Raw genomic sequence first — 144,179 nt, forward strand, 5'->3', positions numbered from 1 at the left:
CTATCTGTTGTGGCATTGTATACAAGAATGAAGTACACTGGAGTATTTTATTTTGATTCCAAAATGAGCTGTTAAAACAACACAGCAGAAACTGACAGTATAATGAAACTTTAGCTGAAATGAAATAAAGAAATTAAATTACAACTTTCTGCTTTGATTTGAGAATAAACAAAAAATACAAAATAAAAAACATAACACTGACAAAAAGGAATTCATAATTCTCCTTGTGACAATGTTTTTGGAAATGAAATATTTAATAATATTATGAACATAAATGTCAAAATCTAAGAAGACAAATTAAGCCAGATTTTAAGTAGCACATTTGCTTTTACAGACACAGAAATGTGCCTTTTCAACCATGTTGAGTAGAGATTATGATTTCCATTAACTGAAAAATTGTTAAATGAATAACACAGAAGTGAAGAACTACATTTTTATTAAATATTTCATGAAATTTATCAATACAAGCTTAAAATAAAATATTTGTACATTGAAATCAGCATCTCAAATAAACATTTAAGATCAATGTAACTATTTTAACTAATAATTACATTTTCCTCTTTAAAAATTAATCTCCCCCATTTTCACTTAGGTTTATTTCAGGATAGGTAATTTAAATGAATATTTTGAGTAATCCCTATTCTATTCATTCCTTTAAAGCGTTTTGAAAAAAGCATGCTAATTCACACCTCTCAACACTGCATCATTCATATGTATTCATCATTACCATATTCATTGGATAATCCTGACTGTAGATTCACTTGAATTAGGAGACTCAGTTGCACAGTACCTTATCATGCATGTAGAGTACTGACTCTGGGTACATTGAAATATACTGTTGGATAATTTTATAGCAGCTTAAGCAATTCCAGAAGGAAATTCAATGAAATATTCTTAAATCAAACTTGTACTCCTGAGAAGTAGCATCAGTTGGATTAATTCATTTCTAATTTGTTGTGAAGTCATAAGGCTAAATGTAAATCTTTAACTATATAATGAACTGTACTCTCCCAAGATCCAACTTCCAGCAAGCAGGATTCTTTAAATCTAAAGTGATGCTCGGGTTCTGGCATGAGAATGCTGTTGATGAAATTTAAAGCCTCTGACCACTCACTAGAAGTTTGAAAAACAAATGAGAAAAAAATGCATCTTACTGTTTGACTGGATTTGTAATTGCACTGTGAAGCACAGAGAGGTGAAAAGGACACATACCTTTTTTGGCACCTGACAAGATATATCAAAGGATTTTTCCCATCAAACCTATACTAATTTTATAGGTAACACATACACTATTTCTTTATGACTGCAGGAAGTAAAGTTACTTTGTTCTCATAGGTTTTGCTGTTTGTGGCAATTCCAGATTCAATTGGGATTCTAAAACGGCTGCTCAGTCAGTGTCAGCCTAACAGCTATTTAATATTTTTATTCAGACACAATTTTACCTGTGCAATTGATTGCCAACATGAAGCTTTTCAGCAGTGTGCAGTTATATATAAAAGTAAAGGTAAAATTGTCATTATCCCAGAAGACCACGGGGCTACTCTCACATAGAGAGAGACAATCAGTGATGAGTTTAACCTGAGGGTCACCTTAGGTGAGGTGGAGAAAGTGAAACCTTCACAATGACATCGGCTGGTGTGAAAATTTAACCCACGCTGTTGCTGTCACTCTTCAACACAAACCAGCCAAATGAGCTAACTGATTCCCTGCAGTTAGAGGTAAAGTTTTGAAGCAGTTAAGTATTTCAGATTTTGTATATTTACTGTTTTATTCACTTTGGGGAGGATTTTTAGAAGTATGATAGTCTGTGCTTTCATCACAAATCAATTATTATTGTATCTTCTGCCATAATTGATCAAAAGTCCTATAATCCAAAATAAATTAAATCTGTACCACATAATTATAACTTCATGTTCTTGAGGTCTTTGTTAGATTTCAGGTTCACTGTTGAGATTAAAGAATTCTAATTTGCTGGCATTATATGACCTGCAAATATAGTTTGTTGAACCGTTTATAACAGTAAAAGACTGAATCCTGAAAAAAAAGGTAATTAACTCTTTGCATAGACTTTGATGACTTTTCCCGTTGCTGTTAAATTAAAGTTTGGAGAAAATAAGGTGAAACCAAATGTGCAATTTTCTAAAACCCATCAGATTGTTGTTAACATGTTTTTAAAGTCATTCAAGTACTTAGAAGTCATTAACTTGGATTATCTGGTTCAGAGTCCCTCAAACCTTTGTGTTTCTGAACATCACCTATACCCCCATCCCAACTCCAACCCTGAATTAAGACATTCCACCTGTAAGAAATTATTATTTTTCAATCTAAAAAATTAAAAATATATATTACTTTTTGTTTTATTTACAACCTGTTATCCTCCAGTCTTTCTCTTTTTGGGATTGCAATTCTGTCTTCTTCATTTGCTGACTAACCAGAGAAATCTCATGTAATCATCCTTCCAATGTGCAAGTTCTTTGCACCTAAATAAGCATTTTTCAAAAATGCATATACTGTATAAATATGACTGATCACAATTTTAATTTCCAATTGCAGGGCAGACAGTTAATCTACTGTATTGCTCCCACTCTTCCAAATTCATTTATGGAATTATAAAGTCACATAGTACATTTCAAAATCTGCAACAATCTATTGAGTTGCACAGCAATTATGACAAGCTCTGTCTTGACCAGGGTTAAATGACAGTTGCACATAGAAATTCCATGCACACTTAAAAAAAATTGTGGTATTTTGTGGAATACCACATCCCGCACAAGTTTAGCCTTTGCTAATTTCTGCTTCTGAAACATCATAAGTAACCATTTTACAAACATGGTCATGATGTTTTAAGTTCTATATCCACACATGCCCCACAATCAATCGCTCTGTGTATCCAACACCAATTGCCTCTGCTCTCTTCCCTTATGCTCTCTCTTTACACTTCAGCCAAATCTGTGCAACTACAGAGAAACTGCCACCTTTGATACACAATCACTGGACACCATTCCTTCATAGAAAATGCATCCCGGCCATTTTTTCCCAACTTGGATTTTGATTGGCATAATTTTTATATTTGTAAGATGTACAGGATTTTCTTTGAAACCTACCTACCATAGAAATCTGGTTGAAAACCCCCAATTGAGTAAATTGTCTCAATTCTGCTCAAAAGTAAATGCTTAATTTGTATTAAGAAAGAGTAACCTGTACTAATTATATATGTGCCAATTAACAAGATTTTTATCTACATTTTGAAAGAAAATTAATTTGTTCTGAATCACATTACTTTTTAATAGTCTCAGAAGCAACTGTGGTAGCATGTGCCTGCTTTTAAATTAATCCTGTAGATAATTTCAAGATATACTTTAACTTTACAGTCAGCATCTATACTATTCTTTTGTCTTGCCCATCCTATCTTTCCATCTAGTTTTTAAAAATTCATTTGTGGGAAGTGGGTATTGCTGAGTATTTCCATATTCTTACTTCCAAACTGGCCTTTTATTGAACTGGCATTTAATGCTATCCTTATTCCTTATCCTTTTCAGCAAGGGTGCTTTAGTAAATCAAGAAAATAATCTACTGCTGCAATTTAATCCAATTACAATCAATAGCTTCTGGAAAGAATCAGGCACCAAAGCAGTCAGTGAAGTACAGTCACAGTTTGTATGTGCAAAATTGCAAATCCTGAACGTTAAAGAATAGATAGTACATTTGGTAACTCCATAATATGTTTCTTTGAATTTGCTTCACCACATTTGATTTTCCATTGCAATTCCTATTTCAATAACTTATTTTTTGTGCGTTCTGAAATATGTATTTATATTATTGTGTTGCGATCATACTGAAAAAGGCACTTTCAATTAAAGCTGTATGCCCAGACACCACAAGGCATACTTTTAATAAGGAAATAATGCTGGTAATTCATTTTTTAAATGTAGAATTCTCAAGCATTTCAAGCACTACACTGTATCTTTTTATCCAGTTATGTTGCTTCTATCAGCACTCTCCAGTGCCTAGAAAGAAAAAGAAAAACAGTGAATTACATAGCGAATGTGTTTTGGACTCAGATATAATTACACACCTTTGGAACACATAGTACTTGAACTCGGATTTCTAGGCTCAGGGTTAGGGACATTACCTCTGCGCCACAAGAGGATCCCAAGCTGACTGATAAATGTAGATATTCATCATTATGTTGAGTCCTCAATCAAGCCATTAAATTATCTATATTAGAGTTTTATCAGCACAATATGAAACATGCATGCTTCCCTAATCCAGATTGTTTTGTTGCAGAGGGTCAAGTCAATTTCTTCAGCACTTGCAAATACACAGAGTTATGATGAAGGTTTAACCACCTAAAACCAACAGCATATGCTTAAAGGTGAGGTTTCACCATCTCTGGTAAGGTAATAACATGCAGAATTGACTCAAGCACAGTGGAAGAATTATGGCCTGAGTTTTGCCTCTCAGAGTTCAATTAATAATACAGACAGACCGGTTAATTAATACTCCTTTGGAACATTACAAAACTCTCAGCATAGCTACTTATTATCAAAATTGTCAGACAGTTTACTGTATTAACATGAGTGGGATGTAATGTTCTTACAGAGATTATGTGCTCTCTCTACAACCCAAATCAGATGCGTAGGAAACCCCAAATGCAGAAGCATATGTTCTCTTAAGAGTTATCTGAGTTATATTTTCTAGCACTGTCACCTTCAGCATTAAATACTCTTTCTTCCTCTAGGGCACAGACATTTTGGGTGATAATAAAATGCATACTATAACAGATACATCCACCCACCAGAAAACACAAAGCAAAACATATAAATAAAATTAAGAAGTCAGGAATAAAGACCCAAAAATATTAAATGACCACCAAATTGCTAACACAGATCACAAACCAGAGCAGAAGCTAATCATTTCACAATCCATCTTACTGAATTAAAAAATCTGGGTTACTTTGTAAATAGCGATTGCTGGTATTGTTACAAAAATTCAGAACAGTGGCCCATTCATTTTTCAATTTATCTCCAGATTGCAGCTAACCACACATCACTTTGCCACCTTCTTCCACTATGTCTTGAATGTGGCTCTTCATTAGCAACAATGTGTACTATCACCAATACATTGGTAGACATCCTGAATAGCATTTAATTCCATATACTTTCAAGATAACATCCGTATGGACAATATATTATGTGTGATATTTTTGCCCTCATTATGTCACATTTGATTTCACAGGGAATGGGAACGTTGGATTTTGGGCCAGGTGGAAGCTATTTGATCCTTTGAGCTTGCTCTCCTATTCAACAACATCATGGCTCATCTGTATGTGGTCTGCAGCAAGCAAATTGGTGAGGATGAGGTCAAGTATCCTTTCCCTCTTGTTAGCTCCCTCATCGCTATTGCAGACCCACACTTTAAACTATGCCCTTGAGAACATTGCAATCCAGTCAGTACTGGTGCTAATGTGCCACATCTTGGTGATTGACATTGACATTCCCCACCCAGAATACATTCTGCACCCTTGCCATTGTGAATGCTTCTTCCAAGTGGTGGAGCAATAATTCATCAGCTGGGGAGGGTGAGGTGTGGTAACCAACAGTTTCTCTTGCCTATGTTTGATTTGATGCCATAAGATTTCATGGTATCTGCAGTCAATATTGAGGATTCCCATGGTAACCCCTTCCCAACAGTAGACTATGTGCTATCATCTTTGGTGTGTTTGTCCTGCTGATGACGCAGCACATGGCTAGGGACAGTGTTGGTGGTGTCAGGGACATAGTCATATTCACAGAATAATACCTTACAGACAATGTCAGGTTGTGCTTGTCCTGTCTGTGCTATAGCTGGCCTAATTTTGACGCTAGCTCTCAGATGTTAGTGAGAAGGACTTTGCAGGATCGACAGAGCGGAGTTTGCGATTGTCGTCTCTAGTGCCTGGGTCAGTGTCAGATGATAGGTCTGATTGCATTCCTTTTTTCAGATTTCTTAGCAGTTTGGTATAATTGAGTATGCTCAGTGTTTTCAGAGGGGAGTTAAGAGTTGACCACATTGTTTTGGGCCTGAAGTCATATGTTGGTCAGACCAAGGAAGGCTTGCAGATTCCCTTCCCTCAAGGGCATAACAGAACCAGATGGATCAAGGCATATCTTTTCATGATGCTTTCCCACAGAGACAAGTACAGCATAAAAGGGGAAGCTCTTTTTGAAGTACTTTCTAAAGGTTGCTACCTGTAGGGAGTTCGATAGTATGCCCCACCAAGAAATAGGTGATGGTTTACACCAACTATCCCATTCCTTCCAGTCTTTCAGTTGTAACAACAGTGAAATTTGCTAATTTGTCACTATTGTAAATATAAAATCTGAGCCTATGCTTACTATAGGAATAGGTTTGATCACATATATAGGTTTGAACAAATTATTTTATGAGGAATTAGTCACTACATCTTGACATTCTCATAGCTTCAGGCGTAGGAGCACCATTTAAATTTGTGTTTATCCAAAACATCATCAACAGATATGAACATGAATGATAGGAAGGTCAATAGGCTGGCAATTTACTTGTTACAGTGTAAGTTTTTTTTCCTGGAACGGGGTGCAAAAATAGACATTGTCCATTTATTACACCACATGGTATTTACTTTGTAAACAACTTTACTTTGTAAAGGTAATGACTTTCATTCTGTTATAGTGCAAACTCAATATAGGAAGAACTTGATTCAACAAGTGCTCCTTTTCAAAATTCCAAAAGCAAACCTGTTTGAGGTATAATGTTCATACATTGCTGGAGTGAAAGGAAGTAGAAAACAAAAAAAGACACCCAAACACATACTGATAAATTAAAAACAAATCAACAATATGGACCAACAATTCAGTACATATAAAATAAACAAAAATCACAGAATTCTAGGATACAAGATTCCTCACTTTCTTGGAGATAATGTTGGTCAATGGATTGAAAACTGTGCTCTGGTGGTGAAGTTGGGTGTCGAGGATTGGAATTTCAGGTCAACGGTTGTATTGAGTGTTGGGGCAGGTGCCGGGTTTCAATATGTTGGGGACACGGTTTAATAGTTACTGAACAATTACAGTAGGTTTTTAAATTTTCTCACGTTTCTTGGGTGATTATTAAGTTTAAATGGATTGAAACATTGAATTCTCCAACTTTTAAGAGCTTTGTCAGAAGGTTCCAGACACAGGAGAATTGTCCACTGGATGTTTCAGTTTCCAAGGTAATTTCCTGGAGTCAGCTGCATCAGGATTTCTATATGGTCCCACTGCGAAATGCTGAATATTTGACCATGTCAATGTCTTTGTGTGTTTTGCCACAATCTTGCTCAGTATTCACCATAACCATTATAAAATTAATTCTTACCACTGCCATCATTTTCTGTGTTTTCCCAGCCTCGTGATTTTTCAACAGCTAGCTTCCACTTAGCAAAACGTTGGTTACTTTCTGAAGATTTAAAAATTATGCTCATTAGGTAATCTAAATATTATTTTTAAATGATCATTTGTAGACACTAGATCATAGGACAAGCCAAATAGAGAACAGCCAGAGAATTTCCAGAAACATGACACTCATGCATGGATTCCATCAACAAGCACATAAAACTAGACCCAATATACTGGCCAGTACAATGAACAACTAGAAGTAATAGGAACTGAACTAAATACATTCCAGAAGACACAATACATCAGCATTTCACAGGAGGCTCTAAAGCACTGATGATGTTACCTAGACAGAGAACAAAACATCTGCAAATCAACTTCCCAGTTTGGCGAACATACTCAAAACTATGATAGACACTTTTATTAGGATTCCCAAAACAATTATAGAATGAAGTGATCATTTTTTGACTAGTTGACCTCTATCCAGCTCAGTAAAAATACCTTAAACAAATTGACCTTTTAAGTTCTCGGTGGTAATCAATGATCATCATCTATCAATATGTCCCCCTATAATTACTGAAAACCACCAAATGAAAACATTGTCATTATGTTGCAACTTTCTGTGGATTTTACTACAAAATTAAACAAAATCAATATCAATCACATGAATGAATGGGAAATAGTACTTCAAAATAAATTTAACTTTAAATAATTGATATAACAAAAATACATTTACCCAATCACATGCATTCCCCTTCAGCACATGTAGCATTATGCAACCAAAACGTTTCAAACATACATTGTTCTTTACTCATACGGGTAGATTGGGTGTCCTGTTAGACAACAAGATTCACATTCAAGATCATGGGGGTACCATCATTGTTGACATGGTACAGAACACAAATCTTTTCTCCATCATGTTACAATAGACCTGAGATGATGTAGTTTTCCAGTTTCTTTTCCACCAACCGACAAATACCCCATTTTGACCACTTCTGAAAAAACATCCAGCTCTTTAACATCTTCAAGATATTCACTCAGCTTTCCAGGTTTTGAACCTTTTTAGCCAGACAGAAAAACTGACCTCTGTCTGAGAGTGACTTGCTTCCTATCCTCAAGAATTTTCTGTCTATATCCTTGCCTTCGTCCTCTAACTCCTCTGCTTGTAGCTCTTTGTGCCTGGCTACATTTACTTCCTGTGAGCTCTGGTTACATGGACCAGAATTTCTTCTTCTTAAAGAAAATCGCAATTGATCCCTTTGCAATTGTGAAAATTCTTCAGTGCTTCTGAAAGATGTTACATATTTTCTTGATCATATACTTTGCATTTCCTTGGAAAAAGAGAGCTTTACTCTGATAAGGATTCTCTTATGACTGTGTTTGAAATAGGTTCTTAACATTATTCCTGATGAAGGGCTTATGCCTGAAACACCAATTCTCCTGCTTCTCGGATGTGTATCGTATTTACAAAACAAGATCAATATATATAAATTCACAAATATATAAAGTTATTTCAAAATTTAACAAAACTTAATCTGTTTCTCTGACTTTAAGACATTGTTGCTGGCTTTTATTCTTTAAGCTTTTGACAAGGGAACTGCAATCGCATTCGGTAGGATTTAATACCCTTCCTCATCGTAAACTGGTGATTAAGAAGGCAATTCATTAGACAGAAGTGAGGATGCTACCTTCTTCCCACACCATCCCAATTTAGTCCATGATGGGAATGCCCAAGGTCACTATTTTCCCACTTTACTGCTAATTAATATCAACTTAAGAGCTTTATCCCACCTTTACTGGTATTAACACAGTGGCCGGCAAGAATAACAAATATTCAAATTAAGAAAAATGGTAGATCTTTAGCACCTTAGGTTTGTTCCACAATTAAATAAGGTCATGGCTGATCTGACCGAGGTTGCAACTCTATTTTCCTTTGACTCTATATTTTAATCAGAGTCTGTTTGTTTGCCCTCTCTCATTCAAAGACAATACGTGCTTGACTGAGGGAACAGGCACTCAGATGGGAGCAACCACTGAGAGCCAAACCCTGTCCCTGCTACTGTACCAATCAGCTCTTCCACCATAGCTCACCCAGAGTGAAACCCCTCTATCTTCATTCATCTTTGGCTTTTGACAATCCATGATCTTATTTCTTAGTTGGCTGTCTCTCCCTAGTGCTACCATTGTTCAATAGAACATCTGGCCTCTAACTGGCTGGCAGCTCTTGACAGCTGGCACATGATGTGGCAGGCCTCTCCTAAATGGAGTGACATGGGGCTGCCATAGGATCTCCAGCTGCCAAGTGAGATTGCTGTCCAGCCACTAAATATTTTGGACAATGCCAACATGCACATTTTTTAGTGTGATGGCTGTACCAACAAACTCCACCAAATAAGTCTTTAGTATTTGATTAGCAGATTGTGCCAGAGTTTTTAATTCTTCATATTGTCATTAAAAATCTGCTTTAGATTGTGTATAGACTTGACCCTTGTGATGGAAACAAATGTATTGGATGAACTTTGTTTAATGGTTAATTTTGCAAAGTACAATATTGCTGAATGAAAGAAGCCATTTATTTTCTGGGTGTCGTTGGTTTTGAATTGGAATTCAAGAAAAAATTCCATGTCACACTGCTTTTTACCCTCTGGTTACAGCAGTTTCCTTTAAAGATTCAGAGTAAATTGTCTTCAGGAATTTCACTTTTTGAAGCAGGCCGTGAAATACTTATACAGTCCTACAGATGTACAGCACAGAAACAAACCCTTTGGTCCAACTCATCTATGCCTACCAGATATCCCAACCTAATCTAGTCTTATTTGCCAGCACTTGGGCCATTTCCCTCTAAACCCTTCCCATTCATACAGCCATCTAGATGCCTTTTAAATGTTGCAATTGTACCAGCCTCCACCACTTCCTCTGGCAGCTCATTCCATACATGTACCACCTTTTGCATGAAAAAGTTGCCCCTTAGGTCACTTTTATATCTTTCCCCTCTCACCTAAAACCTATGTCCTCTAGTTCTGGACTCCTCGACCCCAGGGAAAGGACTTTGTCTATTTACCCTATCCATGCGCTTCATGATTTTATAAACCTCTATAAGGTCACCCCTCAGCTTCCAATGCTCCAGGGAAAGCAGCCCCAGCTTATTCAGCCTCTCCCTATAGCTCAAATCCTCCAACCCTGGCAACACCCTTGTAAATCTATTCTGACGCTTTCAAGTTTCACATCTTTCTGACAGGAAAGAAACCAGAATTGACGCAATATTCTAAAAGTGGCCTAACCAATGTCCTGTACAGCTGCAACATGACGTCCCAACTCCTGTACTCAATACTCTGAACAATAAAGGAAAGCATACCAAACGCCTTCTTCACTATCCTATCTACCTGTGACTCCACTTTCAAGGAACTATGAATTTGCACTCTATGGTCTCTTTGTTCAGCAACACACCCTAGGATGTTACCATTAAGTGTATAGGTCCTACTCTGATTTGCTTTTCCAAAATGCAGCAGCTCACATTTATCTAAATTAAACTCTATCTGCCACTCCTCAGCACATTGGCCCATCTGATCAAGATTGCATTGGAATCTGAGGTAACGTTCTTCGATGTCCTACGTTCACATCCAAATCTTTTATATAAATGACAAAAAGTAGTGGACCCAGCACCGATCCTTGTGGCACTCCACTAGTCACAGGCCTCCAGTCTGAAAAACAACCCTCCATCACCCTTTGTTTTCTATCTTCGAGCCAGTTCTGTATCAAAATAGTTAGTTTTCCTTGTATTCCATGAGATCTAACCTTGCTAACTAGTTTCCCACAGGCAACCTTGATGAATGCCTTACTGAAGTCCATATAGATCACGTCCACTGCTCTGCCCTCATCAATTCTTTGTTACTTCTTCAAAAAGCTCAATCAAGTTTGTGAGACATGATTTCCCATGCATAAAACCATGCTGACTATCTCTAATCAGTCCTTGCCTTTTTCCAAATATGTGTAAATCCTGTCCGTAAGGATCCTCTCCAACAACTTGCCCACTACCGACATCAGGCTCACTGGTCTACAGTTCCCTAACTTGTCCTTACCACCTTTCTTAAACATTAGCCAACCTCCAGTCTTTCAGCACCTTAGCTGTGTCTATCCATGATACAAATATCTCAGCAACGCACCCAGCAATAGCTTCCCTAGCTTCCCACAGAGTACTTGATTTAGTTTTCAACTTTTGATCTCCATCTTCTTCCAACATTGCATTTTTAATGTTTCAGACTTGAAAAATCCAAATATCTCAGTTGTTCTTCACAACAATTGAATTTACCTCAACTTGTATAAATTCAGGATCATTCTTAACTTTGAAATCTTCTCCATGATTGAACTTTTTAGGTTTCTTTATCAAGAGACACATTTAATATGATTGCCTTTTATGCAAGCAATTCATTTTTCTGTCAAGTAAAATCTGTTTTAGCTACTTTAAAAACTCCATTAAGAAAAAGGCTTTGACACTTCTTTTTATCTGATTCATCATTTTCTCAATTTATTATTTAGCCTAATTCCTTTCCAGGAATTTCATTTTGAAGTTTTCATATTTAGCTCCACAGCCCCTTTGCAGCTGTACAGTATCAGCACTGAACACAGTTGTTCCACTCTCCCTCAAAGCATGCTTTTCCTTTTTTTTCATCATTAATGTTTACTGTCAGTATTGCTAACTTTTCATTCCCTTGTTCACACCTTTTCTTTGAATTTTTAATTTAGTCTTCTTTCCTTCATTTCCAACTACCACGAGGTTTTCCTGTTTAATTTTATGCTCCAATATCATTTTTTAAATTAAATGGCTGAGTTTCTGACTGTGGATACACTACATCTTTAATTAAAACATCAAGTAGTATGCTTATGAAAAAAAAACAAAAATTGGTTAATCAGGTTAGCTAGTTTTTCCAGTAATTTTTCAGTTTCATCACCCTTCACAAGCTTTCCTGAAACCACTGGAGAGAGAACAGCAAAGTAGTAATGTCAGTAATCCAATAACCAGTCAAATAGTGGTAATATCAAGTAATCCAGAGGCTCAGGCTAATCTCTGGGGTCAGGGTTTCAAATCCCACAATGGCAAATGGTTCAATTTAAATTCAATTAACAATTATGCAGTTTTAAAGTTAGACTAACAAGGGTTACCAATGCCAGCTATTCCTGACTGTTGTAAAAATCTATTTGGTGGACCATTGTTGCTATTTCTTGTCTTTACCTGGTCTTCCAAACTACTTAAGGTTAGCAATGTGAATTGGAACAATGCACTATACCTCACTGAGAAGACAATCATTACCTAAATTTGCCTGTTCTTTCACCTGGGAGGCAGAAATGAGAAACAAACACAGGACTCCTTGCTGAATATGGGCTTGAGAGGTCTGAAGGAGCATGGGGTCAAATGCTCTGTACCACTGACCTCAACCAACTAATCAGGACCCCAACTAGGAAATCCTTACCTCCATCCTCTTTCTTTCAGGGAAAAAGGATTGCTATATCTACTCTCATGGTGCTCCTTACACCTGTCCATAACCCTTGAACAGATTGGCACAAAGAAGCCAAGATGAGACTATGTGGCTGAGTAGGTCCTGGTATTTTTCGATGTAGGGTGGGAGATTCTCCTGCAAACTTCATCAATTCAGGTATGATATTCAGAGTTTTCATACTTATGATATTGGGGGGCAAGTGAAGTTTGACCTGTGGGGAGCACCTTAGCTGAGCTACGAATAAAGAATGGCTGAGGCTCCAGGCCTTTCACTGTAAATGGAGTTGTACCTGCATGCTAGTATGTTTCCTGAGCAATAACTCGGGAATCTTTTACCTAACTTCTGAAGTGGGTGGAGTCAGCCTGTGTAGGAGAACACATCCTAAATTGCTTGGCTAAGTTGGAAAGGAAATGTAAGAGTGGTATCACAGGAAGTTGAGAACTGACTGGTTGTTGAACAGCTTTGGTTAGGCACTGTGTTTAAATCCCAGAAATTATTGGAAAGTGTAAATGTTTAAACCAGTACAAGGAAAATAAGAATTCATCGGCACAGGCCAGGAAGCTGATGTTAGTCAGGGTGAAAATTTATAGAATTCTACTCATCTACAATTTAGAGTTAATATTGCAAGAAACTTAAAAACTTTTCTTTCTCTTTTTACTTGGCTTAATCTTTTAATTAAGTATAAATTAACTTCAGATATGGCAAATAAGCTCAAGTCCAGTGTATTGCATTTGTGAAAGGTTTTATGTGCTCTTGGCAGTCTGGATGACCATATTTGCAGGAAATACCATCAGTTTGAACAGCTTTAGTGCTGAGTATCAGAATTTGAATATCAAGGGTAGGCACAGTGATGTATTGAAGAGGCTGGGAGTCAAATGGATAGCACGTTTAAGATGGGACACTCTATTGTTTAAGCAAGTGAAATCAGAGTAAGAATGGGTGATCACCAGATAAAAAGAAAGGAGGCAAGGTAAAATCCCAGAGTCCATCTCCCTCAATAATACCTTTGTTGGAAAATGGTCATGGTTTCTCTGAGGACTGAAGCGAGAGGCAAGGTACACAAGCCAAAGGTGGGGAGAAACTGAGAAACAACAATAATAGTAGAGGTGACTCAGTGTAAGGGGTAGAATGTAGCGGTTTGTTGCATTCTTGGAGCTAGGGTCAAGGATGTCACTGAAAGCTGCATGGCATTCTAAATAGGGATGGCAACCAGTCAGAGATCATGGTAAACCTTCGTACAATGACGTAGGGAAAAAAAAACAGGGATGGTGATCTGCAACAAGAATTCACTGAGTTGGCTAGTATAGGAATAGGCAGATAGACCAGTGAGAGTTATACAAAAATAAAGTAGCGAGAACAAGTTCCCACAAAAGCAAAGGGTGAGAACCAACAGATCCAGTGAACCCTGACTATTGAGGAATAAACATGAATGGATAATTAAAAAAAGGACAGCTTATGGCAGACACAAAGAACTAAAAAAAGAATGTGGGCTTGAGATGCATAAAAAGTGCAAGCAGGAGACCTCCTTAAAAAAGAAATTAGGAGAGTGAAGAACAGGTACACAAAAAAAAACACTAATGGGTAAAATAAAGTAAAATACAGAAGGTCATTTATAAATATATTTGGTGTAAGAGAATAATCAAGGAAAGAATAGGACCATTAAGATCTAAACTGGCAAGCTGTATATGAAGCCAGAAGATGGTTTGAATGAGTACTTTGCATCAGTATTTATAACCAAGAACAATGGTGCAGGTATAGAAATCAGGGAGGTGGACTGTGAAAATTTTCAAAGAATTAGCATTGAAAGGGAAAAGATATTAGCTGTTTTAGCAGACTTAAAACTGGAGAAACTTCCAGGCCCTGATGAAATGTATCCCAGGCTATTGCGGTAAGCAAGGAAGGAGATTTCAGGGGACCTAATGTTAATTTTCAAATCTTCTATGACCATAAGAAAAATGCCAGATAACTGGAAGAGAGATGAAGTGACACCATTATTCAAGAATAGTATTAAGAGAACTGCAGGCCAGTGAGTCTAACATCAATGGCAGGGAAATTTTTGGAAAAATGTTTTTGAGTGACAGAATTAATATCCACTTGGAAATTGTTTCTCGGACTTTAAGATTTTATAAAAATTTAGATGTTGGTGGAATACTATTTTAATTTTACTTTACCATGGTACTAAACTCTTAAATATTATTTGTCGTCTTTCATTGTTCAAGTAAATGCACCCTGCACAAGTCAGTAAGAATAAGTCTGAGAAACTGACCATCAGGTATTATATATTCTAAAAGGTCTTTATTGTTAACAGTTTCTTGTTTTTTCTTTTGCTATGCCAGATAAGGAATACAATGGCCCAAATATTTCAATGGATAGATAGACATGGGAGCAGTGCAAACTAAATTGCCTGTTGGGACCTTTTGGAATTCCAGTAGCAGGAGACTCCATGGGTAATGCCCAGGAAATTAAGATTCTGCTTAGCAATTTCCCTGCATCTATAATGCTGCAAAGAAAACCATTTGAAATGGGAGAATTCAGAGGGTTTTGATTCCATTAAGTTACTAGTTACCAGGAAGATCATAAAATAGCAAGTCTAACTCTTGGGTAAACATCAAGTTGAATCCCCAATTTACCACACTTCCCCAAACTACACCTTGCCCATCCTCTTACATCTCCCAGGCCCCACCAGCACCCCAACCTCATCCCACAAACAGCAAAACACCAACTTAAGAGAAGTCCACCCCCAACTCCCTGGAGCTGACCACCAATCTACAACATCAACCTCAACTCCCCATTTGATGTCATACCTTCCCACCACTTCAGAACAACAGTGACCCACTCACTTACTGATACTGTCATCTCACCTTTGGCCAGTTTGAAAACCTGCTGTTCACCTCAAAATGCCCTAACCACTTCTCCCCACCTGGTACCAATTCACACCCCAGCTGCCAAGAAAACCTTAAAGCACAACCATTCACACCCCTGAAATAGAGTCATAGAGATGTACAGTATGGAAACAGACCCTTCAGTCCAACCCATCCACGCCAACCAGATATCCCAACCTGTCAGCACCCGGCCCATATTCCTCCAAACCCTTCCTATTCAAATACCCTTCCTATTCATTTACCCATCCAAATGCCTTTTAAATGTCGCAATTGTACCAGCCTCCACCACTTCCTCTGGCAGCTCACTCCATTTACGTACCATCCTCTGTGTGAAAAAGGTGCCCCTTTGGTCTGTTTTATATCTTTCCCCTCTCACCCTAAACCTATGCACTCTAGTTCTGGACACCCCAACCCCAGGGAAAAGACTGTGTCTATTTATCCTATCTACGCCTCTCATAATTTTGTAAACTCCTCAACCTCTGATGCTCCAGGGACAACAGCCCCAGCCTGTTCAGCCTCTCCCTATAGCTCAAATCCTCCAACTCTGGCAACATCCTTGTAAATCTTTTCTGAACCCTTTCAAGTTTCACAACATCTTTCCGATAGGAAGGAGACTAGAATTGCACACAATATTCCATTAGTGGCCTAACCAACGTCCTGTACAGCCGCAACATTACTTCCCAACTCCTGTACTCAATACTCTGACCAAGAAAATAAAGCATACCAAACGCCTTCTTCACTATCCTATCTACCTGCGACTCCTCTTTCAAGGAGATATGAATCTGCACTCCAAGGTCTCTTTGTTCAGCAACACTCCCTAGGACCTTACCATTAAGTGTATAAGTCCTGCTAAGATTTGCTTTCCCAAAATGCAGCACCTCACATTTATCAGAATTAAACTCCATCTGCCACTTCTCAGACCAGTGGCCCATCTGGTCAAGATCCTGTTGTAATCTGAGGTAACCCTCTTCGCTGTCCACTACACCTCCAATTTTGGTGTCATCTGCAAACTTACTAACTGGACCTCTTATGCTCGCATCCAAATCATTTATGTAAATGACAAAAAGCAGAGGATCCAGCACTGATCCTTGCGGCACTCCACTGGTCACACGCCTCCACTCTGAAGAACAACCCTCCCACCACCAACCTCTGTCTTCTACTTTTGAGCCAGTTCTGTATCCAAATGGCTAGTTCTCCCTGTATTCCATGAGATCTAACCTTGCTAATCAGTCTCCCATGGGGAACCTTGTCGAACGCCTTACTGAAGTCCATATAGATCACATCCACCGCTCTGCCCTCATCAATCCTCTGTTAGTTCTTCAAAAACCTCAATCACGTTTGTGAGACATGATTTTTCATGCACAAAGCCATGCTGACTATCCCTAATCAGTCCTTGCCTTTCCAAATACATGTACATCCTGTCCCTCAGGATTCCCTCCAAACAGGTTGCCCACCACCGATGTCAGGCTCACTGGACTTTAGTTCCCTGGCTTGTCCTTACCACCCTTCTTAAACAATGGCACCACGTTAGCCAACCTCCAGTCTTCTGGCACCTCACCTGTGACTATAGATAATACAAATATCTCAGCAAGAGGCCCAGCAATCACTTCTCTAGCTTCTCACAGAGCTTCAGGGTACATCTGATCAGGTCCTGGGGATTTATCTACCTTTATGCGTTTCAAGATATCCAGCACTTCCTCCTCTGTAATATGGACATTTTGCAAGGTTGTCACCATCTATTTCCCGACATTCTATATCTTCCATATCCTTTTCCACAATAAATACTGACGCAAAATACTCGTTTACTATCCAACCCATTTTCTGCAGCTCCACGCAAAGGCTGCCTTGCTGATCTTTGAGGGGCCCTATTCTCTCTCTAGTTACGCTTTTGTCCTTAATGTATTTGTAAAAGCCCTTTGGATTCTCCTTAATTCTATTTGCCAAAGCTATCTCATGTCCCCTTTTTGTCCTCCTGATTTCCCTCTTAAATATACTCCTACTGCCTTTATATTCTTCGAAGGATTCACTCGATCTATCCTGTCTATACCTGACATATGCTTCCTTCTTTTTCTTAACCAAACCCTCAATTTCTTTAGTCATCCAGCCTTCCCTTTCACCCTGACAGGAATATACCTTCTCTGGATTCTCGTTATCTCATTCCAGAAGGCTTCCCATTTTCCAGCTGATCCTTTACCTGCAAAACATCTGTGCCCAATCAGCTTTTGAATGTTCTTGCCTAATACCACCAAAATTAGCCTTTCTCCAATTTAGAATTCAACATTTAGATGTGGTCTATCCTTTTCCATCACTATTTTAAATCTAATGGAATTATGGTCGCTGGCCCCAAAGTGCTCCTCTACTGACACCTCAGTCACCTGCTCTTCCTTATTTCCCAAGAGTAGGTCAAGTTTTGCACCTTCTCTAGTCGGAACATCTAAATACTGAATCAGAAAATTTTCTTGTACACACTTAATAAATTCCTAACACTATGGCAGTCCCAGTCGATGTTTGAAAAGTTAAAATCCCCTACCATAACCACCCTACTATTCTTACAGATAGCTGTGATCTCCTTACAAGTTTGTTTCTCAATTTCACTCTGGCTATTAGGGGTCTATAATACAATTCCAATAAGGTGATCATCCCTTTCTTATTTCTCAGTTCCACCCAATAACTTCCCTGGATATATTTCCAGGAATATCCTCCCTCAGCACAGCTGTAATGCTATCCCTTATCAAAAACGCCACTGTGGGGGGATTTAAGATGGTGGCGACCCAGCAAGTCTGAGTCTATAGTGCTCCTCCCAAGACTTGGGTAAAGTGGGTCATCCACCCCCACCACACTCACCAAATCATTTATAATAGCTGTTTAATTTATTAAATTTAAACAATCTAATATTTAGTAAAAATGACCAAAAGGAAGGGAGCCCGCAGCTCTCAGCAGGCAGGACCCCCTCCCCCACCCTCTCCAGCTGCAGCAGAGGCGTCCACAGCCGCCCTGGGGGACTTACCTACAGTGACAAGCCTTGTAGAAATGATCTCCAAACTGGATGCGAAGATCGACGCTTTTATTGAAGAATCCTGAAATCGATGGGACTCATTCACTCTCAGCAGAAGCACGACCGAGACATCCAGGAAATCGAGTGCCGAGTAGGAGGGGCGGAGCTAAAGGCCGCGACCTCCGAAACTACAGCGCAATCGGCCGTGGATCAGGTCCGGACTCTTGAACAGCGAGTTCAGACCTTAGAGATTTACATTGACAACCTCGATAATCGAGGTCGTTGAAAAAATATTCATTTGCTGGGCCTTCCCGAATGGGAAGAGGAAGGCCAGCTTACAGCGTTTCTTGATCAGTGGCTGCCACAGCTTTTAAATCTGGAGGCTGGATCAGGCCAGGTAAGGGTAGAACGGGCCTACCGGGTCGCAATACGCGGGCCCGGCTCGAACCAGTGCCCACGCCTGGTCCTGTTCCAGCTGCAGAGCTATAGGGAGAGGCAGATACTCCTAGAAGCTTCTAGAAATCTTGGAAAAGACCCCCAAGCTATGATCTATAAAGGTTCCAAGATCATGTTATTCCAGGACTTTTCTCCAGTTCTGGTCCGAAAGAGGAAGGCATTCGACGAGGCGAAGAAGCGTTTAAGGGACTTAAATATTCATTACTCCTTACGCTACCCAGCGACGCTACGCTTTAACCATGAAGGATCCGTGTATAACTTCGGATCGCTATATATGTGTATGTGTGTGTATAAGCTGGGGGGTTTGGTTGGTGTTGGTGGGGGGAGGTGGTTAACTTATTCTATTTTACCTCTGTCTTTAGGAGCGGGGTTGTTTCTCCCTTGTTATTTTGTATTATTATATTTAAATATTATTTGTTGAGGTTGTAATTTTATAGTTATATGTTTATATATGGTATTAACATTACCAAATATGGGCAGGGGTAGGGTGCTCACTGTTAACTCTAGCTTTGTATTATATCTGAATTCTCCTCATTTTATTGAGGAGCGCCTGGGTCAAGGGTGGGTCATTGGTTGGGAGAGGATATGATGGACTTTTGGAGAGGAAGTAACACCCCCTGGGAACAAGAGGGAAAATCTCTACTTAGATACGTTTATTTTTTTTTATTTAGAAATAGTTTTTTATTATACTGTTATGAGTGTATTAGAGAGCCTTTATTTTTGTAAATTTTATATACTTTATGCTTGGGATGTTCGGGGATAGGATTTCCCATCCCGAGGGGTCTCTGATTTGCTCAGATGATTATGGTTGATCAGTCGGTTAAGTGGTGCACCTGGAATGTCAAGGGGAGTAATTCGCCAGTCAAAAGGAAGAAAATATTATCAAATCTTAAGAAAGAAAGAGTTGATATAGCTCTCCTATAGGAGACGCACCTGTCGAATAAAGAACACTTGAAATTACGACAGGGTGGATTTGATCAGGCCTTTTTTTCTTCTTTTAGCTCAAAAAGCAGGGGAGTTGTTATTCTTGCTCAGAAGAATTTCCCTTTCAAAATCCTAAATCAGATAAAAGACGAATCTGGACGATATATTTTGATTAAAGCCCTCATAAATGGAGAGGAATATGGGATTTTAAATTTGTACTGCCCCCTGGAACACCCCTTTAAATTTATAACGGAAGCCTTTTCAAAAGTGATGGCTCTTGGTGCCAGTCATACAATTATAGGGGGAAGAATTTAATTGAATTATGGATCCGGAAATAGTTAGGATTCCCAAGAGTACTGCAAGAGTATCTCCCAGATCTAGACAATTGGTGGATCTGAACAAAGAATTAGGATTAGTAGATGTATGGAGATGTCTTCATCCACAGGGCAGAGATTTTTCTTTCTACTCCAATCCACATAAATGTCATACCAGAATTAATAATTTTTTTGCCCCCTCGATTTTTAAAAATTCCATATCATCCTGTAAAATAGGTAGTACAGCAATTTCCGACCACGCTGCTGTATATATGGAAACTAAGGCGAGGAACAATGGGACATCCCCTCGGCATTGGCGTATGGACCCCTTCCTAATGAAAGATAGTAAATTTGTAAAGTACTTCTCTCAAGAATTGAAAACTTTTTTAGAAATTAATTCAGGTATGGCTAGCAACCCATCAATGATGTGGGAGACCATCAAAGCTTACACGCGAGGTTTGATCATCTCCTACTCAGCGACCCAGAAAAAATTGAAAGGAGAACAACAGTGTCTGATTGAAGCTCACTTAAAAGCAGCTGAAACAGCATACACTGATAGACCTTCTATTATTAATTTGCAAAGGATTATGGCTCTTAGGACAGCTCTAAACACTACGTTTACTCAAATGGCTAAGAGGGAAATATTATTTGAATATGGCGACAAACCAGGTAGATACTTAGCATTTCTTGCAAAGAAAAAAAAGGCCCCTCAGACTATTACATCTATCAAGGAAAGTATGGGTATTTTGACTCATGATCATAAAAAGATTAATGCGATCTTTAGAGAATTTTATTCTGAGTTATATAAATCGCAGGATTGTGAAGATAGGACTAGGAGGATGCAGTCATTTTTTAAAAATTTGACCTTTCCGGGCCTAACTCCGGAACAGGTATCGGTCCTAAATGCTCCTCTAATAGTCCAAGAAATACTTGATGCAATTAGGCAACTTCAGAGCAGTAAGGCACCCGGCCAAGATGGTTTTTCAAGCTGAATTCTATAAAGAATTTACAGAAATATTGGCTGGTCCACTTATGGACATGTATAACTATGCATATAGTTAGGGCTGTCTCCCGCCTTCGCTGAAAGAGGCAAATATCTCTCTTATCCTTAAAAAAGGAAAGGATCCAGAAGATTGTACGTCATACAGACCAATATCCTTGCTAAATGTAGATTTTAAAATCCTTTCTAAAACGTTAGCACTGAGACTAGAAAGGGTACTGCCACATATTATAAAGGAGGATCAGATGGGGTTTATTAAGTGCCATAGATCATCCAATAATATTAGAAGGGTTTTGAATATGATTCAAGCCTTTCATCAGGGAAAGATACCAGGAGTAATAGTTTCATTAGACACGGAAAAGGCATTTGATAGGGTTGAATGGTCATATTTGTTTTACACATTGGAAAGGTTTGGCGTTGGACAGGAGTTTACCAAATGGGTCTCAACATTGTATAGTGATCCCAAAGCAGTTGTGGTTACCAATGAATTAGGTTCGGATAGCTTTAGTGTGGGTAGGGGCTGCCGTCAGGGTTGTCCTCTCTCGCCATTGTTATTTATGCTAATAATTGAACCACTAGCAGAAGCTATACGAGCTGATCCTAATATAACGGCCCCAAGGATTGGTACAGGTAAACATAAAATTACCCTTTATGCAGATGATGTTCTTCTATTCCTCAGTAATCCTCTGATGTCCGTACCTCGCCTAATCCATGTTTTTAATATATTTAGCGCATTCTCAGGCTATAAAATTAATTTTTCAAAATCAGAGGCTATGCCAATGGGTGGCCTTGCTATGACACCCCACTTAGTGGACGGATCCCTTTTTCCCTTTCGTTGGTCCCTGGAGGGTTTCTTATATTTAGGCATTTTTATTACTCCAGTATTTGGTCAGTTGTATAAGGCTAATTTTGTGCATTTACTGGAAAGGACAAGGCAGGACCTCCAGCGATGGGGAGACCTTCCAATTTCCTGGTTGGGTAGAATAGCACTAATTAAAATGAATGTCCTGCCCCGTCTCCTATATCCTATGAGAATGCTTCCGGTGATGCTGCCGAGGATGGCTCTACGTAAATTATATGGCTGGCTGGGTTCCTTTATCTGGAATCATAGACGGCCCCTCATTAAGCTGAAGAAGCTACAGCTTCCACAGGCAAGGGGAGGATTGGACTTCCCAGATTTTAGGAAATATCAGTTAAGTTCCCTATTAAGTTACATAGCTGATTGGGTCTTGGCTGATCCACAATCAATCTGGTTGGACATTGAGGCCTCTCAAGTAAAATACCCACTTACTAACCTTTTATTTTCAGACAAGAGGAAAATCATTACAGATCACTGTAAAAACCCTATAATACTAAACACAATTAAGGTTTGGAATATAATGCGGCAAAATGAGGGTAATTCACATAAAACATCCCCCTATGCACCGATCGTGGGACCATGGGGATTCCAACCGGGGTTTACAGATGCCACTTTTAAACTCTGGAGATCCAGGGGTATCTCATGTCTAGGGGACCTATTTAAAGATGGGGTCCTGATGTCTTTTGAACAGCTGCGTCAGAAATTCGGATTACCTAATGGAGACCTCTTTCGATACTTCCAAATTCGAGACTATATACAGATGAAGACTACGTTATTAGATAGTCTTTATAAATCAGATAGAGAATGTAGTGTCCTACGACCAGTGGGGGTATCTTCCGTCAGTACTATTTATCATTTACTACATGATGGAGTATTGGGAGATATGGACAATCTGCTTAAAACATGGGATCAGGATTTAGAACTAGAAATCTCGATAGAAACGTGGAATGATATTTGGGAAAACGCTAGAAGAATTACTATCTGTAACAGAACCCAGGCTATCCAGCTGAAGATACTTCATAGGGCCCACATAGCACCGGATCGATTGGCAAAATTTAAGGCAGGGGCATCTCCAATGTGTCCCAAATGCAAAATAGAGGTGGGCACTCTTGTACATTGCCTATGGACCTGATACAAGATCCGTAGATATTGGACTAAAGTAGCAAGTACCCTGACAGAAATTTTAGGAACGGAAATTAAAGTGGACCCTGTATCTCTCCTTTTGGGCTTTTTAAACTTTCCCTCCCTGGACATGTACGGGAAGAGACTATTTTCTATTCTCTCTTTCTGTGCAAGGAAAAATATTTTGGTGAACTGGGTGGCTGAGGGCCCCCCTGGACTTTTAAATTGGCACAGATTAATTATAGAATGTATTCCCCTTGACTTCCTTACAAATATGGTGCACCGAAATACCGAATTATTTTATAAAATATGGCAGCCCTTCTTGAATTACATAAATACAGATATTTCGGCTAGCCTAACAAGGGCTTTTATTTATTGAGATTACAAACCTGGCTGGTCTGGGACCCCTAGGAGAGGAATCCCGCACGAATACGGGTTTTATTACATCTGATATTAACACATTCCGAGCATGTAAGAGATTTAAATATACACTCTGGTTAGTTGTAGGTTAGATTAGTAGACAGTTGAGTTTTGTTGTTTTTTTTCTTTTTTGGTATTTTTTTTCTTTTGTTAAATTTTGGCTATTGTAAATTTGATTTAATTGTATATCAATGTTTGTATATGAGTTTTGTTTATTTTTGTAAACTTGTAAAAATGTTAAATTTCTAATAAAAAATCTATTTAAAAAAATGCCACTCTCCCTCCTCTCTTGCCTCCCTTTCTATCCTTCCTGTAGCATTTGTATCCTGGAACATCAAGCTGCCAGTCCTGCCCATCCCTGAGCCATGTTCCTGTAATTGCTATGATATCCCAGTCCCATGTTCCTAACCATGCCCCGAGTTCATCTGCCTTCCCTGTTAGGCCCCTTGCATTGAAATAAATGCAGTTTATTAGTCCTACCCTGTCCCTGCCTGCCCTGACTGTTTGACTCTCTTCTGCTCTCAATTGTACCAGTATCAGATTGATCTCTGTCTCCCCATCCCCCCCATCTTACTAGTCTAAATCCTCCCAAGCAGCTCTAGCAAATCTCCCCGCCAGTATACTGGTCTCCTTCCAATTAAGGTGCAATCTGTCCTTCTTGTACAGGTCACTTCTATCCCAAAAGAGATTCCAATGATCCAAAAATATGAACCTTCTCCCATACACCAGTTCCTCAGCCACGCATTCATCTGTTCTATCCTCCTATTCCTGCCCTCACTAGCTCGTAGCACTGGGAGTATTCCAGACGTTACTACTCTCGAGGACCTCCTTTTTAAATTCCTGCCTAACTCTCTGTAATCAGCCTTCAGAATCTCAACCTTTTCCTTTCCTATATCGTTGGTTCCAAAGTGGACAATGACTTCTTCTGGTGCCTCTCCCCCGTGAGAACATTCTGCACCCTCTCTGAGACATCCTTGATCCTGGCACCGGGGAAGCAACACACCATTCTGATTTTTCGCTGCTGGCCACAGAAACGTCTGTCTGTATCTTGGACTAGAGAATCCCCTAGAACACAATTGACGACTTGGAATCTGACGTACCCCTCGTTGCATTAGAGCCAGTCTCAATACCAAAAACTTGGCTGTTCGTGCTACGTTCCCCTAAGAATCCATCACCCCCTACATTTTCTAAAACAGCATACTTGTTTGAAATGGGTATAGCCACAGAACACACCTGCACTAGGCATCTACCTCTCTTACCTTTCCTAGAGTTAACCCATCTATGTGACTGTATCTGAGACTTTCCCCCCTTCCTATAACTGCCATCCATCACATACTGTTGCTGATGCATTTTCCTCATTGCTTCTAACTGTCTCTCCAACCGATCCATTCGATCTGTTAAGATTCGCAACCTACCATTTATTGCAGGTATAACCCACAGAAACCCTTAAACTCTCTTTTAGCTCCCACATCTGACAAGAAACACATATCACTCTACTAAAGGCCATTTTTGCTCCTTCACAATCTGAAAATAACACCGTCTTATTCCTCTACTAAACACTGCCCCAGGTTAGATTAATAGTTACAGCTTATATTTTAAGTTTAATCAAGAGACATATCTCAAAAGGCATATAATCAAGAAAAAACCCACTCTACTCATTACTGCAGAGTTTCTGTAGGCCACTTAAAACAATTAACTTATCTGATTCTGTACTGTGAACTTCACCCAAATAGTTCCTCCAAGATCAGTTGTGAATTTCACTGTTTGTTAATTTCCCCAGACGCACTCCGATGTCCAGCGATATATGAATTCAAACAGCAAAGGCAGTAACTGTGCAGGTTCACTCTGATGTCAGTTTCTTTCTCTCTCTCTCTCTCTCTCTCTCTCCTGCACTGACCTCACCATCTGCTTCCTTTGTCTGTTCTTCTCCCTTTTAAAACTGCTGTTGTTGTGATTTTTTTTTTCTGAAGTTCCAAGACAATGCAACTGCTCCTGGAATTTGAGGAAATCACCTCCAACATCCAAGATACCTCAAAAAAGGAGCAGCTGTTACAGCCAGAAATTTTTCCCATCCTCCATCTTGGAAATCTAAAGTCCCATTGGTCCTGACACCTAACTTCTCACATCTAGCCTGAAGCCCCATGACTCAAAAAGCCTCCAGCCGCGCAGATGGCCTGGACACTACTTTCACTCATCTGTCCTGACAAGCTTTACCCCCAAACTTTGATATGCCCCCAACCCCCACCTCTGCCAGCCCTGACACCCCCCCCCCCCGCAAACTACCCTAAACACCCCATCTCTTATCTGCCACCATTACCCACCCTACTCTCACACTACTGCCACCCTAGCCCCACACTTAGCTTTACCCTTTCACAGTGGTTATCAAAGTTTCTGGATCTACTATTAGACATTAAAATCCGAGGACAGGGTACAGCAAACTTTTTATTAACCAATATCTATGGGACTAGGAGTGTGCTGACTGATCAAACATTGTGGTTGATCAGAAGATCCACATACTACCTAATGGAAATATAATGCAGGAGTATACACATCACTGTTATACTTTATTTACAGCATAAATCACTTAAATAATAATGCAACTTTGCCTTAAGTAAAACTTAGACCAGAAGACATCGGAGCAGAAATTAGACCATTCAATCATGGCTGATAAGTTTCTCAACCCCATTCTCCTGCTTTCTCTCCATAACCCTTGATCCCTTTGATACTCAAGACCTATCTATCTCATCTTAAATATATTCAATGACCTGGCTTCCACCGTCTTCTGTAGCAATGAATTCCATTGCTTCACCACTCTCTCGCTGAAGAAGTTTCTCCTTATCTCAGTTCTGAAAAGTCTTCCCTTTACTAAAGGCTGTGCCCTCAGGACCTAGTCTCTCCTACCAATGGAAACATCTTCCCAACATCTACTCTGTCCAGGCCATTCAGCATTCTGTATGTTTCAATTAGATTCCCTCTCATCCTTCTAAACTCAGTATAGACCCAGAGTCCTCAAACGTTCCTTACTGGTTAAAGCTTTTCATCGTTGGTTCCATTCTTGTGAACCTCCTCTGAACACACTCTCGGGCAAGTGCATCCTTCCTGAGATATGGGGCCAAAAACTGCGTATAATACTCCAAATGTGATTTGATAAAAACCTTAAAGAAACTCAGAAGTACATCCCTGCTTTTACATTCAAGTTCTCTCAAAATAAATGCCATCATTGCATTTGCTTTCATAACTACTGACTCAACCTGTAAGTTTACCTTGAGAGAATCCTTGGCTAGAACTTTTAAATCTCTCTGTACTTCAGACTTCTGAATTTTCTCACCATTTAGAAAATAGTCTATGCCTCTATTCTTCCTACCAAAGTGCATGACCGCACACTTTCTCACATTGCACTCCATCTGCCACTTCTTTGCCCTCTCTCTTAACCTATCCAAATCCTTCTGCAGCCTCCCAGCCTCCACAATGCCACTTGACCCTCTACCTATCTTTGTATCATCTGCAAACCTAGCCACAATGCCCTCAGTTCCTTCATCTAAATCATTAATGTATAAAGTGAAAAGTTGTGGTCCCAACACTGACCCTTGTGGATCACAGCTTGTCACCGGATGCCATCCTGAGAAGGACCCTTCTATTCCCACCCTCTGCTTTCTGCCAGATAGCTAAGCTTCTATCCATGCTAGCACCTTGCCACTAACATCATGGTCCCTTATCTTACGTAATAGCCTCTTGTGTGGCACCTTGTCCAAGGCCTTCTTGAAGTCCAGGTATATAACATCCATTGGCTCTCCTTGGTCTAACCTGCTCATTAGTTCTTCAAAGAATTCTAGCAGATTTGTCAGGCATGACCTCTCCTTGCTGGCTTTGTCCTATTTTACCATGCACTTCCAAGTATTCAGAAATCTCATCCTTTACAATGGATTCCAGGATCTTACCCATGACTGAGGTTAGGCTCATTGGTCTGTAATTTCCTATCTTGTGCCTTACTCCCTTTTTAGGGAGTCTCACATTAGAAATTTTCCAGTCCTCCAGGACCCTCCCTGATTCAAGCGATTCCTGAAAGATCACCACAAATGCATTCAGCTATCTCCCTTAGAACTCTAGGTTATATTTCTTCTGGTCCAGGTAATTTATCCATCTTCAGGCCATTCTACTTGGTGATGGCCACTATACGTAACTCTGCCCCCTCACTCTCTTGAATTTTTGGGATATTAGTCATGTCTTCCACTGTGAAGACTGATGTGAAGTAATTATTCAGATCCTCAGCCATTTTCCAGTGACCCAATGTCCACTTTTGCTTTTCTTTTGCCCTTTATGTGTCTAAAGAAACTCTTACAGTTTTCCTTTATATTACTGGCTAGCTTACCCTCATATTTAATCTTCTCCTTCTTTATTTCTTTTTTTTGTTCCTCTGTTGATCTTTGTAATGTTTTGGTTTTCCACTGCCCTTTGCACACGACGTGCTTTCTTTTACTTTTACGCTATACTTGATTTCCCTCATTAGCCTCATCTTCCCTGTACCATGCTTCTTTTTCCTTGGGATTTATCTCTGCTGTATCTCCTGAATTACTTCCAGAAACTCCTGCCATCGCTGTTCCACTGTCTTTCCTGCTAGGTTCCTCTCTGTCAATTCTACCCAGCTCCTCCCTTATGCCTCTGTAGTTGCTTTATTCAGCTGAAATACCATCTTCTCCCTCTCTAATTGCAGAGTAAATTCAATCATATTATGATCACTGTTCATAAGGGTTCCTTCACGTTAAGCTTCCTTATCAAACCTGCCTCACTGCACAACACTAAACCCAGCTTGTAGGCTCCACAAGCTACTCCAAAAAGCCATCTCATCTAAATTCCACACATTCCTTTTCTTGCAATCCACTTTCCCAGTCCACCTGCATATAGAAATCCCTCATGATTACTGTAACTTTGCCTTTCTTACACATCTTTTCTATCTTCTAGTCCATCTTGCTTTCCAGCTCCAGAATACTGTTTGGAGGCCTGTACATAACTCCAACAATTTTTTTTTTACCTTTTGAGGTTTCTCAATTCTACCCACACACATTCGACACCATCTGACCTACTTTGTTTCTTTCTATTGATGTAATTGCATTTCTTACTAAGAAGGAGAAAGTGAGGAATGCAGATGCTGGAGATCCGAGCTGAAAATATGTTGCTGGAAAAGTGCAGCAGGTCAGGCAGCATCCAAGGAGCAGGAGAATCGACGTTTCGGGCATAAGCCCTTCTTCACGAATGAGGAAAGTGTGTCCAGCAGGCTAAGATAAAAGGTAGGGAGGAGGGACTTGGGGGAGGGGAGTTGGAAATGCGATAGGTGGAAGGAGGTCAAGGTGAGGGTGATAGGCTGGAGTGGGGTGGGCACGGAGAGGTCAGGAAGAAGATTGCAGGTTAGGAAGGCGGTGCTGAGTTCGAGGGATTTGACTGAGACAAGGTGGGGGGAGGGGAAATGAGGAAACTGGAGAAATCTGAGTTTATCCCTTGTGATTGGAGGGTTCGTAGGCGGAAGATGAGGCGCTCTTCCTCCAACCGTCGTGTTGCTATGGTCTGGCGATGGAGGAGTCCAAGAACCTGCATGTCCTTGGTGGAGTGGGAGGGGAAGTTGAAGTGTTGAGCTACGGGGTGGTTGGGTTGGTTGGTCCGGGTGTCCCAGAGGTGTTCTCTGAAACGTTCCACAAGTAGGCAGCCTGTCTCCCCAATATAGAGGAGGCCACATGGGGTGTAGCGGATGCAATAGATGATGTGTGTGGAGGTGCAGGTGAATTTGTGGCGGATATGGAAGTATCCCTTGGGGCCTTGGAGGGAGGTAAGGGGGGACATGTGGGCTCAAGTTTTGCATTTCTTGCAGTTGCAGGGGAAGGTGCCGGGAGTGGAGGTTGGGTTGGTGGGGGGTGTGGACCTGACGAGGGAGTCACGGAGGGAGTGGTCTTTTCGGAACGCTGATAGGGGAGGGAAGGGAAATATATCCCTGGTGGTGGGGTCCGTTTGGAGGTGGCGGAAATGACGGCGGATGATAGGCTGTACATGGAGGTTGATGTGGTGGTAGGTGAGGACCAGTGGGGTTCTGTCCTGGTACATGGAGGTTGGTGTGGTGGTAGGTGAGGACCAGTGGGGTTATGTCCAGGACAGAACCCCACTGGTCCTCACCTACCACCCCAGCAACTTCCATGTACCAGGACAGAACCCCACTGGCCCTCACCTACCAACCCAACCTCCATGTACCAGGACAGAACCCCACTGGTCCTCACCTACCAACCCACCAACCTCCATGTACCAGGACAGAACCCCACTGGTCCTCACCCACCACCCCATCAACCTCCATGTACAGCCTATCATCCGCCGTCATTTCCGCCACCTCCAAACGGACCCCACCACCAGGGATATATTTCCCTTCCCTCCCCTATCAGCGTTCCGAAAAGACCACTCCCTCCGTGACTCCCTCGTCAGGTCCACACCCCCCACCAACCCAACCTCCACTCCCGGCACCTTCCCCTGCAACTGCAAGAAATGCAAAACTTGCGCCCACACCTCCCCCCTTACCTCCCTCCAAGGCCCCAAGGGATACTTCCATATCCGCCACAAATTCACCTGCACCTCCACAAACATCATTTATTGCATCCGCTGCACCCCATGTGGCCTCTTCTATATTGGGGAGACAGGCCGCCTACTTGCGGAACGTTTCAGAGAACACCTCTGGGACACCTGGACCAACCAACCCAACCACCCCGTAGCTCAACATTTCAACTCCCCCCTCCCACTCCACCAAAGACATGCATGTCCTTGGACTCCTCCAACGCCAGACCATAGCAACACGACGGTTGGAGGAAGAGCGCCTCATCTTCCGCCTAGGAACCCTCCAACCACAAGGGATGAACTCAGATTTCTCTAGTTTCCTCATTTCCCCTCCCCCCACCTTGTCTCAGTCAAATCCCTCGAACTCAGCATCGCCTTCCTAACCTGCAATCTTCTTCCTGACCTCTCCGCCCCCCACCCCACTCCAGCCTATCACCCTCACCTTGACCTCCTTCCACCTATCGCATTTCCAACGCCCCTCCCCCAAGTCCTTCCTCCCTACCTTTTATCTTTTCTTACTAAGAAGTCAACCCCACCCCCCTCTGCCCACCTGCCTTTTTGATAGATGTATATCCTCGAATATTCAGCTCCCAATCCTGATCACCTTGCAGCCATGTCTCTGTGATGCCCACTCTGTCATACTTGCCAATTTTGATCTGTGCCGCAAGCTCATTTACCAGCAGACAGCCTTCTCACTTGCATCCTCATCTGATTATTCAGACATTGTGGAGGTCATGATACTACAGTAAACTCCTGGTATTTGCTGTACATAATCTTTGCCAGTTTATCCAGAGTGCTGGTTCAAACAAAGTTTGCTGTACATTGATTACTGCAGTAGGTTAGACTTCCCCAGACTACCCTGCAATATCAGGGAGCTGCGTTGATTTTCACTATGTTTCCTATTTCTGAAGGAGCTGGGATCAAATTTTCCGTTTGAAATGTAGATCTTAATTCTAACATAAAAAAAAGCGTGAACTAGCAATCCAACTGTGACTGTCAATCTTCAGAATATCCAGTCCACTATGTTGCTGGTTACATTTAAGGAACAATGATGGGATTATAACTCTCTCACTTTTTGTTAAATGAAAAACCAAAAAAAAATTCAACACATTGAATTTTCTGACAAGTATTTCATAACAAATATTTTCTTACCAGCAGGGTCTATCTGAGGTTCAAATGTCTCCCATACTACAGCTGAGAGATCATCAGGAGATAGACTCCACACGCCAACACCATCTGCAGAACCGGCTGCCATAGCAGCACCTAAAGCAGTTGTTTCTGCCATAGCTGGTTTTACTGAAACAAACAAAACATCAAATATGTTGCACTTGCTTTCTATATGCTTAGATTATTGCTACATTGTTTGTAAATGTAAGTACAATCACAAAAGTTATCAGACTTTAGTACTATGTGCAGTACATTTCACATACAGATATCACAAACACTCCTTGTTCAAACAAAAACAGAACCTGCAGTGGTTTTCACTGTATTTCAGTATGAATTTAGCACTGTTAGAGTCATTGACCCTCTATCACCATATTCATATGAAAAAGAAGATATCTGCTTGAAAAGAGGCAAATTATGTAAACCTTGCAACCCTTAAAAGGGAAACACCACAATATGCCAAGTTCTAACTATTAAGTATGAATTCTGTTTTCAAAATGGGTTAAACCATGTCAATTCCCCTACATCCATTAACTCTGTGCTCAATCACTTACAGTGGTTCTAGTCAAACATACACCCATCTTCTGATCAGCAGCCAATCAGGAGATCACTTTCCACTGTCACCCATTGAAAATTCTCATTCTCCTCCTTGAAACAGCGACAAAGCTTACCTTTTACTCACTCCATTTCAATGATCACCTTCCATACACATCCCCCAACAATACACATTACTACCTTCACATCAAACCCTCAACCCACTTGAAAATGCTGCTCCTTCCTGACAATGCTTCCACTAGCCCCCTCACGACAGTGATTCCCCTTCACTCCCTTGACAATGCTGCCCCTTTAACCTCTAAATAATGCTTCTCCTTCTTCCTGACAGTGTAGCAGCCCCTTCCCCTCCAGGTGATTGAGCTTTATCAGGGCTGGGAAGACTGCTGAGCGCTATATTGGATAATAGGAAGGGTGGTGCTGTGTCGATAGGTGGCTAAAAACTGTCAGGTTGAAGCTCTGGGTAGGTAGGCAAGTTCTTTCCTCAAATCATTCACTTTTAGAAAGGACAAAAGTAGTGTGATTTTATGTTTTTGGAGGAATATTATTCAGTACTTTAAATCAGATTTTTTTTAAGGTTTGGAATTGTGCACCCTTACCTACTGGTATACAAAGAATATCTGATTGGAGTTGCATCATTATTTTGTTAGCAGTCATTCCTCCATCCACCTGGAGACTGCTCTGATTGATTCCAGATTCTTTATTCATGGCCTCAAGAAGCTAAAAGAAGCACACACAATGACTAAGCAGTCACAAAAAGTAGTAATAAAAGCACAATTAAGTTAATATTTGTTCTTGTTGTCCTTCTAATGTACTCTTTGTTAACCTCATGCAATAAAAAATGTTATGAAATAAATGAAACTTCAACAGTATTAGTGTGCACATTATACACAATCTAAGATAAATTTGATTGGAAATGGTAATTTTTAAGATTAAATGGTCACTCCCAATATTGAGTTTACAACAGAATGCAGTTTAGACAACTAAGTGCTAATTTCACCATCCACACTTCATTCAAGTATGGCTTCCATTGTTAACATGGAATGACTCCAACTACCTTGTAGTGTTTAAAATTTTAACACCGTTTTAAGAACTGGTTTCATTACAAATGCCAGCAAAGTATGGAACTAATGCACAGGAGCTAAAACAGAATGAGATTAAAAACTCAAAACATAGCAGCACTGGATCCCAACATAGGTAAAATACATATGGAGAGCAAATTGTAAAATATTTGGGATTAGAAGGAATCCGGAGTGACAATAACTTTCAGAAACTTGGCTTCATTTCTTTGGGAGTTGGAGGTAAACTTTCCCTTTTTTTCAACTAAAAAGACCCAGTTTTTTTTGGAGTTCTGCCAGGATATTGTAGACTGAGGTTTCTTCAATCCAATTGAGATCAATTACAAATACTTTTACATGGTGAACCATAGACACTTGCTGTCATTATACCCCTGCACACTCTCTTCGTTTCTTACAGACTTGACCAGTGTCAGAAAGTGATAGTGATACTTCTTTAAGAAAATGCTTTGCAAGCTGATTCTGTTATGATTTCCTATGGACTCTCCACTCTATTAAAGTCCATTAATATAAATTACACAGACTATGGATTCATGAATAAAGGCCAAATAGCTATTCTTTAAATTCTCAACTTCATTCTATCTCAAAACTAAATAGACAGCTTAAAACAGAACTTTACAAAACTCGACGTTCCTAAGTTTTTCTGGGTTTGGATACTTCAGACTAACCTTTGTCACTATCAGCACTGATGCTTTTGTCTTGGACTATAGGTGTGAATTCATTGCATTTTCTCTCCAATAAAATTACCTGCTTTCTCCCTTTACTCATTACTGCCTAAACTACCCGCTCGTCTGGCAAAAGAATTCTGAACAGGATATACAATCCCTTTGTTCAATTTTCCCCTAAATGATAGTCCCAAAACATAAGAGTCTCACAAAAGGCTTTTGTCATCAGTGATGGAAGGACTCATCAGCAGAGCTATAAAACAGCAGTTAGCAAAAACCCCTCAATTACATTTAATGATTCTGACCAGGACAATTTTGTAAAATAAAGTTAAACTTCAATCCAGAGTACCCATTAGCTTACCTCACGGGTTTGAAAGGCAACAGCTTCTAGTGCAGCAAATGCAATATGATTTCTATTTGTATACTGGGTAATGCCACATATTATTCTACAGAAAAGAAAAAAAAATAAGGTAAAGTAAATATGTAGATACTATTTGTATGGCATAAAAGGTATCAATATTCTATGATTTAGAAGAAATTATTATTCAATAGATTTATTTATCAACATTTACCATTAATTATTAAGGAGTCTGTTCCCTATGTAAATCAAAATACTTTGAGGTGGTGAACAATTTTCACCTCAATACCTAATCACTTTGTGTATTTACTAGATAACTGCAGTTGGGGTACAACAAACTATTTTAGCAACAGAACTAACTACTTGAAATTCTATGATGTATTTCAAAGCTGAAAATCTGTCTGTAATATTGGATAACAAGCAGGAGGAGAAGAGGATACCTGAGAATTTGTGCAAAGTTAGAAGGTTAATGTGGTCAGCTAGGGCATACTGGGGATTAGTTTACCAAGTTTCAAGATTTTAATATTTTTACATTTTAATATTCTTACTGTTGAACAATTAGATTTTTTGACAGCATATGATTTAGCTAGTCACTTTACTATTAGTATTATGGTACAACTCCAGTATAGTCAATTTGCTTATTCAGAGAAGCGAGAGATTTAAGAAATCACTGTTGATATTACATATTTTTATATTTAAAATAGTGAAATAAGTAGCTATTGTCTTTGGCTAACAAAATAGAAGTTATTAAACAGTGATTACAGATTTAAATCAGAATCAACAAAGCATGTAAATCTGATTTAAAATTATAGATTAGACATTTTTAAAAGGTGAGCACTTAATAGAGTATGCCAAAATAACATTCAAAATCATGTACAACTACAGGATCAGAATGTGAAATGTTGGGTACAATCACACAACAGTATAGGTTCTACAGTACTGAGTACTGACCATAGAAACACCCAGTGCTTTTCAGAGATCATGACATTGCATTTGCTATTATGTTAAGACTGCTACTGCGTACTGAAACCAAATGAATTTACAATGTATTATGGCATTGATGAAAAAATAAGTTCTTACCCTCTTGCAGTAGTATCCCAATATGGTGCGTATAACCCTGAGAATGCTGGCACAAAATAGCAACCATGGGAGGAACCCACAGAAGCAGCAAGTTTCTCTGTAAGAAATTGGATAAAACGTAGCAATAGTTCACGTTAAATAAAAGCAAAAATACAATTTTCAAATGAAAAATTGAAACAATTTGCTCAAAGTGAGGTTTAAAAATTACTGCCTGTTAAAAGAAATGCTTTGTGATCCTACGTTCCTGTGCATTTTCACACCTTTTATTTAGTGTAATAATATCCATACAAAAAATATGCTTCTCTCAAAAATTAGAATCAGCATTAAGCAGAGGCAAAGCAATGTGTTCACAAAATTTTCAGTTGGCAGTCTTCCATTTCATAAGACAAAGGTTTGTGTTTAGAGGTCAACTCTTGAAAAAAAAATTGCTTGTTGTAGGTCAGGAGCCCCACTCCAGAAATTTGGATTTGAAATTACATGAGCTGTAAACACTTGGCACTGATTTGTGTGCTCCTGCATATAACACAAAACCTGCCACCTCCAGAATGGTTTATTTAACTTATTAATTAAATTATTAAATTATCTGTCAAAGAGAGAATAAATCACAAGATAATGATGGTAGTAAAGGAGGCAGCACATTAATTACGGGTGACTTTAGTTTTCAAGTAGATTGGGAAAATCAAATAGGCAAAGGTATCCACGTGGAAGAATTCATAGAGTGTCTTCAGGATAGTTCCTAGAACAATGTGTTATTGATCCATACAGGGATCAGGCTATTTTGGATGTGGTAATGTAGATGGTAATATCCTAATAAACTATTTCAGAGCAAATGATTCCCTAAAGGATCAGTAACCAAAGAATAGAGAATATAGAAATTTAACATTCAGTTTAAGAGGGAGAAATTTGGGTGTGAAACAACAGTGTTAAATAAGAGTAATTCCATTGATAAAAGCAAATTTGGCTGGATTAGTCTGGGAAAACAAGATTAGCAGAAAAGACAGTTGAGGAACAATTATAGATACTTGAGAAAAGTATCTACTCAAAGTAAAGATATATCACAACAGAAAGGAGGAGAGATTCTATAGAAAGGGGATAGACCGATCTTAGTTAACCATGGAAGTTAAGGGTAGGATCAAATAGAAAGAAAAAAAACAATAACAGACCATGTAGCAAAGATTAATGGTAAACCAGAAGATGGGCAATGTTTGCAATACTATCAAAAGATTGCCAAACCACAATAAAGGGGGAGTAAAAAGGGAGAAACTAAACAATGAAAGCTAACTAGCAAGTCATAAAAAATGGACAGATACAGCATCTAAGGAGGAAAAGAGACCAACATGAACAGAAGCCCCTGAGAGAATAAGGCTGGGAATTTGAAATGGGGGCTAAGAAATGATACTTTGCATCAGCCAGCACAATAGAAGATACTGATAACATTCCAAAAATACTAAATAATCAAGAGGCAAAGGAAGGTATGAGAGAAAATAAGTACAATAATTACTTCTGGAGAAAAAAGTGCTAACAAAACTAATGGGGCTAAAGGCTGATAAGTCCCCTGGATCTAATGAGATGCAGCCAAAGATATTAAAGGAAATAACTACAGACAGAGTAAACATATTGGTAGCAATCTTCCAGGAATCCTTAGGTTCTGAAAATATTGTGGGGTAGCATGGTGGCTCACAGCGCCAGGGTTTGATTCTAGCCTTGGGCAACTGTCTAAGTGGAGTTTGCACATTCTCTTCATGTCTGTGTGGGTTTCCTCTGGGTGCTCCCGTTTATTCCCAAAATCCAAAGATGTGCACGTTAGGTGAATTGGCCATGATAAACTGCCTGCAGTGTTCACGAATATGTAGGTTGGGTGCATCAGTCAGGGTTAAGTATCAGGGAATAGGTCTGTGTGGGTTACTCTTTGAAGGATTGGTGTGGACACTTTGGGCCGAAGAGACTGTACCCACACTGTAGGCATTCTAATTCTAATTCTGATTGCAAAACTGATCATTTAACACATTTACTTAAAAAGGGAAGGAGACAAAAAACAGTATCTGAGAGACCAGATAGCTTAACATCTGTAATTGAGAAAATGCTAGAGTCTATTATAAAAGGGGGCGGGGGGTAATAGTAAATCATTTGGGAATGTCAAATGTGATCAAGCACAGTCAGCATGGCTTTTCAGGGAGAATTAATGCCTGACAAATTTATGATAATTCATTGAAGAGATAAGAAGAAGATAAATAAAGGGGAGCAGTGGATGTAATACATTTAGTTTTTCAGAAGGTATTTGAGAAGGTACCACACATTAGTCGACTTAAGATAAAAACCCATTCTGTTGGAGATAGTATATTAGTATAGATAAATTGGCTAACTATTAGAAGATAAAAATAAGGGGGTATTTTCAGGCTGGCAACCTGTAATAGTGGATTGCCACAGGGATTTGTGCTGGGATCACAATTAGGACAACTAAGAACAGGCAATAAATTCTGGACCAGCTAGCCACATCCATGGCCCATGAGTAAATAAAAAATAAAAACTGACTTTGGATGTTGGAAGCGAATGTACTATGATCAAGCTTTTGGATGACATAAAAATAGACGGGAAGACAAGTAGTTCAGGATGACATAAAGAGCCTACGGGGGATAGAGCCAAGTTATTTGCTCAGATATTTGTATCATCAAAAGTCACAGGTGAGCTGCCAGAAGACTGGAGCCTGGCTAACGTGGTACTATTATTTAAGAAAGGTGGTAAGGACAAGACAGGGAAACAATAGACCCCTAAGCCTGAATTGATAACTGAATTATTAGCTAATAAACCATAAATAGACAATTTATCAGGTATTCTTTTGAAACATACTTAGTTGGGGGAGAAGGAAGCAGGAGGTAAAACAGTAATCTAATAGAGACCTTTATAATTATGGATTTTAGACAATCTGGATGCAGAATGTTTTAATTTTAGTGAAGACCATAATTATATAGCATCATTAAAAGATAGTCATCAAGAAATCCAATAGGAAATTCAGAAGAAACATGTTCCTCAAAAGGTGCGAATGTAGAACTCATTATCACAGGAAAGTGGTTAAAGTAAGGTAAAGCTATACAAGGCAGTGAGGGATAAGGATATGGAGGATTATGAGGAAAAACTGGAGACTCAATTACAGCATAAATGTTGGTTTGGATTGGTTGGACAGAACTGCCCTTTTTTGTGCTGTTTATCCCACATAAACACATGGTCCGGAATCTTTCCCATTTCCACACCCTAGCACACAATGGAGTCTTCCTTATGCTTTCCAAACTCACATTTCAGCTTTAATTCTCTTCCTGATCACTTATCTTCTCTGCATCTTTTCATGGGGAATTGCTGGCATGATATTGCTCATATGAATTTCTCTTCATCCCTCACTCATTTTAACCAATCTCTCTTTTAGTTTTCTATAATCTCTATCGACCAATACTCTCCTTTATGTTGCTAAATGTGTCTCACCTTGGACAACTTAACACAAACTGCTCTCACCAAATAAAACATGTCGCAGTGGGAATACTTTGGGTCCTTATATTTGGCTTTTGTGAGATGTGTGGAACTGTCTTTGTTGTATTCATAGGTAAAGACCCTCTCTAAAACAGAGATTAAGATTTCTTCACAAATACTTGGATTAAATAAAGTGCAGGTAAGAGAAACTAAAGCTCCTTACAGGATATAAGTGGAGATTGTATGAATTGATCAGGAATACTTGCCAACTTCCTCTGCTGAGGTAATGATATGAAGGTTGTCTCGAAGCCAGCGAACCAAAGCACCACCTATGGCAACTGATCCCTGAACAGACATGAAAATAAAGCAATTGTCAGTGGAGTAACTATGCATTTATAGGATCTAACCTCACTATTTGAGTGAACAATCTCTTTAAAAATAAATCTACTTGGAAAGATGTGATTTTGTCCATATATCAATGATATTGTACACACAAATTAGAAAGTCATCACTCATCAAATAGAGTAATGAGTGTTACTTTCTGTCTTGGTCAAGATGAAATAATAAATTAACTTGCTACCTTGCAACAAAGACCATTCTTGTAAAGCCCATTAATTTCTATTTAGCTATAATGTCTAATACTTAGTAAACATTCTCTTCAATGACAACAGGAAACCACTGTGGGTAGTCCATTATCCTCTAAATTATTTGAAAAGATATTGTTTTTAACACAGCACATTTTTCAGCAGTCATGTCCTGTGCTCAGTCCAAGGTCACAATAAATATACACACTTAACACATTCCAGACAGTCCAATATTTTGCACATTATATAACACATTACACATGATATTTAATAAAGTATTGAATGCAACATGGCAATGAATGCTTGAAATCTGGAAGACAAGAGGCAGTAGGCTAATGATTATGGTACAATAACTTAATGGAGTGGAGTAGAATTGGACCAACAAATTTATGGCTATTTTATTTGAAAATGCAAACAAAGTAAATCAAATTAATAAAAGACTTACATAACAACAAACATAAGACTACCTCTACTGATACATTGACAAACCTTCTGTTCTTGAAATATTTTCACAGTTATAGAGAGTCATAGTCATAGAGTCATAGAGATGTACAGCATGGAAACAGACCCTTTGGTCCAACCCATCCATGCTGACCAGATATCCCAACCCAATCTAGTCCCACCTGCCAGCACCTTGCTCATATCCGTCCAAACCCGTCCTATTCATATGCCTATCCAAATGCCTCTTAAATGTTGCAATTGTACCAGCCTCCACCACTTCCTCTGGCAGCTCATTCCATACACGTACCACTCTCTGTGTGAAAACATTGCTCTGTAGGTCTCTTTTATATCTTAACCCTCTCACCCTAAACCTATGCCCGCTAGTTCTGGACTCCCCGACCCCAGGGAAAAGACTTTGCCTATTTACCCTATCCATGCCCCTCATAATTTTGTAAACCTCTATAAGGTCACCCCTCAGCCTCCGAAGCTCCAGGGAAAACAGCCCCAGCCTGTTCAGCCTTTTCTGAACTCTAACCCTTCATGGATCAACAGTGCTCTGATAGGGTGAATCTCACTGGAGTCAGCCAATTAGGGAATTATATACTGGGTGAGTTACAAAGGCAAGGGTGCCTAAATTGAGGGTCATCAGTAATAGAAGAATGGCATCCCCAATTCCTTAGTGGACATTGCTGAGTGGGCTTGAGGAGCATGAAAATTGAGGTACTCTTGCAGGCTTGCCGAAGATTTAAACATAAGGAAGGATGACAGGTCTTAAAGCTGCTGTTTTGTTGGTATGTTTCTCCAAGCCAACTGCTGTGGCCTGGGCTGCATCATTTGGACTGTGGGAAAAGATCTGCCACCTTGCCAACCCACGATAAGCCCACAAAAGCTAAATTGGCCAACAGCACCAAAAAAACACCTAGAATGCCTCAGCAGGGACCAAGCAGATTGACAAGCCAAACCAGACAGCACTTGCAGCAATTCAAACTCCCACTAACAATGTCGGAACAACACAGCTATCCCAAAGCCCCGAGGACAGTTTCACAACCCAGCAATACCAAGCCACACAAAGACCAGGTCAGACAGAAAGCACCAGCAAGAGCATTGCTCCCAGGACAAGACAATGGAAGCACCTCACCACTTCAGAGGAGACATTAACACCTACTTGTGAAGAGGAAAGGAACCATCGATACTGTCAGGATGTTGCATTGTGTGAAGGAACAGGACATTCATCCGATAACTGTTTTCCAATTAGCATCCCTGTAACTAGATTACTCCATTTCCAGATACATTGTATTTTCCCCATTTCTAATTAGCCTTACTGTACAAGATTATTATAAAAACTGGTCTCATCCTCAGCTCTGAGCAGAGAATCCTCGACTGCCTGGGCAGACTGTCTGTACTGTTTCAGCTTAGTCAGTTTCTCTTCCGCGATATTGCCGTACTAACAAACTGTTTGTCAATTTCACTTCGAACTGTGCTTTGTGATCTCTAACTTATTTGGCAAATTTGTCTGACAGTTTGGTGTTAGTCGGCAGGCCCTTTTCTTCCTCTCTCAACAAAGAAAGCAAACCTCACATTTTAAATTTAATCTGATTCATACTGGCAGCCAGCCCTGCCCAGCGGGTCAGACCAGAGAAAGGCTGGACGACTGCGGAGGGTGGCCACAATTCTGACCTGCAGCGAATTGGCTTCAGCTACTGCAGTTTGGAAATTGAGTAATGACTTGGCCTGTGAAGGTAGTCACTTGGCTCTTAAAGTGCTGCCAGGACTTGGCCTGTGGAGGTAGACTGGTAAGCGAATAAATTAATCACCAAATTTAACTATTTGGCAGCCGGCTGCTGCTGCAATTTGGAAATTGAGTAGTGGCTTGGCCTTTTTCCCCATTCTTATTGTACAAGATTATAATAAAAACTGGTCTCATCCTCAGCTCTGGGAAGAGAATCCTCGACTGCTTGTGCAGACTGTCTGTACTGTTTCAGCTTAGTCAGTCTCTCTTCTGCAATATCTCCGTACTATTAAATGGTTTGTCAATTTCACTTTGAACTGTGCTTTGTGATCTCTAACTTATTTGACAAACTTCTCGGACATGAACCCATGTGATTCGATAAGAGGATGTGAAATTAAGAACTGCTGTTTCTCAGTTACTGCCAGCCTCCATTCTCAGCAAGGTGCCAGTCTGAAGCTGGAAGAATCCTAATAGTATTTGCATCTTGAACCTAAACATGCCCTTAATTGACCCAAACTGAAGGATTTGATGATTCCTTCAAATATATCACTTTGAGTATTCGTATGCCACAAAGCGTACTAACAGTCACTAGCACCACAGGCAAACCTCAAAATTAGTCTTCGAATTTTATGAAAACAGCTATAATCCTAATATCATCCATTTCTTTATTAGCTCAATAATGTTCATAGAAGAAATTTGAAAGGGCCATATCACATTATATTGACAAAAAGCACTATTACTCTTGATGCACAAAACAGTTACATAATTAGCAAATTAATTTCACTATAACTAATTGTGAAGTGACATATTTTGATTGGAAAAATGACAAATCTCCATGTCCATCTGAAAAAAAAGTTTTAACTAGAGAGATAAGCAAAGGGATCTGGGGATACAGATAAACATTCATTGGAAATAATGATACAGATTAATGAGCAAACAAAGCTTTGGGCTGTTTAAAACATAAGCAAACGTTGACATTGATCTGTTGGTCAAATGACCTGTTTCTATGCTGTAATTTCTATGAATGTTATGTATGTAAAAAGGCAAAACTGGAGATGCATAACGATAAGCTTAACAAAAAGAAAACTTGCCTCTAGTGCATAGATTGCAGGGTTGTTCTTGCCCAGTTTATATGCTAATGTTGTAAGAAGGCCATGTTTGGATATAATAGGCTGTAAAGAATACACTTGTTAGTTTAATTGCAAAATAATGTATGGAATTTGTAAAGAAAATTATACATAGAAATGCCCAGTATATTGTCCCACAAACTGAATACATCAGATTTTAGCCACTGAAGTTATTAACATAGAACACATAGGTTAACTTTTATTCAATTTCTTGCTCACAATTTTACAAAGGAAACAATGCACTATACTTCTGCCCAAATCTGAGATATTAAACAGGGACAGACTCACCTTCTCGCCTGTATTACTAAGGAGAAAACAACCTGTTCCATATCTGGAACGAAACAGAGGGTATACTTGCAACAAATGAAATAAGTAAGTACATTGAACAGTGCCAATACGAAGGAACATGTTGATATCATATCACATAATCATCAACTATTCTTTATTTCAATGGTAAGAGAACATTCTGCTCTTCTTTGAATTGTTAACAAGACTTCAATTTAACATCTCATCGAAAAGATAGCAATTCTAACAAGAGAATGCATCCCAGAAATTCTGGTATCTTTTGTGCATGTGATAAAGCCAAATAGCAGTCAGCATGGAAGAAGAATAAGTTTTCTGCAGCACAAGTGTTTTTCTACAACATAGTTTGTAAGAAAATGAAAATTGTGAATAGATATTGAGAAACGATGAAAAAGCAGAAATCTAGGTAGATTAATGAGAAGGTAAAAGATAATTAACCAATGAGAATGTGTACTGATCATCAGGATTACAGAAGCATTGCATGATACAGACACAGGAAATGCAAGGATAGGTCTTGGTGAAAATATATAAATTCCATTATTTTGCAAATCAGCCAGCAAGTTGAAGAAATTAAGATGAACATCTTGAGGTGCGAATTTCTGGAATGAGTTATTGATTTATAGAGCTCGGTTGCTTGCTTTGTGCAAACATCATCTGGCTCTTCAGGTTAATTTCAAGAACTTGTTGGATTTTGGCAGCACAAGTATCTTTATTAAAAAAGTGATAAATGTTAGCACAATACTAATCATCATCATAGTCCTAAAAAGAAACTATATTAATGTTGAACATCTGGCATTTAATTGATTGCTGTTGAACGTTATTGAAGTAGTTTTCTTACTTTGGCTTTCTGCCTCTCTTTTTCTCCCTTAATTCAAATTTTCTTTCCTTCTTTTTCTTTGTCAACCTGTGTAGTTTGACTTGTAATAAGTCGCAAATAACATTTGTGCCACATAAGTATCAGGCAATGATCATTTACAATAGAAGGAATGGAATCTAGCTGTTATCCCCTGAATTACCATTACCATCACTGAATCTTCCACATAAATAACATTCTGGCCTAGAATCTGAAATTGACCAGCCAAATAAATACTGTGGTTACAAGAGCAGATCAGAGGATGGGAAGTCTGCAGTAAGTAATTCATTCTCTGGCTCTCCACTATCGGTCCATTATCTACAAGACACCTATCAGGATTATGATGGAATGCCATCTAATTGCCTGGACAAGGGTAGCCCCAAAGCCACTCAAGAAGCTCAACACCATTCAGTACCATGATTGGCAACCTCATCACCAACTTAAACATTCATTCCTGACATACAGGGAAGAGGGAGCACTGCATACTAAACATAAGATGTACTGCAGCAATTCCCCATGTCTCCTTCGCCTTCACTTTAAAATCTGCAACCAACTAGAAGGACAGTTGGCAAATGAAAGGGAACATTACCGTCCATGAATTCTTCTCAAGGCACAGGTCATCCTGACTTGGAAGTAAAGTGCTGCCTGTCACTGTGCTGGATTGAAATCCCGGAACTCCTTTCCTAACAGCACTGTGGACATGCCTGCACCAAATGGACTGCAGCAGTTCAAAGTAATCATGTGCCACACTGTCTTAAGGGCAATTAAAAATGGGCAACAAATGCTGATCTCCTTCTCCTTCAATTCTTTCTTAATCATTACATTTATTATTTAGAACATAAAACAGTAAAGCACAGGAATGAGCCCTCCGGCCCACAGTGTTGTCCTGAACATGATGACAAATTAAATTAATCCCTTTTGCCTGCATTGGTCCATTTCCTTCATTCCTTGCATATTCATGCGCTTATCCAAAAAGTCCCTTAAATGCCCATATCGTACCTGCCCCCACCACCATCCCTGGCAGCGTTTTCCACACACCCCTCGCAATCTCGTTTGAACTTTCCCACTTCACATTAAATGCATGCCTCCTAGTTTTCAACATTTCATTATTGGGAAAAAGCTTCTGTCTGTCAACTCTATCTATGCATCTCATAATTTTATAGACTTATACCAAGTCTCCCCGCAACTTTCCTTGCTCCAGAGAAAACAACCTGAGTTTTTCTAGCCTCTCATTGTAGATCATACCTTCTAATCCAGACAACATCCTGGTAAACCTCTTCTGCACCCTCTCCAAATCCTCCACATCCTTCCTGTAATGTGGTGACCAGAATTGAATGCAATAGACGAAGTGTGACCTAACCAAAATCTTATAAAGCTGTAACATGACATCCTGACTCTTGTACTCAATTCCCTGACCAATAAAGGCAAGCATGCCATATGCCTTCTTTACCAACCTAACTACTTGAGTGGCCACTTTCAAGGAGCTATGGACTTGAACTCCAAGATCCTTCTTGTACAACAATGCTGTTCAGCGTCCTGCCATTAACCGTATACTTTTCCTTAACATTTAATCTTCCAAACTGCAGTACGTCACACTTACCCAAATTAAACTCCATCTGCCATTTCTCCACCCATAACTGCAACTGATTTATACCCTGCGGTATCCTTTCATAACCTTCCACACGATTCATAACTCCATCAATCTTTGTATTGTCTATAAGTTTACTAACCCACCCTTGTACATTTTCATCCAAATCATTTAAGGTGATATTCTAATAGTCCCACTGTTCACTGAGACCACAGGTGCCCTTTTGCCTTTGCCATTATCTGACTGAAAACCCAGTCACATCACAAAAACTGATGAGCTGAAGAATGCAGAAGATTCGAACTAATAGCATACCAAATAATATGTTGAATGGTCTGGCTCAATACAAGCATTTATTGTACATATTCATTTCAATAAAAAGGCAGCTAGAGCAGAGAATACCTCTTCTATGTAAATGTATTCAAAGATTATCCATCACTAACTAGTGATGAAATGCAAAATATTTCCGTAAAGGTACAAACTTACGTGTTTTTTGATTGTCCTGGCTGAAAACACATTTGTCCAACTAAAGCAGCATGTTGGTCACCTAAACACTGATAAAGATAGCATGCAAATGTAAGTGCAATTACATTCTCTGAATGGTACTAAATTGCAAAAAAAAATGTTTGGAGTGGAGCATAAAATGGTTAACAGAAATTAAGGTTTTCTCAACTATGAAATTATGTTACAACTTGATAGTATACAAGGACAACCACCCATAATTTATATGAATTGCCGTGTAATTTCTCTTCATCTATTTCTAAATAGAGTCATAGAGATGTACAGCATGCCGACCAGATATCCCAACCCAATCTCGTCCCACCTGGCAGCACCCGGCCCAAATCCCTCCAAACCTATCCTATTCATATACCCATCCAAATGCCTCTTAAATGTTGCAATTGTACCAGCCTCCACCACATCCTCTGGCAGCTCATTCCATACACGTACCACCCTCTGCGTTAAAATGTTGCCCCTTAGGTCTCTTTTGTATCTTTCCCCTAATCTTGTCATTCAAGTACATATTCACTTAAATATGGTAAATATTCCATCTGCATAAATAGAAATACATGACAAGGAATAGAAGGATAGAAAAGGAATTGGCTAACTAGCCTAATTAGTCTACCCTGCCATTGAATAACATCATGGCCAATCTGTGATTTGAGAGTGTGGTGCTGGAAAAACATAAGCAGGAGAATTGACATTTCGGGCATAAGCCCCTCATCGGTATTAACCTTTGAAACCATTCAATGGACTATTCTTCACTGAGCCAAAGGAAACAAGCTGTTTACAATTTTGCACAATTCCTGATGAAGGACTTATGCCCGAAATCTTGATTCTTCTGCTCCTCGGATGCTGCCTTATCTGCTGTGCTTTTCCAGCACCACACTCTCGACTCTGATCTCCAGCATCTGCAGTTCTCACTTTCTCCTCCTCCATGGCCAATCTGTGATCCAGATTCATGTGTACACCTTTGCTGTATCTCCCATAATATCCTTAGTTAATCAACATCCTTCAGTGTCACATGTAAAATTAACAATTTATCAAACAATAACTAGCGTTTACAGAAGAGTTCTTTACTTCTATCGTTTCCTGTGTGAAAGACCTAACTTCAATATGTGCAATATTCTCCAGTCCTACGCTGACCAATTAGCAGAGGTAATATTACTTTTACTATCTAACTAAATAATTTCAATATTTCAATTAAAATCCTGCCTCAGTCTTCTAAATTTCAGAAAAAAAATAGTTAGTCTAACTGCTCCATGTAGTTCAGGTACTGTTCTGATTAATCTGTAGTGTGCTTTCTCAAAGGCTGATACAGATCCTTCCTAAGATGTAATACACATAAGTGAACACAATACTCTATTGTGATTTAACTAGGACTTTGTTCAACTTCTACTATAATACCTGTCGTTGTAAATAGTAGCCAAGTCTATAATTGAGGATAGAGTGACTGAGCACCTTGAAACCTTGCAATATCCAGCTGATCTGAGTGTCAATGTGGAGTTGTGAAAGGATTGGGGATCATAGCAGCCAAACCTGAAATTGTTTGTGAACATAACTAAAATCCTATACAGGGGAACATTGATGGACATTATTTATATGGCATTCAATAAAAGCCCTCATAAGATTAGATTACTTACAGTGTGGAAACAGGCCCTCCGGCCCAACAAGTCCACACCGCCCCGCCGAAGCGTAACCCACCCATACCCCTCAATCTACATCTACCCCTTACCTAACACTACGGGCAATTTAGCATGGCCAATTCACCTAACCTGCACATCTTTGGACTGTGGGAGGAAACCGGAGCACCCGGGGAGAACGTGCAAACTCCACACAGTCAGTCGCCTGAGGCGGGAATTGAACCCGGGTCTCCGGCGCTGCGAGGCAGCAGTGCTAACCACTGTGCCACCGTGCAGCCCACGAAGATACATGGACTAAGTGTGAGGAGTCCGAGAAGAACATCTGATAGATACACAAACTGGCAGGATACAATTAGAAGTGGCCTGCACGACTTCATTTTGGAGTCTTAACTATTCGTTATGCTTTTTTCATAATTTGGATGGTCAGATAATAAGAGGAGAAAGTGAGGACTGCAGATGCTGGAGATCAGAGCTGAAAATGTGTTGCTGGAAAAGCACAGCAGGTCAGGCAGCATCCAAGGAACAGGAGAATCGACGTTTCGGGCATAAGCCCTTCTTCAGGAATGAGGAAAGTGTGTCCAGCAGGCTAAGATAAAAGGTAGGGAGGAGGGACTTGGGGGAGGGGCATTGGAAATGCAATAGGTGGAAGGAGGTCAAGGTGAGGGTGATAGGCCGGAGTGGGGTGGGGGCGGAGAGGTCAGAAAGAAGATTGCAGGTTAGGAAGGCGGTGCTGAGTTCGAGGGATTTGACTGAGATAAGGTGGGGGGGAGGGGAAATGAGGAAACTGGAGAAATCTGAGTTCATCCCTTGTGGTTGGAGGGTTCTTAGGCGGAAGATGAGGTGCTCTTGCTCCAACCGTCGTGTTGCTATGGTCTGGCGATGGAGGAGTCCAAGGACCTGCATGTCCTTGGTGGAGTGGGAGGGGAAGTTGAAGTGTTGAGCCATGGGGTGGTTGGGTTGGTTGGTCCGGGTGTCCCAGAGGTATTCTCTGAAACGTTCTGCAAGTAGGCGGCCTGTCTCCCCAATATAGAGGAGGCCACATCGGGTGCAGCGGATGCAATAGATGATGTGTGTGGAGGTGCAGGTGAATTTGTGGCGGATATGGAAGTATCCCTTGGGGCCTTGGAGGGAAGTAAGGGGGAAGGTGTGGGCGCAAGTTTTGCATTTCTTGCGGTTGCAGGGGAAGGTGCCGGGAGTAGAGGTTGGTTTGGTGGGGTGTGTGGACCTGACGTCAAGGAGGGAGTGGTCTTTTCGAAACGCTGATAGGGGAGGGAAGGGAAATATATCCCTGGTGGTGGGGTCCGTTTGGACGTGGCGGAAATGACGGTGGACGATACGCTGTACATGGAGGTTGGTGGGGTGGTAGGTGAGGACCAGTGGGGTTCTGTCCTGATGGCGGTTGGAGGGGCGGGGCTCAAGGGCGGAGGAGTGGGAAATGGAAGAGATGCGGTGGAGGGCATCGTCGACCACGTCTGGGGGGAAATTGCGGTCCTTGAAGAAGGAGGCCATCTGGGTTGTACGGTTTTGGAACTGGTCCTCCTGGGAGCAGATGCAGCGGAGACGAAGGAATTGGGAATATGGGATGGCGTTTTTACAGGGGGCAGGGTGGGAGGAGGTGTAGTCTAGGTAGCTGTGGGAGTCGGTCGGTTTATAATAAATGGTTTATAATAAACGTTGTTGTTGATGCTAAAAAGTCCTCCTTACTAACTTACTAATTTTGGCTTAAGCCTAGACATTGCCATCCTAGACACTGGATATGGCCTGTTTCACCAGCAGGATATATCCATGGGCAGGATTTAAATGGTGTATAGGTGGGAATCTTCAACATTGGCTATGGATCTCGTGAAGTCTCATGACAGCAGGGTGACAAGGGCAAATCAATCTCCTATTGATGGTAGCCCTCTCAGCTGAATAATCGTACTCCTTCACATTGAACATTACTTGGCACTGAGGGAAGCAAGGGCACAGCAACAACCTGCTTAATGATACTCAGCTTGGTTTCCCCATGGCCGTACAGCTCCTGACCTCATCATACCCTTGTACATGGATAGAAGAGCTGAACTCAATGCAAGGTGAGACTGACTGTCCTTGACATCAAGGCAGCATTTGAATAAATGTGACATAAAAGAACATCAGCAAAATTTAAGTAAATGATAATTAGGATTGAAGTCAGAGAAGAATTGGAAGATGATCATTTTTGTTGGAAGCCAATCATCTCAATCCTAGGGCATCTCTGCAGGATTTCCTCAGGGTGGTGTCCAAGGCCCAATTATCTTCAGCTGCTTCATCAATGGCCTTTCCTCAATCATAAGATGTGGAGTTGGGATGTACACTCATGATGATGCAATGTTCTGTACAATTTGTAACCCCATATGTTAACAAGACCTTGACAACATGTGGACTTAGGTTGATAACTGACAAATACTTGTACAGCATGTGCCAGTCAATGACCATGTCCAACAAGAGAAAATCTATTTCCCCATGACATTCAACGATATTATCATCATTTGATTTCCCACCATCAATATCCAAGGGATTATCATCGAGAAGGAAAAGGACAGATCATCCATAAAAACACTGGGGCCATAAGAACAGATCAAAGGCTTTGAATTCTGTGGCAAATAGTTTATTCGTTAAGATCTGTTCACTATCTGTAACTGTTGTAACTAATAATACTTTCGAGGTAATATTTAGATCTGGGATGGCGAAGTTGGAAAGGTAGGCTACTATCCTCAATTTTAGAGATGGCCAAAAACATCTCAAAAAATGCCAAGAAATTTCAAATTGTCAGTTTAAGAAATCTGAAAAGAAGAGCCATAGAACAGCAGATAGAGTTACTAATGGAGATGTGACATCTCCTCAATCCTTGCAGGAATGTATTCTAGAAAGAAGCATGTTACAGAAAGTTTTTTGGGGATTATAGCTAAACTAATTTCAAAGCATTTAGTGACCCCTGAAAAGTTGTAACATCTTATCAGGTCTTATGCTGTCAGCTAGCAATATCCCTTCACAGCAAATGTTGTAAGAGAGAAACAAACAGGAACCATTTCTGAGGTTACTCGATGACATTCTAGAAGAAATCTGGCTAAAAGGAGTCATACTATATCCTGAATGTCCAATGTAATATTGCATCCTGTCATTGTTCAAATTGAAGCATCACATGTTGGAAAGCCTTAAAACATTTGAAAATGTTAACATCTATTATACAACAGGAGAAATGATGAAAAACAAACAGAAAAAAACCTGTATTTGCTTGCAAAAATAAATAGTGGCGGTTTTGCTTTTGACTGAGAAGTCAAAGAAGAAGTCAATATGAAGTCAATGATTGCTCACTTCCCCCAACTCACGTCTCTTTGAAGTGGGCGCCAATACATTCACTATAATTTACTTTTCACTGCTCTGTAAACCTCCAAGGTGCATGCATTACAAAGACATGCATGAACAGAAGACTTTCATTAGCATTCCAAATGACAGTATGAAGCTGGATAGCCATGCAGCTTAGTAGGAATATTGGTGTCAATTGAGTCCTGTGTCTTGTTGCGATTGGTGTTGTACTAATCTATCATGCTGAGTGCGATAGTCACACTGTTTAACGTCCTAATTTCCTTCTTGGAAGACTGCTGTCATTCTCCCAGTTCTTCAGCATCCTATCATTTCCCGTTTGCTTGCTCCAGTTGTGCAGGACACAGAAAGCAAGGAATATGCAGTATATTCAGTATGCAGTGTACCACAAAGGCCGCCCAGACTGACCCAAGCATCAGAATCTCATCTTCAGGAGGCCAAATGTCTGCTCCACTATGGTGCTGATGGAAGAATGGGTTGCATTGCTTCTACACTCAGCCTCAGGCAAATGGTTGTGTTACAATGTTTTCAACTATGGATACAGAGGGTAGCTCGGCCTCCCAGTAAACCTACTGTAAAATATTTAACCTTTGAAATGAAACAGGAATATGAAAGTGCTTCAAGTATATGGCCATTATCACAACTTCGAGATGTGGTACCGATGATCACAGTCGACGTGCACATTGATGGAATGGCATTGTTTTCTGTTGAAGTAGGTTGTTTTGATAAGGAGTTCTCAATGCAATGCAACAGTCTATAGCATCCTGCAACTGGGGGATGCCAGTTATGTTAGCAAAGTCTACTGTCCAGGCAGCACTGACATCATCACAGGGAAATGATCTGCGATAAATTCCATAAATATCATACTTGATGCGTTTATGAGTTGGGAATTAAGCAATACCACAGGTATCCAATGGATCTATCTTTGGAAGCATAAAAAATTACTGCAGTTATCATCTTGACAGGCACAACGATCAGATGGCCACCTATCCCATTGGTTTGCAAGTTCTGTTGCAGCAGATGGCATAATTGAATAATGGTTTTCCTGGACATCCAACTCTGAGGTGACAATCCAACCCGCTCAACTGGAGGAAATAACGAGATGATAGATTCTTGTCTTCCTGTATCTCTGCTGCATCCTGAGGGAACATACAGCTGTAATATTTTCACACTGAGGCTGTTCAGCAGCCTCTGGAGATTGCTGCTAGTCCCAGGCTTGCTGGCATATTTGTTGCTCTTCTGTGCCTCTATGGCACAATGGCCACAGTAATGCTAAATGCTTTAAAGTTGGATTCATTGGTTTCAGTTCCAATAAGCCTACATTTAGAATGTTAGGAACAAACAGTTATTTCGTATGTGAGCACACAAATGATGATTTAGTATAATCCTTGATATAGTGGGAAATGAAGGACTTTAACAAGGACGGCTGTGGGATGTCTCCAAATAGGCTTTGACATAGTGGATCTTATTCCAATGTACATAGCTCAAGCCATCCATGCAACTACACTAGATGTTAAGTGCGGCATAATTGTTAAAATCTATCCACCTTCCCATCTGCCCATTAGCATAAAAGGCAACATTGCATACAACAGCATGTTGGCTTATACTTACAGGTCAAGGTGAGAGGATATTAGCTCCATGCCTTTGTGAGCCTAAGAAACCTTTGTGAAGTGTGGCCTGCAAGTGACAATTTTAAGGTTGCCTGTGATATTCCTGTTTCATAGAGATGACTATGGTCATTTTGTAATGACCAACGATATGGTCAACATTTCTTGTGTCCAGGAATTGTACCCCACTTAGTTGGTCACTGCATGCATTTTGCAGGTAGGATTTATGATTTCAGATGTCTTTAACCAGTGCTGTGTAAGTACTTGACTAATACATTTGCCTTGAAGGGCCTCATAACATTTATAAATAAAACTGATGCTTTCAAACAGAATATTAATTTACTCTGCCCATTTGAGTGTGGTGGCAGCCATTTTTCATTTCCATTGTACATCAGCTGAGAATGGAAAGGGTCACAGAACATGCTTAATGGAGAGTGAATCACAGCCTCAGCATGGTAATCTAAGGGACCTTTCCAAACCTCTATGTTCCTCTCTTCCTTGTACTTTCTGTCATCTCCATCAGTTATAAGCTTCCACATGTTTTCACCCTACTCTTTAATTAATGCATTCACTTCCTAACATTACCCTCTGAACGCTGTAGTTAGTCATGCCAACCACTGTGCTGCACTGTCACCCGCCCCCCCATCGAAGCCAGGGTGCTGGTGACTATTGATGACAATCCTTCCCACAGTAACCTGTGCCCCCCACTGCACCATTGTCTCTCATCCTTAGTTGATTGCACTGGATCTGCAGGACTGACCATGATTCACTCTCTAAATTGTTAAGATATGGAACCCGTAACTGTCCCAAATGGCCAAATGATCATGGGCAGGGTGTTTGAAAAAAGGAAGAAATGCAGTTCTCTTGTAAAAAGCTGGTCTTTCATTATGTGGTGATAGAGTTTAGAAAAATAAGTCCTGTGAAAATGAGCAACAATTTAGTTATAGTGAAAATATAATGAAACTTGTGAGGAATCCATTGTTTCTAATGTTTTAACTGTGGGAGTAGCTAGAGAGGCAAAGCTTTAAATATAAATATAAATCTAATATAAAGGGAGGTTCTTCAATTTTTGTCCAAGAAGAAGCTAAAAGATTGCTATTCTGCACAAATCATTCAGCTCAAAGCTTGATGTTCACACAGAGAAACAGACTTTTCACAGAATGAAAGAATCCTTACAATGTGGAAGCAGGCAATGTGGCCCATCGAGTCCACACCGACCCTCCGAAAAGCATCCTACCCAGACCCAACCCCTACCTTATCCCTGTAACCCTGCATTTCCCATGGTTAATCCACCCAGCTTGCACATGTCTGGACACTATGGACAAGTTAGCACAGACTGTCCCCAAGGTTAGAATTGAACCCAGGTCCTTCGTACTGTGAGGCAGCAGGGCTAATCAATGAGATACAATGCCACCCATAAGTGGCAGTATAATATCAGTGTAATAACTGTTTTCAAACAGTTCCCTGAATGAAGTTATATTAGTAAGGAGTATTAATGTGAAATGCATTTCATTGTATACAGCAAATTTAAATTGTACTGTGATAAAGGGGTCTATTGTGGTTGACATTGTACTAAATTGTCCATTAAAAACATAAATCTTTTATTTAAAATGATTGGGCATAAATAATATCGCCTGCAATATCTGGGACAATAAACCAGAGTTCTGGAGTAATTCCTGTGAGTAAAAACATATTGTTTATCTGCAATACATTTCTGTAACAAAGTAATGTAAGAAAAAAAATACTCAGAAAATACCAAGGTAAAATAACTCCAGTAACAGACACTGCATAGGGAGAACTGTCTGCAGAATTTCAAAATGAAACAAAATATACTTACACCTGAAATTGGTACTTGAGCTAATGACCCACATCTCTATTAAAAACAGAAAAGAAATATATAAGAAATATATGTCAGTAGTAGGTCAAATTTTAAATAATTTATGTATTTAAAAAAGTCAGTAACAATATTTAAAAACTATATTGAGTCAGAGTTTTTACATCCCAGAAAGAGACCCTTCAGCCCATCAAGTCACTGCTGGTTGTCAAACCTTCATCCATTCTAATCTCATTTTATGACATTTGGCCTGTCGTCTTGCATTCTGTGGCAGTTCTTAAGAGGCTTGAGGGTTCGCTTTCCTTAAATATTTTTTGAATGCCTTATACTATAGAAAACCTATCAACAAATTTTCTTTTCAGGCCTTTTCTCTATGATAATCTTGAAATAATGTAGCTGATCTTACCCTTAGATGTTATTAATGTAGTTACATTTGGTGAATTCATAGTCAATATACTTTATTGCTTGTCATTAGTCACAATGTTAAGATCATTTGCATTTTTAACAATGAATAAATTAAAAGTTTATGAACTAATGTTAAATCTCACCTGCTCCAGAGGTATGTAATAACATCTCTGAACAGGCCGCTACAAGTCTTTGGGTAGTTTTCTGTGTATTTAAAGTGCATTTTACTTCAAACTTTATTTGGTTTTGCTGAGTTGTCTTCAACTGTTTTGTACTATTTTTGTTAATACATTCCACCATTAACTTTGTTGTGTAAATCACACAAAATGATGAGAATGTGTTCCTTTGCAGGATCAATATATGCTGTATAATTTAGAGAAAGAAAATTTAGATGCAAATATAAGATTGCATCAGCAATAATGCCCAACACATTTTGTCTGCATCAGTTGTTCTCACAGAACTTGTGTTTTTATATTCCTTTACAACTACAGGACAGCTTGAAACCTATCTTTGTTAGTTCATAAAACAAGCGAGTAGAGCTAAAATATTTGCTGTAAGGTAATCCAGAGACTACAAGAGGTTTGTAGAAAATTCAAGTTATTTTAAATGGGTAGTAAATATGCCCTGTGCACATTAACCCAATTGGTGTTGAGTGACAATTTTTGATATGTAATAGAGTTAGGATCCACATTTTGACCCAGACATTGAATGGAAAAGCCTGTCCACCGATCAGTGCATGTAACAGAAGTCCCACATCCCTACTACTCTTTTGAAAATTGTTTCTACATCCTTTTCAAATTTTGACATCCTTTCTAAAGTATGTTGCACTGATTTGGACATAATGGGGCAATTTTCACATGGAACAGTTCATTCGATTGAATGTGGGTGAGGTTTAGAGTGGGAAAGATTCCCTGCGTCTGGAAGACAGCTGTAATTCACCAGTCTCAGGCTTTACAGGAAAGTAAAAGGGATAATTAGCCAACCTGTTCCACAAGACATAGCATTATTCTGATTGCTCTGTGTGTCTGGTTACAATATGTGAGAATACCATTTATTGATGAGGTTTTCCCCACAATTTGGGTAAAGTTTACAGTTATAATAAAATATAGTAAAGCATGTGAATGATGTTGCGAGGAGCTCATATTTATCACGATGAATCAGCAACTTATATTACTACCAATTAGACCTTGGTTTTTAGTAACTTGAATTGGCTCACCATTAATCCGTAAATTTCTGATGAACTTCTCACTTCTGGGAGAATACTCATTGGAATGTCAAAGAATCTAAAATAGCACACAAATTAATTACATAAGAGAAGAATCACCACTCTAATTAATTATTTACAAGGATGTTGCCAGGGTTGGAGGATCTGAGCTACAGGGAGAGGCTGAACAGGCTGGGGCTGTTTTCCCTGGAGCGTCGGAGGCTGAGGGGTGACCGTATAGAGGTTTACAAAATTATGAGGGGCATGGATAGGATAAATAGGCAAAGTCTTTTCCCTGGGGTCGGGGAGTCCAGAACTAGAGGGCATAGGTTTAGGGTGAGAGTGGAAAGATATAAAAGAGACCTAAGAAGCAACTTTTCCACGCAGAGGGTGGTATGTGTATGGAATGAGCTGCCAGAGGATGTGGTGGAGGCTGGTACAATTGCAACATTTAATAGGTATATGAATAGGAAGGGTTTGGAGGGATATGGGCTGGGTGCTGGCAGGTGGGGCTAGATTGGGTTGGGATATCTGGTCGGCATGGACAGGTTGGACCAAAGGGTCTGTTTCCATGCTGTGCACCTCTATGACTCTATTTAATCTTTGATATTTAATACTGCATCCAACAAAGGACAATACAGAAATTTCCAAATTCTAATATTTAAAGATAATCCAGATGCTCTGTGGCTATCTCTACTTCCTCTTTAAACATTTTGTTCAAAAATCCACTGTTGTAGCAATCATGAATGCATCTTTCACAACCTACAAAGGATATCAAATGAAAAATTATTCCTATGGAATCAACCATTATTGCTTAAAAAATACACATTTTATTGAAAAGTTTTGTCTTACACTCATTTGGATAATTTGGGAAAAAAAAACAACGTAAAGGGAAAACAACACTCATTCTGTCTGACAGGAGAGCGCTGATTGATTGGGAAGTGGACTTTAATTAGTAGAGGCATTATCATGGAGAATGCACCAGTTAGATAATGAGCTAATAGGTAAACATTAATTTTAAACAAAGCAGGTTGACTCTGATTCAAGAAGATATTGCCCTGCAAACTGTACTAGAGAAAAGCTGTCACTTATTTCAGTTGAGAAAAAGTGCAGAGTGTTTGCATGTTCATTCTGTGGCAAAGAACAGAGCCCTACACTAAAATATGTACCTTCCAGTTTTGCAAATGATTGAGATTCATATACAATATTACTAATTTTTCTGGTAGGCAAAACAGCTGAGTATGTGAAGAATTATGCAAACAACCAATTTAATTTTCAGCTGTGAGCGCAGTGAGCACCTCCTCATGTGTATTGTGAAACACTATCCTGGGGCCATAACAGATCCAATTTCCATGTATCAGCATGAGGAGACACAGCTAAGTAGTCTCTTCATGCCATAAACTTCTATTTATTGGTTATGTGAAAATGGAAACCTGTACATATGAAGTGTGGTTTGTAAGTACTCATTTAACAATACTTAAAACCTTCATTTCAATTGTTAAATTCAACTCACTATAAATGGCATATAATTAAAATTCAACATTAAAGTTTGTTCAACTTAACTTTGATCACTTTGATCAATTTCTTTATATGAAGATTGGTCATATTTCATCATATATAACTTACTGACAAAGTTCAGGATCCCACTTCAAGGTATGGATGTTGAACAGCATAGTTCTGCTAGCATTGGTCACATCTGTACAATGAACACCACCCTCATGTGCACCTGTTAAACACTAGAGCCATAGACAGCACCATATATTATCAAAACAGATTAAATAACATTACAAGCCTAATGACACAATAAATAGACCAATATTTTTGTGACAGAACTTTTCATGGTGGATACTTTGGTAGGAATATTTGTTCATACCTCGTTAAAAAAAAGTTCCAATATGTACATATTTTGTGGGGTTTATTTTTGCACTACTTCAGATAAGGCTTCAAGATTACAGTTTTGAGTAACTGGAGCAGGGATTGATATAGAGCATTCATTATTCAATTTATAACAGACATTAGCACTTTTGTCTGAACAGACCAACACTTCTATTAGTTTTATTCACGGTGCACTGCATTAGAAATATTAAACATTTTTTCAGGACAAGACGGTATTGTGCAATGAAGGATTCTCATAGCAGCTTGGAGTAATACTGGAGAGACAGGGTAAGAACATTAGAAATGGCTTGAGCTCCAATGAGCAAGTTCTCAATCAACTTTATTTTTCTGCCCATGATTCCTTAATGTCTGAATATCTGTCAAATTCCATCTGGAATGTATCAAGTAAATGAGCATCCACAGAGCTCTACAGGAGAGAATTCAAGATTCAAGACATTCTGAGTGAAGAAAGTTTCCTCATCTGAGCCCTAAATGATTGCGACACTTAGTTCTTGACTCTGTAGCTAGGGAAAACAGCTTTTCTGTATCAACCCTCATATAATTCCTAGAGAGTTAGATATGTCAATCTCCCCACCACATAGGACAATTGTCTCAGTCAGCAATCAATGTGATGGATTTCCATTGTGATCCCCAAGGCAATTAATAGCTGATTCTAACCTTTTAAACGGTTACTAATGTTAGATCTATGGTTCCCTCTTTATTCGCTCCTCTTTGCTGAATAGAGGGGTTCATTTTGCTACTTTTCAAACCACATGAACTGTTTTAAAATTTAGGCAATTCTGGAATATCAACTAATACATTAATACATGGATGGCACGGTGGCAGTGGGCGGCATGGTGGCACAGTGGTTAGCACTGCTGCCTCACAGCGCCAGAGACCTGGGTTCAATTCCTGCCTCAGGTGACTGACTGTGTGGAGTTTGCACATTCTCCCAGTGTCTGTGTGGGTTTCCTCCGGGTACTCCGGTTCCCTCCCACAGTCCAAAGATGTGCAAGTCAGGTGAATTGGCCATGCTAAATTGCCCGTAGTGTTAGGTGAAGGGGCAAATGTAGGGGTATGGGTGGGTTGCGCTTCGGCGGGTTGGTGTGGACTTGTTGGGCCGAAGGGCCTGTTTCCACACTGTAAGTAATCTAATCTGCTATCACTGCAGCCACATCTTTCAAAATCCTTGGGTGGAGGACTTTGGTACAGGGACCATCAACTTCTAACCTCAGTAGTTTTTGACTACTGTCTAAGAAGACAGTATTTTCTTTTTATTAGTATTTACACCTACTTTAAGCTCCTCATGTAATTTGATCTATGGATCCCCACAATTTAAGTTTTTTTTGGGTCTTCGACTGTGACGATCGATACAACTTAAGTGTTCAACATCTCTCAAGTTCACTTATCACACTTTATTTTATCCAGTCACTGATTCTAAGGCATCCACATTTACCTTTGCCAACCTATTCATTTTCTACACACTGATAAAAACTCTCACAATTCCATTTTTATATTTCCTGCTACTTTACTTCCAATCTACCTAGGAGGAAGGTAAGCCTATTGCCAAACTGTACTTCGATTTCAAAAGACATTTGACAAGGTGTTGCCTAAACAATATTGCACAAAGTAGGAGCTCAGGATGGCAGGAGTAATACTTAGCAAGAAGAGAAGATTGGCTAGCTGGCAGAAAACAGCATTCATGTGAATAGGTTTGTTCTGACTGGCAGGATGTGACAAGTGGAATACTTCAGGAGTCTATGCTGAAGCCTCAGCTTTTAACAGTTTATATCAATAACTTGAATGAATGAAGTGAAGGCATCGTAGCTATATTTTCAGGTAACACTGAGTGATTGGGGAAAACATTGGCAGATGGAGTATAATGTGAAGTTGGTCATTTTGACAGGAAGAATAAAAATAAAATGTTACTTAAATGGAAAATTCCAAGGTGTAGAGCTGTCTAGATATTCTAGTATACGAGTATGCAGGTAGAAAAGATAATTAAGAAAGCTAATGGAATTCTATCCATTTATTATGAGAGGATTTGAATATAAAATTGTACTATGCTTCAGTTATATAGGGCTATAATGAGACCATATATTGAATACTGTGTACAGTATTGATCTCCTTATTTAAGAACATAAATAGGTTGGAGGCAGTTCAGAAGAGATTTACTGCCTTGATTGAAAGAACTGTGGATGCTGGAAATCAGAAACAAAAACAGAAATTACTGAGAAACTTGAGCAGATCTGGCAACATGTGTGGAGAGAAAGCCCAGTAACCCTTCGTCAACAATTTTTGTTTACTAGATTGATATTTGGAATTAATGGATTATTTTATGAGGGAAGGTTGTGCAGACTGGAGTTTAGAAGAGTGAGGGGTGGTTTGATTGAAGTCTAGAAATTTCTAATGGTCTTAACAAGGTGGATATGGGAAAAGGAGAAATCTTTTCTTTCAGATGGCTGTGTGACTGGAATTTTCTGCCCCAGAAGGCTGCATAGGTAGAATGATTGAGTGTTTTAAGGTGGAAATAATTAGATTTTTGTAAGACAATGGAATCAAAGATTATTAGGGGTAGATGGGAATGTGGAATTCAAAACAAATGATTTTATTGAATAGTGGAGCAGGTGTGAGGAGCTGCATGGATTACTTATGCTTCTAATTTTTACATTTGTAGAAGAAAAGCTTGAAAAGAAACTTTTTCATAACACTGCAAAAGATAAGATAAATAAGTAATAATTTAATAAGTACATTTCTAAACAATTTTGCAAAGAAAGTATCATTTTCTGGCAAATTCATTCTTATAAGAATTCATATTCATCATGAGTGGAATCAGTTGCAGAAAGACATTTCTATTACTTCAGCTTATTACACATTTTAAGTCTAAGTTGGTACTGCAAAGCAACAAGAATCAAAATCTAAGACCTGCATGCAAATGTTAGATAAAAGCTATCATCTGAACCACAATTTTATCCTTTTTCTACTTTATTGTTCATTTTTCTATTGTTACTTATGTCCTATGCAACAAACCACTATACAAGCATTAAAAGGTAGTTGATTAATTCATCAGAATGTCTTCCTGAAACATCTGGATTTTAAGTATCAGTAGCTTTACCCATATAAGCCAAGAATCAACTGTTCCAAACATAGCCCGACCATCTGCGACAGCCTTCCTAACTTTCTCCACGTTATCTAGAAGCCAACGTAATTTCACAGCACTGAAATAGGTGCTAATTGGTAGGCCAGTTTTTTCCTATAAGAGAAATAAAAACCAGAAGCTCGCCAAAAACATTAGTCATTCGAAGTTTAAAATGTTGATCAAAGTTTTGTACATTGCTAAGTTTGTGAATAAAACTACAAATCACATCTGCAAATCACGTCTTACTTGGAGCAAATACAAGAAATATTTTAAAGCTGATTAAACCACATTTTGGGGCTACTTTAAACTGATTAGGATTGCTGAAAGAGAAAGGAAATGGGAGACCAAAAGACAGAGAAAGAGCAGGGAGGCAGTGCAGGTGTCCCCTGTGGCCATCTCCCTCCAAAACAAGTATACCTGTGATGGCTCATCAGGGAAAGGCAGCAGTAGCTACAGTCAAGGCATTGTGGCTGGAAAATGAGTGGAAGGGCTTTAGTCAAAGGGGAGTAGATAGGACGTTCTGTGGTCAAAAATAAGATTGCCGAATGGTATGTTGCCTCCCAAGTGCACAGGTCAAGGATGTCTCAGATCGGCTACAGGACTTACTGAAGGGGGAGGGTGAACAGCCAGTTGTTGTGGTGCATATAGGCAATAAACCGGCCAGGTGCTTCAAGTTTCATTCGGAGATTACTTTGTGAATAGTGATCACAATTCTGTAAGTTTTAGAATACTGATGGGCAAAGACGAGAGTGGTCCTAAAGGAAGATACTAAATTGGGGGAAGGCCAAGTAAAGCAAAATTTGGCAGGAGCTGGGGAATGTGAATTGGGAGCAGCTGTTTGAGAGTAAATCCACCTTTGATATATGGGAGGTTTTTAAAGAAAGGTTGATTAGAGTGCAGGACAGACATGTCCCTGTGAAAATGAGGGATAGAAATGGCAAGATTAAGGAACCATGGATGACAGGTGATATCTTTGCAGCATCCTTGATGACAGATGAGGTCCCAGAGGGCTAGAGAATCGCGAATATTGTCTCCTTGTTTAAGAAGGATAGCGGGGATAATCCAGGTAATTATAGACCGGTGAACAGCGACAGTGGCAGGGAAGTTGCTGGAGAAGATACTGATGGCTAGGATCTATTTATATTTGTAAGAAAATCGGCTTATCAGTGATAGGCAGCATGGTTTTGTACAGGGAAGGTCATGTCTTACCAACTTAATAGAATTCTTTGAGGAAGTGACAAAGCTGATTGATGAGACAAGGGCTGTAGATGTCATATACATGGACTTCAGTAAGGTATTTGATAAGGTTCCCCATGGTAGGCTGATGGAGAAAGCGAAGTTGCAATGAAGTCCAGGGTGAACTAGCTAGATGGACAGAGAACTGGTTGGGCAGCAGGAGATAGAGGATGGTAGTGGAAGGTAGTTTCTCAAAATGGAGAATAGCGACCAGTGGTGTTTCATAGGGATCTGTGTTAGGACCACTGTTGTTTGTGATATACATAAATGATCTGGAGGAAAGTAAAGGTAGTCTGATTAGCAAGTTTTCAGACGACACTAAGATTGGTGGAGTAGCAGATAGTGAAGTGGACTGTCAGAGATGCAGCAGAATATAACTAAATTGGAGAGTTGGGCAGAGAAGTTGTAGATGGAGTTCAATCTGGGCAAATGCGAGGTGATGCATATTGGAAGATCCAGTTCAAGAGCGAACATATGGTAAATGGAAAAAACCTTGGAAAAATTGATGTACAGAGAGGTCTGGGTGATCAGGTCCTGAAGGTGGCAATGCAGTTCAATAGAGTGGTCAAGAAGGCATACGGCATCCTTTCCTTCATCGGACAGGGTATTGTTTATGAGTGTTGGCAGGTCATGTTACAGTTTTATAGGTCTTTGGTTCAGCCATATTTGGAATACTGCGTACAGTCTGATCACCACATTACCAAAAGGATGAAGAGGAGGTTACCACAATGTTGCCTATTATGGAGGGCGCTAGCTATGAAGAGAGGTTGAAGTTGATTAGAAAGCTGGAGGTTAAGGAGGGACCTGACTGCGATCTACAAACTCATGAGAGGTTTAGACAGGATGGATAGCAAGAAGCTTTTTTCCCCCAGAGTGGAAGACTCAATTATTTAGGGTCACGACTTCAAAGTGAGAGGGGAAAAGTTTAGGGGAGATATGCATGGAAAGTTCTTTACGCAGAGGGTGGTGGGTGCCTGGAACACATTGCCAGCGAAGGTGGTAGAGGTAGGCATGAAAGTCTCATTTAAGATGTATCTAGACAGTTAAATGAATGGGTAGGGAGCAGAGGGATACAAATCCTCAGAAAATAGATGACGGGTTTAGGTAGAGGATCTGGATTGACGCAGGCTTGAAGGGCCAGGTCCTGTGCTGTAATTTTCTTTGTTCTTTGTATAGGTACAAATTCCCATCGAAATAGCAACTTCTGTATTTAGATTGCCCAATGCATCCATGCAGTTGTGAAAGCACTTTTCTTGTATTACTATTAACATATCTAAATAATTATGACTAGACAAATATAAAGTTTATTCCCATGTGTAAATTTTATGGAGAACAGTCTATCCATGTATCAAAATTGTTCTTTATCTTGCAAGTAAATAGGGGCAAAATGTGCGGGTTTAACAAGGATAATTTTAATCATTAAACCTGCAAAACAAGTCAGCATAAAACCTAAATGGGAGTCAATCACAAATCTTTCACCTGAAGAACATTTTTGTCTTTGTTTGGTGCATTGTTGATCAGTTTTTCCACAGTTGACTGTGTCCTGAGATCAAGCCACACTGATGAATAAAAGATACAAATAACAAACTAAGTGCAAAGTTATTACAAACAACAGTAAGGCAGTTGAAATAAGAATAATAATAGTCATTGCACCCTTGTCTAGGAGCAGATTATTTTGGCAAATAAACTGCACCTCTGCCTCATGAACCATTGTAAAGCAAAAGTATTTTAATTTACTCAATTATTAATAATCTAGTGGTAATGAAGCTTGTTATAATGAATAAATGGTGAAAATGATCTACTTAAATCAAATGCATAAAACAGAACACTAATCTTTCTAAGAGTAGACTATACAGTACCTTAATTTAGTGATATTTAGATATTTATTACTTTCACCATCCCTCTCAAGTAACAAAAGTTTCAACTTTCCTGATTAAAGATGATGCAAATAATTCAGAATTAATGCAAGATTGACATAAGGAGGTTAATGACTCTTCCTTCAGCAACATGCCTGGAATGCTACCTTGGTAAAGGAGTTTATATAGGCCCCTAATAATTGTGGACAGTCTGCAGACTAGTGAGATATGATATGAATTAATGTGCAACACTATTTTGGTGCCATTACTGCCATTTTCCAACTTCACAGTCCAATCAATGCCAATCTTAATCTTGCATATCTGAAGATGATATTAAATGAAATGCAAAACCCCTCACCATCAAGTAAACATGATTTACTTGTATGTTAAATATTAGATTATTTCTTTTCACTGCTTGTGCAAATGTAAGTGCTTTGAACCTCCTTGGTCCTCTTACATGCTTGGTCATCTTCAATACATTTTAACACCAATTCAGATTGCAAAGGGTTCCAGGCACATTCTTCAGAATGTACCTTTCTTTTCAGAGTTCCAGGCTGCTTTTTGATTAAGGTTAGCTGCATGCAATATGAGGTCTTCCTTTTAAGTGTACCGCTGAAGAAGAGTATGGGTAGCCCAGACTACCCACAGCAATCATGTAAAACAGCAGGCAGCAAAATGTTAACATTCTGTATGTAAAGCAATGAGTAGACCCAGATTAATCAGGTCTCAGATTCCCCATTCCTGTTTTGGAGATTTTCAGGATTAGGGTGTGACCTTGCAAACTTCATTCACTGAAATAGGATTCCAGTTTAACTCATCAATGCTGCAAAGAATCAAACTAGACATAACTAGGATTTCCATGAAAGAAACTGCTCCTTAGTGCCTTAGCTTATACCAAACATATCAGTCACCAGGGCTTGCTACCACCTTGGTTCCCACTTTAGCAACAATATAAGTTCATAACTCTCATCCTAGCAGATCTTGTGGTAATGTCAATGTACAGTGTCTGGCCAGAAGCTTTGGGTTCAACTCCCACCTCAAAATGTGGTGGCCACAAAGGTGTGATATGGCAAAGGTGTGAAGCCCACAAAATATCTGCATGTTTTCAATTTCAGTTTCTTTAAGATCCTTGGTTTTAAACATTCCAATGTTGGTAGCTGTGCATTCAGCTACCTAGGCCCTCAGCTCTGTAAGCTCCCTCCCTAAATCTCTTCAAGATGCCAATATCAAAATAAAATTTAGACAGAAATGCTTCAATTATGCCATCCATCCATGGGCTACTCCAAACACAGCTCAGTAAGATTAAAAAGCATTAATCATAGTGGAATATAAATACTGGGCCAAGTAAGAGTCTGTAATTCTCTTCCCTTTACATAGTACTGTGGTTGAGGTATGAGTTTCTACATGTCAATCTCAGTTTAGACAATTAACAATCTAAAATAGTAAAAGAATTATCACCACAGGCATAAAAATAAATGCAATTACAAAAATTAAAACTAAGTTTTTGGGTCTATTCATTGTTATTTTTAAGCTGATTTATGCAGCATAGTATTGGTGCAAATAGCTAAGTTGGGGTTGTCAAATTTGGCAGATGAGAAATTGACATGGACAACTGAAAGAATCGTGGTTTACATTATAAAGCTTAATATGTTTAATTGCACTAAGTTTAAAAACAAGAAAGTGCATCTAAAATTATTCTTCTTTATAAAATTAGGATCTCATTAATCCTGCATAGTTTTATGTTATATGTTCATGGTTTCATGTTAAATTTTTGACGTGTCCTTTCAGAAGATCAAGATGCGTTTTGAGTAATAAGTCTATTTTATTTCCTAACAACAGGAAACAACAGATCGCATCAGCAAATACTAAATTCATGACATTTGTCAAGGCTATACAGATAAAGTAAGTTAATATATAATTCAATGAAACACAAACAATTACAAAAATGCGACTGTTCAAAAATATATCCACCTTTTTCCTTTAAAAAAAAGAGTTGGGAGTTATGGACTGCTCTCAAAATCGATACAACTGGCATAGAGTTTGACAAAGATTTGTATTAGGAAACTAACTATACACCAACACATGGGTTTCTATTCATTTCCTATCTATCCAAACCCCACATATGTAGCTTAATTCCTTTCCTTTGATAAAATTATCCTCTAGTCTCAAGCCACTAAACATAACACAATAGTGTAGTGCTGATAAATTATCAAGCACTGATAATCAATGTCTTCATACTTATGCTTAAAGACAAAACTCATTTTTCAAAAATGTCTAATAAAAGTAAAAAATAAGTAAGTTTTGCATGAGCAGTTGAGAGAGAGCACATCCAAAGTGAGAGGCAGCCAAAGTAAGTGTGTGTTTCTGGAAATTCGGTGCAGAGTTGAATAGATGCTTTTTGCTTTTGTTTTAGTTGCTTTTAGTTTGTAAGGACAATATTCTATAGCAATAAGGACCTGGGACAAGGACCACGGAGTATTTGATATTATTTCATATTAAGTATCTTCAAATAGGATAAATCTAAAAGAAGTAGGTCGTGGCAGGAGGTTTCAGTGCCATGATATGCCTGGCCTACTCAATGTAGGAAGCTGGGAATGTTTCCAGCATGTGTGTAGGCAGTGTCTCCAGCTGCAGTTCTTAGAAGCCAAGATTTGGAAACTGGAGCACCAGTTGGGACACTGGAACATCAGAGAGGTGGAGAGTACCTGGATAGCACATATTGGGAGGTGGTCACACTACAGGCTAAGACTCTACAGGCAGAAAGCAAATGGGTGACCACCAGCCAGAGTACGAGGACCAGACAGGCCACACAGGAGTCTCCTGTGGTTATTCCCCTGAAAAATATATATTGTTCTTTAGATACTATTGCGGGGAATGGCCTCTCAGGGGAAAGCAGCAACAGCCAAATTCATTGCACCACAGTTGGCTCTGCTGCACAGGGGAGTAGTAATAGGTGTGGGAATGCAATAGTTATAGGGGATTAAATTAAAAGGGGATTTGCTAGGTGTTGCTGTGGCCGCAAATGAGGATGGAATATTGTCTCCCTGGTGCCAGGATTGAGAATGATTTAGAGCAGCTGAAGGACAATCTTGGTGGTGAGGGAGCAGCCATCGGTTATAGTACACAAACAACACAGGTTATATAAAAGAGATGAGGTCCTAAAAGCCAAAGATATCAAGTTAGGATACAAGTTGAAAGTAGGACTGCAAAGGTAGTGATCTCAGGATTACTACTTGTGCCACATGCTAGTTGGAGTAGCAGGATATATCGATGAACACTCAGCTGAAGAGATGGTGTGAAGAGGAGAGTGTCAGATTCTTGGGGCATTGACGCTGGGAGGTGGGACCAGTACAAACCCGAAGGGTTACACATGGGCAATACAGGGACTAATGCCCTCAGAGGAGTATTTATTAGATGGTTGTGGAAGGTTAAACCTAAAATGGGAAAGGGATGGCAAGGAGTCAGAGCAAGTTAGGTAAAGGGGCAGTACAGAGAGATCTGGATGTTCTTGTACACCAGTCAATGAAGGTAAGCATGCAGGTACAGCAGGTAGTGAAGAAGGCTAATAGCATGCTGGCCTTCATAACAAGAGGGATTGAGTATAGAAGCAAAGAGGTTCTTCTGCAGCTGTACAGGGCCCTGGTGAGACCACACCTGGAGTACTGTGTGCAGTTCTGGTCTCCAAATTTGAGGAAAGACATTCTGGCTATTGAGGGAGTGCAGTGTGGGTTCACGAGGTCAATTCCTGGAATGGAGGGATTACCTTACACTGAAAGACTGGAGCGACTGGGCTTGTATACCCTTGAGTTTAGAAGACTGAGAGGGGATCTGATGAGACATGTGCCATATGGGTGGCACGGTGGCACAGTGGTTAGCACTGCTGCCTCACAGCGCCGGAGACCCGGGTTCACTTCCCGCCTCAGGCGACTGACTGTGTGGAGTTTGCACATTCTCCCCGTGTCTGCGTGGGTTTCCTCCGGGTGCTCCGGTTTCCTCCCACAGTCCAAAGATGTGCAGGTCAGGTGAATTGGCCAATGCTAAATTTCCCATAGTGTTAGGTAAGGGGTAGATGTAGATGTAGGGGTATGGGTGGGTTACGCTTCGGCGGGGCGGTGTGGACTTGTTGGGCCGAAGGGCCTGTTTCCACACTGTAAGTAATCTAATCTAATCTAATCTAATCTAATATAAGATTATTAAAGGATTGGACACTCTGGAGGCAGGAAACATGTTTCCGCTGATGGGCGAGTGCCGAACCGGAGGATACAGCTTAAAAATACGGGGTAGACCATTTAGGACAGAGATGAGGAGAAATTTCTTCACCCAGAGAGTGGTGGCTGTGTGGAATGCTCTTCCCCAGAGGGCAGTGGAGGCCCAGTCTCTGGATTCATTTAAGAAAGAATTGGATAGAGCTCTCAAGGATTGTGGAATCAAGGGTTATGGAGATAAGACAGGAACAGGATGCTGATTAAGGATGATCAGCCATGATCATATTAAATGGTGGTGCAGGCTCGAAGGGCAGAATGGCCTACTCCTGCACCTATTGTCTATTGTCTAAAGCCAAGGACAAGAATAAAAGACACAAAGGGTAATTAGAAAAGTGAAAGGCAGGGAAATCAAAGGCCAGAATCAAACAGGGACACTATGAAAAATACTGGGAACAGGACAACTACTGTTAAAATGACAAATCTTAAGGGTTTACGCTTTAATGCAAGAAGCATTTGTAATACATTTGAAGCATTTGAATTAATCGTGTAAGTAGATGAAAACTGGTATGATATAGTCAGGATTCTGGAGACATAGTTGCACAGATGAGAACTAAATGTCTAAGGGTATCCAACATTTGGGAAGGATCAAACAGAAAGGAAATGGTGCAGCATTGCTGGTTAAAGAGGAGGTAACATTAGATCCAAGGAAGAGGCATACAAATTGGCCACACAAAAAAAAGACCCAAGGTGTGGGAGCAGTTTAGAATTTAGCAAAGGAAGTTAAAAAGATTGATTAAGAAAGGGAAAAGAGAATATGAGAGTAAGCTTCTGGGGAGCACAAAAAAAACTATAAAAGTTTCTTTAGGTATGTGGGGGGAAAAAGATTGGTGAAGACAAATGTAGGTCCTTTGCAGTTAGAAACAGAGGAATTTATAATGGGGAACAAAGAAATGGCTGAAAAACTAAATGTGCTATGTTCACAAAAGGTAGACACAATATTCCAAAAATATTGGAGAATTCAGGGTTTAGTGAGGGGGAGATTCTGAATTATTACAGAATACCAGTATTAGTACAGAAACAGTGTTGGGGAAATTGATGAGATTGAAGATTGATAAATTCATCAGCCCTAATAATTTACATCCCACGGACACACAAGATGGCTGCTGAGCCATAAGTTGGCCACTTGACATACAAGATGGCCACCGGACCACAATATGGAAAGAGACAGCAGAGCAAACACAGACACTGCCTGGGGCCACCAGAATGCCAGCACAATGTATTCACAACTTAGTTGATTAATTTAAGGCGGGTGGGGGAGAGAATACACGAGTAGCGAAATGTCTGGGTCCAGCCAACACCTTTGATAGAAATGCTAACACTTTGATACGGACTCAATACAGTGATAATAGCCACGGCTGCAGTAATCATTCTTCTCAGGAAGAGCAATTAGTACCCATTACTACAGCAATGGACTTCTGTGCAGACATTGAAACTGGCAATGTCTGTGCTGAAACTGACAACAACCGCACTGAAATTAACAAAGGCTGCACTGGAACTGACAATGACTACACCAAATCTATCAATGATTCTGCAATATTTACAATAAACAAACTATGTTACAGAGACAATAACCTCATCACTGACCTATTATATTACAAAATGCTTAAAAGTATCTTGACACGTGCTCCGGTTTGAAAGAAGACTCACAGCTGTCCACTGTGCTGTTGGTGTCTTTCTCTCCCCGGAGCTCCAGTATTTCCTTGTACAATAAACTCTGTCATTGAACCCTGATTCTAACCCTGAGACTGGTGATTTTCCCCACAATACTACAGTATTTAATTTAAGCAAATGGCCTAGAAATAGTGGATGTACTGGTAGTCATCTTCCAAGATTCTATAGACTTTGGAAAGGTTCCTACAGATTGGAGGGTAACTTACGTAACCTCTCTTTAAGAAGGGAAACAGAGAAAAGAAATGGAATCATAGACCAGTCAGTCTGACATTGGTAATGGGGAAAATGCTAAAGTCCATCATGAAAGAATTAATAACTGAGCACTTCAAAAACATTTAGACTGAATCAAAATAGATTTACGAAAGGGAAATCTCATTTGACACACCTCTGGAATTCTATGAGAATGTAACTAGTAGAACTGATGACTGGGGGCCAGTGAATATGGTTTATTTGGACTTTCAGGGGTTTTCAACAAAGTCCCACGTACGCGACTAGTTTGTAAAATTAAAGTGTGTGGGATTGTGGGTGATGTATTGAGATGGATAGCAAACTGGTTTACAAAAAAGAGCCAAAGTGTAGTTTTTTTTCAGAATTCCTAGCAGTAACTAGTGGGTACTGGAGGGATCAGTGCTAGTGCCCCAGCGATTCACAATACATATTAATGATTTGAATGACGGAACTAAATGTAATACCTCCAAATCTGCAGATGACACAAAAGCTGGGTGGAGTGTGAACTGTGTGGAGGTAGCTGAATATTTCTGTGTGATCTGGACAGGCTGACTGACGGGCAAATAAATAGCAATGCAGTACAAGTGGACAACTGTGAGCTTATCTTATACTGGTAACTAAAACAGGAAGGCAGAATATGAATGGCTAAAAACTGACACAGGAAAATGTGCAATGAGATCTGGGTGTCCTTGTACACTAGTTGTTGAAGGTAAACACACAGGTGCACCAGGCCATAAAGAAGGCAAATAGCTTGTTGGCCTTCATAGCAAGTGAGTTCAAGTACAGGAGCAGAGATATCTTGCTGCAATTATACAGTGCCTTGGTGAGAGTACACCTGGAATATTGTGTGCATTTTTGATCTCCTTATCTGAGGAAGGATGCTCTTGTTAAAAAGGGAGTGCAGTGAAGGTTTACTAGACTAATTCTTGCGATAGCGTGACAGACGTATGAGTTGGAACCCAACTCTTATTTACCATACAGCAAGAAATATTTCATCACCACAGCATCCAATGTAAGCTATTCAGACAACTAGCACTTCTTTGCCATGTTTGTTTATATGGTAGTCCTTCATTCATTATTATCAAAATACTGCTGGAACCATTCAAAAGTGGAATCTGCTGGTGGGGGAATAGAGACTCTACAGATATCTCAGGCCCCAAATGTGCATTCTTATCTCTGAGGTCTTGATCCGAAAAGAAGGAATAATGAATTAACTTTCTGCTGTAATGGGGGCATTGCACAATATTTGGCTCCCATGCCATGTGAGTATTCGAGAAAGATTTAACATTTTTGTGGTGGAGAAGCTACTATCGTAGTTAATGCAGTTAATGTGAATGCTTTGGCCACTAGCCATCAGGCCTTTGGGGACCTTTTCGGGGAAAATGAGGAATAGCAACAGTCAGTTGTGAGCAAGATCTTTCCGTGGCTGTAAAATCAAGTTGATGCAAATACGCTTTGCCCTCTTGCCGATCCAGAATCAAAAACAAATGTCATTGTCAAAGTCCAACTTCAAGCCACCTCTTCAATCCTGATGACAGCTATGTAAATTTTTTTGTGAGATGATTTGAATCCTTATTATTGCAGGTGTTGAGCTAAGCAAACCAGACTGACTACATACCTGGACAGGTAACACAGTCGTGAAAAGTCCACTGATAATTCAGAAGCCCCGAAGTGAGGACTAGCACTGTCCACAAATTTCAAAAATTAGTACAGATAAGCCTTGCTGACATCCCCAGTATCCAGCTAAAACCCTGTATTTGGATTGGAGTATTTGTGAAAATTGAAAAAAATCAAGCAGCACTCCTAAGACATTTATTTCTAATATTGGTGTTAGAAATGTCCAACAACTCCCAATTTAGTAAACAATCTACAACTTTATGATGCAGGCAAATGAAGTGAACAACTTACAAATGGCATTATAGAGCGGTTGTCCTGTCTTTTTGTCCCATAAGATTGTTGTTTCTCTCTGATTGCTCACTCCAATTGCTACAATTGAATAAATTTAACCTGTTAACTTTTTGTTCAATAAAAATAAGCAATCTTAAATATAATTTTAAAATTATCTCTGCATTTTATTACATAGTGTCTCTTCAGCCATTAGTCAAGGCTTAGATAAAGTTTTCCAGTTAGAGGGAACAGAGATGTAAATAGCAGCAACATCAAGTGAGAATGAGTCTGAAGTACTAATGTACATTGAGTGCAACACCTTTTTCACCGAGCTGATACATGGCATGTCCAATAACTTGGAACCCAATGCAATCCAGCTGACAGGAGCTCAGAAAGAATTCATTAAATTGTATGGAGTGGTCAAATCAAATCAAATTTACAGAAAGGGGTTGTTGCATTTGTAGCATTTTATGGTTAGTGACATGAGATAATGTAAGTTACATCAGGAAAGAAAATCGTTAAGCGCCTTAGCAAGAATGTCAACACTTGCTATTGTGTCAATCACATTTGCAGGTCCTGACATATCTCTGTGGCAGTGACAAAAGAACCTTTCCCCACCAGATTCTAGATCAGGTCAACTCAGTGACATTTTCAGAGCTGTGAAACTGTCCTGCAAAACAATTTAGGGCTAATCTGACACAATGATAACATAGCCAAACACAATTCATGTACATACATGGAGAGAGGCTAACATGCCCCAGTGCAGATCCCTGGGGAATGCTACATGGTAACATCATATAGTGGCATTTTGTTGATCCTGCCTTTCTATCCTTTATCTCGCAGCTAATTACCAAATTATGTCACAATGCTATATCTGGTTCTCTGCATTTGTATTATTTTGCTAACATTCTGAGGATCAACAAAATGTGTGATGAAAAAAGGCAATGCCCCAACCTAAGTTGGCCTCTGCTATTCTGATAGTTAACAGGATGCAACAACACAATAACACAACTAGGAGCATAAGTAGACCATATGAGGCGATGGCTCTGCTCTGTAATTCAAAGGATCACGCTGATCTTAACTGATCCTGGACTTCAACTCCACCTTTCTGCCTCCCCGCATATCAATCGATTCCCTGAGAAAACAAACATCTGCCTACTCTAGCCTTAAAAGTATTTAATGATGAGTAGTCACAATCCTCTAAGATAGAGAATTCCCAAGATTCACAATGCTTTGATATGCTATATTTAACATATGGCTTATTTGTCATATACTATACCCCGAAATATTATTTTCTGAAAACAATTTTTTGCAGAAGATCAACTGTAGTTTGGAAAGTTTACGAAGATAATATGCATGGATATTATTTAATGCCAATGACATACTGACCTCAAAAAATTAATCTACATTAGTTAGAAATGATCTATCATCCACAAATCCATGAATATTATTCTTGAGCAGTCCAAACTGATGCGAGCAGTTATAGGCTTTAGGTTCTTTTAGTACAGTTTCACAGCTCTGAAATAGCCTCTTAGCTAACCTAGAGTCTAGTGGAAAAAGTTTCGTTGCTGCACAGGTATGCGAGGACCCACATATATGATTGATATAATGGCAAGTGTTTAGGCACTCTTGCACTGATGCTATATTCCAGTTATGCTTCGATTACTAATATTAAAAATAACAGGTTTGGAGCCACCTAGTTTCACCTTCCGAACCATCTTCAATAATAGTGACATAACTAGTCTTCCAATTGGGGCCAAATTTAGAACTGAATGTGTTTTGGTAAATTACAACTAACATTGCTGCCATTTCCTTGCTAATCACTTTTATTTAGCAAGTGAAGGAGGTATTAGGCACAAAGTCAGTCAGCTGTCTTAGCTTTTAATATTTTGTCCAGCATCATTCATTTCTTCCTTATACAAAATGTATTAATTTTTACTTTTAACTTTCCACATAGTGCTGAGAGTTGACTTTTTTTAGTCATTGTGAAAACAGACACAAAGTACTCACTTAACAAATATGATAATTCCTAAATGTTCACCATACGAGTAAAAGATGGTGGCACTCTAGCCTTGTGGTCAGATGTTTGTGGGTTCAAGTTTGACACCAAAACTTGAGCACAAACTTCGAGACTGACATTCCAGTGTGGTGTTGAGGAGGCATTGCACTCTTAAAGGTAGCAATAAAGGATTAAATTGTGGCCCTGACCACTCCCTCAGATGTAAACAAGCTCTTGGCATTATTTCAAAGAAGAATAGGGGAGTTATTCTTAATAGCCTGGTCAGTTGCTCCATCAATTAGTACCATAAAGAGAGATTATCTGGTCGTTATTCACATTGTTGTTTGTGGGAATATGCGGTGGATAAATTGGTTGCCATGTTTCTCACATTACAACAGCAATCTGAACATTCAAAACTGATTTGATGATTTAACACTTCTAAAGTACTTCATTGCTGCAAATGTTTTAAGTTTCAAAGGCGCTATATAAATGCAAATCTTTCTTTTCCTTTAAAGTCTTGCCTCTAATGGATACACATTCGTTATTACCAGTCTCTTGCTTGGAAGATATTTCAGAAACTTTTACTGTTAGATTCAACCTTTTTTATACCTCATTATTTTCTTTTTTCTTATTATGGTTCTATTTTACTGGATATTTTCTTGAAAGCACACAAATTTTTCCTGTATGCTTAAAACTGGCTCTTATATATTGAGTAACAATGGTCAGAAAAGTCTTTAATAGAATCTTTAATTTTTAGGGGTATGTTTTGATTTTGTATTTTATTAATTAATTACATATATATTTCTAATTATCCATAGGTATATTCATTAAATGTTCAGAACAGTTTAATGTGGTCATTTAGGTTCGATCACTTTGAAACCCAGTTTCATGATGCGTCTTTCTCACACTCAAACCTCATATCAAATTCAATTACATTGTGGTTACTTGCCAAAGATGTTCCTTTGTCATCAAATCATTGACTAACTCTCTCATTTACTTGTCACTATACCTGGCAAGTATACTCAACAACCATTTTAAAAACATTTTTTGAGCATTCTAGAAATTAATTGACTTTGAAAATTGTTCAGCTTCTCCCAGTTTATGTTAAAATAAAATCTCCTGATGCAAGTGCATTCTTTTTTTCTGAGTACCTCAATAATCTCTAATTTAACATACCTCTCCTTCCTATTACAATCAAGAATTTCATACTTAAGGACAACTGGAGTTTCATTTTCGTGGTAAAAACAATGACTGCAGATGCTGGAAACCAGATTCTGGATTAGTGGTGCTGGAAGAACACAGCAGTTCAGGCAGCATCTGAGGAGCAGTAAAATCGACGTTTCGGGCAAAAACCCTTCATCAGGAATAAAGGCAGAGAACCTGAAGGGTAGAGATATAAGCTAGTGGAGGGTGGGGGGTGGGGAGAAAGTAGCATAGAGTACAATAGGTGAGTGGGGGAGGGGATGAAGGTGATAGGTCAGGGAGGAGAGGGTGGAGTGGATAGGTGGAAAAGAAGATCGGCAGGTTGTACAAATCATGGGGACAGTGCTGAGCTGGAAGTTTGCAACTAGGGAGGGGTGGGGGAAGGGGAAATGAGGAAACTGTTGAAGTCCACATTGATGCCCTGGGATTGAAGTGTTCCGAGGCGGAAGATGAGGCGTTCTTCCTCCAGGCGTCTGGTGGTGAGGGAGCGGCGGTGAAGGAGGCCCAGGACCTCCATGTCCTCGGCAGAGTGGGAGGGGGAGTTGAAATGTTGGGCCACAGGGCGGTGTGTTTGATTGGTGCGGGTGTCCCGGAGATGTTCCCTAAAGCGCTCTGTGAGGAGGCGTCAGTCTCCCCAATGTAGAGGAGACCGCATCGGGAGCAACGGATACAATAAATGATATTGGTGGATGTGCAGGTAAACCTTTGATGGATGTGGAAGGCTCCTTTAGGGACTTGGATGGAGGTGAGGGAGGAGGTGTGGGTGCAGGCTTTGCAATTCCTGCGGTGGCAGGGGAAGGTGCCAGATGGGAGGGTGAGTTGTAGGGGGGCGTGGACCTGACCAGGTAGTCAAGGAGGGAACGGTCTTTGAGGAAGGCGGAAAGGGGTGGGGAGGGAAATACATCCCTGGTGGTGGGCTCTTTTTGGAGGTGGCGGAAATGTCGGTGGATTATTTGGTTTATACGAAGGTTTGTATGGTGGAAGGTGAGCACCAGGGGCGTTCTGTCCTTGTTACAGTTGGAGGGGTGGGGTCGGAGGGCGGAGGTGTGGGATGTGGATGAGATGCGTTGGAGGGCATCTTTAACCACGTGGGAAGGGAAATTGTGGTCTCTAAAGGAGGAGGCCATCTGGTGTGTTTTGTGGTGGAACTGGTCCTCCTGGGAGCAGATACGGCGGAGGCAGAGGAATTGGGAATACGGGATGGCATTTTTGCAAGAGGTAGGGTGGGAAGAGGTGTAATCCAGGTAGCTGTGGGAGTCAGTGGGTTTGTAAAAATGTCAGTGTCAAGTCGGTCGTCATTAATGGAGATGGAGAGGTCCAGGAAAGGGAGAGGGAGGTGTCAGAGATGGTCCAGGTAAATTTAAGGTCAGGGTGGAATGTGTTGGTGAAGTTGATGAATTGCTCAACCTCCTCGCGGGAGCATGAGGTGGCGCCAATGCAGTCATCAATGTAGTGGAGGAAGAGGTGGGGAGTGGTGCCAATGATCGACTGTTCTACGTAGCCAACAAAGAGACAGGCATAGCTGGGGCCCATACAGTTGTCCAGGGCTACCCCTTTGGTCTGGAGGAAGTGGGAAGATTCGAAGGAGAAATTGTTAAGGGTGAGGACCAGTTCGGCCAGACGAATGAGTGTGTCGGTGGAAAGGTACTGTTGGGGATGTCGGGAGAGGAAGAAACGGAGGGTTTGAAGGCCCTAGTCATGGCGGATGGAGGTGTAGAGGGATTGGATATCCATGGTGAAGATGAAGCATTGGTGGCCGGGGAAACAGAAGTCTTGGAGGAGGTGGAGGGTGTGGGTGGTGTCTCGAACGTATGTGGGAAGTTCTTGGACTAGGGGGGATAGGACAGTGTCGAGGTAGGTAGAAATGAGTTCAGTGGGGCAGGAGCATGCTGAGACAATGGGTCGGCCAGGGTGGTCAGGCTTGTGGATCTTGGGAAAGGAGGTAGGACCGGGCAGTGTGGTGTTCCAGAATACTGGAGATTCCATTTACTGAATCACCCTGACTGAACTCCATTCCATGTACTATTGTACACATTATGTTCATTGGATGGCTACTGTTCGTCTTTTCTGAATATCCATTTCAACGATCCTGGAGCCAAGAAAGATTAGCTTACAATTAAACCTGGCTCTCAGGAATGGTTGCTACGTTTATACACTTTGAGGTCCTCATCCAAGAGCTGGCAAATTATTGGACTTTGTTTAGCACTATTTAGACATCTTGTGCCCTACAATAAGTTATTGTGAAAGAAAAGGAGTACATTTTTTGTTAATTCATTTGTGGGATATGAAGGATGTTGTGTAGGTCTGGAGTTACTGTCCATCTCAAATTGATCTCAAGAAAGTGATCAGAAACCACCTACCGTCAGTCTCTGGGGGTAGTTTTGCCCACTGTGCTATTAGGAAGGGAGTTCAAGGATTCCAGCAACAACAAAGGTGTGGGTATATCGAGAGTCATAGAGTCATAGAGATGTACAGCATGGAAACAGACCCTTTGGTCCAATGCCAACCAGATATCCCAACCCAATCTGGTCCCACCTGCCAGCACCGGTCCATATCCCTCCAAACCCTTCCTATTCATATACCCATCCAAATGCCTCTTAAATGTTGCAATTGTACCAGACTCCACCACATCCTCTGGCAGCTCATTCCATACACATACCACCCTCTGTGTGAAAAAGTTGCCCCTTAGGTCTCTTTTATATCTTTGCACTCTCACCCTAAACCTATCCCCTCTAGTTCTGAACTCCCTGACCCCAGGGAAAAGACTTTGTCTATTTATCCTTTCCATGCCCCTCATAATTTTGTAAACCTCTATAAGGTAACCCCTCAGCCTCCGACGCTCCAGGGAAAACAGCCCCAGCCTGTTCAGCCTCTTCCTGTAGCTCAGATCCTCCAACCCTGGCAACATCCTTGTAAATCTTTTCTGAACCCTTTCAAGTTTCACAACATCTTTCCGATAGGAAGGAGACCAGAATTGCATGCAATATTCCAACAGTAGACTAACCAATGTCCTGTACAGCCGCAACATGACCTCCCAACGCCTGTACTCAATACTCTGACCAATAAAGGAAACCAATAAAGCATACCAAGTGCCTTCTTCACGATCCTATTTACCTGTGACTCCACTTTCAAGGAGCTATGAACCTGCATGCCAAGGTCTCTTTGTTCAGCAACACTTACCATTAAGTCCTGCTAAGATTTGCTTTCCCAAAATGCAGTACCTCACATTTATCTGAATTAAACTCCATCTGCGACTTCTCAGCCCATTGGCCCATCTGGTCCAGATCCTGTTGTAATCTGTCTTCACTGTCCACTACACCTCCAATTTTGGTGTCATCTGAAAACTTACTAACTGTACCTCTTATGCTCGCATCCAAATCATTTATGTTAATGACAAAAAGTAGAGGGCCCAACACCGATCTTTGTGGCACTCCACTGGTCACAGGCCTCCAGTCTGAAAAACAACCCTACACCACCACCCTCTGTCTTCTACCTTTGAGCAAGTTCTGTATCCAAATGGCTAGTTCTCCCTGTAGTCCATGAGATCTAACCTTGCTAATCAGTCTCCCATGGGGAACCTTGTCGAATGCCTTACTGAAGTCCTTATAGCTCACATGTACTGCTCTGCCCTCATCAATCTTCTTTGTTACTTCTTCATAAAACTCAATCAAGTTTGTGAGACATGATTTCCCACGCACAAAACCATGTCGACTATCCCAAATCAATCCTTGCCTTTCCAAATACATGTACATCCTGTCCCTCAGGATTCCCTCCAACAACTTGCCCACCACTGAGGTGAGGCTCACTGGTCTATAGTTCCCTGGCTAGTCTTTACCGCTCTTCTTAAACAGTTGCACCACGTTTGCCAACCTCTAGTCTTCAGACACCTCACCTGTGACTATCGATATACAAATATCTCAGCAAGAGGTGCAGCAATCACTTCTCTAGCTTCCTACAGATTTCTCGGGTACACCTGATCAGGTCCTGGGGATTTATCCACCTTTAACCGTTTCAAGACATCCAGCACTCTATCACCTGGACATTTTGCAAGATATCACCACCTATTTCCCTACAGTCTACATCTTCCATATCCTTTTCCACAGTAAATACTGATGCAAACTATTCATTTAGTATCTCCCCCATTTTCTGAGGCTCCACACAAGGCCGCCTTGCTGATCTATGAGGGGCCTTATTCTCTCCCTAGCTACCCTTTTGTCCTTAATATCTTTGTAAAAACTCTTTGGATTCTCCTTAATTCTATTTGCCAAAGCTATCTCATGTCCTCATTTTGCCCCCCTGATTTCCCTCTTAAGTATACTCCTACTTTCTTTATACTCTTCGAAGGATTCACTCGATCTATCCTGTCTGTACCTGACATATGCTTCCTTCTTTTTCGTAACCAAACCCTTAATTTCTTTAGTCATCCAGCATTCCCTTTCACCCTGACAGGAATATACTTTCTCTGGATTATTGTTATCTCATTTCTGAAGGCTTCCCATTTTCCAGGCATCCCTTTACCTGCGAACATCTGCATCCAATCAGCTTTCGAAAGTTCTTGCCTAATACTGTCAAAATTGGCCTTTCTCCAATTTAGAACTTCAACTTTTAGATCTGGTCTATCCTGTTCCATCACTATTTTAAAACGAACAGAATTATGGTCGCTGGCCCCAAAGTGCTCCCCCACTGACACCTCAGTCACCTGCCCTACCTTATTTCCCAAGAGTAGGTCAAGTTTTGCACCTTCTCTCGTAGGTACATCCACACACTGAATCAGAAAATTGTCTTGTACACACTTAAGAAATTCCTCTCCATCTAAACCTTTAACACTGTGGCAGCCCCAGTCGATGTTTGGAAAGTTAAAACTCCCCTACCATAACTACCCTATTATTCTTGCAGATAGCTGAGATCTCCTGACAAGTTTGCTTCTCAATTTCCCTCTGACTATTGGGGGGTCTTGAGAGGCTGGTAGTTTGCAACCTTCTTAATCCTCTGCAGTCCATGTGACAGTCAGGACCAGAGAGTGTAGCATCATTTTATACGGAGATGAGGAGGCATTCTTCTCTCAGAGTTGATAGTCTTTGGAACTGTGCTACAGAGAGGGAGGGCAGGATCCTTATGTATATAGAAGGCTGAGATAGACAGAATTCTCAGATTCTAGGGGAATCAAGGGTCATGGGGAAAATGCTGGGAAGTGGTGTGAAGAATGTTATATCAGCCATGAATCTACCGTAGGCCTCCGAGGTAAAATGGCCTACTGCTGTTCTTATTTCTTACGGTCTCACTGTCTGTTCCAAAAACGTAGGGACAAAACTTTTAAGATGGTGGATAGGATTGCTTTGTATTAGATGGTGTTGAACTCATGCAGGAACCATCCCTTATGTTTTGTCAATGGCAAATTGGCTTTTGTGGAATCTGGAGTCGAGTTAAATGCCACAGAATTCACAGGCTTTGACCTGCTGTTGTCGCCAGCGTATGTATTTGGTTAATGAGTTAAGTTTCAGGCAAATAGTACCTCCCGGGGTGATAATGGTGGGAGGTTCCACTATAAGTAATGGAATTGAATGCTAAGGTCAGAGTGACAGGTGTGGCACAAATGTTTAGTTAATGCACTTATTACACAAGTTCATTTAGTTTTGTTATCGATGCTTCCTTACTTTAAAAACAGCAAGAAACTTGACAGATCTGGCAGCATCTATGGAGAGTGTGATAAGAAACATTAAGTCCAAAATAACTATTAATTTTGAAACAACTGAACTTGAATTGTTTCTCTCTCCACAGATCTGCTGATTTTTGCTAGCACTTAGTTTTTATTTCATAACTCTGGAGTACTTTATTTTTGTTTTTGCATAGTTGCATTGATTGTTTTCTAAGATGCTAATAAATCACACTATGTTCATAACCACAAACATTTACAAGGTAAATACCTTTAACATTGGAAACATCAATCTTCTGTTGCTTCAATTTCTCACATGCTTTCTCAACACATTCAAAAACTGAACGCAAAATCTCTCTGGGATCCTCTTCTGCCCATCTATAGAATAAAATGAAAACTGTTGATTATTACACTTGTTCAATATGTAAGAAAGGACAGGGAACAACAAATTAGCAACTGAAGGGCAAGTTGTACCTGTTAGATTTTGTATGCAGGGGTAAGATTTGATGTCATAACATTAACCATTTCAAAATATCACATAACATTATCAATTATCTCATGCTAATTTGTCTATACTGAAAGAAACACAAGGCAGAGGCTCCTTTCCCATCCCATTTAGATCTACCTTATTTCTCATCAATGTTGACTTACATCCTCACACATACTCACACTGTCTGACTTGAAATTGTTACAATTCAATTGTTATGAAGACCCACTAACATTCAGACCAAACAAAACCTGGTCAGTATTACTGGAAGATATAGCCTGCCTGTTGAGAAAGAATGTCTTACTATAAGGAACAGTGATCAGTCTGACAATTCATCATTCAAAATTAGCAGAAGAGTCTGCAAGACTAGCACAGAGTCTAACAGAACTATTAGTAGCTGCCTGCTTCAATGTTCACCAACTCTCCAGACTTGAAAACAAGAGGAAGACATTCATGACATTAAGCTCCAGGAAAATGCAGACTGTTCCGTCTCCAGTTGTCCTGTACATGACACTCCGTGTTAGACAGCTCCATAAGCAAGAGGGGCATTGCTGATTGGTGCCCTTCAGCAATATATTCATTGTTGAGGCCAACCACTTTAATATTTTATTTTCCCCATGAGTGATAACTTTCATGCATTGGATATTGTCCTTTCTAATTAAGACAAACAGTTCTTAGCAATAATCCCAAATCTGCACCAAAATTGGAGGTGTAGTGGACAGCCAAGAAGGTTACCTCAGATTACAACAGGATCTTGATCAGATGGGCTAATGGGCTGAGGAGTGGCAGATAAATTTAGATAAACCTGAAATGCGGCATTCTGGGAAAGCAAATCTTAGCAGGACTTAATACACTTAATGGTAAGGTCCTAGGGAATGTTGCTAAACAAAGAGACTTGGCGTGCAGGTTCATCGCTCCTTGAAACTAGAGTCACAGGTAAATAGGATAGTGAAGAAGGCTTTTGGTATGATTTCCTTTATTGGTAAGAGTATTGAGGACAGGAGTTGGGAGGTCGTGTTGCGGCTGTACAGGACATTGGTTTGGCCACTTTTGGAATATTACATGCAATTCTGGTCTCCGTCCTATCGGAAGGGTGTTGTGAAACTTGAAAGGGTTCAGAAAAGATTTACAAGGATATTGTCATGGATTTAAGCTATAGGGAGAGATTGAGTAGGCTGGGGCTGTTTCCTCTGGAGCGTTGGAGGCTGAGGGGTGACCTTATAGAGGTTTATAAAATCATGAGGGGCATGGATAGAAAAATAGGCAAAGTTTTTTTTCCCTGGAGTAGGGGATTCCAGAACTAGAGGGCATAGGTTTAGCGTCAGAGGGGAAAGATATAAAAGAGACCTATGGGGCAACCTTTTCACGCAGATAGTGGTATGTGTGTGGAATGTGCTGCCAGAGAAAGTGTGGAGCATAGTACAATTCAAACATTTAAAAGATATCTGGATGGGTATATGAATAGGAAGGGTTTGGAGGGATATAGGCCGGGTGCTGTCAAGGGGTCTTGATTAGTTGGGATATCTGGTCGGCATGGACGAGTTGGACAGAAGGGTCTGTTTCTGTGCTATACATCTCTTTGACTCTCTGATAAGATTCAAAAAAGATGCAAGAAAAAAGGTATCAAAAATCATCAGAACTTGAGCAGGTGTAGGCAAACCTGCTCAATTGAGACTGATCTGCCGTTCAATAAGCTTACAACTGCTCATCTATCTCAAATTCATAATCCCACCTTATCCCCAGAATCCCTTTATTTGCTTACTATTTCTATTGATGATTTCCTGTTGATCTGTCTTCAATATGCTTAATTATTGAGCACCCACAAGTTCCCAAATGGCAATAATTCTAAAGATTCACAGCCATTTCAGTGAAGAAATATTACCTCATCTCAGAGTCTTAAATGGCCATCTCTTTATTCTGACACTATAAACCTTTGTTCTAAACAGCTGAGGGAATCATGCCAACAGTCAATTACTCTAAATACTCAAGCTTTCTGTACAATGTTTAAATGAATGTAAACCCATTATTATTCAGATTACTGAATTAGGACTAGTCAGAAGGATACTTGAAACATTTTTGAACTCAATCAAACCCGTAGTCTATAAAACTTGCCATAATACCATCCAAAAAAGAAACAGAAGAGATTTCAAAATGCCAGGCTCGAAGTGCCTTGTGCTTGATTTCTACACTGCAATAGGGAACTCATTACTACATTGAAACTGGAGGGTTGGAAAGGCTGCACAAAAGCAGCATTTTCAACATAAACATATTTTAAAAGGATATTATTCCTTCATATTCCCCTTTTGAAATTCTAACAGCATTTGGAAAATTACAGCATATTTGAACTTCAAACTATCAATCAATTGAAAGAAATTTCAATCTTCCTCAATCAACTGATTCAGTACCTTCTTGATTACACGTCGTTTTGGAAATAATGCTATTATAAAAATGAACTTTAACATCACATTTACACAGTGTAGATGTACATTTTTCCACTTTAAATCACTAAATTTTAATAAACATAGCATTAAAAAAAATTAAGGACTAGGTAGTCACAAATTATGTGAACGCTAGTCTGAGTAGAAGAAAATCAAGGATCTTTAAAGCAGCATTTGATGCAGAGAACAGTTAAGAATGTTAGCCAATTTTATAGACAAAGGAAATAATATGACACTGGTGATGGATTGAATTGAATTGAATTTATTGTCACATGTACCGAGGCACAGTGGAAATGAGGATGAGGATGATGATGATGATGATGATGATGCAGATAAAGTAGCTAGGGTGATGTGTGGTAATGGCAGTTTACCAACTAGTGAGTTAAAATAACCTAATGTGTGAAAATGGGAGATAATTGACAGAATTTGGTTAAGTATACTACATAATATCAATCTGAAACACTCAAAACAGTTCCAGAAAAAGATGAATGCATTTGGAAGGATATCTTCTCGCAAAATTAACTGATCGTTACTGATGCTTCATAAAATAAGGTGGCAAATTGGTATATTATACTTTCAATACTGAATAAATTGGATTTTAAAAAATTGTATTAATTGCAACAGACAGTTAATGAACTTTGCAACAGTGTTAACACAAAAGGATCACAGAGCTGGAAGTCAAGCTGAACCTGCACTGGAATGTCATAAAATGTATCAATTTGTTTAATGTTATAATGAGTGATAAAATGTGTTCTAATTACCAATGAGTTTTAAGAATTCTCCCTGCCCCTTCCACTCCACCACGTCACCAGGCAAGTATGCCAGCAAGGTAAACAGTCAAGGGAATTGTAATGATCTTACCCTGCTTGTGGAAGTTTCTGCAAAATTTCCACTTGGTGTTGAACAATGATTTCAGCTGTCTTCGGATTAAAGACCTGTAAAGTGGTTGTAAATCGTCAGTTTATTCACGCAGTAAAAAAATAATAAATCAACATTAGAAAAAAGTTGTATTTATCTACTATAACATTATACTATCTACAACTATAGTGAAAGTCAACATCAATGAAAAACGGCAAATATCATGCTATATATGATGAACGTTTTAAAATATGCCACAATGATATAAAACATGGACTAATGATTATCATATTCAATTGTCTAATTTGATACTGAAATTACTTTAAAAAGTGACCAAAAACACTAAGGTACAATGGCTACAGCAATCACCTGGCCCACTGGTTGGTCAAATTTCATGAAACCAATATGGATTAAGCAAGAGACAGCAGAACTGAAGCTAACACTTTTAGTCAGAACAACTAAATTAGCCAGGATGTCCCTGCCAGGGAGGCATAAATTGGCCCTCAATTTCCTATTTTAAGATGCAACTTAATGAGAATGTTCACGTGTTGAGGATGAAATTTTGTCTACAATTAACAAACCTAAAATCATTATTTCCACATCCAGAAGAGACAACCATTTTATATTTGAAGGAACTCATTTTGACTGAGCTGGAGAAATTGACATTTGAATGTAGAACTTCTATGCTGAAAAAGGCTCTCTTGTGCGTCTAAAGATGAAAAATCTGTCGCAACATTGACTGGAAAGAAACACCAAGAAACCAAGAACATTATTTAGATAAATGTGAGGAGCTGCATTTAGGAAAGGAAACTCAGGCCAGAACTTATACAATTAATGGTGAGATCCTGGGGAGTGTTGCTGAACAAAGAGGCCTTGGAGTACAAGTTCATAGTTCCTTGAAAGTGGAGTTGCAGGTAGACAGTATAGAGATGATGGCGTTTGGTATGTTGCCTTTATTGAGTACAGGAGTTGGGAGGTCATGTTGCTGCTCTACAGGAGATTGGTTAGATCACTTTTGGAATACTGTGCGCAGTTCTGGTCTCCCTGCAATAGGAATGATATTGTGAAACTTGAAAGGATTCAGAAAAGGTTTCCAAGGATGTTGCTAGGGTTGGAGGGTTTAAGCTATAGGGAGAGGATGAAAAGGTTGTGGTTATTTTCCCTGGAGTGTCGGAGGCTGAGAGGTGGCCTGAAAGAGGTTTATAAGATCAAGGGGGCATGGATAGGGTGAATAGCCAAGGGCTTTTCCCTGGGGTGAGGGAGTCCAAAACCAGAGGGCATAGGTTTAAGGTGAGAGGGGAAAGATTAGTAAGGAACCTAAGGGGCAACTTTTTCAAGCATAGGATGGTGCATGTCTGGAACGAGCTGCCAGAGGAAGTGGTGCCTGCTGGTACAATTACAACATTTAAAAGGCAGCTGGATGAGTATATCAATAGAAAGGATTTAGAGGGATATGGGCCATATGCTGGAAAATGAGACTAGATTAATTTAGGATATCTGGCGTGGATATGAGTTGGACCAAACTGGCTGTTCCCATGCTGTAAAGCTCTATGACTCTATTACTTAAAATTAAAAGCAACCTTCACTGATGGCCAGAAATCAATAAGCCAACCATAGTCTTAGGTTAAATCCTGTCTCAAGTACTCTCAAAAGATTTTCCTTTTATACTGGACATTATCCACTTTTATTTTTGTACCTGTACCTGTGAGACTCACTAAGGCCATATACTTGACATTGTGTCTTTATCATATTCCTCAGGGTTAGCAAATAACAGATCTGCTCCTTTTTCCAACTCTGAGAAACCTTGCCAGTTGGAAAGAGTTACAGTTTTGCACCAAAACAAAATTAAACCTTTGTTGTAAACAACGAGGAAGCTGAAAAGAGGGGAGCGGATTCACCCCAACCTGGTCATAACAAAAAAAAATCAAATATTCAAACATACTTGCAAATAATATTTTCTGAACGATCATTACAGGGACACTAGTTGAACTATTAACACCTGGATGTGATTACTGACATGAGAATTTGTGGAGATTTACTGAGAATGTCACCAAATGACCATATGATCCATTGTTTTTCTGGGCATGAATTTAAGAGAAAATTACCAGGTTTATCAAATCTAGCATCATCATCAGTTAACAAGCACTTGAGAGTTGCCCGAACCTTACACCAGTTAGAATAGAAGGTTTATAACAGAGAAAAAAGGCCATCTGGTTCATTGTGCCTGCGCCAGCAGAAGAATGAGTCACCCAGTCTAATCCTACTTAACATTTGATTTGTAGTCCAGTAGATTACAGCACGTTAGGTACATATCCAGACATTTTTAGAATGAGTTAAGGGTTTATGCCTATGCTACCTTTTCAGGCAGTGAGCTTCAGGCACTACCAGCCTTTGGGTGAAAAATGTTTTCTCATCCCTTTCCACCAATCACTTTAAATCTAACTAACTCAGTCACTGGACTCTCTCACAGAGAGGTGGAGTCACTCAGCATGGAAACAGACCCTTCGGCCTTCGGACCAACTCATCTATACTGATCAAGTTTCCCAAGCTAAACTGAACTAGTCTCACTTGCTGGTGCTTGGCCTATATCCCTCTAAACTTTTCCAATTCATGTACCTGTCCAAATGTCTTTTAAATGATGTATCTTCATCTACGACTGCCAGTTCATTCTATATACAAACTATCATCTGTATAAAAAGGTTGCCCTACCCCTCAGATCCTTTTAAATCCTTCTCCTCTCACCTTAAAAATATGGCCCCCTAGTTTTGAATTTCCCCACCCGAGAGAAAAGATCTTAGCTATTCACCTTATCTATGCCCTTTATGATTTTAAAACCTCGATAAGGTCACCCCTCAACCTTCTATGCTACAGTGAAAAACGTTCTAGCCTATCTTATAACTCAAACCCAATAGTCCCATCAACATCCTTAGGCCAACAGACCTTTCTCATCCTCCCTATCCCAGGCTCCTCTTTTTTTTACACTTCAAATTAAATCTCCCTTCAGTCTCCTCTGTTGCAGGGAGAACAACCCACAACATCCATCTTTCCTTACAGCTGCATTTTTCAGTCCTGGCAACACCCTTAATTTCCTTTGCACCCTTTCTTGTGTAACAACATCTTATCTGTAATCAGGTGACCAGAGCTGCACGCTGTAATAGAACTTTGGCCTAACAAATTACTTATAGATTCAAGCATAAACTCCTTGGCTCTTATGTTATATACCCTGGATAATAAAGGAAAAGATTCCATGTGACTTATGTATGAAGGAAGTTACAGTCAAAAAACGTTTTATATGTGCATTTGTAAACTATAAAACAATGAAAGAAAGAATTTCAGTGTTGTCTTTGTGAACTGCAATATTTAGAAAACTATTCAGTTTTAATCAACAAAAGATAAATCAGCTTATGTGTTTTCAGAAGGTGATAACTAAAGTAATCTAAGTTTCTAAATAAAATAAGGACTAAGATTTGTAGGCTTAAAATTATATCTATTTCACACAGCCCTCTCTCACTGTAACCACACTCAATTATTCAAGTTAAACATCCTGCCAATTAAATTGGTGAACATCAGAATTTTGACAATTTTGTCAACAGGGCTTTTATGTTTGAGAAATAATACGGTTTAACATTTAAAATCATGCAATCTTGAACTTATCTTTGAAATGATAAAGTCCAGAATATTTTTTCTGAGTAGCCCCACAAAAAGAAAATATCACAGAGAGTAAAAAGTTATTTGGAAATGTTAAGGACTCCTCTCAAAAAGCTAATAAAAATATTATCCATACCTACTTGAGACAATGCCCCGCTTTTAATTCTTGATATCTGAATAGCAGGTGAGTGTTCGCGTTAAAATTTAAAAATTCCACTTCTTGACTCCAACTAGACTTTCTGTTCTAAGCTTGTACAACTTGAAACTAGATCAAAGTTCTTTAAACAGAAGCCACAAATTCACATTCAAAAATCATGAAACTGAGAAACTTGGCTCCAACATGCCCATTTCTAGATATAAAGAATGGGGGAGACTGGTTTAGTGAGAAGAGTAGGGGAAGTGGGGTTGAGACAACTAATATGCTCTCTGAAGGAAAGCTGGCAACTAAATTACTTTAAAGATGGTACTTGCACAAGATTTTATCTCTGTATTGCAGCTGAAGGGGTATAAAGGTGGCTTCATGAAATAGATAGATGCCTTACCAGTAGTAAATATCATGTAACCCTGTAATTATTGTAACAAATTAGTCTGTTCATACAGTTTAAATACAAATCTTGCCAAGATTTTGCAATTGAGCAGAATATTTTAAATCACACGCACTCAGTAAAATATATTGCTAAAAAACTCTCCACCTATGAAGGCAGTAACCAACTTGATTAAAGGCCTAACTAATAAATTCTTGGACACAGAATACAGAGGATGAAATTGCATAAGAAAATTCAGCATGATTTAAAATGCAATTCACAACAAACCTAATTTTACCATCCTAATTTTGTTTGCTATCCAGTTAGGAAAATAAGGTCTGCATGAAAGTATAAAGGACTCAAATTTAGAGGGAAGACATGCTGCAAATGTTTATTGCTGATTCAGAGAAATTGCTAGCTAGCACAGTGTATTCACTCCATTAACAGGAATACTGTGGTATACTTCTATTTTCTGTACTAGAAAGAGGAAATGAAGCAGGTTTAAATTCATTGACTATGTCATTCTATTTGTTCAGAAGGCAGAATAAATTTAGTGAGTTGGTTTACATTTGCTTCCTCTTATTAGAGCCAGTTTGCCTCCAGAAGATAAAGTAAATGTACACAGGAGGAGCACACCAGGTTACAGTATCTATTTCTCTCAAGCAGTTCCATTATAGCTTGAGTTATACTATGCTTCAAGTAGACACAGGATTCTTGACCTGTAGCATTAAATTACAGAGAATGTCCAGTGTCAGCTCAAGATATGCGAAGAAATGTATAACTTGATGAGAATTTGAAGACGCAGCATTTGAAATGGCTAAGTCATATGTTCAAATTTACAAGAAATCCAAATACATATATTTACTAGCACATCTTTACATTATCAACAAGTAAAAGGTCATTATTCCTGCTTTGATTTTAAAGGTAAATATTTTAATGCTACACAACAAAGTTAAAAGCTATATAAAATTATGATCACAAAAAGGACTCTGACAGGAAATCAAAATTAAACGGAAAAAGCTATTTTACCAGTCCACAATTTTTCTGATACTGAGCAATTATTCAAAATGACTAAGATTTAAAAATTGTGTGGAAGTAAGTGCTTACATTTAAACTATATGAAAAAGAGCATGTAGCTAACCAGTAGTATAGTTATTTCGGTTTGAAATTGTTTCCCCTCAGAAAATGAATTTGGATTGAGGAAACTCCCATCTGCCAATGATTCTCAAAGAATAAGGATTTTTTTCTGAATATACTCATCAATATCTTCAGGTTCCATAGCACTTCACAAATCAGTGAATTATTTTAGAAGTGGAGCTATTATTATGTTGGCAAATACTATATGCAATTTGAATACTGGAAAGTCATGAAAATAGCAAATAATTTGAATGAATATTAGAAGTTTTTTTTCCAAGGTGGAATGAATAGCAAACAACTTGAATGAAACATTGATATCTTTTTGAAGGTGGAATGAATTCTCAATTTTGTAAAGTAAAACAAGACCTTTTATATTCAGCTGAAGCAAAGAACAGGCAGTTGGGGCTGCAATTTAATGTCTCATCCAAAAGGCACAACCTCCAATAATGCAGCATGCTCTCACTATTGAAACAAAAAGCCAATTAGTGCTCTATTGGGACTTGAGCAACTGTGGAAAAATATATTTAGTTTCCTCTCTTACATAACATTCAATGACCTAATTGAGGAACTCTCCACCCTCACAAGCATGGACCTCATTAATGCGCCACCCTTTCATGCCATTGATTGCAAGAAGCTAATTTTATGATTACTGTATTCAGTTCTTATTCTTGAGTAGGAAGCGTGCTGAAAAATCACAAAATTTAATTGGGAGATTTGCACCTAGAAAACTAAAGGTGAGAATTTTGCTCCTGGGTTGGAATAATTCCTGGCTTTGCAAACCTGATCAAGGCAAGGTGCCCTGGAAGTTCAAAGTTTTCTCCCAGTGGCTGGACTTGGTGGGAGTCATGGTGGGAGGTTCAGAGTACTGAGGCAGTCAGAGCAAAAGGCTAGATTTAGTGCTCCAGCACTGTCAAAAATAGGATAAAACACAAAATTAGGCTCTCCTTTCGCACATTCATACCTATGTTTATCAATCACTCAACCACTTCCAAAGGCATCCCAGGATGTATCCAAACAGGTAATCTTTGGCAGCTTAGATCTATTCTCTTACCAGATCTAAAGAAGATAAATAAAATCTTGGACATTTCACAAACAAAAAACAGATCAGACCAAAACAGCTATTCTTTATTTGTGTCTACATGAACAATAAAGTGCAACTTAGAACCTCTCATCATTCCCCCATCTGCGAAAATGGTATGTGCTGAGTTTGGGGCAGGACTCCCAGATTTGGGCCCCCACCACGAGTTTTGTAATAATGGTGAGATTCTCCATCTGTGTGAAATTTCAAGCCTAATTGTGTTATCACCTAACAGTTTGTATTGTTTAAAAATTCATAGATATCATTTGTATCTAGACTCTAATTTGTGGGACAGAGTGTGCCTCTATTGGGGCAAGAATGACAGCACTTGCTGGGACTCTCAAGTCCTGCTCTGTTGTTTGTCTATCAATTTTCACGGGGCTGGATTAAGGACAGAGTGAGTTTTGAAAGTGCCCACTTCCTAAAGCTAACTAACTGGCTACTTAATTGATCAACTGCTTCTTTTGAAAGGGGATTTTGGAGCCCCCTGAATGTGGAAATTAGACCAGATAGAAGTGTCACTGAACTCGAAACAGTAAGTCTACTTTCTGTCCACAGATGCTGCCAAACCTGTTGAACTTCTCCAGCAACTTCTGTTTTTCTTTAAGAAAGTATCTTTCCTTTGGATAGCTAGAGTAATACTTTGGAGAGATGTAGATTTAGATGCAGGACCTTTTAGGATTTGGGGTTAGAGATCATTTGACGGAGGGCATCTAGGGCATTTGGTAATCCTAGGAGAATGGGTCAAATATACTGGGGGGGGGGGGGTGGGATCAGCAGGAATTAGTTGAGATGTCTTTTGAAACAGTTAACTGTGAAGGAAATTGTTTATAAATGTGCACTTTAAAAAATACAGCACTTTTCTCAGTTGGAGTGTTGTCTGCATGGGTATTTGTGTATGTTTTGTAATCTGCTTTTAATTCACAACAGAGGAGCCTGTGGATTGATAGCTCCACCTACTAACTGAATAGAAGTGCCTATTGCCTCAGGTTTTTAAGTATTGACCACAAATTAAATGTTATTTAGACAAGACATTGACCACTCAAGTGAGATGTTTCTTTTCATAAGTAATCTGTTCTTGCAATCTCTCTGTCTTGGGTGTTTACTTTTTTAAATCAATGAGAGACTATGTTTTCCAGTAGTGACATAACCAAAAGACTGTGAGCTTTTATTTCTATCATAATGCTTCTTGCTTCCTGACTCTAGCTAATGCTGGATGACAGGCAAGTTGGTACAGATAAGAAAGGGCAAAGAGTGGTGAGTGGGAGATGAGATAGCATAGGACAATTAAGGGTCCCAGAGACAGACACATGGCAGTTAAAGGAACCAAGTTATATGGGTATTGGTTAGAATAGGAAGTATGAGGGGCCATGGTGGATGTGGGTTCAAAGGCATAGGATGTCGGTTCAGAGGCACTGGGTTTGACAGGCCATGGAGAATAGGTAAATGGGAATGGGGCCATGGGTATGGATAGGTAGGCATAGGGTGACACATATAGCATGAGGATTAATGAGGAGGGTAGATGTGCAAAGGATGGCACAGGGGTATAGGGTAAATGGGGTTGGGTTAATGGGAAGAGGATGGCAAAAAGCTAAAGAAAGATCGTAGAGTTGCTGGCATGGATGGGGATTGGAAGTTTATGGGATGAGAGCAGGAGGAATATTTCTGGTTTTAATCTTTATTTTTAAATTTTGCTTCAAGTGCTGGCTCCTGAGGCAGGCTTGAGGAACTGTGCATCCTCTGAGACTCTTCCCAGGTCACTGGGGCATGATTCTCAATTCAGCATGCAGCTCCACACTGAAAATCCAAAGTGCAGACAGTCATTTAAAAAAAATGGTTTTACAGAGCCAAAATTTCTCCCTCCTGTGTTTCCAACCCAAACATTGGCAAAAATCAGGCTGAATATATTACTGTAATAGCAATCTTTTTGAAAACAAAATTATGGTAAAATAGTAATATTATCAGATATCAATGGCTTTCCTTCTACCACAATGCTGCTTTAACCCAAAACCTTTGATTAGGATGCATTCTAGTCTACAATGGAAATGCCTTCCTGCCCAGTCACATTTTCATACTCAACACCATCTCCCAATTCCCTGAATCCTGCTTGACTATAGCTCGAACCTGGAATGTTTATGCAACATGATCAAAGTCCATATTTTAAACCATTTGTTGATGAATGACACTTCAAAATGCATTTGAATCACTGATGTCATTATACGTAGCCTTGTCCTCATCTGGTAACAGTGTATTGCTTTACAACACTCTTGAAAATACTCAGTAGTACAAGATTAAAATGCTACTTTCGAACAGCAAAATTAGTTCCATGCCATTTTTCTTTCAGTTACCTTATTTTAGATTTGACACATGTCCTGTTGGCATTGCTTAGAGATCAGTAACTCCAATGTTACAAGGTACAGTATTTTGCAAGAGGTTAACCTGTTGCTTTCCATGACTCAGAATTATGTACTCTGACCCAAATGGTTGTGACCACGAACTAAGCAGGCATATAACACAGAAGTGTCCATACTTCAGGATTAGGAAGCGCATTTATAGAAAATGAAATAATGCCTAATGTAGAAATTAATTCTCTTAAAGGATCGTTAAATCTCTGGAATTCAGCACAAGTCTGCTGGATGGTTACACATTGAATAATTTTGTAATGGATTGAAGGATTATGGAGAGCGAGCAGTAAACTAGAGCGGAGACTGAGTTGAGGTCATCTATGAACATATCAAGAACATATCAAATGGTGAAGCATGTTTGAGGGGCTGAATTGCCTTCTGCTCTTGGTTCTTCCGTTCTTAGTTCTTTATTTCACTGGCACAGAAAGATGTTAGATGAAGAAACTGATAACAACAAAGGCCAATTATTACACGTAGTAACTGAAGCCAATAAGCACACTAAAATTTAATTGTGATGAACATATAAACAGCAAACGTTGCATGGGCACATTTAGATAAAATATACTGCGTTCATTTCCTTAATATGTGTTCACTGAGCAGGTTTTTAATGGCAACTGACCAAATTTCTAGAGCCTCATCAGGACTTGAAAAGACTCAGTTTCATTTTGAGAGAATTTGTAGATAAAGTCGGATGAAAAAAATATTTAAATCCATGCAGATTTTTATTAATATTGTTTTAACAATATATAAAGGGGGATTTGTAGAAAGACAGCATAAAAAGGTGTCTTGTGACCCTTTGTGTCTGTGCCAGGTTTTTGGTAGAGTTTTCTAATTAATCCTACTCCTTGCTTTTTTTTCATTCAAGTATTATGAACATCTATTAGGAGCAGGAGCAGGCCCTTTGAGCCCCTTGAACCTATCCCACCATTCAAGACGATCACAGTTAATCTGATTAATCTATTATCCTGGTTATCCTATACCCTTTGATGACCATGCTTATCACGATTCTAGCACCTCTGCCTTAAAATTATTAAGACTCTGCTTTCTCTTTTGAGAAAGAGTAAAGACCTTCAATCCCAGAGAGTTAAAGTCGCACAATACCTGGTTATAGTCCAACAGGTTTAATTGGAAGCACTAGCTTTTGGAGCGCCGCTCCTTCATCAGGTGGTTGAAGGCTATGTTGAAGGCATCTTGAAACCTATTGTACAGGGGATTCCCAGCTTCTGTCGCGACACTACATGATTTCTTACAGAAACTCAGCACCCACGGATCAGTTGAACTGGGAACATTCCGTGTCACAATGGATATTTCCGCATTCTACACCAGCATCCCCCACAATGATGGCATCGCGGCAACAACCTCAGTACTTCAACATCAACAACTGCCAATCTCCAAACACCATCCTACAACTCATCCGCTTTAGCCTCGATCACGTCTTCACCTTTGACAACCAGTTCTTCATCCAGACATATGGAACAGCCATGGGGACCAAATTTGCACCCCAATATGCCAACATCTTCATGCACAGATTCGAACAAGACTTCTTCTCTATGCAAGATCTCCAACCAACATTATACACCAGGTACATTGATGACATTTTCTTACTCTGGACCCATGGCAGGGAGTCACTGATAAAACTACACAGTGATATCAACAAGTTTCATCCCACCATCAAACTCACCATGGACTACTCTTGACTTTCTGTCTCATTCTTGGACACATGCATCTCCATCAAGGATGGACATCTCAGCACGACATTCTACCGCAAACCCACAGACAACCTCACATTGCTACACGTCTCCAGCTTCCACCCAAAACATATTAATCCCCTATGGACAAGCCCTACGCATACACTGGATCTGTTCAGATGAGGAGGAACGTGATTGGTACCTTGAGGTACTCAGGGATGCCCTCATAAGAACATGGTATGATGCTCAACTCATTGACCACCAGTTCTGATGTGCCACAGCATGGAACCGTAATGACCTCCTTAGGAGACAGACACATGCTGCAACTGACAGGGTACCCTTCGTTGTCCAGTACTTCCCAGGAGCCGAATAACTACGCCATGTTATTCATGACCTGAAACACATTATCAATGAGGATGAGCACCTCACCAAGATCTTCCCCACACCTCCACTGGTCGCCTTTAAACAATCACCAAACCTCAAACAGATCATTGTTCATAGCAAGCTGCCCGGCTCTCAGGACAATTCCATACAACCCTGTCACGGTAGGTGCTGCAAGACGTGACAGAGCATGGACATGGACGCCACCATTACACGTGGGGACACCTCCCACCATGTACGTGGCAGGTACTCATGTGACTCAGCCAACGTTATCTATCTCATACGTTGCAGGTAAGGATGCCCTCAGGCATGGTACATTGGGGAAACCAAGCAAAGGCTACAGCAACGGATGAATGGGCACCGCACAACAATCAACAGACAGAAGTGTTTCTACCTCGGACCTTACACTCCTATACACACACATACACACAGACACATGTATACACAGACACACACGCAGACACACACACACACTCCTACAGACACAGACACTCCCACACTCACGCATGCATCCTCTCACAGACTTAGACCACTTTACACTCACACACACACATACATACACTCTCTCTCACACTCACAAACCCTCCACCCCAAACAGACAGACAGACAGACAGACACACACTTACACATGCACACATATACATATACGTTTGTGGGGTGAATTTGTAATTGCAGAGTTACATTGTACTTTGCTTAAAAACTGCATGAATCCATATAAGACTATGTTAACTCACTTTTAAGATTAGAATCAGTCTCAACATTATGGCACAGACAGGGAAGACAGGGGGCTAACACCTTCAACATATTATCTGGCTGACACTAATTGTTACAGTTAACCTGAGAATGTAACTTTTAAAAAAAAGTTTTGTGATTTACATAAGAAAGAAGTGAAACTATTATGGTCATTCTAACAGATGAAAGACTCAACAAACAATCAAGGTATTTTTCAATGTATAATTTCAGTTACATCACACTTTAAACTTTTGCTATAAATTCTGTGTCTTACAATTGTGTACTCCACAACCACCTGATTAATGACTTGGAGGAAGTCATTAATTGTTGTTGCCAAATTTGCAGACAATACCAAAATGGGTGGAAAGGCAAGTTGTGAGAGGAATATAAACAGTTTACAGAGAAATATTGATAGGTTACGTAAGTGAGTAAAGTGTTGGAAAATGGAATAGAACATGAAAACATATGCAGTTGTTCATTTTGGGAAAAAAAAATCACAAAAGAACAGAGTACTATTTAAATGGAGAGAAACTGCAGAAAGCTGCAACTCAAAGGGAGTTGGGGATATTTGTGCACAAAATACAGAAAGACAGCACACAGACACAGCAGGTAATCAAGGCTAATGGAATGTTGGCCCTTATTTCAAGGAGTTGGAGAATAAGAGTAATGAAGTCTTATTGCCTGTCACTAACCTCAAACCATTAACTGTTTTCTCTCGACACATGCTGCCAGACCTGCTAAGTTTCAACAGCAAGTTCTGTTTTTGTATATTTTAGATCTCCTGCATCCACAGTTCTTTGTTTTATTACCCACAACAAGTATACCATGTGGTGTTTCAGCATTCGCTTTTTGAAAGCCCATATGCACAAAACCATAGTAACCTCAGCACTTTCTCCATCTCTTCAAAGAACTTAATCATGTTTGATTAACTTGATCTTTTTCAACAAATAAGTGCTCGCTTGCATAAATGCCTTCTTTTCCAAATGCCTTTTATGTCCTGCACAGTTTGTTCTAAGTGTTTTGCTGACATTAAGTTGACATCCTATAGTTGTCTGCAATGTTTCCTCTTAACTCCCAACTTCATGGCTGCACATCAGTCATGAAAATACACAGAGGCTGCTCACAAGCTGTGTCCTTTAAGATATAGCATGTACTCAGTCACACTAAAATCTTCAACCATACCATATGTTGAAGTGAACAAACAACACTCAACAATAATTTTCAAAGGATCATTTGCTCCAAGTTTATCCTTTCCATTTTTTTTTAAAAACAGAATTGTAATATTTATAATCTTGCAGCCCTCTGGCAACTTACACATTGAGGGAAGATTGGAAGTTTAAGGCCAAAGTCTGCACAATTTCCAGCCTTACATCCTTCAGCAATCAAAAATGCATTCCAACTGTGTGACTTTTCTACTTTAAATCTTACCAAAATATTGAAGTATCTCCTCTTTATCTATTTTTATTTTATCTCAGATCACTGTTGCTACCAAATCAGCAACACAAAGTACAAATTTGTACCTCAGCGATGCCCTCAGTTTCCAAAAGAAAATCTCCTTTTGGTTGCTAATCAGCCCCATCCTTCCTTTGACAATGCTTTTACCACTTATCTTTCCAAAAGTTAATTGGCTTCCATTTTATGTTAACTGGGTGTTAATCTACTTTCAATTTACTCTTAGCTTCTTGTGTTTCCTTCTTCAGGCTTCCTCTATAATTTTTACATTCAACTGAGCTTTCTATCATATTGTGAAATTTACAATTGTCTTACAATGTTTATTGCCTTATAGAAAAGAATCATTGCATGTACATAACCTTTCTACATCACCCGCAAACATTTCAAAGCACTTTACAGTCAATAAGGTAAGTTTGAAGTGTAGTCAATTTTGTTAGAGGAAATACAACAGCTAACCATCTTCATCATCACTGGTGACTTGGGTCAAGTATGATTGTCCTCCATTCGGGCGTCCATTTAAACGTGTTCAGATAGCTGAAGAGGCCAATCTGGGATCCACAGATTCTATTGCAGTATGGGATTGGTGGGTAGTAATGGTAGTTAGAGAATTTGGTGGGTGGGCCTTCCTGATGCTGGCTATGTTGGCCTCCTCCAAGATGCTGATGTTAGTGCATTTCCCCAAGTGATCTGAAGGATTTTTCGTCCGGATCTCTGGTGGTGTTGTTCCAGTACTTTAAGGTGCCTACTATAAGTAGGCCATATTTCAAATTCACAACGGGAAGAACAATGGCTTTTTTAGCCAATATATATGTCAAGTGGTCTGACAATGAGCAATGTAATAATGAATGATGATCTGTTTTCTGATGTAAACTAAGGAATAAATGTTTCCCAAAGGATTCGGGTAGCTCCTATTTTCTTCTTGAAATAACATCATGGGACCTTTTATGTTAAAGACGTTCTACTGATTGGGGAGCGAGAGCCTCAGTTTAACACCTGATTTGAAAGGCAGCATCTTCAACAGTGCAGAGCTTCCTCTGAGATCAAAATGTGTCTATCTTTTGAAGATGTAAGTATTGTTTGTTTAGCAATGTTTGAATTTTATCCACTTGAGTCAGATACCTTTTCAATTCACCTTGTGCTGTGAAGCCTTTCTATATTTGATTGTAAATTGTCTTTCTCCATGACTATTTTAAATTATTGGTGACACACCAATTATTTTGCTTCATGGGAGATGTATTTTTTCAGGATGTGCACTAAACCCTCCTGAGGATAATACCAATGTGAAGCCATATTTGGAGTGACAATAAAAGCTTGAGACAGATAGCTCAGAATGGAAATACATGATTTTAAAGTGATCAGTTTCTTTTCAAACATTTAAGCCTTAGCTATATAAGCCATGTAACAATGTGTTGCACAATTCTAAAATAGGAGACAGAAGTAAGATTCCTCTTGGCTCATACTTATCATCAGTAAATGTACTGTGAACCAACTTAAATTTGCTAATAGTGTTTTAAACCATAATCAACAAAATAATGAAATCTGCTATACAAGGCACTGGCTTAATAACATACTTAGTTGTGTTGTTTTAAGTTTAAAACTGTAACATATGATACCTTGTACAATTCTACCTTTTATGCTTTAATCATTCCCAGCTCCATTCTTAACCCACTGGCAATTATGCCAATTGCACATATTCCTGATAAAGGACATGCTCCACCTAGTAATTTGGGTCAACATAAAACAATATAGGCAAGATTACAGTGGTACTTGAAAAGCACAGCAGGTCAGGCAGCATCCGAGGAGCAGGAAAATCGATGTTTCGGGCAAAGAAATCCTGTACAGAATTTCATTTTTGCATATATTTCTGTAGCCAAATAAATTGGCTTATTCTTTCACCTCACCTCCCCGACCTGATTCCACATTGACCCCAATGCCTTACTGGTGTCTGGCACTGTCTGCTCCGTGTTCTTTCACATTTTTTTATTTGCTTGTCTTCCCAGCCCCACTGATTCATCTGCAGCAAAATTGCTGTTTGGAGAGTTAGTTTCTCTCGGCCCATTGCTCACTTGTGTTTCCATACCAAACCATCAGATTTAATATCACGTTATCAATATTTAGCAAACATGCTAAAGCACTTCAGATTTCCATGTCTGGATAGCTGAATGATTGGGCAAAGGGAGATAGGCCTATAGTCAGTCAGAAGAAGCAAAAGTTTCATTTTGGTCAGAGTTAGGAAGGTACAGGAGCTGGAGAATGTGGTAGAAACTGTATAAGGAAAGATCATGAATGGATTTAAATGTGAGACTGAACATTGAAGAGCTTGGAAACAATAGATATTAGGACATGGAAGATATGAAGCTGGCTTTATTTCCCATCCCTATTTCCTCTACTCAAGGCTTGCTAGACAACCTCTGAGACTAGTAAAGAGATAGTTATATATTGCTGTGTTGTCATCTCATTTCTGCCAGAATGAGCAAGGAGAGTTCAATTAGACAGAAAAGAATCTCTCAAAGAATTTAGTGAGCTAGTATAATTGCTTTTACAATTCAGGAGGCTAGTTGGTTTTTAGATTTTTTTTTAGATAATCAATCCATTCAGTTGCATTAAAGTCACCTCTGGAGCAGATGTGACCTGAACCCAGGCCTTCTGGTTTTGAGATAGGGATACCACCACAGTGCCACAAAACCTCAAATGGTCTGTTTTGCTGATTGCAGCCTTTTATGGCAAGTTGTGAAACCAAATTCAAATTTTCAGCTGCCATTGTGGAATCTGAACTAATGGTATTTAAATTACAATCTGAACACTGACACTTTCTTTTATATTGTGCATTTTGGAAGGAATTGATGAAATTCTTTTAAGCAATATGTTTTGTAAAACATTACATTGAGAAATATACATCACCCTTCCCAATGTGACAAATTTTATACTTTTTACACAACGTGTATAATATTTACAATATAAGGGTTTAGTTAAATTATAAAATTGTTTCAACTTGAAAGCCCCAAAGCAATGAAAAACAGTCATGCACAAGATAACAATAGGTGTCCCACAGCAGACAGAAAACACTGGGAATAATTTTCAAAATATCAGATAACATGCATTCCTCATGTTTTTAATTACAGCCAATGCATTTCTAAACTCAGTGGCTCATCATTTCTGCTGCTGTTATTTTTAAAATCCAACTATAAGAGTTAATATGGTGAATGACTTTATGAGACCTTCAACGTCAGTTTTTACAGAAGATCCCAAAATCAACAAATTCATGGCATAGATCCCTTACAAAGAAGGAAGTTGTCAATGATCTATCAGCAATAAGAAAGTAAAGAAGCTGTCCCAACATGTACTGGGAGTTATGCAGGGACAGAAATGGTTTAAATCTACCAAAGAAACATATAATAGCTTTCCAGACTTTCAGCTGCAAAAAAACAGATTAATCCGGCAGAGTTGCTTCCCTGCAATAGGATTGACAACTTTTAAAAACAAAATGACATATGGAGAGTTTATAATGGATCCTCAAAACATTCTTTATACCATCAAGGAGATGCTCAAACATATTCAAGCATAAGAGTGATGGATTCACAGCCCACCTCAGAGCAGCTGACAGAGCAAACTGGAAGTTGGGCAATGCTATGAAAGAGAAGCGCCTGTATCAACATGTGTCTGCGTGTCTGAGTATCAATGTGTGTTGCCTGTGTCAATCTGTGTTTATGTCTCAGTGTCAGTCTGAGAGTGTTTGTCAGTGTGTGTATGTCTTTGTGTTAGTGTTTTTGTTTCTGCATCAGCATGAGTCAATGTTGCAGTGTCAGTGTCACAGCATCAGTATCAGTATGTGTATACCTCTGTATTAGTATGTCTCTGTGTCAGTATATGAGAGAGTGTCTGTCAGTGTATACATGTCTCAAAGGCAGCTTGTGCCTCTGTTAGTGTCAGCATATGTCAGTGTGTGTGAATGCCTCAGTGTGTGTCAATATCAGTATGTCAGTGTCTCTGTCACTGGGTGAATATGCCAGTGTCAATATTAGTGTGCGTCTCAGTCAATATCAGTGTGACAGTGTCTGTATGTCAGTCTGTGTGTGAATGCCTGTGTCAGCTTCAATATCACTGTCTCTACGTCAGGGCGTCAATACCTGTATCAGTGTCTATCTATTAAACTCAGTTTGCGAATGTCTGTGTCAGTGTGCCTACAGATACTGACATACTGATATTTAAGTCTCAGTGTCAATATTAGTGTGGCAGTGTCTCTGTGACAGTGTGTGAATGCCACAGTGTCAATATCAGTGTCTCAGTCTCTGTGTCAGTGTGAGAGTGCCTCAATGTCAATATCTGTGTGGTGAAAGTGAGGACTGCAGATGCTGGAGATTAGAGTGGTGCTGGAAGAGCATAGCAGGTCTGGCAGCATCCGAGGAGCAGGAAAATCGACATTTCGGGCAGGAGCCCTACATCAGGAATTCCTGATGAAGGGTTCGTTCCCGAAATGTCAATTTTACAGCTCCACGGATGCTGCTGGACCACTGTCCTTTTCCGTCAATATCTGTGTGTCAGTGTGTGTATGTCAATGGAGGTTGTGAATGTCTCAATATCAGTGTGTGAATGTCAGTGGAGATGTCTGAACATCTCAGTGTCAGTGTGTGAATGTCAATGGAAGTGTGTAAATTAGTGTCAGTGTGTGAATGTCAGTGTCAGTGTGTGTATATCAGTGTCAGTGTGTGAATGTCTCAGTGTCAGTGTGTGAATATCAGTGTTCGAGTGTGAATGTCTCAGTGTCAGTGTGTGAATGTCTCAGTGTCAGTGTGTGAATATCAGTGTCAGTGTGTGAATGTCTCAGTGTTCGAGTGTGAATGTCTCAGTGTCAGTGTGTGAACGTCTCAGTGTCGGTGTGTGAATGTCAGTGCCGGTGTGTGAATGTCAGTGTCGGTGTGTGAATGTCTCAGTGTCGGTGTGTGAATGTCAGTGCCGGTGTGTGAATGTCAGTGTCGGTGTGTGAATGTCTCAGTGTCAGTTTGTGAATGTTAGTGGAGTTGTATGAATGTCAGTGGAGTTGTCAGTGTGTGAATGTCAGCGGAGATGTGTGAATCAGTGTCAGTGTGTGAATGATAGTGGCAATGTGTGAATGTCTCAGTGTCAGTGTGTGAATGTCTCAGTGTCAGTGTGTGAATGTCTCAGTGTCAGTGTGTGAACGTCTCAGTGTCAGTGTGTGAACGTCTCAGTGTCAGTGTGTGAATGTCAGTGCCGGTGTGTGAATGTCAGTGTCGGTGTGTGAATGTCTCAGTGTCAGTTTGTGAACGTCTCAGTGTCAGTGTGTGAATGACAGTGTCAATGTGTGAATGTCAGTGTCAGTGTGTGAATGACAGTGGAGGTGTGTGAATGTCTCAGTGGCAGTGTGTGAATGTCAGTGGAGATGTCTAAACATCTCAGTGTCAGTGTGTGAATGTCAACGGAAGTGTGTAAATTAGTGTCAGTGTGTGTATATCAGTGTCAGTGTGTGAACGTCTCAGTGTCAGTGTGTGAATGTCTCAGTGTCAGTGTGTGAATGTCAGTGGAGTTGTATGAATGTCAGTGGAGGTGTCAGTGTGTGAATGTCAGCGGAGATGTGTGAATCAGTGTCAGTGTGGGAATGTCTCAGTGTCAGTGTGTGAATGACAGTGTCAATGTGTGAATATCTCAGTGTCAGTGTGTGAATGTCAGTGTCAGTGTGTGAACGTCTCGTGTCAGTGTGTGAATGACAGTGTCAATGTGTGAATATCTCAGTGTCAGTGTGTGAATGTCAGTGTCAGTGTGTGAACGTCTCGTGTCAGTGTGTGAATGACAGTGTCAGTGTGTGAATGTCAGTGTCAGTGTGTGAATGACAGTGGAGGTGTGTGAATGTCTCAGTGGCAGTGTGTGAATGTCAGTGGAGATGTCTAAACATCTCAGAGTCAGTGTGTGAATATCAACGGAAGTGTGTAAATTAGTGTCAGTGTGTGTATATCAGTGTCAGTGTGTGAACGTCTCAGTGTCAGTGTGTGAATATCAGTGTCAGTGTGTGAATGTCTCAGTGTCAGTGTGTGAATGTCTCAATGTCAGTGTGTGAACGTCTCAGTGTCAGTGTGTGAACGTCTCAGTGTCGGTGTGTGAATGTCTCAGTGTCAATTTGTGAACGTCTCAGTGTCAGTGTGTGAATGACAGTGTCAATGTGTGAATGTCAGTGTCAGTGTGTGAATGACAGTGGAGGTGTGTGAATGTCTCAGTGGCAGTGTGTGAATGTCAGTGGAGATGTCTAAACATCTCAGTGTCAGTGTGTGAATGTCAACGGAAGTGTGTAAATTAGTGTCAGTGTGTGTATATCAGTGTCAGTGTGTGAACGTCTCAGTGTCAGTGTGTGAATGTCTCAGTGTCAGTGTGTGAATGTCAGTGGAGTTGTATGAATGTCAGTGGAGGTGTCAGTGTGTGAATGTCAGCGGAGATGTGTGAATCAGTGTCAGTGTGGGAATGTCTCAGTGTCAGTGTGTGAATGACAGTGTCAATGTGTGAATATCTCAGTGTCAGTGTGTGAATGTCAGTGTCAGTGTGTGAACGTCTCGTGTCAGTGTGTGAATGACAGTGTCAATGTGTAAATGTCAGTGTCAGTGTGTGAATGACAGTGGGGGGGTGTGAATGTCCCAGTGGAGGTGTGTGAATGACAGTGGAGGTGTGTGAATGTCTCAGTGTCAGTGCGTGAACATCAATGTAAGGATGTGAATCTTTCAATGTCAGTGTGTATATATCAGTGTCAGTGTGTTAATGTCTCAGTGTCAGTGTGTGTATGACAGTGGAGGTGTGTGAATGTCTCGGTGTCAGTGTGTAAACGTCTCAGTGTCAGTGTGTGAACGTCTCGTGTCCGTGTGTGAATGACAGTGTCAATGTGTGAATGTCAGTGTCAGTGTGTGAATGTCCCAGTGGAGGTGTGTGAATGACAGTGGAGGTCTGTGAATGTCTCAGTGTCAGTGCGTGAACATCAATGTAAGGGTGTGAATCTTTCAATGTCAGTGTGTATATATCAGTGTCCATAAGACCATAAGACATAGGAGTGGAAGTAAGGCCATTCGGCCCATCGAGTCCACTCCGCCATTCAATCATGGCTGATGCACACTTCAGCTCCACTTACCAGCATTCTCCCCATAGCCCTTAATTCCTCTAGACAACAAGAACCTATCAATCTCGGCCTTGAAGACATTTAGCGTCCCGGCTTCCACTGCACTCCGTGGCAATGAATTCCACGGGCCCACCACTCTCTGGCTGAAGAAATGTCTCTGCATTTCTGTTCTGAAATGACCCCCTCTAATTCTAAGGCTGTGTCCATGGGTCCTAGTCTCCTCGCCTAACAGAAACAATTTCCTAGCATCCACCTTTTCAAAGCCATGTATTATTTTGTACGTCTCTATTAGATCTCCCCTTAATCTTCTAAACTCCAACGAATACAATCCCAGTATCCTCAGCTGTTCCTCATATGCTAGACCTGTCACTCCAGGGATCATCCGTGTGAATCTCCGCTGGACACGTTCCAGTGCCAGTATGTCCTTCCTGAGGTGTGGGAACCAAAACTGGACACAGTACTCCAAATGGGGCCTAACCAGAGCTTTATAAAGTCTTAGTAGTACATCTCTGCTTTTATATTCCAACCCTCTTGAGATAAGAGACAACATTGCATTCGCTTTCTTAATCACAGACTCAACCTGCATGTTTACCTTTAGAGAATCCTCGACTAGCACTCCCAGATCCCTTTGTGCTTTGGCTTTATTAATTTTCTCACCATTTAGAAAGTAGTCCATGCTTTTATTCTTTTTGCCAAAGTGCAAGACCTCGCACTTGCTCACGTTAAATTCCATCAGCCATTTCCTGGACCACTCTCCCAACCTGTCTAGATCCTTCTGTAGCCTCCCCACTTCCTCAGTACCACCTGCCTGTCCACCTAACTTCGTATCATCGGCAAACTTCGCTAGAATGCCCCCGGTTCCCTCATCCAAATCATTAATATATAATGCGAACAGCTGTGGCCCCAGCACCGAACCCTGCGGGACACCGCTCGTCACCGGCTGCCATTCTGAAAAAGAACCTTTTATCCCAAATCTCTGCCTTCTGTTAGACAGCCAATCCTCAATCCATCCCAGCAGCTCACCTCGAACACCATGGGCCCTCACCTTGCTCAGCAGCCTCCCGTGTGGCACCTTATCAAAGGCCTTTTGAAAGTCTAGATAGACCACATCCACTGGGTTTCCCTGGTCTAACCTACTTGTTACCTCTTCAAACAATTCCAACAGGTTTCTCAGGCATGACCTGCCTTTACTAAATCCATGTTGACTTGTTCTAATCAGACTGTTCTTCCAAGAATTTAGAAACCTCATCCTTAATGACGGATTCTAGAATTTTACCAACAACCGAGGTTAAGCTGATTGGCCTATATTTTTCCATCTTTTGCCTTGATCCTTTCTTGAACAAGGGGGTTACTACAGCCATCTTCCAATCATCCGGGACCTTTCCTGACTCCAGTGACTCTTGAAAGATCTCAACCAATGCCTCTACTATTTCCTCAGCAACCTCTCTCAGAACTCTAGGGTGTATCCCATCGGGGCCAGGAGATTTATCAATTTTAAGACTTTTTAACTTTTCTAGCACTATCTCTTTCGTAATGGCAACCATACTCAACTCAGCCCCGTGACACCCTTTAATTTTTGGGATATTACTCATGTCTTCCACTGTGAAAACGGACGCAAAGTACTTGTTAAGTTCTCCTGCTATTTCCTTATCTCCCATCACTAGGCTCCCTGCATCAGTTTGAAGTGGCCCAATGTCTACTTTTGCCTGTCGTTTGTTTCTTATGTACTGAAAGAAACTTTTACTATTATTTCTAATATTACTGGCTAGCCTACCTTCATATTTGATCCTCTCATTTCTTATTACACTCTTTGTTATCCTCTGTTTGCTTTTGTATCCTTCCCAATCTTCTGATTTCCCACTGTTCTTAGCCACTTTATAGGATCTCTCTTTTTCTTTAATACATTTCCTGACTTCCTTTGTCATGCAAGGTTGTCTAATCCCTCCCCGGTTAATCTTTCTTTTCTTGGGAATGAACCTCTGTACAGTGTCCTCAATTATACCTACAAACTCCTGCCATTTTTGCTCTAGTGTCTTCCCGGTTAGCCTCTGCTTCCAGTCTATTTTAGTCAGTTCCTCTCTCATGCCTTCATAATTACCTTTATTCAACTGTAACACCATTACATCAGATTTTGCCTTCTCCCTTTCAAACTCCAGACTGAACTCTACCATATTATGGTCGCTACTTCCTAAGGGTTCCCTTACTTTAAGATCTTTTATAGAGTCTGGTTCATTGCAAAGCACTAGGTCCAGAATAGCCTGCTCTCTTGTGGGCTCCATGACAAGCTGTTCCAAAAAGCCATCCTGTAAGCATTCCATGAATTCCCTTTCTTTAGATCCACTAGCAACATTATTTACCCAGTCCACCTGCATATTGAAGTCACCCATGATCAATGTAACCTTGCCTTTCTGACATGCCTTCTCTATTTCCCGGTACATGTTGCGTCCCTGGTCCTGACCACTGTTAGGAGGTCTGTACACAACTCCAATTATGGTTTTTTTGCCTTTGTGGTTCCTCAATTCCACCCACACAGATTCCACATCATCCGACGCTATGTCATTCAATACCATAGATTTAATTTTGTTCTTAACTAACAAGGCAACCCCACCCCCTCTGCCCACCTCTCTGTCTTTTCGATAAGTTGAAAAACCATGGAGGTTTAACTGCCAGTCCTGACCCCCCTGTAACCAAGTCTCTGTGATGCCTACTACATCATAATCATTCACTATTATCTGTGCCATTAGTTCATCGGCTTTGTTATGAATGCTACGAGCATTCAGGTAAAGTGCCTTAATGCTAACTTCCTTATCATTAGAGATGTTGGAAGTCATATGTCCTAAGTTATCCTTGCTTTTTTCTGCATTCTCAGTCTGCCTCAATTTTAAATCCGCCTGGAAACATGCTATCCTGCTGCTTATCTTTCCATTTACCTCCATACTCCCTGTCGCTTTCACTTTCCCTTCCCCCCAACTCAGAAGTTTAAAGTCCTACTGACCACCCTATTTATCCTCTTCGCTAGAACATTGGTACCTGATCGGTTCAGGTGGAGACCGTCCCAACGGTACAGATCCCCCCTGTTCCAAAACTGATGCCAATGCCCCATGAAGTGGAATCCCTCTTTCCCACACCAATCCCTTAGCCACATGTTTACTTGCCTAATTTTCTTGTCCCTATGCCAATTGGCACGTGGCTTGGGCAGTAATCCGGAAATTCTGACCCTTGAGGACCTGTGCTTCAATTTCCTGCCTAGTGTTTCGTAATGCCCAAACAGGTCCTCCACCCTAGTCTTGCCTATGTTGTTGGTACCAAGGTGGACCACAACAACTGGATCCTCCCCCTCCTGCTCCAATATTCTTTCAAGCCGGTCTGAGATGTCTCGCACCCTGGCACTGGGCAGGCAACACACCATGCGAGACTCCCGATCCGGCTTGCAAAGGATACTATCTGTCCCCCTAATTATAGAATCCCCTATAACCACTACTTGTCTATTAGCTCTCCCCTCTTGAATGGCCTTCTGCACCATGGTGCCTTGGTCAGTTGGCTCATCCTGTCCAGAGCCCTTTTCCTCATCCGAACAGGGAGCAAGAATCTCGTACCTGTTGGACAAGGTTAAGGGCTGAGGGTCCTCCACTCCTGAACTCTGGTTCCCCCTACCTGCCTCACTTACAGTCACACTCTTTTGTGCCTGAACACTAGCTGAGTGTGAATTAATTAATCTCCCAGGTGTGACTGCCTCCTGAAACAAAGCATCCAGGTAACTCTCCCCCTGTGTGTTAATGTCAGTGTGTTAATGTCTCAGTGTCAGTGTGTGATTGTCTCAGTGTCAGTGTGTGTATGACAGTGGAGGTGTGTGAATGTCTCAGTGTCAGTGCGTGAACATCAATGTAAGGGTGTGAATCTTTCAATGTCAGTGTGTATATATCAGTGTCAGTGTGTTAATGTCTCAGTGTCAGTGTGTATATATCAGTGTCAGTGTGTGAATGTCAGTGTCAGTGTGTGAATGTCTCAGTGTCAGTGTGTGAGTGTCAGTGTGTGAATGTTTCAATGTCAGTGTGTGTATATCAGTGTCAGTGTGTGAACTTCTCAGTGTCAGTGTGTGAATGTCTCAGTGTCAGTGTGTGAATGTCAGTGTTCGTGTGTGAATGTCTCAGTGTCAGTGTGTGAATGTCAGTGTCAGTGTGTGTATATCAGTGTCAGTGTGTGAACGTCTCAGTATCAGTGTGTGAACGTCTCAGTGTCAGTGTGTGAATGTCTCAGAGATGTGTGAATCAGTGTCAGTGTGTAAATGCCAGTGTCTGAATGTCTCAGTGTCAGTGTGTGAACGGCTCAGTGATTGTGTGTGAATGTCAGCGGAGTTGCGTGAATGTCTCAGTGTCAGTGTGTGAATGTCAGTGTCAGTGTGTGAATGTCAGTGTGTGAATGTCAGTGGAGGTGTGTGAAGTCCAAAATGTCGATTTCAAAGCTACTTGGATGCTGCCTGAACTGCTGTGCTCTTCCAGCACCACTAATCCAGAAGGAGGTGTGTGAATGTCAGTGGAGGTGTGTGTATATCGGTGTCAGTGTGTGAGTGTCTCAGTGATTGTGTGTGAACGGCTCAGTGATTGTGTGTGAATGTCAGCGGAGTTGTGTGAATGTCTCAGTGTCAATGTGTGTATGTCAATGTGTGAATGTCAGCGGAGGTGTGTGAATGTCTCAGTGTCAGTGTGTGAATGTCAGTGTCAGTGTGTGAATGTCTCAGTGTCAGTGTGTGAATGTCAGCGGAGGTGTGTGAATGTCTCAGTGTCAGTGTGTGAAAGTCAGTGTCAGTGTGTGAATGTCTCAGTGTCAGTGTGTGAATGTCAGTGGAGGTGTGTGAATGCCTCAGTGTCAGTGTGTGAATGTCAGTGGAGGTGTGTGATTGCCTCAGTGTCAGTGTGTGAATGTCTCAGTGTCAGTGTGTGAATATCTCAGTGTCAGTGTGTGTATGACAGTGGAGGTGTGTGAATGTCTCACTGTCAGTGTGTGAATGTCAGTGTCAGTGTGTGTATAACAGTGTCAGTGTGTGAACGTCAGTGTCAGTGTGTGTATATCAATGTCAGTGTGTGTATATCAGTGTCAGTGTGTAAATGTCTCAGTATCAGTGTGTGATTGTCAGTGTCAGTGTGTGAACGTCTCAGAGTCAGTGTGTGAATGTCAGTGGAGGTGTGTGAATGTCAGTGCCAGTGTGTGAATGACAGTGTCAGTGTGTGAATGTGAGTGGAGGTGTGTGAATATGTCAGTGGAGGTGTGTGAATGTCTCAGTGTCAGTGTGTGAATGTCAGTGGAGGTGTTTGAATGTCTCAGTGTCAGTGTGTGTATATCAGTGTCAGTGTGTGTATATCAGTGTCAGTGTGTGTATATCAGTGGAGGTGTGTGAATGTCTCAGTGTCTCTGCGGCAGCGTGTGCATGTCTGTGGCAGCGTCACAGTGTTCATGTGAAAATCTGTGTTAGTATGTGCGCCAGGGCGAACTCCGGGCGACTGTCTGTGAGGGCTGAGTGGGGGTTCAGCCGGGTTGACAGGCATTGATGGAAATCTACTTACTAGGAACCGAGATGAGCTGGTGCCCTGATCAATAGCACCAACCAGGGGTCCTGTTGCCATCCTCGATGAGCACCTCCTCCTGCTCTCGCGCTCGCCGATAAACCAACTGTCTCCCGGTGCCCAAGCAAATCAAGCGCGCCTGCCGTCTCCAGAGTGACCGCTTTGTGACGTGCTCACTCCCATTGTCTCGTCTCTCTGACCCCCCGCGCTGCGCCTGCCTCGCCCACTCCCTCAGCCTCACCCACAGCACGCCCACGGCCCCACCCCCTCCACGCTCACGGCCCCACCCCCTCCACGCTCACGGCTCCACCCCCTCCACGCCCACGGCCAATCCGCTAACAAAGGTATGGGCCCAGACAACCAATGAACAGGAAGAGGAAGTCGACCTCTAGCCACCAGCTGCCTCGGTACCAGAGGAAGTATGTGGGACTATTCTGCTGGATTTAGTGACTTACTTCTCAGACTGGTCATAGTTCCTATACGATCGACGAAATGGTGACATGAAGCTGAAACTTGTCAATATGCCCTCATTAGGTCTGGGGTGCAAGAAATTGCCAAAGGAGCACCCATTATTACAGCGCGAAATGAGGGTGCTAATTGTTCGGTCCATTGTTGGCATGGAGATGAGACAGCAACTATTAATCATCAATCTTATTTCTCATACCTGACAGGTAGAAAAGTGGAGATCGGCACTCTCTATAACCTTTCTCAAATTTTAAAAAAAGGTATAATCTATGGATGATTTCCGTTTGTTTTCATAAAACAGGGTGCTGTATCTTAAAAATGAGCATGTTGCACACGCAAATTGACAAATCACTTTAAACATTTTAAGTGTTATTGCTGGTGTGCCTTCCGTGCTCCTTGTTGAACCAGGATTGATACCCTAGTTTGTTGATAATGGTAGAATTTCCTTTCTAAAAGGTCTTCGCTTCACTCTAAGCCCACGCCCTCAGGTCCTGGTCTCCTACCAATGAAAACATCTTCCCAACATCCACTCTATCCAAGCTATTCAATATTCTGTCTGTTTCAATTAGATCCCCCCTCATTAGATTAGATCACTAATCCTTCTCATCCTTCTAAACTCCATCAAGGATAAACCCAGAGTCCTCAACTTTTCCTCATATGCTAAGCTTTTCATTCCTGGGACCATTCTGGTGTACCTCCTCTGAACAAGCTCCAGGGCCAGTACTTCCTTCCTGAGATATGGGGTCCAAAACCGTGCACAGTACTCCAAATGTGGTCTGACCAGAGCCTTATAAAGCCTCAGAAGCACATCTCTGCTTTTATATTTGAGTCCTCAAAATAAATTACATCATTGCATTTGCCTTCTTAATTACTGACTCAACCTGCAAGTTGAAGTGTTGTGTACCCTTAATATAATGCTGTTGATGGAATAGGTTCTTGCTGTGCAACAATGGCCAGTTCCATTAATGCATCATTAAGGTAGATCCAGAGCTGTGGAGATTACAGAGAAATGTGAAAGTACGGGAATCTTCTCAGCACTCCCATCTTTGTCCAACTCCCCAGTCTCTCTGCAAACCATTGTTTACTCCAAATGTGTTTGTGACCAATGCTGCCCATTCAGAAATGCAGAGGTTGCAATCTGAAGTAGATCCCCAAAAGGTGCCCATGCATAGAAACAAGTCAACAACATGCTTTATTTTGGTGAGCAGCCTGCCTCCATCTCCTCCAAGGCAACATGAGAGGTACATTCTATAAGTGTGTACGAACATTGGACATTGTCTTTGTATTTACCACATTTATAGTTTATTTGTGCACATCTTGAATATATTTGTTGATTTTTTTTACATGAATTGGTATATGTTTATACACAAAATAGTTAAAAAAAATCTATGTGCTTGTTAGGGTGGCCATCTCAGAGTCTTGGTCCCCAGAGCAGGGATATGGCCTGATTTGTGAAGCATAGAACTGCCTCTCACCTCTGTGCTGTATTACAGAAGAATGCAGAGGTCAAAGATGCAGCCTTCAAGATTTTCATTGTACCTTTCAATGCCCATCTAAGTTGACTTTTGGGGGGCTCAATGATCAGAGCACAAAGAGCAACAAGCTTGAGTGCTGCATCCAAGGCACTCGTCCACACAGCACTTTTTATACATTGATCTAAGCATAAATATCACCATGTATATCACCATGTATATCACCATTTTGCTCGTATGAGGTACCTGCTATATTATTTGCATTTGCATTCATGTTTCACAAGATGTACAATAGCTACCCTGATGAAGGAGCAGCACTCTGAAAGCTTGTACTTCCAAATAAACCTGTTGGCCTATAACCTGGTGTTGTGTAATTTTTAACTTTGTGAAGGAGGTGGAGGTACATGAAAGTCAGGAATGTTGAATGTGCCAGCTACAGGACAGTTGGCTTGAATTGATCCTGTAAAACATTTTTCAAGGGGACCTGATGTGGCACAATTGTGGGAATATTGTATATAAGATGACATATCTGAATGTATGCTACAACATATATTTCAGCATGTGAGCAAGATTTCAACTCTTAAGACAAAATTCTGTGTGTACGTACAATGAGGTTCTGATTTATGTTAATAAGGGTTGCAGCAAATGAGTGTGATTGCATCAAATTAATTGATGTTCAATCCTTCCTTGTGAGGGGCCAGTCAGTGGTATAATTGTGATTACAATATGCAGCCTTGTTAGCTGATGGTAATTCTTATATATAGGGCTCTATAAAAATCTATCTTGCACAAGACAATGATATCTGCACCATGTTGGCATTGGCTCTCCAGCCTTAACACATGAAAACCATTTGACATGGACACTACCAACACATGTGGGAACACCACCCACCATGTACATGGCAGGCACTTATATGACTCGGCCAATGTTATCGACCTCATATGCAGCAGGCATGGTATATTGGTGAGACTATGCAGACACTATTACAACGGATGAATGGACACCACGCAACAATTGTCAGACAGGAATGTTCCCTCCCATTTGGAGAATGCTTCAAGGATATTAACCTCCGATCTTTGGGTAAGCGTCCTTTAAGGTAGGCTTTGATACACAACAATGCAGAATCGCTGAGGAGAAATTGATAGCCAAGTTCTATACCCATGAAGATGGCCTCAATCATGATCTTGGGTTCATGTCACAGTACATGTAACCCCACTGTACTGTTCTGTATTTGTAAAATCTTCCTTACTGTTCTGTTTTGACTCCATCACCTTGGTAACTTATTATGATCTCTCTATCTTAATTAATTTGTACAGTTTTGGATTACTTGTTACTTTGGTTAAACCCTTGGCATCCTACTCTCAAACCAAGCCATTTGGCATGGCTCCAGCACCATTTGATTTTTAATTTTTTGTAATTATCTCTCTCTCAATTAATTGGATCATAGGTCATCCCTTCACTCGCTATTCAGCTGTTGACACTTTACTCACACAATCTGACACTTTTGATCACCAGCAAAGACCTGTCGATGCTCCATTCACACTGTTACCGTTTATATTATCTTTCGATCTCTGTGCCTGTGTGCTTCTCTCCACTTCACCTGACGAAAGAAACAGCACTCTGAAGACTTATGATTTTAAACCTGTTGGACTGTAACCTGGTGTCTTGTGATTTCTGACCTTGCTACCCAGTCGAATATCAGCACATCTACATCAATAATACAACTGAGGGAACCCTGTTAATTGGACAAAGGCTGTTGCTCTGTGTGTCCAAGTCATCAAATCTCTAGAGGAATTAATGTGTTCTTCCATACAAGCAGGCAAGATTTTATTCACAAATTTAAAACAGCTTTGAGCTGCTGAATGTAATATACCAAAACTGACTCCAGAAAGCCCTGGAAAGCTTGAGTCATAGAAGTCGAGTGTGACGGACACCTTCACAGGGAAGCATTGAGATCAATAGTTTGTCGTTTGAGTTACTGCTGGACAATGCAACATACATCTGTCACAATGTATGGAAGTTAATTTGGCAGTTATGTAGCTAACTTAAGCGTTGTAATGCATGCACAGTATCATATTATAGAGCTCCAGTAACAGATAATGGTAATGCAGTGTGATAGGCGAGTTAAATCACTAATAGGTGAGCTAATACTGAAGACAATGGTGTTGTAATGTGATAGGTTAAGTGTAATGTAGTGAACCAATGAGGCAGAAGGTTAGGAAGACAAAGCAAGCCAGGATGATTGGGTATGCTAATGCTATCAGATAAGTGCAGGAACCTAAGAATGTATAAACTGCAGAGAAACAAAGGTCGCATAGGCAACAGGGAAGACATTTTATGACTGTCACAGCTTTGATTTTGCAAGATTAAAGTTTAACTTCATGAAGGATTTTCTGCGTCTCCTGGTAATTTTTTTTACAGAATATTGAGTGATTCTTCCACAACACATTTCATTGCATAACCTAAGTCTCCTTTGACACCAGTTCCCTGTCACATTGAGGAATTATATCCTCCATCTGTATATGCTTTCCACAGGGTGGAATACTCTCCTCCTCCCTTCCTGGCATGCAGCCTCTTCCATCTGACCTTTTGCACTCTTGCTCGGTTGCTTGTATTGACGTTATGGCCTCCATGTGAAAGGGTGCCATGTGCAACATCTATTCTTCCTACACACTAGGCTCAATGGGCTCTTCTAAAGCACACAGTTCTTTCTAGCATCTGGGAACAAGAATTGCTAGGAAGAGCAAAATATTACTCTGTGAGACAAGCGACCCAGTCTCCTCCTCCTCCTTTGTTTAAGGAATGAGAGTTGGAAATAAGTTTGTGCCAATTCTGGGGCAGTGAATGCAAGCTGAAGGTTAATTCCACACGATTATCTTATGTCCACATGTATGGACAAGCGTATAAGGTTCAGACCTGGTCTCATAATGTCCACTCTGCACACTTCAGGATTCACATTTCTGGACTACTGAAACCTGTTTTGGTCCGAGGCGGCTGATGAATTAAGTGACTAGCCACTGCACATGGGCATATCTTGACCCACCCCTTTGAAAATGGGAAATGCTGTGAGCAGGGTTTGGATTTATGATTTCCACTTCATTTGCTATTTTTTTCATGGTGGATTTCTATCTTGGCAAAAACCCAGGCAAAAGGAAGAGTCAGCGATATGGTGACAGACAAAGGTGGTTAAATCACAGAAATATTGGAATTCGAGGAGCAAGGTGGTGATAAGGGAACTGTAACAGAACAAAAAAAGTTGCATCAAAGAGAGGTATGAATGGCTAATCAACAGCTGCTATCCAAAAGCAGAAACAGGAGAAGGACGTGAACCATGCAAAGCTTTGTTTGTTATCTGCATCCTAATTTGCACCAGGTCCCATTCACACAGACCTAGCTCTTTGCTTACTCTCTTGCATTTACTACCAGAGTGGCAAAGCCCCAGATTTAAGCTTTTCATCAATTGTGATGGTAGAAAAGCAGGAAGTGAGGTAAGGTTACAGTTAATTCAGCTCTGATCTTATTGAATGGTGGAACTGGCTTGATAGGCCAACTAACTACTTCTGCTCCTGTTTCTTATGATCTTGTGATAATTGTGATTTTAAAAAATTGTAAAACACCAGATTTTGATTTTTGCTGATTCGTCACAAAAGTTATGATTTTAAGTGGCTTGTTAGAAAATAGGCAGGAATGAAAATGAATTTATGTAAATTTGCTACTAAGTTCACTTGTGGAAATTTGGCCTTAAAGAATGACTCAACTTGAAGTACTTGATAGTGAATTTTGACTCCAGAATACAATAAAATGCATTCCATATCATTTCTCCATGACTGTGATTACCACTGTTCCAACCTTGTTGCCAAATTTGTATCATATTTGAGGTACTGAAACATCAGCTGAGTAGTATGCCCGATATTTGCAAGTGTGGTTTGGAAATGATGTAGGCATTGTGTTGGACGTGGTGTTACAAGATGTAGCAATGGTTGTTGACAATTGATGCAGTCTTTCTGCAACTAAACACCTCCAGAAGAGAAGAATAACCCAAAAGAATTGTTTTTAGAAGAGGTGCTTGCAATGCCAGCTCCCAATTTAGAGCTTGCTCAGTGTAAATTTGCCAGGTAAAGATGCGGTTTAAATAAAAATTACTTAGCAGCTGTATGGTGCATTGGAAAACCACAACCCTTTAAAAGCAAAATTAAACAGGAAAAATTAAATGAAAAATTAGGCATGTTATTCTGTAATTAATATTTGCACATACTTCAAAGAAGGTGAGGCAATGTATTGCTTTTGGTGTCACCCTGGAGCCAGTTGACGCTCTTTGGAAGCTGCTGAGAAATCTTAACTTCAATTTTGGTGGCGCAGACACTGTGCAATGTTTCTCATTAGTTTGATTTGTTTGTAAATGCTTAGGCTATTGCCCACAGAGTTGCTGGAAATATGAACAGTTATTACACAGTCAAGGAACAGGCTGACCTGAGTCTAGTGATGGCCTGATGGACCATAATTGCTCTCCTGTGATCCAGTGCAGACCAGCAGACAGCCATTCAGAATATTGCTTGTACCTGTTGATCGGCAGCAAGTTGGCAAACCAGCAATCTAATGGGAGACTTGTTTACACAGTTTCAATGACAAAAGTCCAGGATTATTAGCAAGGTCTCTGTACAAACCATCTATTTTGAAAGAACAAAGACATCAAATATTTGTGTTCAACTGTAATCTTTACAGAAGTGCATGTAACGTCCAGATAATTAAAATGTAATTTATTTTGTGCTTTTTCATAGTTCAGCTGTGTATACTTGAAATCACAGTGGGTGTATTTTTTTGCTACATTTAGAAAGTCAGTGTACAAACAGTATTTGCCATTTTAAATCTATTCTAATGCATTTCCAGATTTGTTCATTATTAAAGCAACATAATCAATAGACCTAATCCTAATTTCTTCTGTGTAAGAAAACAGCATAAGCTCAAATTCTTTCAAATGTAATGTGGGACAATCAGGAAGTGGGGTTCCAAACTTTATCATATTAATTCATCTGATCAGCTGTACTGTATGCGCAAGTCACAATCAGTCACTGATTCAGACTTGTTTCTGATCACAACTTCATGTGCAACATTCTCCTCTTTTTCAGTACAGAGGGAATTTCAGATCCATCTTTCAGAAAAGACTTACATGGTCTGTCCTCTCATGTCAACATGAGAGATCTCATGAACTAGGATAAAGATCATCCTAGGTATCCCTGTCACTATCTATCCCTGTACCAGCATCCCATAAAAAAATCAATTGTTGATTATGTATTTACTGTTTATGGGATCTTGCAGTGCAGATATTAGCTGACTTGTCACCTGCATTACAATGATAGATGTACAGCACGAAACAGACCCTTCGGTCCAACTCATTCATGCTGACCAGATATCGCAACCGAATTAGTTTCACTCGCCAGCACTTGGCCCATATCCCTCTAAACCCTTCCTATTCATATATCCATCCAGATGCCTTTTAAATATTGCAATCGTACCAGCCTCCACTACTTACTCTGGTAGCTCATTCCATACATGCAGCACACTCTGTGTGAAAAAGTTGCCCCTTAGGTCCCTTTTATATCTTTCCCCTCTCACCCACTAATTCAGGACTCCCCCTCTCCAGGGAAAAGACTTTGTCTATTTACCCTATCTATGCCTCTCTTGATTTTATAAACCTCTATCAGGTCACCCCTCAGCCTCCGATGCTCCAGGAAAAACAGCCCCAGCTATTTAACCTCTCCCTATAGCTCAAATCCTCCAACCCTGACAACATCCTTGTAAATCTTTTCTGAACCCTTTCAAGTTTCACAACATCCTTCCAAGAGGAAGGAGACCAGAATTGCACGCAATATTCCAAAAGTGGCCTAACCAACATCCTGTACAGCACAACATGTCCTTCCAACTCCTATTCTCAAGCTTTGACCAATAAAGGAAAGCAAACCAAATGCCTTCTTCACTATCCTATCTACCTGTGACTCTACTTTCAAGGAACTATGAATCTGCACTCCAAGGTCTCTTTATTCAGCAACATACCCTAGGACCTTACCATTAGGTGTATAAGTCCTGCTAAGATTTGCTTTCCCAAAATGCAGCACCTCATGTTTATCTAAATTAAACTCCATCTGGCACTTCTCAGCCCATTGGCCCATCTGATCAAGATCCCGTTGTAATCTGAGGTAACCTTCTTCGCTGTCCACTACACCTCCAATTTTGGTGTCATTTGCAAACTTACTAACTATACCTCTTATGCTCACGTCCAAATCATTTATATAAAATGATGAAAAGTAGTGGACCAATCACCGATCCTAGTGGCACTCCACTGGCCACAGGCGTCCAGTCTGAAAAACAATCCTCCACCACCATCCTCTGTCTTCTACCTTTGAGCCAGTTCTGTATCCAAATAGCTAGTTGTCCCTGTATTCCACGAGATCTAACCTTGCTAACCAGTCTCCCCGTCAAACACCATACTGAAGTCCATATAGATCACGTCCACTGCTCTGCCCTCATCAATCCTCTTTATTACTTTTTCAAAAACTCACTCAAGTTCTTGAGACATGATTTCCCGTACACAAAGCCATGCTGACCATCCTAATCAGTCCTTGCCTTTCCAAATACATGTACATCCTGTCCCTCAGGATTCCTTCCAAAAACTTGCCAATCACCGACGTCAGGCTCACTTATCTATAGTTCCCTGGCTTGTCCTTACTGCCTTGGTGCCACGTTAGCCAACCTCCAAAATCTGGCACCTCACCTGTGGCTATCAATGATACAAATATCTCAGCAAGGGAGCTAGCAATCACTTCCCTAGCTTCCCATGGAGTTCTCGAGTACACCTGATCAGATCCTGGGGATTTATCCACTTTTATGTATTTCAAGACATCCAGCATTTCCTCCTCTGTAACATGGATATCAAAGTTACATCTTAAAAGTAGATTTTTAAACTTATAGTACATTTTGAGATGTTCTAAGTTATAAAAGTACAGGACGAAAATACAAGTTCTTCCTTTTTTTTCAATTATCCAAAGAAGCATTGGACAAAAGGAGCAGGAGTATTGATGTTTCAGGCATAAGTCCTTCATGGGGAATGAGCATTCCTCATGAAGGGCTTATGCCCAAAATATTGATTCTCCTGCTCCTTGGATGCTGCCTGACCTGCTGTGCTTTTCCAGCACCACACTCTTGACTCTGATGTCCAGCATCTACAGTCCTCATTTTCTCCCAACCTATCTTTTCACAAGCTTGACTATATATGTGAGGTATATATCTTGAGTGATAGACGTCTTCCTCCAAGCTCTAGTGAATATTTTACTAACTTGGGTCCTTCAGAACAAGTTGTTTGCATAAGCACCTATAGTGTAGAGCTGAAGCCTCACCAGGTCAATTAGCTCATGTGAAGTCTTCGTTATATGTACTCTACCTTGCTGTGGTTACATTAGTATGACATGTGATGCCTCACTAAGCCAATAAGCTTACCCAAATGAGCAACCACATTGGCTGATATCAGCAAACCTGACTGTAGCAGGCCAGCAAGTCTAAACTCAAATGTGGGATCTACTCAGTGGATCATTTTTGTGGTTATGTGCTTCTACTGTGCAAGCCTTTGGTGTAAAGCTATCTTTTGTGTACATTCTCCTAATTGTGAAGAAAGGTCAGTGAGCTGTTTGCATGTGAGCTGCTGAATGTTTTAGCTATTTATATGTTTTAAGTGTGGCACATATGAGAAGTGCTAATACTGTGGTGTTGCTACATTGGTAACTGCGATGAAATGAGACATTAATTACACATGCGGCATCAGATTGAGATACCTAGCAACAAACCTCCTTTATGGCAATCTTTTGCTGGGGCAGATTCACAATGCTAACTCACAACTCGTAGGAGAAAGAAAGTTTGAGTAGACAGTGTTACATACTTTGGAAAAATGCAAAAAAAATCATCTTGTGGAATTGAAGCAAGGTTCTCTTGATCTGCCCACAGGTGCTTCCCGGCCATCAGGTCCCTATCACAGCATCCTCTGACCTTTATCAATTAGGGTGGCAGTTGTTGAGGAAAGAGAAAAGAGAAAATAACTTCATTTCTTTCCTAAAGTACCGACATGGTAGGCATCACCAAACCATGTTGCCATACTTTGCTTGACGTCTGCAACTTCAAGGGTTGGTAGGGGTGATGAGAAACTCTTCAATGATCCTCCTGGGTTGGAGAGAATGAAGTGCTGTCTGGTTGGTTTCTAAATACAGGTCATTCTCCTATAATGTGCATTGCGTCAACACAATTTGGCTGTAATGCAATTGGTGAGATTTTTTGAAAACGCAAACTCCCATTGGCTATTACACACTTCTGTGAGGTCACAGAACAAAGGAACTTGTTGGTGATGGAGCAGCTTTGCAGGGTGTGGATAGATGATCAATTGAAAAAGTGATCTGGAACCACTTTTCTCACCATAAAACAAAAGGCCTTATTAATTAATGAGGATCTAAGAAAAAAGCTGAAATTCCTGCAGATGTGCCTGACTTCAGTGCTAGTAATGGCTGGTTTGCCAGACCCGGGTTCAATTCCTGCCTCAGGCGACTGACTGTGTGGAGTTTGCACGTTCTCCCCGTGTCTGCGTGGGTTTCCTCCGGGTGCTCCGGTTTCCTCCCACAGTCCAAAAGATGTGCAGGTCAGGTGAATTGGCCATGCTAAATTGCCTGTAGTGTTAGGTAAGGGGTAGATGTAGATGTAGGGGTATGGGTTGGTTATGCTTCGGCGGGGCGGTGTGGACTTGTTGGGCTGAAGGGCTGTTTCCACACTGTAAGTAATCTAATCTAAAAAGTAACTGAAATTATGGGTGGCACGGTGGCACAGTGGTTAGCACTGTTGCCTCACAGCTCCAGAGACCCGGGTTCAATTCCGGCCTCAGGCGACTGACTGTGTGGAGTTTGCACGTTCTCCCCGTGTCTGCGTGGGTTTCCTCCGGGTGCTCCGGTTTCCTCCCACAGTCCAAAGATGTGCAGGTCAGGTGAATTGGCCATGCTAAATTGCCCGTAGTGTTAGGTAAGGGGTAGATGTAGATGTAGATGTAGGGGTATGGGTGGGTTACGCTTCGGCGGGGCAGTGTGGACTTGTTGGGCTGAAGGGCCTGTTTCCACACTGTAAGTAATCTAATCTAATTTAAGAAATGATACGCTTTTCATAATGTGAAGATATGTGGTGAAGTTGCCAGTGCAGACGAGGGATGTGCCCTGTCATTTCATCCCATCGTGATAAAAGTGATTGAGGAAAAAGCTACCCTCTCTGAACACAACCTCCCTCATTCAATCCATGGACAAGGTGCAATAGCAGCTTTTAAAGTTTATTATTTAAGGCACACATTCAAGAAGCTGATTGCAGCTACTGAGGAGGATAATGAGGACCGTGTTCTTGATTTAGGAAGAGCATTAACATTAAGAATGCTATTGACACCATTTTGGAGGCCTGGGGTGATGTCAGTAAGGACTGCTTGCATGCAGTTTGGTGGAAGCTGCTCTGAGATTTTCTTCACGATTCTAAAGGCATTGAACCATCAGAGGAGCTTCCAGCAATCAAAGAATATTGTGTTGCTCTTGCAAAGCAAGTTGGATTTGAACAAGTGGAGGCTGAGGATGTCAAGGAGCTGCTTGAGCCCCATTGTGAAGATCTCTTTACAGCTGATCTTCTTGTTGCTGTGGGGGAAACTGAAGATCCAGGTGAAGATGATGAAGTCCAGGATGCAGCATCACGAGAGATTTCTACCTCTCTTTTGTTTTCTGTCCTGAGAGGGGGGTTGAGAAGTAGTTGCAGCTCTTAGAAGACAATGACCACAATGCAGAATGCAGCTGGATAGCAGTTCATGGCATAAAGTCTTATGTAGCACCCTATGATTAGCTTCTTCATGTAAGAAAAAGATAGCAAAGCAACAAAATCAAGATGCCTTTTTTAAACCAGCCCCCAAGAAACAGTCTAAGGTCGATGAACCACAGTGATCCACTTCTAGACTAAATATTTTCTTTCATCATAAACCTGCATCCAGAGCTGTGTCTGAAAGTAATGATGATCCTCAGCCCCTGTTTTAATACATATCTCAACTGCAACTCAGTAAACTCTGAAACCCCTTATTTCAGTATTTCATTAAAATATATGATTTAAAACTTTACTTAGACTGTGCAATCATTTGTGTCAGGCTAACTACTATTTTTGTTTTGATTTTTACTGATATTATTGGTGGTCTGCCCCAACCCAATTTTATCCATAGGCCCTATTATTTCTATTGCATGATTTTCTATAACACAAGGTCACTCGGGAACGCAAATACCACATTATAGGAGAATAGACGGTATGGTACTTAGCATTTGGAGCCCAGAAAGTCCTGGCAAGCTTCAGAACTTCCTACTGTCCACAAACTTTGGTGCTTAACCAACAAGTGCATCGGTAATGAACTGAGAAAAAATAATCTCACAGGAAAGCTTACTTGTGAGCACTGTCTCTCCTGATTTTCTGTCCATCTCTACACTTAATCAAAAAAAGAAGAAATATTCTACCCATAAGGTGAGGAGAAGGTAAGTTAGCCCCCTTAGCCTGATCTGTCATTCAGTATGATCATGGCTAATTTGCAATCTAACGCTCAATACTTGTCTTTGCCCCATATCCTTTAATGCCTTTGAATGACAAATATTTACAAATTTTTGAAAGGAACTAATGGCGTGAAAGTTCAATGCCATTGTGAACTTCAGTGCGACAAGCCTAACATTGCCTCACAATCCTAGTAACTGTAAATCTGCCTACAGGACTGTCTATTCATGCAACATGGCTTTTTCACGTTCACTCATCTACAGGTACCTGTAACGCCTTCTGAACCAGCTTGCTCTAGGTCATTGAAGACCCTGATTCCTTTCTGTCCATTTTAGTTATTAGTCCACAGCTGGAGCCTCACGTCTTTTTGGGTGTTGATGCTCTTTTCTTCTTCGTCTTCTCCTCCTCCTCTTCCTCTCCTCCTTTTTCAATTTCTTAGACTTTTCAATGTGAAGAATGTTGCTGGGTTGAACAGTTCCAACATCTGTTTTGGAATTATAGATCAATTAATACATAACTGGAATTAAATGTGTGCCTTGCATTACAAATCTTGTAATGGACAAGGCAACATTGGACATTTGTCAGGCTGCTCCTGACACAAGATTGTACCTATGAACATAACTCCAGTGAGCAGGCGGGTTATGAGACTGGTTCCAGGGATGAGACATTTCCGTTATTGATAAAGATTGGAGAATTCAGGACTGTTTTACTTAGAGAACAGAACTGTAGGAGAAGATTTGTTAGATCTTTTCAATATCATGAAGAATCTAGACAAAGTAGTTAGGGAGGACAGGGTGGAGGGAAGGGGGGGGGGCATAGTTTTAAAGTGTTTTACAAAAGGAGCAAATGTGATGTGAGGAAAAAAATACTTTCATAATAGTGAGTAGTCAAAGTCTGGATGTGTGTTGAAGACAGGTTCAATTTAGGAATTAAAGAGGACATTGGATGACTATTTAAATTGAAACAATGTTTGAGGTTACAAAGAAAAAGCTGGAGACTGGTTAAAACACTCAGACTGCATACATGATGGGCCAAATGATCTCATTCTGTAATAATTCTGTGATTTAGTGATTGTTTATGACATGATAGCGAATGCAAAACACTTTCTCAACCATTGGGAAACTCGACCCAACAGATACATTTTGAGAACTAGCACCAAAAGCTTTACTGAGAAACAAAAAGAAAATTGTCTCCTCTCCTACTAAGTTACCAACTATCCTTCTAAAACCTTAAGGTAGACCCTGATCATCTGCTAGGTAAAAACAATGACTGCAGAGGCTGGAAACCAGATTCTGGATTAGTGGTGCAGGAAGAGCACAGCAGTTCAGGCAGCATCCAACGAGCAGCGAAATCGACGTTTCGGGCAAAAGCCCTTCATCAGGAATAAAGGCAGAGAGCCTGAAGCGTGGAGAGATAAGCTAGAGGAGGGTGGGGTAGGGAGAAAGTAGTATAGAGTACAATGGGTGAGTAGGGGAGGGGATGAAGGTGATAGGTCAGGGAGGAGAGGGTGGAGTGGATAGGTGGAAAAGGAGATAGGCAGGTAGGACAAGTCCGGACAAGTCATGGGGACAGTGCTGAGCTGGAAGTTTGGAACTCGGGTGAGGTGGGGGAAGGGGAAATGAGGAAACTGTTGAAGTCCACATTGATGCCCTGGGGTTGAAGTGTTCCGAGGCGGAAGATGAGGCGTTCTTCCTCCAGGCATCTGGTGGTGAGGGAGCGGCGGTGAACGAGGCCCAGGACCTCCATGTCCTTGGCAGAATAGGAGGGGAGTTGAAATGTTGGGCCATGGTGCGGTGTGGTCGATTGGTGCGGGTGTCCCGGAGATGTTCCCTAAAGCGCTCTGCTAGGAGGCGCTCAGTCTCCCCAATGTAGAGGAGACCGCATCGGGAGCAACGGATACAATGCTCCCAGGAGGACCAGTTCCACCACAGAACACACCAGATCTTCTTTAGAGACCGCAATTTCCCTTCCCATGTGGTTAAAGATGCCCTCCAATGCATCTCGTCCTCATCGCGCACCTCTACCCTCAGACCCCACCCCTCCAACCGTAACAAGGACAGAACGACCCTGGTGCTCACCTTCCACCCTACCAACCTTCACATAAACCAAATCATCCGCCGTCATTTCCGCCACCTCCAAAAAGAGCCCACCACCAGGAATAGATTTCCCTCCCCACCCTTTTCCGCCTTCCACAAAGACCATTCCCTCCGTGACTACCTGGTCAGGTCCACGCCCCCCTGCAACCCACCCTCCCATCCTGGCACCTTCCCCTGCCACTGCAGGAACTGTAAAACCTGCGCCCACACCTCCTCCCTCACCTCTATCCAATGTCCTAAAGGAGCCTTCCACATCCATCAAGGTTTTACCTGCACATCCACTAATATCATTTATTGTATCCCTTGCTCCCGATGTGGTCTCGTCTACATTGGGGAGACTGGACGCCTCCTAGTAGAGCGCTTTAGGGAACATCTCCGGGACACCCGCACCAATCAACCACACCGCCCCATGGCCCAACATTTCAACTCCCCTTCCCACTCTGCCTAGGACATGGAGGTCCTGGGCCTCCTTCATCTCCGCTCCCTCACCACCAGACGCCTGGAGGAAGAACGCTTCATCTTCCGCCTCGGAACACTTCAACCCCAGGGCATCAATGTGGACTTCAACAGTTTCCTCATTTCCCCTTCCCCCACCTCACCCTAGTTCCAAACTTCCAGCTCAGCACTGTTCCAATGAGTTGTCCGGACTTGTCCTACCTGCCTATCTCCTTTTCCACCTATCCACTCCACCCTCTCCTCCCTGACCTATCACCTTCATCCCCTCCCCCACTCACCTATTGTACTCTTTGCTGCTTTCTCCCCACCCCCACCCTCCTCTAGCTTATCACTCCACGCTTCAGGCTCTCTACCTTTATTCCTGATGAAGGGCTTTTGCCCGAAACGTCGATTTCGCTGCTCGTTGGATGCTGCCTGAACTGCTGTGCTCTTCCTGCACCACTAATCCAGAATCTGATCATCTGCTGCTTGTTCAAAGTTTGTGGTGAAACAGTTAGGCAACTTGAATGGAAACCTCCTGATTTCTGCAATTACTAGTGCATGTATGAAGTACTGGACATTGCAGTCTGATTTACTCCTTAATAACCAGAGGCAGCTGTGAGTGTTACTGATATATCAACAGCATAACCTTGCCTGATATTTTTCTTTGTTTACAGAAGCTGGCTGATGTGATTGTGCTGTGTTGGGTGCTTCCCTCCAGTGGCACAAGATGGTACACTCTCCATATCAGGATTTTAAAACATACATTTACAATTTTGCAGGTTATAGCATGGAAGACATCCAGGTCAACAATGCCCAAGTTAGCCCTAGGATACAATTCAATTCTGTGGCAGCTCCCATGGCTGCTAAATCACAAGTAGATTTCCAACTTAAACAGCAACGGATGTTGGGTATGGGACACATTAACCAAGTAAAGCTCTGTAAGTTGCATGCTCAGAAACTAGGCACAGTGCAAACACAGCTGCCAGCTGCTAATGACATTAGTACAGTGTAAAAGGACCCATCTCATCAGCAGTTCAACCAAACAAAGGAGGAATGCATATTTTCAACCAAAAACCATGCTACACAAAGAAACAAATATTGACAAGCTACCCAAATGATTGACAATGTTTCAAACTATTAAGCAAGTCTCTCTGATTGGATAGAACTATAGAAAGTTCCAGAAAACTATCTAAAAGGTATTAAAACACATCTCTTAGACCTCTGAAGTTGAAGAAGAAGCAATTGGCATGTCAAAGGCAAAGACCAACTGACCATCCAGAGTAGAGAAAAAGAGACAAGAACTTTACTAACCTAACTAAAGTTACAAGAGACTCTGGGAAGTATTGTAATGATGAAGGGGATTGGGCATGATTAGGTAAAGTATTGTTAGTATTACAGTCTAACCATTACTTGATTTCAATAAAGTTGCGAGAGTTTGCATAGGTACCAACTTGTGTCTGTAGTGATTTGACCGGTCTAGTATAGTGGAACACCTGCGTAAATTCATTTATAATGTATTGGTCAAAATGTCTGATGGGTTCTAAAGGGCTCGGACAACAATTCTAATGAGTTTATATATTTATGAAATTGTAGTGATCCAATCTGAAAGAAAAATTCCATGAGAATCATCTGTGGTAAACAAAAGTCAAAGACATAATTAAACTTAAAAAATAATGCGATTACTCGAAGGTGGAACATCTGACATAACATAGAAAGTAGCAAACCATTCCAAAATCTAAAAAAAAGTAGCTAAAAATATAACAAAAAAGTACAAGTTCCAATAGATACTTTCATAAAAATAAAAGTTAACAAAATAAGCATTGGTCCTATAGAAAGTAGGTCTAAGGAATTAATAATGAAAAATAAAGAGATGGCAAATGAATTGAACAGATTTCTTGCAGTGGTTTTCATTATATAGGATTCCATGTACACCCATGTACCTGAAAATTATGATCTTAAAATAAATGGCTAGTGAGGTAATTGATTTTGTTTGTTGGTTTTAATTTTGCTGCACAGATTTGGAAAAGGTTTCGTCAGATTGGAAAATAGTGAGCGCATGATCTTTATTCAAAAGCGGCAGGAGACAGAAAGCTGGATAGGCCGGTTCGCTAAGCATCAGTGACAGGGTAGATGTTTGAAACTATTATTAAAGATGTTATAGCACTTTGAAAAGCTCAAACTTTTCAAAAAGAGTTAATGTAGTTTTGTGAAAAGAAATGTTCAACCAGTTGACGTTCTTTGAGGAAGTAATGTGCTGTAAAGGCGAACTGGTAGAAGTATTATACTTAAGATTTCCAGAAGGCATTTGATAATATGTTACAGATAAACTGATGTGGAAGCTGAAATTTCATAGTGAAGGGAATATAATATTGGGAATAGACAGAAGATTGGCCATCCAATAGAAAACAGATTAGCATAACTGGCTTATTTTTGGTTGGCATATAATGAGTGGTGTGCTACAGGGATCAGTGCTGGAGCCTCAACTTTTATACAATTCATGTAAATGATTTGGGTGGAGAGAGCTAAATTTGCTGTTGACACAAGGTTGAATAGGGTAGAATTATATCCACTGGAGTTTAGAAAACTAAACTTAGAAATGTCGTAACAAAGGAAATAGGAGCAGGTGTAGGCCTTTTGGCATTTTGAGCATGCTCCATTCAATATGATCATGGCTAGTCAACCAACTCAGTGTCCTGTTCATGAGGAAGACTAAGAGGCAACCTAATTTAAACATATAAGTTCTCCAGAGAACCTTGTCAAGGTGGCTGTGGAAATAAACCTAGAATATGGGGTCACTTTTTCTCAAAATAAGGAGGTCGTTAATTGAGGCAGAAAGAAGGAGAAATTTTTATCATAGTTTTCATCGTCTTTGTAATTGTCATTTTCAAAAGGCAGGGCAAGAAATTATCCTTGAATAATTTTAAAGAAGGGTTAGAAAGGTACTTAGTAAGCAAGGGAGTATAAGTGCAAATATGGAGTAATCAGATTAGCCATGGTACAGCAGACTAAAGCGGCTGAGTCGCTTGCTCTTGCTTCTACCTAACCTGTTTTTATGTCTGTATTACATTGTGACAATATCTGATACAATTTACCTACAGATTATTTCCTTCCTGGAAAATATAAATTTATTATTATATTAGTATGAATCATACACCTTCAGTTCTATTTATTGTCATCTTTGATCTTTCAGTATATCACGCCAATTTCATTGTATGTTGTAAAGATACAGAAAACAATGATAATTTTGCAAATGATGAGTCAACTGAATGGGAAATGCAGGGCTACAGGGATGGCTTGGGCCTGCGTGAGATTCTGTTTGGAGGGTTGGTGTAAACTTGGGCCAAGTGGCTTGCTCCCATACTGTAGGGATTTTATGAAGCATCCAATTGAATGAAAAAATATATAGTGTCAAAACCAGTTTTACTCGTTGATGTTTATGTTATTTAAAATTCCATTTGTTTTTAAAGTCTATACAGCCTGAATTCTCAGTCCAAAGTACTATGGAGTGCAACAGTGGAGCCCAAACTCCCAGATTCGTAACCCTGTCAAAAATTTTAAAATCAGTTAGTTTTAACAATGCTGAACAGGATAGGGATGCAAATCCTGCTTGCAATGACCAACTCCTAACTTCAAGGCTCACAACAAATGTGGGCGAAAGAGAATTCAGTTCGAAGAGCACAAAATGCTGAACTGGTCTTAAAAATAAAACTAACACTTAGCAAGGTGAAAACAATTACAGACTTCACTCTAAAATTATAATGTTACACAACAAATATGTTCGTGAACTAAGTAAATTATCATTCAGGTGGAGCGTTTAAATTACATCAATGGGAAAATTCATACAATTCCATTGAAGATTCCTCTGTGGGAGTCAATAACAGTACTATGACCTCTCCAGTAGTAAACAAAATAATTAGTATTTGATCTTTTTAGGTTTCTGCATCTGAAACAGCAATTAGATTTGCTCTGGTGCTTCCTTCTGCTCCTGATCTTCATCCTTTCCAACCAACAAATACTTTAAAGTGGAATTCTGCTTATTCTAGTGAAATTCCCTATGCAAAATCAGTCTGAAGAAAATTCCTCATCTAAATAAAAAACAAAAGTCTAATTGAAGCCTAATTATGAGCCAGTACCAGATCAGTGCAATGATATATACTTTGATACCATTCATGCTAAATGCCCAAGTAGATTCCATCTGAATGCCACGTATCAAACCTCAGGCATTGTTATATTCAAATCAACAAATTAAATTGAGACTAATACAGATATCAAAATCTTAAAACTTCAATTGCATAAATAATACATAAAGTATTCTAATATTTCAGACCTGTACTTTAGATACATTTTTCCACACAAGATTCTACTTAAGCCTCTATTTAAACAATGCAGTGCAAAGTTCCCAAAGTGAGTCAGGACCTCAAGTGGGGTCACAAGCGAATATTTTGAGTTTGCAAAATCCAAGGCAATAATAACTGCCATACGCTTGACCAAGTTAGAAAACCTGTGCCCCTACGCTGAGAGGCCTATGCTTTCAAAATTCCTGCCAAAGGATGACAACGATTTTGAACCTTGAAATGGAGTCTTTTAGATAAAGCTTGAAAGGCACTAGTTCAGGATATCCTCTGACTTAACATGAGCTAGCTGGGCCTATCTCTCTCTTTGTTCTCTTGTTCTTTAAAACTTGCCTTGCTCTCCTTGGGAATCTGATGGTTGATCAGATAGAGAACAACGAATGAAAGTCCTTTCACCAAGTTTGGAGGTGACACAAAAATACTTGGAAAGGGAAATAATGAGGGTGACACAAAGAACCTGAAGAGGGCTATAGGTGGGTTAAGTGTCTGCTCAAAAACTTGGCAGATGGAATATAAAGTGGGGAAGGTTTTGCACTTTAGCAAGAAGAGTGGAGCAACTGAGTGTTATTCACATGGAGAAGGACTACTGAAAGCAACAGAACAGGGGGATTTTGGAGTCCTCACCCAAGTATCACAAAAAGCTAGCTAGCATCCAAGTTCAATGTGTAGTAGGAAAGGCAAATGGAAGGTCAGCATTTATTTCAAAGGGAATAGAGTATAAAAATAGGGAGGTTTTGCTAAAGCCATGTAAGGGACTAATCAGACCACAACTGGCACACTGTGATCAATTTTGGGTCCCTTATTTTAGAAAATGTACATTGGCACTCGATACCATCTAGAAAAAGTTCACTAAGCAGAAACCAAATATGGAGGGACTGTTTTATGAGGTGTTGTCTAGATTTGGTCTATATTCATTGGAATATAGAAGAATGAGAGGTGACCTTGTTGAAAATATATAATTTTTTAGAGGACTTGCCAGGATGGATGCAGAAAGATTATTATTCCCTTGTGGGAGAGTCTGGAACCATTGGACACAGTCTCAGAATAAGGGACATTAACAACACTAAAGAAAGAGATGAGGAGGAATTCCTTCTTTCAGAGGTCTGTGAATCTGCGGAATTCCTTATCGTATAGGAATGTTGAAGCTGGGTCATTTAGTACCTTCAAGGCTGAAATAAAGAGGTTTTTAGTCAGTTAGGGAATGAAATGTTATGGGGAAAAGGGAAGAAAGTGGAGTTGAAGATAATCAGATCAGCGATGTTCTTATTGAATGCCGGAACAGACTCAAAGGGCCCACATTTGCTCCCATGTCTTACGATCTTAGAGTCTAACTCTCTGACTGCATCAACATTATTCAAGAATTCAATTATGCTTGCTAGAAGTAAGGGAACAAGTCATGGTGGGCTATGGAATATTCTGTGAAGAGCCATCCTCTCTATCAATTAGTTAAAAATAATAGAGCTTTAACAACTTCTTTGACACCTTTGAAGAGCAGGTGTGCATGCTGGAATGGATAGAGATAGAAGAAGCTGATGTGCTGAAAATTTTGTCAAACATTAAGATTGACAAGTCGCCAGGCCCGGACCAGATTTGTCCTCGGCTGCTTTGGGAAATGAGAAATGCAATTGCTTCGCCACTTGCGAAGATCTTTGCATCCTCGCTCTCCACTGGAGTCGTACCTGAGGCTGGAGAGAGGCAAATGTAATTCCTCTCTTCAAGAAAGGAAATAGGGAAATCCCCGTCAATTACAGACCAGTAAGTCTCACGTCTGTTGTCTGCAAGGTGTTGCAGCTCTATAAAACTTTGGTTAGACCGCACTTGGAATACTGTGTCCAGTTCTGGTTTCCCTATTAGAGGAAAGATGTGGATGCTTTGGAGAGGGTTCAGAGGAGGTTTACCAGGATGCTGCCTGGACTGGAGGGCTTATCTTATGAAGAGAGGTTGACTGAGCTCAGACTGTTTTCAGGAGAAAAGGAGGAGAAGAGAGGACCTAATTGAGGTATAAAAGATAATGAGAGGCATAGATAGAGTTGATAGCCAGAGACTATTTCCCAGGGCAGAAATGGCTAACATGAGGGGTCATAATTTTAAGCTGGTTGGAGGAAAGTGTAGAGGGGATGTCAGAGGCGGGTTCTTTACACAGAGAGCTGTGAGAGCATGGAATGCGTTGCCAGCAGCAGTTGAGGAAGCAAGGTCAGTGGGGACATTTAAGAGACTGCTGGATATGCATATGGTCATAGAAATTTGAGGGTGCATACACGAGGATCAATGGTCGGCACAACATCGTGGGCTGAAGGGTCTGTTCTGTGCTGTACTGTTCTATGTTCTATGTTCTTGGTTTTCTGATTTAAAAACAAACCTCCAAGAATCATTTGATTGGACATTTGATCTAAGAAAATAAATTTGAATTGCCATCATTATGGAAAATATTAAATATATAGATATGGTAATAAATTCTTAGCAATTTTTATTAATCTGCATCTTCCCTGAAATTATTTTGGAATAATTTGGTTAGCAACCATCTGGTATTTACTCCCAAGTGTGGCCCTGCGCTGAGTATATTATAATGTATATACTACTTTGAATTAACTTCAGTGTTAGAGGAATGAATGGACATATAATGGTCAACACTTCTTCCTCTCGAATTCCTCAGGTTTTAAATTTAAGGTTCAATGCTTGCTCCCTAGTCCCACCGTATTCCATTCCCTAGTTTCTCTTTCCCATGGTACAATGCTGCACATCTCCCTCTGCTGGCCCAAAGTGGGTCAGCGCCAAAAATAATTGCTGTGAATTTCCTCTGAGGTTCCAGTAGTGGCTTCTATAATTTCACTAGAAATACAACCATAACTTTAGGTACTTGTGTGAACGTAATTTCTGCAAATCTCCTGCTGCTGTTACAGTGTGTGCCATCAGGAGGCCCCTCCCCCAACCCTCACCCCACAAGAAAAGGTTTATCAAAACCAGAAATTGTTGCACAGAAATGCAAACAGTGGTTTGAAATTATTCCCTCAAATGGAGGAATCAAGAACATAATCTTAAAATTAGATTTTGGCAATTAAATTCATGGAATGAAAATTAGGTAGATTCTGTAACAGTTGGGCAATCCACTCAGCCAGATTACTGATCATGTGGCAAAGTTAAAAATGTAATTCCTTTCTGTCTTATTGCAGAAAATGACCAATCAGTACATTGATAATTGCATGTGATTTATACAGTTTGTAACTTATACAGTTTGCAAAGCCTGTTTGATATGAAATTTAAATAATTTGCTGTGTTGTTCAAAGAAGTAAAAGCTATTTTTCAATTGCTTTTCACAAATCATTTAATAAATTAGGATAAAATTCCTTTGTTAGCCGATAATTTAAGAATTTAGTTAGAATAGCAATCTTTAAGATGTTATTTAAGATCATTAAGTAATTCATTAAATAATACACAAGCAGAATTTTATCAAGTTATGCTCTCAATATTTGAATTAGAATAATTTACATCTTAATGGTGGAATACAAATGGTTTGAAATCTGAACTGGAAAACAAATAGAAATATTTACTTGTTTTCATGGCATACATCAGACACCCAAAGATGTTTTTGATCAGAATTCTGTTTCTTGTGTAACAGCATTTCTGTTCATCTGCCAATTCATAAGCATAACAACTCCTGGAACCATTGTTGGCTACAAGCATGCAAACTTCATTAAAATCAAATTTCTGATGCTACTAACTTGTCTAACATGTGAGGAATATAAAATTAAAATTATGTCACTATCTATTTCTTTATTCGTTCGCAGGATGTGGATGTTGCTGGCTCAGCCAGCATACATTGCCGTCAATTGGGGGAGGCAATTGGGGGAGGCATTGGTGAGTCATCTTCTTCAACTGCAGTCCATCAGGTTAGACGCATTCTTTCTAATTAATAGGTTATTTCATACCTGTGGAGCAAGTAGGACTTGAACCCAGGCCTCCCAGGCCATGAGTAGGGGGATGCCCATTGCACTACAAGACAGCCCATTACAAACACGCATTGGGTGTATCCAGATTTAATCTCAATCACTGATCTCATCAATAAGGTTCTTATCCTCAAATATTTACAGTTTTGACGTAACTGAATAGACGTTGTGACTCCTTACTTCTTTTATGGTCATTAATTAATTGTATGCTCACTGATTATATTCTGATAACAGTGATTCCAGGGTTGATAACCAATTGTTTTTGTCTTGTTGTCTGACTGTCATATTTTGACACCATCACCTGGATAACTTGTTATGATCTCTCTACCTTAATGCGTTTGTATAGTTTTGGCATGCGACTTTTACAACTATCATGTTATCCCAGTCATTTGCTTTGTCTCCAGCACTACCTTATTTTTATTTTTTTGTAATTATCTCTCTACTTCAATTAATCGGATTGTAGGTTACCCTTTCACATGCTATTCAGCTGGTGACACTCCACTCACACCATTTGTTTGATCTCTCTGATTATAAATTCTGTGCCTGTACGTTTCTCTTCACTTTACCTGATGAAGGGGTAGCACACAAATAGCTTGTGATTTCAAATAAACCTGTTGGACTATAACCTGGTGTCATGTGACTTCTGACCTTATGTACCTCAGTCCAACATTGGCACCTCCACATCAGAAATAAGATAGCGTAGTGAGTCAAATTTGAGCATCATTTTACTGTCTCTTATAAAGTGGATGATAAATTCACGTGAGGAGGTAAAGGAAAGGATTCAGTTCTGAAGAAGGGCCACTGGACCCAAAATGTTAACTCTGCTTCCTCTCTATAGATGCGGCCAGATCTGCTAAGTTTCTCCAGCAATTTCTGTTTTGTTTCAGATCTTCAATATCCACAATTCTTTCATTTATTTATTCAAAGAAAGATTTGTTGTGTAAACTTGATGAACATTTGTATCTGTTTTTAGTCACAACTTGCTTGTACAATTTAATGGACTGCTCCCTTCATCAATATCTATCTTTATTTCATGATCAGGCAGAAATATTATATGGATTTAAAGGATGTCACTGTTTCTCCTTCAAATTGTAAATAGAGTACTGTTTCTTTTTTTAAAAAATTCTTTCATGGAATGTGAGCCAGGCTGATGGGGCCAAAATTTGTCACTCGTCTCTAATTGCTTTTTGAACTGAGTGGTTTACTGGGTCATTTCAAAGGGCAGTTAGCAGCCAGCCACATTTCTGTTAATCTTGAGTCACACCGAAGCCTAAATACATAAGAATGGCAAGTTTCCTTTCCAAAAGACATTTGTAGACCAGATGGGTTTTTATGATATTTGATAAGAGTCTCACTATCATCATTAATGAGATTACTTTCAGTTTCATTATTTATTAATTGAATTCAAATTCCAGCAGCTGCTGATATTTAAATCTGTGTCCCAGAGCTTGGGCCTACTTGACTAGTAGCAGTAACTTCAAACCTCAGTCCCCTTCCTGCTGCTAGTAGAGACCATTCAATACTTGGACAGACCTCAAAAACAATTTGGTGATATTCTTAATATCTTAGGTCGTTATGGTGCAGAAGGAGACCATTTGTCCTATTATGCCTCTCCAAGTGAGCAATTTACTTAGTGCCATTCTGCTGCCTTCCTAATTGTATCCCTGCTCATTTCTCATTTTCAGTGAACAGTTTGATTTCCTTTTGAATGCTTCAATTGAAATTACCTCCATCACACTCTCAGGCAGTGCATTGCAGATGTTAACCACTTGCAGTGTGAGGTGAAAATGTTCCTTCTGTCATTCTTGCTTCTTTAACCAATGACTTTTGTCCTCTTGTTCTTGATCCTTTTGGCATATTTTAAAAATAATTTAAGTAACAAATTTGTGGACAATCATGAAAAGGTGATACATATATTCCTTTACATTAAAAAGTTCTGGCATATGAAAAGTGAAGAAAATGGAATAATCTTCAATATTGACTGGTACGTCGCTATTTATACAGATATCTCTTTATAAGTAGTTAGTTGAATTTTATTAACATTCTAGCTGGATAAAGAGACTCTATTCCCTCTCCCAACCCTACCACTTGTTGTGTATTTACTGTCCCTCCTGACCTTCCACTCCTTGATGCTAAATATTCTGTACTCAGCAAAGGTCTCAGTTTTATCCCTCTGCAACCCCTCCTTAATGAATTTTGGGCATGAAATGACATTGAGCTCTCCTTCTGTCACCTTCACCTCTGTGCCCATTTCTTTGGACAAGAGTCTTCTCCCCATCCCACAGACCCTTTAGCTTACCTCCCAAACTCTCATTCCAATTGGACTCCTCCCTTTGGCCTTTTACCTGAACTTGATCTGTTCATTGAGAACTGTCAATGTGACATGGGCCACCTTAATTTCTCTGCTCCCCTTCACCCATTCCAACCTGTCCTCCCGTAAACTGACTGCACTCTGTGCTCTCAGATTCAACCCTGACTTGTGTGATTAAGCCAGCTCTGAGGAAGGGTCATTGGACCCAAAATGTTAATCTGATTTCTTCCCACAGATGCTGCCAGACCTGCTGAGCTTTTCCAGCAATTTCTGTTTGTGTTGCTTGTGAATACAGAAGTTTGATTTTCCAGAGCACATTGCCGTATTCATTAGCACAGAAAGAAACAGTGATTAAGCTGATAGCACATCTGGCATTATATTGTGCAAAGGGATTAGGGGCTTTTGCTTAACAGGGTAGATGCTGAGAGGATGCTTCTTTAGGTGAGGGAATCTAGAATACCAGGAAATACAGTGTGCATAGTGTGAAGGGTCTCCTGTTTAAGACTGAGAATTAGATACCTTTCTTGGAGGATGGTTCATCTTTGGAATTCTCCTTTCCAGAGACCAATGAAGGCTGAGTTATTGAATATTAATAAGGCTAGGTTAGAGAGATTTTATACCTATGAGGGATGAAGAGTTATGTGAGACAAGAAGCAAAGTGGAATTAAAACCACAGCCACATCAGCCATGATGCCATTGCATGGAGGAGCAATGTCAGTGAGTAAAATAGTCTTCTCTTGCTCCTATTTCTTATGTTGATGTTATGGATTCAGCGAAACCATCTTATAGTGGCCAATTCTGTAGCATTGTTATTTATTTGACATCACTGAGAAATTAGTTTGCATAATGATGACCTGGCAGTTCAAGCTCAGAGCAGGTTGGCTCAAGACAAACAGTTATAGGGCCTCAGGCATCAGAAATTATGTACACAACCTATGAATACATACAAACATATGAAATAGGAACAAAAGTAGGCAATCCAGCTTCTCAAGGCTTCTCCTACACTCAATATGATCATAGTTTATGTGCTTATATTTTGAATTCCACATTCCCATTTATTGTATCATATTCCAATTATCATATCCCATGGCTGTTACATTCTCCCAGACATCATGTTGGCAAAGTGTTTATATATCAAGCTGTTCCTTTGCCTGCTCATTTAATTCCTAATTTTGACAGCAGCAAAAATTTGCATTTATTGTACACCTTTGGTTTTGTGAAATGCCTGAAGATACTTCACAGGGGCATTACCAAAGAACATTGGACACGGAACTCTGTAAGGGATGTTAAGACAGATGACTGAAAACTTTGTCAAAATGGTAGCTTATTTGAAAGGATAGAGGTGGAGAGCTGGAGAAGTTTAGGGAGTGACTTTGAAAACTTAGGATCTTCACAGCTAAAGTCGGAGCTAAAGGTCTGTGATTCAAACTCAACATGCTAGAAGTGGATTAGTGCAAAGATCTCAGGGTTTTATTTTCCCTGAGACAGGAAGGGAAAGACGATGGAGAGCTTTGAACACATGGATGGAAACTTTTAAATTGAGACATTACTCAACCAGGAGCCAGTAGAGGTCAACCAGTGCAGGTGTGTTGGTGCAAGATAAGATACTGATAGCAGGGATTTAAAGGAGCTTAATTTTATTGATGATGAAAGATGTGAGTAGTATGTTTGTGCAAACAAGTTCAGGGTCACGAAGGAATGAAGAAGATGAAGATCTTATGAAATATTTATCTATTTAGTGGCAGCACCATGTGCAGTGGTCTCTTTAAGGACCAACTTCTTTGGTTGCATGTAGATTTGACCATAATTGCATTTAGTGTGGGCATTAACAGTATGACTTGTGGCACAATTCTGCTGCAGCCAGTATATACACACATTACAACCTTACCCTATGTTCAAGCATCATCTACACGTCTAAAATGGTTGGTTTAAATTCATTTCTCCAGAACCTCTCTGTGATTTCTCTCTCTCTGTTAACATTCGTTTCAGTGAGGTGCTGATGAACTCTGACAGTTTCACCATCACTACCACCACCAAATCTGGTCCATTATAATTTTCACTTCCTCACAGCAGTTTTGTCTTCTTGAATTAAGGTAGATTTAGAAGCTCAATCCTATTTCATTTTCCACTTGCAAATCAAATTTTAAAAAGTTCGTTTTTCACTTCTTATTTTATCATTGTAGATTCTTGCTCTCTATGATCTTTAGTGAAGTAAAATTGGAAAAAAACAGTTCTGAAATGGTTCTGTTTTTGTCCGGGGGAATTATGTTGAGCTCTTTCTGTTCTCAAAATATGGCCAATCACAGATTTTTGGCATGAACTAAAGAATTTCTAAAAATGTTTCACGTTATGATTCTGCTAAATAATCGGCAGTAGTGCAGTTCATCAAAAATGAATCAAAATATTTCAAAATCACTGAAAGAAACAAAATATCTGACCTTTTGGTGGAATGTGAGTTCATAATAAGCTGTTAATTTAGAGGAAATAATGGCCATTTAATTGATCTCAGGCTATGCTACGTCACAGAAATTATAATAGTGAAATAAAGACTTGCATTTATGTTGCATCTGTCATTACCTCATGAGTTCTCAAAGCATTTCTTCGCAAATGAAACCCTTTAAAATACAATTTCTATCATAGTATGAGAAACATAGATGTTTATTTTTGTACAGGTGGACTTAAGGGCAGGCAGACTTACTTTTTCAACAGAAAGCTTGTTGAGTATTGCTTGAAACGACACCCATCCAGGCAAGTGTTCGCACATTTGTTCACAATTTTGACTCATGATTTGTAGACAGTGGACAGACTTTGAGGAATTATTATAGATGAGTTATTTGCCCTAGGATTCCCAGCCTCTTGCTTGGCCTTGTAACCACAGTTATAGCTATATAGCTGGTAAAGTTCTGTTTCTAACCAATGGTACCAAGGATGTCAATGGTGAGGGACTCAGTGATGGTAATGCTACTGAATGTCAAGGAGAGAGGGTTCAAATCTAGCTTATTAGAGATGGTTGTTGACTGGTAATTCTGTGGCATGTATATTCTTTGCCACTTTCAGTCTAAGTTTGAATTGAGTCATAGAGATGTACAGCACGGAAACAAACCCTTCGGTCCAACTCGTCCATGCCGACCAGATATCCCAACCCAATCTAGTCCCATTTGCCAGCAACTGGCCCATTTCCCTCCAAACCCTTCTTATTCACATACCCATCCAGATGCCTTTTAAATGTTGCAATAGTACTAGCCTCCGCTAGTCCCTCTGGCAGCTTATTCCATACACGTACCACCCTCTGTGTGAAAAGGTTGCCCCTTAGTTCTCTTTTATATCTTTCCCCTCTCACCCTAAACCTACGCCCTCTAGTTCTGGACTCTCCCACCCCAGGGAAGAGACTTTGTCTGTTTATTCTACTGTGCCCCTCATGATTTTATAAACCTCTATGAGGTCACCCCTCAGCCCCCAACGCTGCATGGAAAACAGTCCTAGCCTATTCAACCTCTCCCTATAGCTCAATTCCTCCAAACCTGGCAACATCCTTGTAAATCTTTTCTGAACCCTTTCAAGTTTCACAATATCCTTCCAATAGGAAGAAGACCGGAAGTGCATGCAATATTCAAAAAGTACATGACCTCCCAACTCCTGTACTCAATATTCTGACCAATAAAGGAAAGCATACCAAACGCCTTCTTCACTATCCTATCTACCTGCGACTCCACTTTTAAGGAGCTAAGATTTGCTTTCCCAAAATACAGCACCTCACATTTATCTAAATTAAACTCCATGTGGCACTTCTCAGCCCATTGGCCCATCTGATCAAGATTCCATTGTAATCTGAGGTAACCTTCTTCGTTGTCCACTACACCTCCAATTTTGGTGTAATCTGCAAACTTCAAAGTTTGGGAGAAGATTTGTAGCTCGGGTGCTCGTTGTTGTGGTCCTGTTCGCCGAGCTGGGAATTTGTGTTGCAGACGTTTCATCCCCTGTCTAGGTGACATCCTCAGTGTTTGGGAGCCTCCTGTGAAGCGCTTCTGTGATGTTTCCTCCAGCATTTATAGCGATTTGTATCTGCCGCTTCCGGTTGCCAGTTCCAGCTGTCTGCTGCAGTGGCCGGTATATTGGGTCCAGGTCGATGTGCATATTGATTGAATCTGTGGATGAGTGCCATGCCTCTAGGAATTCCCTGGCTGTTCTCTGTTTGGCTTGTCCTATAATAGTAATGTTGTCCCAGTCAAACTCATGTTGCTTGTCATCTGAGTTTGTGGCTACTAAGGATAGCTGGTCGTGTTGTTTCGTGGCTAGTTGGTGTTCATGAATGCAGATCGTTAGCTGTCTTCCTGTTTGTCCTATGTAGTGTTTTGTGCAGTCCTTGCATGGGATTTTGTACACTACATTGGTTTTGCTCATGTTGGGTATCGGGTCCTTCGTCCTGGTGAGTTGTTGTCTGAGAGTGGCTGTTGGCTTGTGTGCTGTTATGAGTCCACATCCATGAACACCAACTAGCCACGAAATGACACGATGACAAGCAACATAAGTTCGACTGGGACAACACTACTATTATAGGACAAGCCAAACAGAGAACAGCCAGGGAATTCCTAGGGGCATGGCACTCATCCACAGATTCAATCAATAAGCACATCGACCTGGACCCAATATACCGGCCACTGCAGCAGACAGCTGGAACTGACAACCAGAAGCGGCAGATACAAATCACTATAAATGCTGGAGGAAACATCACAGAAGCGCTTCACAGGAGGCTCCCAAGCACTGAGGATGTCACCTAGACAGGGGATGAAACATCTGCAACACAAATTCCCAGCTCTGCGAACAGAACCATAACATCTGCAAACTTATTAACTTATTATCATTTACCTTTCATAAAGGATGAAAGGTACTGGAGCCAGCACCAATCCTTGTGGCACTTCACTGGTCACAGGCCTCCAGTCTGAAAACAACCCTCCACCACCACCCTCTGTCTTCTACCTTTCAGCCAGTTCTGTATCCAAACGGCTAGTTCTCCCTGTATTGCATGAGATTTAACCTCGCTAACCAGTCTCCCATGGGGAAACTTGTTGAACACCTTACTGAAATGTTGTCCAGATCCTACTCTCATGGACTGTTTCAGTATCTATGGAGCTGGGAATGATGCTGAATATTGTGCAAACATAAGCGAGCATTCCCGCTTCTGAACTGGAGTTGGAGGTTTTAGCAGTATAGAATTAAATGGTGCTATCAGGAGTCCATAAGGTCACAGATCCCAATAATGACCTTCTTGGTAGAATCAAGTATGGTCATGGGAATGTAGGATCAATGCTCTATAGAGTCTCGAGATCTCTCCTGTCCTTCCCACCTATGCCATCTGTCGTTATTGGCCTGAACTCAGCTCAAACACTAATTCCTTATGAAAACAAAAAGCTGCATCCTGAAAGATGTCCATGATAAAGCAGGCTTTTTCTTTTGGCACAGGAGGAGACTATTTAACTCACTGACTCTATTTACTTCTCTGTACAGCAATCCAATCAGGCCCATTCTTCCATGCTATCTTTGTAGCTATGGCATTTTAATTCCCTCAAATTTCCTATTTCTGAAAACTTTGAAATCATCATATGCAAGATTTCAGGTTATTACATATTTTTTAAAAATCAGTCTTGGAAAGCCCCCATGTTTACCTTCTTCCATCTTAAAAAAATCTTTTACCGCATCTTACTGATTTCTCTGTCCTTAAACCCACATTTTTAAAATGTCATACTGGCCCTTATCCTTCTATTGCATGAGCCTCAATTTAGTTAACCTGGCTTTAATGTGGTACTTTCTCAAACATGTTCTTAAAATCTGTACTGATTTTATCCACTGTGTTCCCTTCATTAATTTTCTTTGTTACTTCATCAAAGCCGTCAAGCACAACCAATCCTTTAGAAACTTGTCCTGGTTCTTCTAAATTAACATCAACTTCTTCAAGTACTTGTTGATTTCTTTAATTCACTGATGATTGCATCTAAAACACTACTGAAGTTACATTCACTAGATTGTAGTTTCTAAAAACCAAAATCCCTTCATGGGATGAAGGTATCATTAGTAAAGCAAGCATTTGTTGTTCATTGCTATTTACCCTTGAACTGAATGGCTTGTTAGACCATTTTAGAGGATAGTTTAGAGTCAACCACTCTGCTGTGGAACCGGAGTCTTATGTAAGCCAAATGAGATTTCTTTCTCTAAACGATGTTACTTAGATTACTTACAGTAGTGGAAACAGGCCCTTCGGCCCAACAAGTCCACACCGACCCTCCGAAGAGCAACCCACCCAGACCCATTCCCCTGCATTTACCCCTTCACCTAACACTATGGGCAATTTAGCGTGGCCAATTCACCTAACCAGCACATCTTTGGACTGTGGGAGGAAACCAGAGCACCCGGAGGAAACCCACGCAGACACGGGGAGAATGTGCAAACTCCACACAGACAGTTGCCTGAGGCAGGAATCGAACCTGGGTCTCTGGCGCTGTGAGGCAGCAGTGCTAACCACTGAACCGCCCCCTAACGAGAAGTGTTTTTACAATTAATATGTTTCATGGTTTCCATTCCTGAGGTGTGCTTTCAATTCCAGCTTTTTAAATTTAAATTCCTTCACTAGCTGCTATGGTGGGATTTGAAAGAAAATTTTCTTTCTACCAGCCTGTGCTTATGGATTCCAAATCCAGTGCCATTACCACAACACCAGTGCCCTGCTCTTCAGTTACTTGGTTGTACCTACACAACATAAGAGAGTCTTACTTGCATTTCTATCATCTCAACTTTGATTTATTTTTGTCAGATTCCACTTCCTTAATAAACACTGAAGCAGACTACTCATCAAATATTGTAACCTTGCCTTAGACAATAAAAGTGTAAGAAATAGGAACAGGAGCAAGCCATTTGCCCCTTGAGCCTGCTCTGCAATTCAGTAGGATCATGGCTGATTCGACATTCCTTATATCCACTTACCCCTCTTTCTTTATAACCCCGATTCCCCTACTGATCAAGAATGGATGCTGTTAAGAGAAAAACTTGCAATGTTATGGTCCATGAAGGCAATAATGACATAGGTAGAACTAGGAAAGAACTTCTTCATCGCCACTAAATTAAGAAACAGAATATAAAAGCTACTAATCTCTTAATAATAATAATAAATATCATTTTTTAGCATTTGCATTTTGAAGTACAGGCATGGGGTTTTGGTCTATGTGTATGAAAGAGTTTAATAATTAACTTGTTCGTATTTCTGGGGAAATGATTTTAAAACAGTTTGTGTCAGAGAGCAGCTAAGTGTGGGACCCTTTGGGAGTGAAAAGGTGAGTTTTTTTTATATTGTGAGTGTATTATGATTGTAGAGAGCACGCACTAAAAAACATTACCTTGCTTTTTGTTTGGAAGAATCGAGAGTTTATTATTTTTGGCCTACAAGAAACATCATGGATTCGAAAACTTTTGTTTATAGTCCACAGAAGATCTAGCTGCGGTTACATGCAAGAAACTGTTTCTCAAGGAGAAAGGAATAAATTCCGATCAATTAGGAAAGAGGTTACCTCATTGTAAGGGTTTTAGATTGAAAATTCCAGACCAGAGTGTTTGGTTAGAAGGCTGAATAAGTTCTTTGAAGGTTAAAAAAAAACCTGTACCCTGTTGTGTAGATAATCATGGAAACTCTTAAGACCTGGAATTGAAAGGAATGGCAAAGTCAAACCTATAGATATGATAAAGAAGTGAACTCTATTTGGCATTTGAGTGTTGTAAGCAATGGTGTTGGGAATAGCATGGTGGCACAGTGGTTAGCACTGCTGCCTTATAGTGCCAGGGACCCAGGTTTGATTCCATCCTAATGTGACAGCTATGTGGAGTTTGCATGTTTTCCCCATGTCTGCGTGGGTTTCCACTGGGTGCTCCTACAGTCCAAAGATGTTCAAGGTAGGTAAATTGGCCATGCTAAGTTGTCCATAATGTCCAGGATGTGCAGGGTAGGTGGATTAGTAATAGCAAAATGCAGGGTTACAGGGGTAGGGTCGAGGCCTGGGTCTGAGTGGGATGC

General features: G+C 40.2%; 1 protein-coding gene across 1 annotated transcript; it reads right to left on the reverse strand.

The window, feature by feature from the left end:
- Positions 1 to 218: 218 nt before the first annotated feature.
- Positions 219 to 110,685, reverse strand: LOC140486206 (glycerol kinase). Its single transcript, XM_072585024.1, has 19 exons — positions 110,465 to 110,685; positions 84,751 to 84,824; positions 81,236 to 81,342; positions 72,131 to 72,208; positions 63,682 to 63,761; positions 60,943 to 61,080; positions 57,579 to 57,688; positions 55,965 to 56,031; positions 54,347 to 54,382; positions 45,906 to 45,973; positions 42,967 to 43,009; positions 42,643 to 42,723; positions 39,064 to 39,142; positions 35,339 to 35,435; positions 34,262 to 34,346; positions 32,759 to 32,879; positions 31,596 to 31,739; positions 7,375 to 7,455; positions 219 to 4,007 (listed from the first exon to the last, which is right to left on the reverse strand). Exons 1-19 carry the CDS (start codon positions 110,522 to 110,524, stop codon positions 3,991 to 3,993), a joined length of 1,566 nt encoding a protein of 521 aa, XP_072441125.1. The 5' UTR covers positions 110,525 to 110,685; the 3' UTR covers positions 219 to 3,990.
- Positions 110,686 to 144,179: the final 33,494 nt, after the last annotated feature.

The sequence above is a fragment of the Chiloscyllium punctatum genome, chromosome 15 (assembly GCF_047496795.1).
Source record: "Chiloscyllium punctatum isolate Juve2018m chromosome 15, sChiPun1.3, whole genome shotgun sequence".
In the NCBI taxonomy this organism is placed as follows: Eukaryota; Metazoa; Chordata; class Chondrichthyes; order Orectolobiformes; family Hemiscylliidae; genus Chiloscyllium; species Chiloscyllium punctatum.

Bases quoted from the DNA above. Each gene is read 5' to 3' on its own strand.
- LOC140486206 (XM_072585024.1), bottom strand. From the start codon at position 110,524: ATGGCAACAGGACCCCTGGTTGGTGCTATTGATCAGGGCACCAGCTCA. The intron at 84,825-110,464 runs GTAAGTAGATTT...ACCACTTTACAG, and splicing joins CCAGCTCATCTCGGTTCCTA to GTCTTTAATCCGAAGACAGC. The intron at 81,343-84,750 runs GTAAGATCATTA...TTTATTCTATAG, and splicing joins CAGAAACTTCCACAAGCAGG to ATGGGCAGAAGAGGATCCCA.